Genomic DNA, 141,340 nt, shown 5'->3' with positions numbered 1-141,340 from the left:
TAACTCCTCTTTCGGTCAATTCATCGAAATTATCTAACTCATCAACAAAGCATATAAGAGTAGGAGAGCATCTACCATACAGGCAGATCTGATGATCCATGAGTATACCCTACTAAGAACTAAACGCACCCTTAAAAGCAAGGAATATACGGTCAATTCTGGTCTGCATCCGCACCACAGTTTTTTTTCCCCTCCAAGAACTGTACGAGTTGATCATGATTCATAATGCAATGAATGCAAATTTGTAGTCTTGGTAGATGATCGAGATTCTGTGCAGAAGATCAAGATAGGGTGATATATCATATACTGGTGGGACGAGACAGCATCCTCCAATTTTATGGTGATGATTGAGTGACTGAGGGGCGCTAGCTGATGATGCATTAATGTATTTGGATAAAGAGGCTACTGGAGCCTGTACAATTGGACAAGTGGACAATTGGAGTAGGTAGTATTAAATGTGTTTAGCCATGGTGGGGTGGAAGTAGAAGGGCCATAACACTTATTAATGACCTTTACCTAATCATCTATTCTTTCCAGTACTCCCAGCAGCCTGAATGTTTAAATGGCCCATACATATATAGTTAATGGTCGGTGGTCCTAACTCCTATTCGATCGGTATATAATACTTATGATTTACCCAGTTTCCAGTCACCACATGACTACATGCAAGTGGGCTGCGTTGTAAGTGCTTTAAATTTCTAGCTCATTGTCTTGGCAATTGCCATTAATACTCCATCTGCTCACAGATCCCACAAATATGAAATATGTGAATCGTTTTAAGCATATTGAACCGACAATTAAACACCGGAACTAATTATAAACCCCTGTAAGTTCTGAAATTGATCAACTTAATTACTACAATTAACTAGATTCAATATAATATATGGTACGTCCAGCTAAACTGATTGGATGATTACACAATCTAAAACTGAGCATTAATATTTCAAGGTATTCACCCTTTACATAAAACCAAGGGTGGACTTCCAAATCTTAATCTAAATGATGACGCTCAAAATATTTGGCCTCTTATATATAAGCAGTCAGCCACTTTATAAGTTTTTACCTAATAAATAATTAATATATTCTTAATTATCAATCAACATATGTGTCAAATTGTGATCGTATAGATATATTTTTATCTCTATTAAAAATATGGTATATATGTTGAGAGATTTGTAGGACTTAATTTTTTTGTAACCTACTACACTACATAATAATAATTAACTATCCCACAAGGATGAATATTGAATGCACAAACTTTATCTCATTCATTAATACATGTCACAGTCAAGTTGTTGAATTTATAAGTTCTTAATTCTTATGTTGCCTAAAGTGGTGGGAGAAGGTGAAGCAATGAATTACGAGTAACATAGATCAAAGATTCAATCCATTCGATCTAATTCAATAAAGAAAAAATTATTATGTTTATAATTTTTCTTTACAAATTTAATGGTGGAGATATATATAGCATATCATTTAGGTATTAAAAAAAATGATAGATACACAAAATGAGTGCAAATGTTGATTTTTTAGAGTGCAAATAACAGTTCCCAATAAATATTAATTGTAACTGCAAGAATTGTTATTATCAATTTATCATGGCCTCACCTCAACGTTTCCCCAAAAAGAAATGGAAAACATGTTTCTTTATGGCAGACGTTGACATTCAAAATGGGGTATTGAATAAAAAGGAAGTAATTACCATTTATGATCGTCGTTAAAAAAATGGAACTCCCACATCCTTCATGGACTGAAAACATACACGTTTTGTAGTACGGATACCAATATATAGCAACATGCAAGACCTAAATAAGTATTCTTTTTTACGATGCAGTTGCTTAATTATATATCTCGTTATGCGTATATCTACGTACTCAAACTCGATCATACTCATACATATATATTTACATTTCTCTTTTTTTCTTTGGGATATAAATTCTATTTAGATATGATAAGGTATAATTAACTTATGAAATTTATTGGTTCGGATATGTTTTTTTATTATTATTAAAAAGTATTGTTCATAAAACATGATTTCATGAATTTCTTTTACAAAAAATAAACTGAGTATCATCACTAGAACAAATGATCATTCGTGAATTATATATATACTCGGATATAATGAGAATTATATTATATAAAAGGACGGAAATCTAACTAGCTAGCTACCCCAATTGATTACTAGCTAGCTGTTGTGCGATCTGTTAAACCAGGGGTTTCTTCAGATAGTTGAGGAGCTCCTTTAGCTATAAGTAAGTCAGCAGATCAGCTGCTCATCCACGCAAGGAACCATCACGTACATAGACCAAAAAGAAAAGCTGCTAATGCTGCCTTAGCTGTCATCCATTAGTGGGTACTGTAATCAGTTTCTTATTTGTTATAAATTTATAATCGATCGGCTTAATAAAACATTAATTACGAGCTATTCAGTTAATAAAAATACCAGTCTTCAATCGATCAGATATTTTGTCTCTCTTTCTCTTCCTTTTCCATGCTTTCTCTGCACTCTCTCATTGGACTCGTCCCAAACTTCAATTCAATTCTGAATTCTACATGATCCCCTCCGTTAATTTGGGTTGAGGTTACTGGTTACGTACGTTATTTAATTTTCAGATCAAAGTGGGGGCAATTTGCTTCTGCCTCCTAATCTCTAATCTTGGTTGTTGGAGCCATTAAATATCTTTCAATTAATGTACGGAAAATAGAAAAACAAAAGAAAAATTACACAAATTGAGATTGAGCTTCTTTAATAAAATGAAGTTGAGCTGTTCTGACGAGACTCCATCACAATTGAGACTTAATTGCATGTTCTTGGGGAACTAATTAATAAGGATTAATTTTCACATACCTATCATTTTTCTTGCTTAGCACAAAGAAATGTGCTTGCTAGCTCTCAATGAATGACAACCGAGGCAGTGCCATCATTTCCAATTAGTCCATCCTCTGGTGAATACTAGCTCAGTTCTCGCTTCATGATCATGCAATTAATATTCATGCATGCCTACATAAACAAGAAATTTGATCATGCAATTAATATCAGTATACTGAGAAATAATACAAATTAAGCAAGAAATTTGATCGAAGAAATATTTCCTCATGTACTATCAATTAAGAAGCTAAACATGAGAATTGTCGACCGAAAAAAATAAACATGAGAATTAGTACCATGAAGGCAGGGCAGCAGACGAGGTCATGTAGGCAAAGGAACTCCTGGTCTTGGGTGATATTTTGTTAAGATCTAATACAAACATTTATACAGTGAGTACATGCATGCATGCACGCTGATTAGGGGCTGAAATACACGGACTTATTGAGTACAATGCCAATTTTAATATCCGTTGAAGTACAATAATTTAGTACAATTTTAAGAGATAGTACAGTGTGAATGTAGTACTCCTTCTTTTCCTTCTATTTTTAATAAATAAGAAATGAAAAATCGGTAAATAGTACGTATTAATTGCTTGCATATTTAACCAGCTATGCTACATGCCAACATCCAAACGCTTCGTCAAATGTCTACGATTAATTAAACCGTTTTGTGTTTAGTTAGTATCAAGGAATAAAATTTCGGGTTTCGAGGAAATTTCGATGGAAATTTCGATGGAAATTTCGACGGAAATTTCGAAGATTTTTAAATTTCGACAAAAATTCGACGGAAACGACGGAAATTACTATCAAAATACGGAAATTTTGAATGAAACTTTACCATATGTTTATTTAACATATTATCTACTACATTGATAAAAAACATTGAAAAAACCAAATTATATGGTAGGTTTCATGTGATATGTGATGAATATAATGTGCGCTGGAGGCAAATACTGTTAAAAAAATGCTTCACTAATTAATAATTACTTCAATAACACCTCAATTTTATTTTTACTACAATATTGCCACATGAATTACAAAAGTAATCAATACCACATAGAGTTTTTAGGAGGTTCAAAATTTTCGCTGTCTTCAATATCATCATATCAGTATATCACCAAGAAATTAATATCATATTAGTTATTACTAATTACTAATTTCATATCATATTGATATTACCAATTGACAATTCTATATTACTGCTTTAGGCTTATCAATTGTATAATTGTAAATTGTCTAATAGATTTAGAATTATTAGTAAATTGTAAATTGTAAATTTGGGACCCATTTAGGCTTTACTGCTTTAGCCGTGATAAATTGATAATATACAGTATACTTACAATTGTTAATAGTCTCATATAACTTTCTCATTTTTGCAGTCTTTATCCACCATTCATTTGTTTATGAAAACATCAATTTATTTACCGATTATATTGTGTGATATATTGACTTGGTGTTACATATTTACACATATTATAATTTAGTTTAGTCTATACACTATGCTAATAGTGTGTGTTAGTGTGACACATAAAAATTTGAGTGCTACTATTATGACCACTCCAAAATACTTTCTTGACCACCCTCCTCATTTAAGAAAGGCTGAAAGGGTATACCATAATTGCATTAAATATTTAAAAGAAAAAAATCTCAAATATTCTCGGTTTAAATCACATACTGTATTTAAGAAAAATTAGGAAACGAGACGGAATTGCCCTTGGCTCCAATCTCCTTATTTGTCTTGATGAGTTGATGCCTAGTCTGTTAAGGACCACTAATAATTTATATTAAAGTTAAATTGTAATATTAATTGAAATTCTTAAAATAATTAGTTATTTGTCACTAGATAATGATCACCAAATTTATCTAAACAAAACTAATCAATTTTGTTAAACTTTCTGATTGATCAAGTGGTACATGTGGTGTCAGGAAGGGCTTAGAGTCCAAATATTTCTTTCTAACAATTAATAGGATAACAGAGTTTGTGTGGTGAGGAAGTCTCTAAGTTGATTAATCATCATTTCTTTTGGGAATGCCCAAATTGAGAAGAAAAAGACTCAAATGCCCTTAAATCAAAAACTCTTCAAAAACCAATCCTTTTCAGATTCTCTCCTCCGGTCCTCCCTCAAATCAAAGTCTTCACTTCTCAGTTCTCACGTTCTCTCCCCCTTCCTCACTGCAGATCTCTTTCTCACCTACGGTATAAAGATTAACATTCTTCTGTAATTTGAAACCAAAGATTAATTTAGTAACTTAAGACTTAAGAGAGAGAGAGGCCGAAGGCTGAGAGGTGGCCGGAGTTGGTGAGAAGACAGAGAAGTTCGAGAAGCCGAGAAGCCGAGAACAGAACAGAATCAGTGAGAAGAGAGAGAGATGAGTCCAGTCCAGCAAGCCAAGGAGAAGACGGAGAAGACGGAGGAGAGAGGAGAGAGCGGCGCGCGCTGCAGATCGAGTGAGATCGAGAAGGCCGAAGGCGTCACTGCGTGAGGATTCGGCGATTCGCTGGGCTGGGTTGGGTAAGTGTCGAAATTTCGCTAAATTTCGACGAAATTTGAGCGAAATTTCGACGAAATTCAAAAAAATTTGGTTGTTAGGGTGTTCTAAATTTCGGCCGAAATTTCGGCGAAATTTCGAATATTTCGTCGAAATATTCCGAAATTTTTTTCGAATCAGTGTTAAAATTTCGGACCCCCTCAAAATCGAAATTTTCGGCGAAATTTCGCCGAAAATTTCGAAATTTAAACCCTTGGTTAGTAGTATACTTTGATCAGTTTAATTTAGAGCTTGAAGATTTTACTAATTATTAATATACTAGTTTGTATTCATCAAAAAATGATTAAATTTACTATGTGATGCACTATCTGTTACAGTTACATATAATTATTTTTTTATTTAAAAAGTATTTACGTACTTCCGACTCTTATCCAGAAACAGCCATACTAATTAGGTTAGATCAAGACGTATATCTAATCATCCGAGTTGTCCAACCTCCTTTTCAAACAAAAAGGCTTTTCGTTGTCTTTGGTTATTCAGACCATGGCTGAAGGACATGGCAGTTGCTATATATGGTTACGAGAAAAATGGAAAAAAATAATATATAAAGAATTAAAGACAAAGGCTAAAAAGGAAATCCCTCCTTAGACCTTTTTCTTTTTTTGACTGATCCTTAGTCCTTAATTTTGAATCCAATGTGGACATGAGGAGGAACATGTGGGGTTATTCCCACGTGGAGATAACGTGATCACATAATGATGAAGGCTCTGCTCTTTATTGTGTCTATGACTTCGCTATTGCATGAATAGAGACTACTGAGAAAAGCCTAATTATATTTCTTTTGAAGACGCACAGTTGAAACAACCCGTTCAATGGAAATCAATTAGAAATTTAATTTCAATTTATTGACAATTTGAAACAAAAATAATTTGTAATAGAATGCCAATTGATAATAAATTAATTTAAATGACAAATGAGGGATCAAAAATTTGACTTCACAATTGTCAATTGATTTAGAGTTGAATTAAAATAGTAGAGGAAACCACCATCGTATAAAAGTGAGCGGATCGAAGAGATAGAGTGTGCTGCGAGCTTCTGCACTACTGCAGCATATGTTGGGCTACTTTTTAGGGCAGCTCGCTGCATGTTTTTTTTATCCCATATGAATAAATTAAGGATTTGTTTGACAATGCTTTTTAGAAGGTTTAAAAGTGTTTTCGACTAGTTAAAAATGCTTTTGCATATATGATTGGCCAAAAAAATAAGAAGCATTTTTGAGTTATAAAAGCATTTGAAAGCGCTTCCGAGTGAAGCACTTACCATGTGTCAATTCCTTAGTAAGCGCTTCCAAATATATTAACAAGAAGCACTTGAATTTTTTTAAAAAAAAATTTATGAATTTCTAACCAAAGCGTTTCTAGTGAAAGCACTACTGAGCAAAAGCGCTTCCTACATAAACACTCACAAACAAGCCCTAATTGAGCCAATGTTTTTGAACGTAGGTGATGGTTTTTTATTAAGCCAATGTTTGAAGGACACGTGGCAACCAACGGTCAAAAATTAAAAATTTTCAACCATTGGTTGCTTCCGCCTTTTTTTTTTTCAATTGTTATTGTTTTTAACACTTTAACATTTGGTCCATTGATTTTAACTACTAAATTTCAATAACTTTTTAGTTTAGGTACCAAAATTAAATAGCACTTTAGATTAGGTACTAGTTGAAAAGTCAAATAAATTAATAAAGAAAAATGTATTAGAATTTACAAATATTACATCACAAGCCACTACAATAAAAAATAAAAATAATATTACATTACAAATATTACATTAATTTATACTATATTGTATTAAAAAAAAAATCAATCCAGTCACAACTTAATTATGACTGTCTTAGTAAATTGAAAGAGACAACTTACACCACTATACTATATATTATTTTGAGTAAAAGTATTGTTTTGACCTCTATTTATACTATATTTTAGTATAATTTATCTAAAAAAATTTAATCAAGTCACAACTTAACTGTGACTGTCGTTCAGTCATAATTAAATTTGAAGTTGTGAGTGTCGTACAATCACAACCAAATGTGAAGTTGAGACTACATTAGCAAATTTTCAAGATGATATAAAAGCCTCAAGGGCAATTTTGTCAAAACCTTATAAATTTTAACTAACACTCATTATATGTGGGCCAAAGGATAAAAATGTCAAATGGAAAAGGCTCAAATCAAAGAGGTTAACATATTTGTGACCTAATCTAAAAAACTACATTTAAATTTGATAGTTTAATTGAAATATTATATGATCTTCATGTTATACCAAAAAATTATTGAGATTTAGTATTTAATCATAATTTTCTATTATTATATTATATAGTGTTCTAGTCAAATATACTAATTTTCTTTTTATTATCTATTATTTTCATTTTTCGCTTTCAATACTGCTTTGAATTGTCTGGCAAAAAATAAATAAATAAATAAAACACTCAATTTTTGTGCGTTCATTATTAGAAAAGTACCTTAATTTTTCTTCCCATCAAATGGTTGAGAGGGTTAGGGTTCAGACAAAAAAACAAAAAAAAGGTTGAGGTACGCAGACCAAAGAAAGAAATAAAATATGCACCCAAGTCCTAACTCCCAACTGATATCCATTTTGCAATGGTCCGTATGAAGGCCGCGACACTTTGGTACGTTGGGTATGGGCCTCAATTTATAACCCATATGTGAAACCACTGGACCAGTTTTCTAGCCCAAATAACTATAGGTATTGGCGCATAACCCATGGTCCCAGGATTGTGGGCCATATATTTTATAAATTGTGAATGAACCACCTGAATCCGTTGATGACCATGATCATTTTTGTTGTTAACAACTAACTCCATTAGAAAAGAAAAAAAATAACCCCTACCGATTCCATTTACAGTATTTACTCCAATTATAGCTAATCAAATATGATTACTTACTTGAAATAAAAAAAAAACAATAGAAATATATATAACAGTAATGCTACACTTACCACATTTTTATACCACAATTTCATACCATCTTACATGGCATTCATACATTGGACACTACAAATTAAAAAATAAAACCTAAAAAAGAAAAAGGAAATACCCTTCCAATAAAGTAATGACACATCAGGTGGGATACAAATGTGGGAAAAAAAATGTGGGACAACTAGCATTATTGTATATATAAATATAAATGTTTTATGGTCAGCTTGTTTACTTAATACTTATTCATCTTTTTGGCAACATGTTTTGTGTCTCGATCTGTTTTCTTCTCCCTTTTTTTTACTCATTTGGTCATATACGAAGTTTATCAGCAGGACCTACACACTTTGCTTTGTCGTTTGTTTGTTTCCTCATAATAAAAAGATATTACACGAAAAACAATGCAAGCGATTCTAGACTAGAGTCCCAATGCATGGATTAGATACGTTTTTGTTGCAGATATTTCTTTCTTGATTTCATTTTTTTTAACTTACCTGTTTATGGTGCTAATGAATTTTCAAGCTTGTTTAATTTCCTTGTTGAGACTACATGCAGGTCCTCAAAGGAAGTACTTAAACACATATGGAAATTATTACATAGTTATTACTTGGCTTGCAAATTCTGGTGAATAGAAATGTACGTATATAAGAGCAATTTCTCAATATTAGTGGAACAATTTGTGCATGAGAATTAATGGTATAGATCGATCGATTAAGCAAGAAACTCAATTTTGATGGTACCAATCTTGAGAGAGCGAGTCCCATACCTCGGAACCAAAGTGACCACGACGCTCTCATCATCTTCCGCACCCAAATCCTCCAACAAGTCCGTCAACCCCAACCTCAAGCAACTCTTGGTGGTCTTCCTCTTCTCCTTGTGCTTATGTGGCACGCTCACAAAGCTCCCCGCAAACTCCGTCTTGTCGGGTCCACTTGGCAAGTCATCCACGTCATTCACGTACACATCAAACTTCACCGCCACGTCGTTCTCGAACTCAATCCCTCCCACCACCAACACCTCCTCCTCCTCCTCCTTCTCCTGCTTGCTCCTTTTCGACTTCCTCGGCCTCGTCACCACCGTACGAATCTTTGAATCCAGACTTATCGGAAACTCACCAACCCTCACCACCTTTGTTGACTTTGACTCGGCAGCGTTGGCCACACCCAACGCCATCGCTATTTTCGCCAGCTTCGGTCTACGCGGCGTTGGCCGGGACTTGAGCCACTGAATGTCCACGTCTTGGTATACGTACCCGAGCTTTTCCGTTTGGAGGACGTCGTGTACCTTCACGCGGACAAGGCGCGCGTTCTCGTCGTAAAATAGAAAGCCGGTGTCTAACCAATCCGGGTCGGTTATATCCTTATTTTTGGTTCCCAGGGTTTTCCATATACTCCACGTGCGATCCACATTAGAGTGGTGTGCGAAAAAGATGGGGTCTCTCGCAGCAGAGTAGAAGTTCCCCATGTCCTCGAAATTAGGCTGGGTGTTGTCACCGGTCCATAAATGGACCGGCCCATGTGGGGTCCCCTCGATGGACCCTGCACCGGGGTCCGGCTCCGTACCCGCTCTATAGGGCGAACCGAAGAAGAGCTGCTGCTTCTTTGCGTTGGACACCATTTGCCTGTACATAATTTTTAAATTGCTGTTGATTTGGTTTTCCACTGTGCTGGGTTCGTCGGTCCGGTTGTAGTCGAGGTCGACGAGCGTCGGCGGCTGGTGGCCGGAGTTCCGGAGCTCGTCGTAAAGCGGCGACTCCGGGTTGGCAAACAAGGCCGGCAATTTCATGCCGGGAGGGGAGTCCCAGTTCCAGAACGGCAAGGCGAAGGTTGGGTCGCCAATGAGGGAACCCAAGATCTTCTCGTAGAAGTACAAGTAGCATCGGTGGAAGGGGTAGAAAAACCAGGACTGGTGGATTTGGATCTCCAGGTCCGGAAACCCGACTTGGTCGTACGCCCCGTTGCAGTAAGCGCAGTGGACGTCGGCTTGTTGACTAAAGCTACGCGGGTCGTCATCGGGAAGGGCTTTCATGAGCTCAATGGCCTTGGAGTATTTGGCAATGTAGGCATCGTCGACCGTGTGAGCCGCCGGCCTAACGCGCAGTTGGGACGGCGGGGGAAGCACGAAGTCTGTGATCTTTGGGGAGGTTGGTGGGCAACAGTTTGTTGGTAGGGCACCGGTGGGTAAGTCCGCTGCTTCGCATTTGTTTAGGTCTGGGGGTGACACCGGCTTGGCATAGGTGAACGGGTCGGTGCCAAGTCCGGTGCCACCGCATAGGCCTCCTAGCCCAATAAGTAGGTTTCTCCTATCTAGGTTTCCTAGAGGAAGAGATTTTTTATCATTATTGGAACTTGTACTCGAAGGCTTTTGGTCACTATTGTTTTTGGCTTTGCATGAAACGACCCTACGTACGAAGGAATGCCTAGGGTTTCCAATGAAGGAAATTTGGGAATTGTTTTGAGAGAAGGGACAGAGAGCTGAAAGAGAAGCCATGGCTTCTGGTTTAATTGGGTACTGTTAAAAGCTTAAGGGGGCTTGGTTTTATAGTACTGAATTTGGGTTTTACTTTTCTTTCCTTATTTGATACTTACGTGCAGAGACCATATACATGTTGATAGCGCTATAGGGTTGACAGAGAATAATATATATCGTAAACGACAAACCATGCACCACGTACCACGTGTGAATATAGAGAGGGTTGAGTTCAATGGATTTGTAATTTAACAAGGTCAAGTGAGGCTTGGTTTGAAATTAAAGTTTTATTTGATAGGCGATTTAGATCGTGGAGGCCTTATATTTTTAGTGCATGCACTAGTTTCGGGGGAGTTTTATTTGGGTATGCATTTAAACTGACTACGCTTCTTGTTTTTGAAGCAACATGCAGTTTGTGCAGTTTGTGCTTAATTTTAGTAGAAAATTTTGAATTTTTTTCAGTTTTTTGTGAACTAGTACTGTTGGCTTTGTTTTGGGTGTGTGAGAAATGAGAATAAATATAAAAAATGGAGATTGAGTTGGTAGTTTGGTACTGGCTGTAAAGATTTTACTTTTCAATGAATTGATGATCAACACACATTAATTTTCTCCTTAGACGGGTGCAAGACACAAAAACAAACAATATATATATGATTAAAGCCTTAAAGGGGTAGAGGACAATATATATATGGAATGGTCCGACACGGCAAGGCAAGTGGGAGGCCAAATTAGACTCATCCATAGATATATATGATTCTCGATCGATGGAGATTGGAGAAAGGTTACATTAATTAGTGTAGTCACGAATGGTTGATTGATGTTCTGAGCTTCTCACGGATAATACAAGTCAATGACCAATGGATCAATGTGAAACTCATCAGTCCATATTAGCCTCCAGAGACCAGCGTGCAGAATATATGCAGATGATATGATGCACGTCTGTGTCTACAACTTGACTATAGCTAGCGATTGACTACTGCAATTTGCATGAATAGACTATTGTCACTAGTCTCACAATTGCACGAACAAAACAACACAAGCAAATTTCACTTTTGATGTGTATAGTTTGCTAGAAATTCTATTTTAGTACCTATAGTTTCAATTTTAATATTCTAATTTACAAAATATTAGGAATTTCAATACATGTTTGTAACTTCGTTAATTTCACCATTAAAATAGAACTTTGAGAAAACTATAAATATCAAAGTGAAATTTTGAACAAACTACAAATATCAAAAGTGAAATTTAACAACATCCAAAAAACCTAAATTGCCCTCACTTTAACAGTAAAATTGACGAAGTTGTAAATGTGTATTAGAATTGCATCTTGTTACAAACTACAAGATTAAAATTGACAAAATTAAAACTACAGGTACCAAAATACAACTTTCAGAAAACTACAAGTAACAAAACTGAAATTTCGCCAATATAAAACCTGGTACACATATGTAGTGTCATTGAACAAGTTTTCTTTTTTCCCCAATTTGTCGCTTGTTATTTATGATAAAGACGACAATAAGAAGATATTCTTTTATTGACTTGTAATTTTATGAGGCATATTCCCCTGTATGCAATTTTAAGGGATTGTTTAGGCCATGGCTTGACCTGTAACCTTCTTGAAACAACAAGTCTGTCTAAAAACACAATGCAGGGTAGCAGACCCTTTCCATTATACAAACGGGTCCATGTAATCCGTTCAAAATATTTTAGGCTGAATCCATCCAAGACCAAAGCCCAATCTGGCCCATCCCATTGCATTTTGGGCCATTATTTACATACTCACACCAATCAGATGCATTCGTGGATCCAATATCCCCGCCAGTCGCCAGAAATATCCTAGTGCGGTATCATTTCAGCATTTGAGCAATAGAACTCGCTTAAATAGATTCTACTTATATTCGAGAAATAATTAATTAAAAAGTCAATTGACAAATAATATTCAATGCAAAATGATTAATATACTTTAAGAAACCAAACAAATAATTTACGTAGTCATTAGTCAAGAAGCAGATAGTTAATATTAAATTAAGGTTTGCCGAGAATCATGGCCCAAGGATTTTTCAAACGATTAGTTATCTTCACATAATTGATGAGTAGTAGTTATTAGAATAATTAATTACTGTTAGTCCGTAATTAATGCAATTGCCTCATACTGAGGAGATGTCAAATTGTCAACTGATGAATGAGACTTAACCCGGATTTAAATGAGACTTATGCACCCCCAAGGCGCAAGGTAGGAGATTTTGCGTTAATTAATTGGCTAAATTCCCACGTGACTATTTTATAGTAGTTTAGTTCACCGAGGCATGGGTCATATTGCTTTCAAGTTACACAATAATTTAACTCTCTTTGGAGCAGTCACGCTCACCTGCGATACGTCACGCAGGACCTTTTAGCACGACAAATTGAATATCAACCATTCCTTTTTGATCGTGTGGCTGAGAGGAATGGGCACAAAAAGCAATCATAACATTCGACACGTGTCTATCTTTGGGAAAAAAAAAAAAATTTGTTTCTCAGTTCTCTTTCTTTCTTCTTCCCGAAAACCTTTCCTTCTCAATCTCTCTGTATCCAAAATTTCTGTCTCTCTCCCAAACAGTCATGCTCACCTACGAGACGTTGCGCATGACCTATTTGCACGACAAATTGAATCTCAACTATTCATTCTTGGCTGAGAGGAATGAGCACAAACTTGATTACTTTGACAATAAACTTGATTCGTGGGTTTTCTTCAATGGCTTTTATGGAGTTTGACAGCCATGGTTGTGAGGTGGTGAAGGTTTTGAGAGAGAGACAGAAATTTTGGATACAGAGAGATTGAGAAGGAAAGGTTTTCGGGAAGAATAAAGAAAGAGAACTGAGAAACAAATTTTTTTTTTTTCCCAAAGATGGACACGTGTTGAATGTTATGATTGTTTTTTGTGCCCATTCCTCTCAGCCACACGATCAAGAATGAATGGTTGATATTCAATTTGTCGTGCTAAAAGGTCCTGCGGGACGTCTCGTAGGTGAGCGTGACTGCTCTTTGGAGAACATGACTAACTTTCTCTTTTACTAATTTCATTTATTGTATCGTAATTGTGTTAGGCATGGCTCATATATTAGACTATACTGTCATTAGCCCGATTATTTTATGACTTTCTTAATATCAAATTATCAATTCATTAAAGTAATTAATTAGTAAATTAGTTATTATTGATTCATTTTATCTAATTAAAATTAAATTGTTACTTTTATGACATTAAACTCTGCATAACAAATAAATGGATCTAATTATTTACAAATTTTTACATATTTTGTACTATCAAATTTTCTTATTATCTCTACCATAATTGATGAGAAAGAGCTAACAATCCCATAAGCTCAGAAACATGGTAGGTTAGAGGCAACCGTCCAATTAATGATCTTGATGAACAATATTTTGTATGTATAGTGCTTGATTGCTGTCAAATTTTTTTTTTTTTTGACCCACTTTGAAATTTCATTAAAAACAAGAAATAGTACAAAGAGATAATAACAAAACAAAGGACAAAGTACCAGCACCAGACTACAGCTAGAGGACGTATACCAAACAAAAACAATACAACTAACCGATTATTAAAAGTTAGTGATGTTCGAAAATTATTGTATATGACCAATATTACATGGTATGATAACATATTATTATAAATTTATTTAAATTATAATATATATAATTTTAGAGAGGTGATTTTTGCATTTTATTTTTTTTATTTGCACTCTTTTTATTTTTTTAAAATATTTTATTTCTTATATTTTCAAATTTATCCTTATGGCCTTGACCAGTTCACATTAAATAAAAAACGTCTTTAATAAAATTTTTAAAAAATAATAAAAAATATTTTGCAAGTTAAAAACTATAAAGGTATATTTAGAAATATAAATAATAAAATATATCAAAAACATTATAAAAACTAGAAAGAGTACAAATGAAAAAATGTAAAGTGTTAAAATCGTCTTTTAAATTTTAAAAATTAAAAATTATACATGTACTATAAATTAAATAAATTAATAATACCACCTCATGTTATAATTATATATAATAATTTATGAATAAAGTGAATAGTTGGAGGTCTTAGAGCGGTGCTTTTGCACGCGTTCAAAAAGTGAAACGTGACTTTTTATTCTGTAAGTGTAAACAGTAAACCTCAGTCTTCCAAAAAGCTTTGCTTGAATGCCTCCTTTACAGGGTACACGTAGTTCTTTCTGTTCCCATGGACAATCCCATGTGTCCACCTGCATACCCCGCCATGTACACGCTTTATCATTCTTTAATTTCCGTATCACTCCCTTGGCAAGTTAAGCAGCAAATAAGCTCACTGATCGATTAAAAATTTTGAGTCAGTGTAAGTGGTAAAGGTTACTGAGATAATAAATTAAAATTAAAATATATTAAAGATTTGCTAGCTAAAACATGATCGACATTTAATTAGGCCAACATTTGCATTAAGAAACTCGTTACCATTCTGATGTTGCACTATTTTTCTTAAAATTATTTTTGTTTTACTAAAGTTATTCGAAGTTAAAAATTAAAAGGAAAATTTTAGCTAAACGATTTCAACTATAACTCATGTCTCTATTCAGGATATGAATTTTATTTTGTGTCAACTGAGGACTGAAATTTTTATTTTGTGTCAATTAAAAATTCTGTTTTTTTTTTCTTTCAACTTTGGATCGACGTTTGACCTACCAAATTTTCACTAAATTCAGCAAACTTATATTGGGTTTAAAGCTATGTATTTTCTCTTTACAACCATATAAAAATCACTCGTATCAGACATCTACAATTCCATATAATTTGCTCTAAAGTAGAGTATCTGAAACTGTTTAATCGGACCTCTAGAAAAATATCTAGAAAATTGGAGAGTTTCAGGTACCTTATTTTAGGGCCGATTATATAGAGTTGTAGAAATCCGATTTGGGTGATTTTTATATGGTTGTAAAGAGAAGATGCATATTTTTAAACCTAGTATAATTTTTCTGAATTTGTTGGAGTTTTAATGGGTCCAATGTCGGGTCAAAGTTGAAATAAAAAAAAATCTTTAATTGACACAAAATAAAAATTTTAAATTTCAATTGACATAAAATGTAATTCATGTTCTAAATAGAAATATGAAATATAGTTGAAGTCATTTAATTAAAATATTCTCAGAAATTAAGTTCGAAATCCTAAATAATTTTTAGATCTTAAAAGTTATGAAGTCTAAATTGATGGGTGTTTGAATAACAATTATCAACACATCCCCCCATCCGAACACATTGGTACAAAGAGATGGATAGAGCTAGTTGGTTGTAATCATGGCTAGGTAGACCTCACATCCTGACGCGGCCAGAGCATCTTATGAGTCTTATGACCAAGCAATAAGGATACCTCAGCTTCTTACCTAAAAAAAAATAAAAGGGTACCTCAGCTTATGAATCATCACAAACGACACTACGACAGGAAAGGTATGTCCTTTGTCTCTACTTTTTTATATATAATATAAGCATAAATTCAATTTAAATACATAATTATATAAGCTATTTTAACGGGGTATATAAATTTTAAAATATTTCAAATATTAATCCGATTTATTATCTAAATTGAAAAATGAATTTCTGTGCATTGATTCATTGAAAGATCAGTTAAATGGCAGCTTAGCTTTTGCTGATCGGGATTACTTGGCGACGTGGCGCTATCTCAGCAAACATTTTCCGTCAAATGAGCGACACAGGCCCACAATTTAATAATAATAGAGAGAGAGAGAGTTTGTGGGCCCGTGTCAAGGGTTAGGTGGACCCGTGTCGCTCATTTCCCGCCAAATGAGCGACACAGGTCCACCTAACCCCTGACACGGGTCCACAAATTCATCATCTCTTTCTCGCTCGTTGAACACAAGTGAGAGATTTATATTCGAAATTGAGGGAAAATGTAATGTTTTTGGGAGACTAAATGCTCAGAAGAGCGTTCGACGAGCGGGAAAGAGGTGATGGGTGTGTGGGCCCGTGTCAAGTGAACATGTGTTGCTCATTTGGCGGGAAATGTATGCTGAGTTGGTGTCACGTCGCCAATTAATCCCCGTTAGCAAAAGCCAAGCTGACATTTAACTGATCTCTCAATAAATTGAGGGACGAAATTTTATTATATTTTTCAATTTACATAATAAATCAGGTGTATATTTGAAATATTTGAAAGTTCGTGTATCCCGTTGAAATAGCATATATAGTTATGTGTCTAAATTGAATTTATGTCTATAATATATATATAGAGGTGACTCATGACTGATGGGTCCAACGTTCCAACATAGAGATCGATCGAGGTGGCCAGAATGGTAGATTTGGATTCGGAATTAGATTCGGGACGAGATATCTATTGCCATATAGTCCTTAATTGGGTAAACAATAAGATTAATCAGAATAATTAGTCACAATAATACAAAAAAAATGTTTGTGTGATATGAATTAAATAATATTCTAAAAGTTAAAAATTGTCGTTATTCATGTGTATTATAATATATATAGACGATAATTTTATATTTTTAGGATATTATTTTAATACATATACAAATATTATATTATAACATAAAATTAAATAAATTAGTAATACCATGTATTATTATCACACCAAAAATTTACTTTAGAAATACATGCATAATTGAATTGGTTGATTTAGCTGGAGAGTGGAGATCAATGGAGTTATTAATTAGTGAATTACTTAATCACATTAACATTTTCCTCCCATTGTCCCACTTCAATAGTTCAATCACTTGACCAGATTCCAATTTCTGGATTGTGGTCCTTCACGTGTTGCTACTGGCACCTACTACAGTCCTTGTGGCCATTATGACGACCAGCTGGTTCGCAGATGAGAGTGCTCCTTTAATTTCTGGCATGTTTAAAATTATCCTGTTATTTGGCTCTTTTCGATAGGTGGGCATATAAAATAATATAAAATTATGATTTAAAAATATGATAAATTAAGCATTATTATAAAAAAATGTCTCAAATCATCGTAGATCGTTGACTATAATAATCATACGAATAGATGTATAATATATCACAAAGAACACGCTTATTATTGGCATTGGGTAGCTGTCTGATATGCAATTAAAAAAATTCGCAAGTTAAGAAAACAGAAAATGACATGATGCATCATATGCTCGTATACAAATATGAGTGGGTCCATGACCGAAAAAAAGTTGAGTGGGTTTCGTACATTTATTTCTGTTGGGTGATAAAAATTAAAACAACAAATCCTTTTTTTTTTAACAAACTGGAATTTATTTTTCTTAAATTTTGATCTTCTTATTTTTGTCACAAATATTTATTTTAAGTGTATAATTTCTATTAGAGTTTAACTCTGTCCAAAATTTTAAGAATTAAAACTTAATTCTATGCATTTAATGGGTATTGATTTTTTTTTTCTTTTTTTAACTTTTAAAATGTGTTAGTGAAATTAGAATATGTCTTATTAAAGGAAATTAAAGCAATATTCAACTATTATGTAAAGTTATCTTTTCTCAATATGGAATATTTTTTTCAATACATCTTTGTATGTGTGGCATTCTCAAACATAAAATGTGAATAATTTATATTGAGTAATGTAGAAGCATATGTGACCTTTAAGTGGACACATATATAATATGCTCTATACCATTAAAAAAAATTGAAACATCAAATTTAAAACCAATTAAAATGAATTGAAGAGCCGAGCATCCGAAGTGAGATCTTTCCTCAAATATTTACGAGTTGTTTTTAAAATGTGTTAGCCTTCAAAAATTGGTAAAAATAACATTGTCCTTTACTTTTTCGGTTGTACAATTAATGTAAGGATTTACGTATCGGTCAAAATGTCATTTTCCAACAGTTACACGTACCACATACGGTGCTGCAACCTGTGCTTAATTACTTTAGTCTTTACCACGAGGGCTGCTAGCCTGCTAGATTTTTATGAATAGCGACAGCACAACATTTAATTACTTTATGACTTTATGAATCATGATAATGCTAGATTTTTCTGTTTTTTTTTTTTTTTTGTTCTTTTGAAAATGTAGAAACATGAGTGGTTGAGATTTCTAATAATTGTTTTTGTCAGTTAAATGATAATACTACTAAAAAAAAAAAAAAGGAACATCACCGAAAAATAATAAATCACACAGAACGAACTAAAATAGAAAACGTAGAACAAAGTTTTTTTTGTGAGAGAACAAATTAATTAGAAAACACCAAGTTGCTATCAAAGATAAAAAAAGTAAAACTAGAAAATTTGACAAACTAAATTCTTGAGGTTAGCACAAGTGGAGAGAGTGAGTGGGTAGAATAAAGTTTAAGATTAGGATTACCTCAAATGTAAATAAAAAAAAAATCTGGCAAACTAAATACATCAAAAACCAAATATGGCCAACCAATCAGAAAATCCAAAAGTAAAAAAAAAAAAAAAAAAACTTATCCAACTGCCCCAAATCCAACTCAAACCCCACACCAAACCTCACCGATCTTACACCCCACCAAACCACACACACCACTTGCATTAATTTTGTTTTGATTTGAGAAGCTCCCTTCCATTAATCAGAGATCGAATAAAGGATCACCATATTAATAAAGTCTTTAGGTTAATCCCAATTTTTTTTTCTTCTTTTGAAGTATTTAGCGGTCCCAATTATAGATATGGAGGGACCATCTCTCTCATGGACTCATGCATCTCTCTCAAAATTAAATAATCATACGCACTCTCTTAGATAACGGAGTAGGTGCTTACTGAATAATGTAAGACTCAAAGAAAGGAAAAATGAGAAACAGTTGCTATCAACAACAGCACGGACTACTAAAAAACAAGTCACAAAATCGACTGTGCAGACTCAGTTATATACCAGAAGTCTTGCAATTACTAAGAGACCAAAACTGTTCATGATTATATAATTAATAGAAACAAACCCACGATTACCCGTTATAAAAGAGCACACTAGCTAGATGTTTATTGCTATACAGCACTTTACCAAACCAAAGCGAGCAAGCCATGGTCTCTCCTCTGTTACCATCCACTGCTACCATCACTGCACCTTACTCCACCCTAACCTCCACCACCACTTGTTTCAGTCCCTTCTTCCCAAACAAGTCCCAAACAGCTTCATCATTCCTTGGAAAACCCAAGCATTGCTTTGTTGGTAGTACTAAAGTGGCATGTAAAGCAACAAATGGTCATGACCACAACACTAGCAGCACTAACAATGAGCACACAGAGCAGGGACTAGGAAAACTGGATAGACGTAACATGCTGATTGGCCTAGGAGGGCTGTATGGCGCCACCGGCGGGCTCGAAACCAACCCCTTCGCCTTCGCCGCTCCGGTATCAGCCCCGGACCTAACCACATGCGGCCCGGCAGACAAGCCCGACGGAACAACCATAGACTGTTGCCCACCCACAACCACAACCATCATAGATTTCAAGCTACCCGACCCGGGTCCATTGCGCACTAGACTTTCGGCACAGGCTGTTGCAAAGGACCCTGTGTATTTGGCAAAATACAAGAAGGCCATCGAGCTCATGCGGGCCCTACCCGACGACGACCCACGAAGCCTGGCCCAACAAGCTATGGTCCATTGTTCCTACTGTGACGGTGGGTACCCACAAGTCGGGTTCTCGGATCTCGAAATCCAAGTCCACTACTGCTGGCTCTTCTTCCCCTTCCACCGCTGGTACTTGTACTTCTACGAGAAGATCATGGGCAAGCTCATCGACGACCCGACATTCGCCTTGCCCTTCTGGAACTGGGACGCTCCGGCGGGGATGTACATTCCCGAAATCTTCACCGACACGACGTCGTCTCTCTACGACCAGTACCGAAACGCAGCGCACCAGCCGCCGAAGCTACTTGACCTCAATTACAGCGGCACCGACGACGACGTCACCGACGAGACGAGAATCCGGGAGAATCTCACGACCATGTACCAGCAGATGGTGTCGAAGGCCACCAGTCACCGCCTGTTCTACGGCGAGCCGTACAGCGCCGGCGACGATCCCAGCCCCGGCGCCGGCAACATCGAGAGTATTCCCCACAACAACATCCACTTCTGGACTGGGGACCCGACGCAGACCAACGGGGAGGACATGGGAGCGTTCTACTCGGCGGGGCGTGATCCTCTGTTTTACTCCCACCATTCCAACGTGGACCGCATGTGGTCGATCTACAAATCACTGGGTGGGACCGACATCGAAAAAACCGATTGGCTGGACACCGAGTTTTTGTTCTACGACGAGAACAAGAACCTCGTGCGCGTCAAGGTCCGGGACTCGCTCGACACCAAACAGCTCGGCTACGTTTACGATGACGTGGAGATTCCGTGGCTGACGTACAAGCCCACCGCTCGCAAATCCAAGAACAAGAGGAAGGCGGCGGTTTCGTCTGCCGACCTGACCACCAAGTTCCCGGCGACGCTGGACTCGACGATCAGCGTTGAGGTGACGAGGCCGTCGACGACGAAGCGGAGCACGGCGCAGAAGAAGGCGGAGGAGGAGGTGCTGGTGATTCAGGGGATCGAGTTCGCGGGGAACGAGACGGTGAAGTTCGACGTGTACGTGAACGACGACGCGGACTCGCTGGCGGCGAAGGACAAGTCGGAGTTCGCGGGGAGTTTTGTGCACGTGCCGCACAAGAACAAGAAGAATGTGAAGACGAACCTGAGGTTGGGGATAACCAATTTGTTGGACGAGTTGGGAGCCGAAGGGGACAGCACTTTGGTGGTGACTTTGGTGCCCAAGGCTGGGAAAGGGCCTATCACTATTGGTGGCTTCAAAATCGAGCTTATTTCCACCACCTGACCAACCACTCAACTTCTTCTCCTTCTTCTTCTTGCTCTGTTTCCTCTACAATAAAGTTCTGCTACCTTAACTCTCATTTTCGCGCGCGTTTCTGTGTTTCCGATTTGTACGTTTTAATTTTGCTGTACGTCGTTACTCATTAAAACTTATGATCATCATCACTGTGTTTAAATTATTTGTTGACTTTGTTAGTACAAAAAACACAACAAAACAGGGCTCTACATAAACTCCAGACTTTGCAAAAATGTGAGAGGAGTGTAAAATCCAGGAAAAATCTTTTATCAGAGCCAGGTTTCGATCTGGCACCACCACATACATAATTTCTTTCACTTTAGAGTTTAGATACACATATATGCTGCTTAATAGCACTAATATTGACAATTCCGCATGGTTAATGGATGAAATTTGTCTACTTTTCAAGTGTATACCTGAGCAGGATACTTAACAGATAAGTACGTGGGTATGCATGTATTGTAAAAATGAGAATTGGAAATCACATTATTCTATAAAAAATGGTCACCTACATAAAAAGTACTAAAACAAATGTGCTATGAGAGACAGCAGAGAGAGGCCATGGATCGACTGACAGAGGAAAAATATACTCAATATAAATTGTTTTCTGCGATGAGAACAGGTACGCAATTAATGGGTTATAGTAATATTGATAAATTGAGATAGCAGATAATGGGTTCGGTAGTTTCCAACTTTCGATTAAGAAATGAAAAAACAAAATTAAAGCTTTAAGGAGGAAAATTAAGGTAGCTCACATTAATTTTGACCATTCTTGGGGAGCTGAGCTGAGCAGGGTCTCATCATCGTTACAATTCACAATCAAGAAGGCCAAGGACGTAGTACCTAACCAACCAGGTTCTTGCAACAAAGAATGGAATTTGCTCTCATAGAATGCAATCGATCTGATCAAGCAGTGAGGCACAGTAACATGGCCAATCAGTACTAGGCGTTGCTACATTCAGGGATCAGTAGTCCTCCAACATGAACGAAGAAAACAGAGAATAAGAGCCCGGAGAGGTAGAAGAGGAGGCCATGAATGAAGAGATCAACGAAGTGGTGCCTGTTATTAATATATTTCACAAACTTGTTATAGAAATTTATTCAGTTATCAGTACGTACAATGATAATGTTGGAAGTACACTTTTAAGATATAGTACAGTGCAGTAGTACACTTACAAAGTCCATTTTTTTTTTAAGAAAATATATTTTTCAATAAAGAATTGGTGATGTTTTTGTAAATATATATCTTGTCATGACAACAATCGTAGAGAGTTTCATGATTGACCTATTAGGCTGGTTGGTTTGCTTTTACTCTTGACTTTGTGACAAAACAATTAATGATTTAAATTAGGGTATGACCCAAATAAACTTGAATATTGCAACAAATTCAATTTTGTAATTTAAGATCAACATATAATACAACCAATCAAGTTGGTACCAACTACCAGCAAAGACATGGGGGTTCCCAGCAGAGAAAAAAAAAAGGCAGAGACTACTCCAGACTATAGATTTGAGAGCCCATTTAACAAGATTATGATAAGTCCAATGGGCCAATCTGGTGTTTCTCTAAAGAGGCCTTTGAGCCACTCTTCAGCATTTCTTCAAAGTTACCTGTCCAAGCCCATGCTAGGCTTAAACCCCTTTTTTATCATATGAATTATGAAGTATGGACCTTGAACTCAATAGGAGACACATCATATGGCTTTAACAAGGGCAAATGCCATATATGGATTCAAATTCTAATGTTCTTCAACACAAGTTATTTTAATCAAACCTTATCAAGATCTTCCTTAATTTTTTTAATTTCAAGTGTTGCTTATCCTTTTCGGAATTCTGATTAAGACCATTAGATGAATTAAATGATTCAGATATTTCTAAGGCAGAGAACCGCACGGGTTCTAACTGCAGAGAATCAGGATCCTCATTTTCTAATATTGACTTGAATCTCTTTTCACAACCATGTAAAGTTGTAAGAAAGCTCACATCACCTTTGCTACGTCGGTTCCAGCACATCAACGAGGGGATATGAATATATAATGATCCCTCGTATGAACATGCGTTGTAACACAAGACTATATGTATTATGATCCTATTCTATCAATTCATACGAAGACTTCCCATTCATTCAATTGCTTTTAGGAGAAATGCCATATCTGATTTGGTCTTTCAGTACGGTACCTAACAATAAACAAGTAAAATTAATTACAATAAGTTATAAAATGAACAAGTATATTAATTTCCAACTAGAGCAGCCTAACTGTCTGACCACTTTCCTAATAAATTAGCTCATAAATATATTTGGACTACAACTAATTAATAAGCACGTTCAACTGTAGAAGTTTGAATGGGTAAAACAAATACGGTGATATGTAAGATAAGAATTTGAGACTTTATATGCATCAATGTATTGCTTGTCAACCTTTCCTAAGTGGCCAAAGTTATTATTGTCTTCGATTCCCAGTTGAATTTCTAAGACAATGATTGGCACAAAAGGTAAATCTAGCTAACTAGCTTGCGTACTTTGGTTGCCTTTTACTTCTTTGACCAAATCAAATTAGTTTGAATTTGCCAATAAACCTAATGGTTTTCTTCAACTTGTTGTATATAATTTATAAAAGAGATCGTGGGTACAGCATCAATGCCTGGTCTACGAAACTATATACAAATAAATCTTAATTTATTTGCAGATCTACAATTAATTAAATTCGATTTTTTTTTTTTGTTTTTTTTTTTTCTGGGAGGTACATGAATCATTCAATTAATAATTTGACTAAGAAATATTGTAAATTTTGGGGAATGAACAAGAGGAGAAGGTGGGGGAGAGAAGCAAAAGCATAAAGTCTTCAACAACGTACGAAAGCAGCATATGCCCCACATGCACGTGGTTTGATTTATATTTAATCATAATTATCCCCTTCTGGGTTCAGACTTCAGACCTCCTGTATCAATTGGGCTGCCAATTTTGTAAATTATTAATTATCAATTTGTAATTAAGTCTTACTTCATCGTCATCATCGATCATGATCGTCTCCTTTTCTCATTTTACCTCACTTCCCTTCAGCATCAAAACAGTTGCGAGAATGGGGTGGTGGGAAATCTTATTGAATTAGCAAGGATCTCATTAATTCAAATTAAATTACATTACATCTAATGATAATCAATTAAAATGAGTTGAACAAATTAATATGAGATTATGGCAATTAATTAACCATTGAATTTACGTGTCCATCGATGTTAATTGGTTTCAGAAGTGGCCATGTGCCCTACGAGTATTTTGATCAATAATGTACAAAATTACAAATACAATGTGGACGTATTATATATTTGTTAGTGATCAGTACTGTCAGTTTTCTACGTGTTGAAATTAAACAAACATTTTCCTTCTGTCTTGCATTAGTTTATTCAACCAATTGCCTAATGGATTTGGTACAACTTAACCTCTCCACTGACATAATTAAACAAAATTTTATAAATAATGCCATCACAGAATTATAAAATATTTTTTTAAGAAAACAATAGCAGGTTTCTTTCAAGTTTCAACCTGCCCTGCGTCACATTGCTAAATCTAACCTTTTTTTTTGGGTCAATGCTAAATCTCACCTACGTTCGACAAAACCACGTTTTGCTTTAGGAACATTACCCGTATATCCTGCATATTCATTTTCCTCTTCTGCTAGCAAAACAAAATCCAATATAAATAAATATATTCATTTCTAGATTGCATATCAATCACATTAATCCAAGGAACTTCGCGTCAAAAGACAATTTAAGTACCAAAACCAAGAACACCAAGGAGAAAAAGTTTTGCCGGAAATTAAGTTAACGTTTTTGTACGCTCCTCATGTATCATGAGGCAAATCCATCTTTCCATTTAGGTTTTTTATAAATTCCAACTGGACCATAAGGGGTGTGCTCCTGTATTACCTATAAAATTTTTTTTTACTATTTACCACTAAATTGTTTTAATGTGTGACAATGTGCCACATTCAGTTAATTTTTTTATTAAATCATCAACTTTTTTCTCAAACTTTTCATTTTGTCCTTAAGTCAAATTGAGAAAAACAAAATCTTTTTTAAAAAGTATTTCTAAATAGTCTACATGAGATGCTTATGTTGTTAGCAAAAATCTAGATTATACGTTTAATAAAAGAATCAACATAATTAATAATTACGATTTAGATATTATTAACATAAGTATATATAAAGTTTTTATTTCTTTAATTTATATGATTTCAATTGAGAACTTTGTAGGACAAACATGACAAATCGATCATAATAGGTTTTATTAAATCTTTATTTTTTATTTATTTATTCTTTATCACCGTTCACCATGAGGTAATACCTACGAGCATGTACATTGCTAAAGTCAAAAGACAAGGCTAAATGCAAGATTTAACTTTTGCTTTTAGCCAAATGTACAAAACTTGTACATTGCTAAAAGGCTAAAGGCTAAAACTCATATATTTAATTTATTAAATACTCTTATAAATAAAAATTTATAAACTAATATAATTTAATAATTATATTATTGTAAATATTTTAAGAAGATCTTTAATATGAGTATAATATTGAATATATTTAAATTGAAAAATAAATTGACAAAAATCGAATCAAACAAAAAACAAATAAGCAAAATTAACTCTTTAAGCCATTAGAGGGCCACATGGCGTGCAGCCATTGGCTGGTGAAATTTTTCCCCCTATTAATATTGCAACGGGAGAACGGAGAAGCAGTGGTCAAATTTGTGACCCATGCCGCCATGTGTTGGCAGCCCATAGGCTGGGGCTTTTATAAAAAAAGAAAAAGAAAAAAGGGATAGCAGTTAGCGCACATCAGGTGAAGGTCGGTCAGGAGCCGAGTTAATTATACTTACACCTTGTGCTTATCGTCTTTTTAAATATATTTCATGAGATTTTAATAATGTCACATATATTTTTTGAGGTTTTAAAACTGTTACATATAACCCTCTATAAAAAAGAAAATAAATAAAAAAAATATTTATATTCAGGTTAAACCTTATACCTTGAATAATCTTATTATGCTATTTAATCCCTTAACATACTTTTTTATATAATTTTTCATCATTTTTGTCTCACTATAGAGGGTTATATATAACAGTTTTAAAATCTAAGGGGGTATATGTATAATTATTAAAATTTTAAAGAATATATGTAAAAAAATAATAAATCTCAGGGGGTGTAAGTGTAATTAACTCGTCAGGAACTGAGCGAGAGTCCCGCCTTGTCCACTCAATTTTTGCCATGCGGGCTCTGCAATAGTTGTTTTTCTCAGCTGGGCTCCACCTTGTCTTGACTTTGCAAATGGTCAAGATTTTAGACTAAATTTTATCTAAAATTTTGCCATGGCAAAAATAGCATTGCATTTGGCTCAATTATGTAGAGATTTTTTTTAACTTTTGGGTAAATCTTGCCTTTAGACAAGCATTGAGCATGCACATGCTCTAATATATGTATTCGAAACCTTTTGGCATTTTAATGTATTGTTGTATTAAAAAAAGACTTGCTCCCATTTTATCTTTAAAAATAGCACCGGCCTAGCTCGATCGAATTAAGAAGATAAACATGGATTACTTACCTGAAAGAAGATTCTTTGTAACTTCGCTCTTTTAATACCCACGTGGTGTAAGAGTTTGCTTGTTCTATTTTATAATTGTTTGTCAACTTTGTTTTTTGGGCAAGTAATTGTTTGTCAACTAGATCCGGCTGCTGCTTATTGTGTGCATGGCTATTGGATAGAAAAGTAGAACTCAGTTTCATTATAAAAGCAAGCCTCCTTTGAGCTTTATCGTCCTACCCAACTCAGCCAGAGGCATGGCTTCTTTGTCACCTCCACTAATCACCACCCCAACCATTCCCACTACCTCCAAAACTTCTCTCTGTCCCTCCTCTCAGATTTCCTTAATCGGAAAGCCTAGGCGTTCCGTTGCACGTAGGGTTGTTTCATGCAAAGCCAGAAACAGCGACCAAAACCCTTCCAATGATGCAAAACTAGATAGGAGAAATGTGCTTCTTGGTCTCGGAGGGCTCTACGGCGTGGCGGGTCTAGGCACAGACCCGTTTGCCTTTGCCAAGCCCGTGGCGCCACCGGATGTATCCAAATGTGGCGCTGCGGACTTGCCTGCTGGTGCGCAACCCACCAACTGTTGCCCACCAGCCGCCTCAAAAATAATAGACTTCAAGCTGCCCTCCCCAACCCCATTGCGAGTGAGGCCGGCGGCTCACGCCGTGGACAAAGCCTACATTGAAAAATACTCGAAAGCCGTTGAGCTGATGAAAGCCCTCCCGGACGACGACCCGCGTAGCTTTAAGCAACAGGCCAACGTGCATTGCGCTTATTGCGACGGCGCGTACGACCAAGCCGGGTTTCCGGATCTGGAACTCCAAATCCACAACTCGTGGCTTTTCTTCCCCTTCCACCGCTACTACCTCTACTTCCACGAGAAGATCTTGGGCTCCCTCATCGGCGACCCCACATTCGCCTTGCCTTTCTGGAACTGGGATGCTCCCGCCGGCATGCCCTTGCCGGCCATCTACGCCAACCCCAAGTCGCCGCTCTACGACAAGTTCCGAGCCGCCAACCACCAGCCGCCGACTCTCGTCGACCTCGACTTCAACGGCACCGAAGATTCGGTCTCGAACGAGACCCAAATCAACGCGAACCTCAAAATCATGTACAGGCAAATGGTGTCCAACTCCAAGACCCCGCAGCTGTTCTTCGGGAACCCGTACCGGGCCGGAGACGAGCCAGACCCGGGCAGCGGGTCAATCGAAGGGACCCCACATGGGCCGGTTCACTTGTGGACCGGTGACAACACCCAGCCCAATTTGGAAGACATGGGAAACTTCTACTCTGCTGGTAGAGACCCCATCTTTTTCGGTCACCACTCGAATGTGGATCGACTGTGGAGCATATGGAAAACACTGGGAGGCAAAAGAACGGACATAACAGACACAGATTGGTTAGACTCCGGGTTTCTGTTCTACGACGAGAACGCGCAGATGGTGCGCGTGAAGGTACGCGACTGCCTCGAGTCTAAAAACCTCGGGTACGTATACCAAGACGTGAACATCCCGTGGCTGGAGTCGAAGCCCACGCCCCGCCGAGCGAAGGTGGCATTGGGCAAAATAGCGAAGAAGCTCCACATGGCGCACGCGGCGGACAATTCGAGTGCAAGCAAGGTGGTGGCTCGGGATGCGTTCCCGATAAACAAGCTGGACACGAAGATAAGCACGGTGGTGACGAGGCCGAAGCAGAAGAAGAGGAGCAAGAAGGAGAAGGAGCACGAGGAGGAGATACTGGTGATCGAGGGGATCGAGTTCGACCGTGACGTGGCGGTGAAGTTTGATGTGTATGTGAATGACGAGGATGACTTGCCCAGCGGGCCTGACAAGTCGGAGTTTGCCGGGAGCTTTGTGAGTGTGCCACATAGGCATAAGCATAAGAAGAAGATCAACACCATATTGAGGTTGGGGTTGACGGACTTGTTGGAGGATTTGGATGCTGAAGACGATGAAACCGTGGTCGTCACTTTGATTCCAAGGTATGGGGCTGGCAGCGTTAAGATTGGGGGTATCAAAATTGAGTTTGATTCTTAGATTAATTCGACACCCCAATATTCACGCACTATGGATCGATCTGCTGGGATTTTTTTTGTTTTTTTTGCTTTTAATTTCAAATAATGAACGATGAAATGTGCGCGTACAAATAAACATGAAGTGGCACAGTACACTTTGGTGCTAGCGCCACCACTTGGAAGATGACGTTGTTTCGTTTTTAATGACAGAAATCATTTTGTTCGTTAATTTTCATGTTCTTTGTTATGCATTCAATGTTGTTAATAATTAATGCGGGTATAGTACCAGGTCCTTAGGTGCATCGAGCTTCGTGAAGATGTTCACGCACGTAATTAATTAACTTAATGTCTATCTATGAATGCATGCTGCATGCTTGAGATCCAGAAAATTGAGATAATAATTAGCCTCGAATACTATTATATGAGCATCTATTATATAAATACCGAATTGACCATTGACCAGGATTGAGTGCTTCATACCATACCTAATAATGCGTTGAAAACTAGCTGTTTTTTTTTGATAAATTGAAAAGTAGCTGTTTGAGAAGTGAGAATCCAAAGTTCATATATAATTTAATATTCGTCCAAAACCTTAATATATGGTTTTGAGGTATTTTGAATTCTAGATTAATAAGGAAGCAAAGTGGATAGAAACTCAAGTGCCCTTCAAGTTCTATTACACTAATTTGTGACGATTAAATTTGTGGCCCCAAAATCCCACAGGTAATTGCGTAAATCATTTAGGCTAGCCACTAGCACTAGCTTAGACAAGCTGTATAAACAAAGTAGCTAGGCTGGCTACCTACTAGCAAGTCGATCGATCAATGTGGCCACATAAGAAATTGAATAACCAAATTACAAAGCTAGCATGTATAACTATTAACTAAGAGCTAGAAATAATTACTCTAACATGAATTTGCATATATGCATATGCAAATACCCTTTGTAATTTGTAATATATATATATATATATATATATATCTGTGTGTGTGTGTACATGCCTGGATATTAGGCGAGTGCTCGATCTCAATACTTCTAGGACAAGCCTCTAATTAATTAATCCCAGCTTTGCAAAATGGTGACCTGCGTACATATATATATATAGATAGATCGAGGTGTACAGTATAAAGTAGCTAGATCCATATAGATGGAGTGGAGTACTGCTTGCTGCATCCAGATTAGCTGATATTTATATACACAGATTTATTCTGCATAATCTCAATACTGCCCCTTTAAGTACAATTAGTACACTCTAAACAGTACAGTACAACTAACGCAGTACACTTTCATATATGTCCAAAATTCCAAATTAAGTATATGGGTTTACGGTTTACTTAATTGAGGTGGGTAATATGGAAGCCTACATACGGCTGACAACATTTTTTAGAATAGTTTCATTTTTTATCTTAAAAATATATATTAATTCTCTTTCAATGAGGATTTGATTTCATAATTAACTACAATGTCTGAAAACTCTTCCTGATCGATATGTTTTTTTTTTTGGTCTGTTCATGATTTTTTTCTTTCTAATCATATATTAGAGTTGATTTGTCAAGACTGCAAAGCTCAAATAGAGAAACAGAAATTAATATTAATTTTCCCAATGTAAATTAGTAACTAGCTAGGGCAACTTCACAGAAAATCCCAATCGTCTAAATTAAATAATAAAAAGCATCAAAATAAAATTTCAAATTTTTAAATATCAAATTATCTGACAGGGTTTTATTTCTTTATATTTATGCAAATTTTATATCTTTTACTTATTTTTAACAACCAAAATACATATCGCTGTCACATTCGTTGGTGAGCTAAAAATTTTGCTTGTAATTTAGGCATTTCATTGTTTTATTTTTTCCTTTTTAAATTTCTTTTACAGTGATAAAAAATATTGTGACGGAATGGGAAAAGATTACCATTTACAGTGCGTACGTAGTTTTCTATATATGAGAGATCTCTTATGTATATGTTGCTTAATCTTCTATATATGTCTACAAACCTTAGCTCGATCGGAAAATTATAAAACAAAATAATGCATGAATGAAATGAAATGTGAAATACAATATCTCCATCTCGCATGGAACTAACAACTAATTAAGACATATATAGATATATATAATGGTTCAACAAGGGAGAAGAGATATAAACTACAATTTACAAGGAAGAGGTATTATAATCCTAAATCAAAATCATAACTCATGCATACATGCAAACCAATAATTTACAAGGTTTTTTTTTTTGGTTTTTTAGCCGGATTACTTACAAGGGTCACAGCAAAAAGAAAAAGCTTTTTGTTTTTGTTTTTGGAAGAAAAAAAAAATGCTTTTATAACGAGTATATATAAGGTATACTAATTGTGTGGTTTATTGGTTTCAGAATCCTGGAAAATGGAATTAGGTTCACTGGTGGTGGGGATCAGCCTCAATTTCATGAGCCAGTTCTCTTGTCAGTATGTCTGCACGATCATCATGTCCACCAGCAAAGGTATAGACCTTGAAAGCGAACTGAAAAGCCCTCCATAGCATTTTAACTGATCCCTTTGATTGCTTTCCAGTACTTTTGGTTCCAGTTTCTCCATTCTCTGTGGCCTTGGCTTCTCTCCTTTCCTGCATGATCATCAAGATAAGGCCCATTTCAAAGTCAACCACTTTTCCAAAAGGTTCAAACCCAGTAGCTAATTTTGTGAAATTGTTTAATTAAATCAAGTACTACCTTTAGTGCCAACTCCATGCAGCTTGAGGAAACATCCACCATTGCTTCTTTGATCCGGATGAGGATATTGAAGTCAAAATAGATGTTGTGGCTCTGAAATTTCTTGGCTTCCTCATCTTTTGTTCGTTCCATTGCATCTATTTCTACTTTGATCTGTGTGTTAGTGTGTTACTCTTTTTGGTTAGTTATGGAAAATGCAGAGATAATTCATTAGATGGTATAAAATGAAACTTTATGTATGCGAGGCCAAAAATATGTACCTTATTGAAGTAACGTTCAGTCTTGTCAAGGAGCTGGCCCACGGGAGACACTATTTTCCAATTCTGTAGTTCAGTGATCATTCCATTTAACTTTGAGTGTAGTGCTGCTGCTGTCCTTATTGTTTCCAACTTCTTTGTAGGGAACCCTTCAAACCTTGATAACACCTGCACTTTGGAAAATGGCATGCATGTCACAATCATGAAGTGATCATAGAATACTGGACATGTACAAATGAAAACAATTATTGATCATATTGACCTGTGACTCATCAGTCAAGTGTTCAAGAACGGATTCCACTTTCTTGTGGAACGCTATCAACTCGTCCATGTCCTTTGTTTGGAATGAGCTAAGGGTGGATCTCATTTCCGTGATAGCCTTGGCATACCTCTGAACATCTGCTTCAATTTGTTGAAAGTATGCTGACCTGAGACACAACAAGAAGGGCAGGATTGTACATGTGGTTTGCCTTATTGTTTTTTATTACTTAGATTGTTAGAGTGTCTATGAAAAACATGCATATATACCTCTTTGTCATCTCTGCTAGAGCATCAGCCATTCCTTGTTTTCCACCAGCGCTGCTCCCAACTCCACCCTTTCTCCCATTGGATGATTTACCATCCAAGCTTGATCCTTCCACCTTCCCCTTGAGAAGCCGATACAGACTGCCCATTTGGGATGATCTCTTCAATTTAGTATTTTTCTTGGGGCGTAAAGATCTTGCTGCACCTCCACCAAGTGGAGGAGGAGGGGGCGGAGCAGCTCCATTTGCAAGCCCCATGGGGGAAGGTGGTGATGGGACTGATCCTCTCATCATAGGTGGTGGGGGTGGTGGAGCTACTGTTGTTGATCCTGGTGACATGGGTGCAGGTGGTGGGGGTGGTGGAGGTGCTTTTGTTTGTCCTGGTGCCTTGGGTGGAGGTGGTGGCAGCCCAGCTGCTGGTTCATTTGTTGGTGATAATGTTAGTGGCGGTGGTGGCGCAGGTGCTGCAAGATATGACTGCAGTGTGGATAGTGATGGTGGTGGAGTCGGTGGCAGCAACTTAGGTAGTGATGATGGTGGAGGAGGTGGTGGTGGTATTGGTATTGGTATTGGTATTGCTGTTGCTGCTACTGTATTTGGCAGTGAAAGTTGCTGTTGTGGTGGTGAAGGTGGAGGTGGAGGTGTTGATGCTGGGGGTGCTGGGATTGGTGACAGTGTGGGTGGTGAGGGTGGAGGTGGAGGTGTTGATGCTGGGGGTGCTGGGATTGGTGACAGTGTGGGTGGTAAGGGTGGAGGCAATAACACTTGTGTGGTGTCTGCTGCCAAAGATTCAGAGGCTGTGTTTGGAATGCCATCATCACCACTTGTGTTGTCTATTCCCTTTCTACTATCATTCTCTGGTGTGTCCTCTCTAGCGCTGCTATCTCTGGTTTCCTCATCTACTGCTGGAATTGTCTTCTCAGGCTTGCTCTTTACTTGTGTCCCTCTTGATGGTTCCTCAACCAATTTGTTACTTCCCGCATTTGGTAAACGAAGTGACAGGTTCTTAACATCAATTGGGTTCAGTTTCCCCACCGCTTGCACTCTCAGAGTCCAAAGAGGGGGTGATTTTGCAGTGTTTGCCTTCTTTCGAGCTTTGGGAGAAGTATCATTCAACTCCGGAAGGACAGAGGATGGAGTGATTGGAGAAGGGCAGCTGGAGGTGTAGCTCTCTGAATCAGTCTCGCTCAAGAATTTCCCAAATGAGTTATCTGGAGGGCTGTAGTCCCCTTTCTGCTCATCCTCATCCATCATCTCGAACTTTTCCCTGGCCATCTTGATCAAGCAATCGAGTATTGCCGACACAGTTTCAACTACAAAAGTATAGGGTTATCATCAAAATCAAGTTCCTTTCCTTTTTTTCTTTCCAATACCAAAAAGAGGCCTAAAGTGAATGAATTAGTAAAATACCAAGTTTTTCCCAATTGATGTTCTCCTTGTATGATGGTAAATCATATCTCTTTTTGTCCACCCTGTCATGATTTGTCATCCAAGAATCTCCAATAGATTTCAGTGCCTTGCAGAAGGAGGCCATGACCTGTATGGAGATGTTCTGTACATTATAGCCTAGCTTGTAATCTTTAAGTAATTAATTACAGTTGCATACATATTATCCAATACCTATTTGATTTAAGCTATTCTTGGTGTAGCCATGGAGTTTACCTTTTTTTCAGGCGCTCCCTTCAATTCTGATAATTGATTAGGAAGAACAATTTCAGGGTAAAGCTTACGGAGATCTGCCATCAACCCCATCACCAACTGCAACAGAAAATGGTAGGGAGACTCAATAAATAAACAAATTGTCTAATACGCAAAGAAAGAAGAGCAAAACAGAAATTAAAATCACAATAGAAAGGGAGTCATATATACCTGATTTATGGCAGCAGAAGCATCACAAGCTGGTAGGTCAATGAGGTCCCTGAAGATCATCATCTTCTTCCGGAGGTCCATCATCATAAAGGAGTCACTTGCAACTTCGAAAGAGCCATCTATTGGCATGGTTCTGGTACTCTTCTGTTTGGTGGGGATGGGGATAGGGAGACTCTTGGGACGGTTAGACCCTTTCATTGCCTGCAAAAGTAGCTCTTTTCATATTTAATAATTTGCTAGTCCAGACCTTATAATGTCTAATTTTAATTACCAACTTATTAACTATTAATTATCTGGTCTATTTAACACAGATTTCCCATGCAAAGTATGCATATCCCAGGCATTAATATTGTCTTCATGGCAATTCTGAATGGTTCCATGCATAACAAACTTGATCAACCTAGCTTGACCTTAATTAACAAGCTAGTTAACATGTTTGCCCTATTGCCTCATTGACAAACATGTCTATGTGGTCTAAGGGTACATGTATATATATATATATATATATATATATGTATGTATATTTTGAAGAAATTACAAAGAAACGAGAAAATGTTAAAGACAAAGGGTATTTATATGCAAGTTAAGGATGAATGAATAATGTACCTTGTTCCCAGATTTGTTGCGACGAAAGAATGGACCAAAGCAGCTTCCAATGGCCATGGTTTAAACTTTAAACCGACGCAAAGACTTATAAAGACTTGACCGGGACAAGGACAAGGACGAGGGTAAGGAGGTTGTTGAATGATCACAAAACTGGGTGTCCACCATAACTGGTGACCACCCTTTCACCCCTTTTGGGTTTGAAAAGGAACTCCAGAGATCAATTAATTAATTGCAGCAGCAGAAAATGATCAAGAGAATTGTTCAAATCCAAGTTAAATTAACAAGGAATAATAATATTCAAAGTTGAACAAAAAAGTTAAAAAAGAAAAAAGAAAAAGAACGTGTCAGGCACTTGGGGTTAGTGAATTGAGAAACTATTTACAAGTCCAAATGGACACCCATGTTTTCTTGCTTGGAACTTTCTCTGGGAAGAGAGAGCCAAGAAGAGGGTGAACGAGGAAGTGGGTTTATTAAGGAGGAGGCTTCATTCACATTCCGCGTTCAAAGTCGTTGTTTTTTTTGTCTTAGAGCTAGATAAGCTCGTCTGTTTGATTACGTCATTTCGTTTTTTTTTCTTTTTTCTTTTTCTGGTAAGCACTAATAAATACGCCATTTTCTTGATTAGCATTCCTTAATTGCAGGAAACCGATGCTTAATTGAGGTTTTGATGGCTGCCACCTATTATAACAGTTCTCTCTGTTGTAAAAGATAAAAGCTGGTTGTTATGCTTATACATGTAAACATTTTTTAATTTTCTAAGTTGTATCCATGTCTCTTAAATAAATATATGACAAAAGAATTTCATAACTCATGAAACTAAATTTGGCAACTTATACAATTTATTTATTTAAATCTTATGCCCTTCCTCTTGCCACCTCAATTATCAGAATCTAAATTATATTTTCTTAACATAAAACTTTAACAATCATCCCATATTCTTACAGGAAAGTCCAAGTCCGGCATCAGCAGAGATTACTTGCATTGAAGATTAGGGAGGTCACTACTGATACATGCATATTTGTATGTTTGCCACCTCCCAACAGCTAGTTAGTAATGTACTAAACAACTAGACAAGCTACAGTGCACCCAGTTATTAGAGATTTCAAATCCCAATCCCAAACTGAATTTGTACATGTTCAATTGGAAACCAAGGGGATCCATATTCCTTTTTCTTGCATATAAATTTAGAGTGGCAGCTTAAGTTTAGTAGATCAATGTAAATTTAATCTGAAAGAAACAGGATAAAAGAAACAACACACTGCTTGCAAGGATGTGTTAACTAATAATGATGGTTAGTGATGGAAGCAGATTGAGAAAATGGGAACAAATGTATATTGGGAGTTTCAAGATGAATTCATATGTATAGGTCGTACTTGTGGTTGTGGGTAAAGCATGACCAAAATATAATTGTTTTGGATCCACTTACAGAGGTAGAGAAGTTCTCTTGGTCCATTTCTTTATTGAAAAAGCTCCTTTTTTCACTCAAAATAGTAGGTTCGTCTGGGTGAACCTGTTACAAATAAACAAAAGCACCAGATACAGCTAAACCACAGTTCACAGAAAAAACTATGCATCCCATTCTGTCATTCAAATTCTATCTTGCTTTGTCAATGTGACCTGATGATATTGATGGAAAGTTTCCTATTTGTCTCTCAACCGGTGTGAATGTAGTTTACTCTTGTCACTGACACTCTTAATGGAGCCCTTTGCTGTTTTACTATCTAATGGAACTCTTTTGGGTGCTGCTGGAGCAAAGCCACCTGCTGCAGTTTTCTCAGCAATTCTCTTTTGGCGTTGTATCATCAGTTCCTCCATCTTTTTCCTAATTTCTTCTTCCTGTTTACAAGCATAGTTCATCAGATTAAAAACAAAAATAAAAAAAAGGTATGCTGCAGGTCATAATATGCAATTGCATACTCATTATTTACCTTCTCCAATTTGCTCTTTTGTATGATAGGCCTACTTGCAGGAGATGCTTTTTTGCTTTTGATATCAGATCTGTTGTTCCCAAGGGATTGCTGCAAAACATTTGACCTTGCTTCTTTACCTGGATATCTTGTTCCAGGAACTTTATTGCTCTTCACATTGGTGTTCATACAATTTGAAGCAGACTTCTTATCCACACCATCAGTTGTTTCAACACCAGAACATCTTTTATTGGCTTCTGAAAATGAGATCTCTACTCCATAGTCCATAGTCCAAGAGATTGCAGCAGACTCCAAGTTGGAATCCCTTTCAAGAACCATGAAAAGGTCATCTGGCTCAAAGGTATTAGACCCTCTATGGTTATCTTGTGGAATATCTACAATGCCATTTTCCTTATGGGCTGCTAAACTTAGATTGGTATCCATGCTTATGTCCGTTTTCCATGGAGATTCGTACGTATCATCAACTGATGATCGAGTTTGTATAAAGAAAGAATCATCTATGCACGTGCCTTTTCCCTCCGGCGAAAAGATGCAATCACCAGTAAAATCAGTTTGCTTGATTGGTACTTTCTGGTTTTCTGTATTTTCTGAGTGATTGACAATGAACCAATCTTCTCCCCTCGAACTCTTGGTTATAGTAGACTCAGCAGCACAAGTAGAAAATACACCCCCAATGTTAGTTCCTGATTCTCCTGATCTCTGCAAAAATAATATCTCCTCCTCTGCACATTCCTTTCTCTCCATAACTGAACTGAAATTTCTTTCATTTTGAAAATCTTCCAACTTGACTCTATCTTCATTTTTTCCATTCCTCTCTATCATGGCCAAAGGATCAGCCGCAGCTGCAGCTGTAGGCCTGGCTGCTAATGAGTTTCCACCTTCAGACCTCCTCATTATAAAATGTTCATCTTGAGCATCCACGGGGACCACAGCATTAACTGTCAAATGCTCATCTCTCATCAAGATGCTCTGGAAATCATTCCAGTTCTCATTCATTTTGCCTCTCTCAGATGCATCTGCAACCTGCTCACTATTAAGATGCCGCTCAGAACCACTACTTGATCCATTCAAAAGACACAGACTCTTCTCGACATCTCGTTCTTGTGAGTTTGACTCATGGAATGTCTCTGATAATTCTTCTGCTTTCTCAAACTTTTGTTTGAGGGAATCTCCATCATTAAACTCCTCATCCGAAAAAGATTCATCAGAAACTCCAGCTTTATTCCCATCTCTCCTCTTGGGAGTGATGTAGTTAATATTTTGAATGACCACTTTTCTGGAGGATTTCTTCCTAGGCTTCTTAGAAGAATGCTTTCTCTCTTGCTGTATATCTGAATCAGAGCCACTCCCATAAGTGGAGTCACTGGACTCAATTTGTTTGCCTTCCCCTGAATATCCAGGTCCTTTTCTATTTGGAAAGTTCTTCTTGCTTCTTGAAGATGACTTCTGAATCCTATGGTAAATGGGTTCCTTACCACAGCTTCCTTCATCCATGTAATTGGGAGGCCATTGCAGGTTACTTGGATAGTGAGGAGGAAAAGACTGCATAGTAGGGATAGGATATCCATGATATGGAGGCATTTGTTTAGTATGGCCTAGAAAATTGTAAAAGTATTGAGGACTCTGATTCGGCAATGGTAGTGGAACTTGAACTTTTTCAGTACTTGGAGTTGAGGCATTATTGGGAAGATTCAATAGGACATCTTCATTAGTAACACTTGTTTCATTTGCAAGTATAATTCCAGATGCTCCTGTGAACTGCAAATCTGATGGAGAGCTGGCCACCACTGCTGCTAGTTCCTCAATCCACAGACCATCTGTGTGCTTTTTCTTGTATAACTCCTTGTAATTAATGCATGCTTCCCTACATTATAACCAATACTCGATCTTAAGAGACTCCAGCAGGCTCAACATTAGGCAAAAATTAAATGAACAAAATCTAATTTCTGAACCAAAACATCTCACGTTTATGTGGAGGCATGCATAATGAACAGATCAATGAAACAAACCATAATGAAAAAAGAAAGAAAGAAAAAGTGATTAACATTACTCCTGTAGTATTATAGTTGGTACCAGTTCATACCTTAAACGTGAAGCTCCAAATGCATCTGCAAAAGAAATGAGGTCATCTATATTGTGGATTACAAATCCAGCAACAAGCCCACGAGCATAAGCCATCGCTTGCTCTTTCCGAAGCAAGGCTATCCGAGTTTCCAAAAGACGCTGAAGGCGAGCCCTTGACATTACAAAAAGTGAATGAATCAGCCAAAGATACTAGTGCAAGTGAGATTATGTAATCATAATTGTAAGTTTGTAACCATCCAAAAGCTATAATTACTTGGAGTTTTCGTTTTCTACAACATCCTGTGCTTCTTCAAGTTCACCTTTTTTCTGGAAAGAATCAGTTGATTTCCTTGTACTACTATTGGCAGAGACATTTCCTGATAAACCAAAGTTCAAAGGGGATCAAATTAGAAAATTCAAGTCCTCCAATTGATCTAAATTAATGAACATTTTCCCTTAACAGAAGAATTCAATCTGATAAATAAAACATTTCTTTAATTGTATGTGTATGTCATTCCCTATCAATTGACAGGTTACTGCATTTCCTATCAATCTATAGTTGTATTTTCCTCATATTTACCCACCATTAATGTCTCAGCAACTAAACAGACAGAGCAGACAACAACTAAACCAATACCTTCAACATATAGAACAAAACCCAATACACCACCAAAAAGATTGATCTTGTACGCAGAAACCCATAAAAAGAATTCAACATAGAATGAAATTTGTTAATATATTTTGAAGTGCTAATAACAGGGATACCTTCCTCCAGTTGAACTGAACTCTGAATCTGCAAAATATCCCTTTCAATATTAACAAACCTCTCCAGAACTGCTGGCGTGCTAACAAACCGCACAAATCTGCCACATAAAGTAATTCAAAACAAAAGAAAAATTGGTCAATCAAAATTTGATCAATTATGTTAAGCGGACCATCAAAATTAGTGGGTAATGCCACAAAGTAACAGTAGAATTATGGAAAGATCTAAAGAAGTATGAGAATTACCTTTGAAAAGTGAATTTGGTGAACCAGAGTGAACCTTTGGTGGGTGGGCGAAGAGTAATGGAATACCCACCTCTAGAAATCTCATCTTTTAGAGATTTGAGGTGAGAAACAAAGGGTTGGAAAAGCCCAGATGCTAGTTTCTCGGATTTGCCTCCACAGAAGATCACCAAGTCACATCTTCACACATTGATAACCCAAAAAACACAGATATGGAAGAAGAGTAAGCAGAGTGAAATAAATTATGCATAATGGGCAGAGAAAGAGACAGAAAAAGAGTGTCTGTGTTAGTACCTGGTTCGAGTTGGAGTGAGTTGAAAGGAAGCATAGTCGAGGCGAGCTGCAGAGTCCATGGACAGAGAGAGAGAGAGAGAGAGAGAGAGAGAGAGAGAGAGAGAGACTAGAAGTGTATAATGTGAGTATAACAAGTTGTGAAGATCATGTTGGTGATCTTGAACCATCCATAAGAATCTTCTTAGTATGCAAATTATCAATGATTCAGTACAATGTCATGTTCTTGAACGTGCATGTCACATTCCACATTTGTTCCAAGTTGAAGTGGAAGGAAGAGAGAGAGAGAGAGAGAGAGAGAGAGAGAGAGAGAGAGCAACTGTTTACAGACAGCGAGAAATGATGAAGCTTTGCACATGCGAATCTTCAAGGCGGGCGGGGATTATAGAATCATAAGTAGTTCATAAATCATAACTATAAAATTACCCCAAAAAAAAAAAAAGATATTTCGGGTTTTTATATAAAAGTTTTTTGAGGGGTTGATAATTGATTGATGTAATTAATTTGGTTTTAGGGTCTTAACTCTTAAGTAAGATTGTGGGCTTCCATGATTATTTGTTAGACTTTCATGTAAGAAATAAGAAATCATTAATCTGAGAAGTTTGCATTACAAGAAATCATTAATCTGAGATGTTTTCATTACAATCATTAATTCATTAAGGAGTTAGAAAAAATAGTGCCTAATTTTAAACACCCTACTCACCAAAAAAATTTGTCTAAACCCCCACCCATCTATAAACTCTTTCAAAACCCCCTAAAACTTATAATCCTAAATTACCCTTCTGACGCATGCTGACGCGCGCTGACGCATGCTGACGTCACTGTAACTGTATTTTGGTGAAACTGTTTTTTTTTTTTTTTTTGGAATTGAAGTTTTTGCTAAAACTCAATATTTCACTAAAACTAAAATCAAACACTGAAATTGAATTTCATTACACTAAAACTGAATTTCAAAAATTCAGTTACACTGAAACTGAATTTCAAGAATTCAATTACACTGAAACTGAATTTCAGAAATTCAGTTAAACTAAATTGAAGAATTCAGTTATGAATTCACTTACTGAAATTGAATTAAGTGATAAAACAATTACACCTCGAGTAAAATGCAATTACACCTTAATTAAAAAACAATTACACCTTTACTAAAACAATTACACTTCACTAAAACAGTTATACCTTTACTGAATTCCGTTTCACTAAAAAGAACACAACAACCTTATAAAAAAAAAACCAACAATACAACAAGTCATTGAGATGAGAGGAGTAGCCAACAATACAACGTCGTCCGATCACCTCACGCGCGACGAGTACACGACAGTCGCCACTGCCTCGATCTGTTTCTACCTGCAAATTTGATTCATCATATTTCAGAACCATAATTTCATTCAAAGTTCATTTAAAACTCATGTTTCACGAATTGAAACTGTTTCAAGAACTGAAACTGTTTCAAGAACTGAAACTGTTTCACGAACTGAAACTGTTTAATCAATAAATTAAGTAAATTTGTATATACTTATAAATCAATTAAAAAACCCACATTTCTATCCGATTAACATAATTAAGCTAGAACTGAATTTGGGGTGAAACTGAATTTTCAGAAAGTAAAACTAAATTTTCTAGAACTGAAACTGAATTTACACAGTTACACTAATTAAGCTAGAAACTGAAACTGAATTTGTTTAATTCAGTTACACTTTAAATCGCCGAGGTACCTGTTTAAGACCAGACAGTTCAACAAATCAAACAGGGTTCATAAAATTGATCGTTCAACGGCCGAGTCGGGCGGTGACCACCACACACGGTGGCTGCCCAGCCCCAATCAACACACAGAAAATTACAGAACTCACCCAAAAATATTCTCGGACCTCGAATTGAGCTTTTAGGATTCGGGGGAGGCTGAACAGCAAAAAAAAAACACCCAACCCGCCGCCACAAGTGGCGGATCTAGCGGTTGCAGCGGCAAACCAACCTGAAAACCAAGATTTGAGTTAAAACAACCCAACCAATAGCAAGAGCAGGTCGAGGGGACAAAGATTGATACTTGGATCGACAGAAAACACCACTGGAATCGGCCCAATAACCGTCGGAGAAGCCGCAGCTTTGTAGCTTCGCAAAAGCAGTGCCCAGTGGTGGTCGGAGTGAGGAAATGGCATGGAGAGACTGAAGAGGAAGAGGCGAGAAGAACCTAACCGGTCCGACACCTCGTCGCCGCCGGAATTGACGGATCGCCGGCGAGAGAGCTCAAATCTGCTTAGACCCGATCTGGCGTCGACGTTTAGTTTCACGGCACGTGGAGGGCATAGGGAGGAAGAGGAAGAAGAGGCGAGTGTGATGAGACCGGTCTCGCCGGCAACCGTCGCCAGACAGCGGCGCACGCGCCGGCGACAGCAGCGGGGAGAGAGAGAGACGCAGAGGGGAGAGAGGCAACAGATAGGAGAGACCGAGAGAGAGAGAGAGAGAGAGAGTATTAGTTGGCTGAAAATGAAAATAAAACAAAAGGGGTAAAACTGGAAAATTAAAATATGGGGAGTCAAAGTTGACTGGGTATTAGTTGACTAGAGGGTTTAGGAAAATATTAAGTGTAAGATTGGGGGTTATAAGAGAGTTAGATTTTGGGTGGAGGTTATGAGAGATTTATCTCTAACTAGGGGGTTTATAATTATTAACATTAGAAAAAAAACATATACGAATAAATATTATATGTGAAGAAAAGCATGAGACAGCCATATGTCGCAATCTTAGGCCTTAGCTGGAACCAGTGGCATTTTTAATTATATTAGGCTTATTTACACCATTGTCCCCTGTAAGATACACTTTTTTTCACTTTGCCCCCTGAAACTTAAATCCTCTCAGTTTACCACCTGAACTTCACAAAGTTATTGCAAAAGACCCTATGCCGTTAACTCTGTCAATTTTTCCGTTAAAATAGCTGACGTGACACCTATATGGCATGAGTGAGACCCTTTTTTAGTTATGTAAAATCCATGTAGACAAAAAAAATAATTTTTAAACTAAAAATAATAAGATCCATGTCAATTTTTTATAATTTTGCTTGTCTACATGGATCTTACATAACTAAAAAAAGGTCTCACTCATGCCATATAGGTGCCATGTCAGCTATTTTAACGGAAAAATTGACAGAGTTAACGGCATAGGGTCTTTTGCAACAAGTTTGTGAAGTTCAGGTGGCAAACTGAGAAGATTTAAGTTTCAGGGGGCAAAGTGAAAAAAAGTGTATCTTACAGGGGGCAATGGTGTGAATAAGCCATTATATTATGACCACTCACTCCACTTTCCCCTGCAGAGTGAGGCTTTTGAAGTTTTGATAGTTGAGCATCATCAGGCAAACCAATTAAGCAAGTAATTATGAGCTCACAGCCTCACATGCACACAAACAAGCCTTTTTTCCGGAGTAGCACCTACCTACTTAAATCATATATACATTGGCTGATCACAATATTATTTTTGTTGGTATAAGAGTTAAAGCCTCTAATTAGGAAAATCATTTGTATTCAATGCTAAATTTAGTTTAATCTCTGTTGGGTTCCAGGAATTCATCATTTTGTTGACAGTGGAAGAGAATTTATATATGCATGCTTTGAAATGTATATTATCTCTTTTCCTTTTTCTCACTCTTTTCTTCAAGAATTGAACAAGACTATTAGTTAGTATTAGAAGGAAAGTCATTGGCAATCAGCCACCCAATTACCGTATAATAGTTTTTAAGCACATGATGCAAGCAAAAGAATGTTAATTATTTAGTAATTACTTTGACCTAGCTACTAATAGAAAGCATAATTAATATACTTAATTTGTTACTTGCAAGTGTGAGGTTGACCCACCTGGGGGCATCACTGCATCAGAATTCATCATGCAATTTAGGTTTGATTCTCCTTAATATAGCTAAAAAAAAAAACAATAGAAAATTCACTTGATATGTGATTTATGAGTAATTATGCGTAACCAAATGATAGAGTAATTACACTTTCTACTGAATATCGGAGTGGTTGAGGGGGGTATTCAGTATTCTCAACATTGGCAAAAAAAAAAAAAAAAAAAGCTTGTTGGAAATTTTTTGGAAATCTTAATGATTTTTTGTTTTTGTTAATTCTTTTCTTAAAATGAAAAATTGACAAATAAATTTGAATTTGGGCCTGGATCAAGCACCTCTATTAGGATGTACGTTGGGCTTAGAATGGGGCACTATTCTGGGCTAATCGAAGTGTATTCAGACTGGCTGACTCCAAGAATTTGACTGGTAGGGAAAGTGGGTCTCACAGTTTGCAATAATCAGCTTAGCATTGGAGATCGAGGCCTAAATGGCTAAACCCAAATAAAAAGTAGTTGGAATAGCCACCCCAGGTCCCCAACGGTCAAAATGTATTTAAGTTTAGCAAAATAAATTAGGTTATGTTTTGTTTTTTATTTTTGTTAAATTATTAGGCAATGTTAATGTGGACTGTGGAGTAATAGCTTCAAATAATAACACAACCACACATATAATATACATATAATATTATATGTTTGTGGACCTTGTGGTTCTCATATCAAGAGCTAAAACAGTAGGAACTTATCTAGAAAAGTAATTATAACAACTAAATATAATTGATTAATAGCATGAGCACGTTGATTAATTACACACTGGCCGGCTATATCACTGATCATCAAATTTCGTTGCAATGAATTAAGGTGCAAGTTAGATTTTCACATTTCGTTAAGTACGTAGTGAATGACTCAATATTCAGCTTTAGAGGAAAGAAAAGTAATGCTCAAATGTCGTTCAAAAGTAGGACGACTGTGCATGAATTTTGAACCATTTCATGAGCAGTTTCCATAATGAGTAAAACAGACAGAGGAGGTCCCCGCTCTTTAAAATGTAACCAAGTCAAAGAGCACGTTTCCTTTTGAGTCCATATTCACACTATATTATTGGTAGATTACTAAAGACATTGATGGAACTAATTAAACTATATCTTCTATGTTAAACGTACACAATCCTTCGATCTCTAGCTGTAATGGAGACAGCTCTAATATTACATTGAATTTTAATTAATTTAAATCCATCCATAGTAAAGCCGTGGTTATTAGAAGTTATACTAGGAGGGAGAAAGTAAATGGGTTAAAAGTAGAGTAATAATATTGATTGTCATAACAATCCTAGTTTTAAAATTAATTGTTAAAATTGTTTCATGTAATAATTAGGATAAAATTTGATATTTTTCTTACTATGGTCGACAAAGAATCTTCTGTTAATAATAGTACAGATTTGCTTATGTGGTGTTCTACTAATCATGACAGTTACCTACAAAGTAAAGATCTAGTACTCTAATTCATCCCAATTCAAAAGGCTTAATGTTGATATTAATCGCTGCAATATACTTAATTATATGTTATATGTATGTGCATGTGGGTGTGGAATATAAAATTATGATTAAATACCAAATATCAATAGTTTTTCAGTAAAGCAGTAAAACACTATTTTTTTTTAGTTTAGGTACTAACCTAGAGCAAGACATTTTGGATTAGTTTACAAATCAGTTTGTTAAGTTGTGACTGTCGAATAGTAATAGTTGTGACTGTTTCAAATTTATAAAAATTCAAAATTTTTAAGGGTTTAATACTTTTGATTTAGGCTTGGAGGATGAAGTCCTATAACCCAAAGATTAAACATTAAAGTTTAAGCCTTGCAAATATTGAAAAAACAACAAATCAATAAAAAAGTTATGACTATTAGACAGTCACAGCTCGATATAACCATGTTTTTAAAGTTGGTACCTAAACTGAAATTTAATATCTAAAGTGAAATAACATAAATGTTTTGGTAATTAAAATGAAAAAATATTATAATTTGGTATTTAAAGTCAACAAACCTGGTGTGGAAGGGTAATACATATGACATGACAACGACTACGTTAATTACTTTTTTTTTTTCTTTTTTGAGAGGTAACGAGTCTAACGAGTAACGACTATGTTACTTTAGTTACTTATAGGTAGGAAAATGAACCAATTAAATAGTATAACTCAACAATATCGAAGACCAATTTTACCGTATTGGCTATTGATTGGATGCCCTATATTCGATATGTTAGAATTCATTTCAGAAGCTCCGAAGTTTTTTCCAATCTTGACCACCAATTTCTTTTCTACCTTTATTCATTCATTTTCATTACATATTTACATTATCATCATATTGTGATGTTTTTCTATAACGCTTTTGTTTTTTCTAATAATCTTTTTTCTTCTTCACTTCTTTAATCCCTGTCTATATATCTCCATGTGATCAATTCTTTTTACTTTAACATTAATTCCAAATTTGCATTAATTTTTCCACTTAATTTTTGCATATATATATATATATATATATGGTTTTATATTGTAAAAAATTTCAAACAACAAACCATGCAAAGATGGTCGAACAGTGACCATGTCAGCTTTTTGTACATATAAAAGTGGACAGACGTCTTTGAAGGTGCAAACTGTTCTAAAAGCCTAGAGAGTCAAAAAATTCAAGGTTCCCTACTCTTTATTTTCTGAGTGTTGTCAAAATAAATACCAGGCATTTTCTCAGGTCCAAATGTCCAATCCAAGTTAGAATTCTTCATTGAATATCGGACCCCCCAAATCTAGTCATCACCATCAATCAAACCCTCTCTAAACCTATATAAGCCATATATGTCGGTCTATATAACAACTACAACAAACAAACAAAAAAACAGAAAATTCTGTTTGAAGTCTTGAACCAAAAACCAAAAGAATTATTAATTACTCCATAAAACCATACATAGCTTGTTCAAGCAGCCATGCAGCGTTCACCAGCTTTGGCTCGTAAAATTCTTCGCTACCAGCACCGCCGCAGCAGCAACCAAATGGTCCAAACCACTTCGCCGCCAAGCTTAGTGGGCTCATCAGGCCCATCAGGCCCATGCGATGTGTTCATAAACCACCGTGGGATCGACACGAAGAGAACCGTTGCCGGGCTGCTGTACTACCATTTCCAACGGCTGAGTTTGCGGCCGTTTCTGGACAGCAAGAACATGAAGCCCGGGGACAAATTGTTTGACAAAATCGACACCGCCATTCACAAATGTAAAGTGGGGGTTGCCGTCTTTTCGCCGCAATACTGCGAGTCTTATTTCTGCCTCCATGAGCTGGCTCTTCTCATGGAGTCCAAGAAAAGGGTCATCCCGGTTTTCTGCAACGTAAAGCCGTCTCAGCTGAGGGTTAGGGACAATGGAACTTGCTCTCCATTTGAGCTCCAGAGATTCAGTTGGGCACTTGAAGAAGCCAAGTATACGGTTGGACTCACTTTCGACGACTCCAAGTACGTGTATATTTATATATCGATCCCTTGACCTTTAACACATTATCGCATCGCACTTTCTCTCACCCCTTGGACTAATCTAAACATGTACCTTGAAATGTGTTTTCTTGTGGGTCAAGTTTGATCAATCTCTAATATTCATTTTTGCTTTTGTATGTTTAGGGATTGGTCGGAGTTCTTAAGAGACGCGTCTGATGCGGTGATACAGAATTTGCTGGAGCTAGAAGGAGAAGTACAACCATACAAGATCGACCATATATAATTAACATGTGCTGGATCAATGATAATAGTGTTGATACACAGACAAACACACAATTAATTACTTCACAACTATAAAATACACACACAATTGTTTATTAATTAGTTTTAATTTGGTTTTACAAATTCATTAATTTTTTTGTATAGAAGAAAACGAAAGAATATCTTCTAACATATATGCACATGTTGATCTAAGTAATATTGCAATTGTAGATCTTCTAGTTCCCTTGGGATTCAATAAAATGTAGATTTTTTTTTTCCATCTTGTAATCAAAGATGTATTGTAATAAAAAGTGTTTTGATTCAGACATATGTTGTACCCAATAGTCACAATTACATTGTGTAATTTATTTTAGACACAAATTACCTAGCACAATTAAGGAATCGAGAATTGAGAATGGAGGATGAGGATGAGGATGAGCAAACAAGAAGTATTTCAGAATGATATTACTGAACTTGAAAATTGGTCTGTCCATACCGTGGCCTATGAAAAACTTAAATGGGAGTTTTGTAGACAATGTGTACGTACAGAGCAAATTGGTCTAAATCTATCCTAAAATTGATTAATTACGAGCTGCATAAAAATAGCCCCGTTCAAAAGAAATCTCAATCTCCATGGGGATCTCACATAAAATTAAGTTAACATTTGGACCAAACTAATTGACCAAGAGGACATTAATTTTAATCTACAATTTTAAAATTTCATCTGAGTATTAATGAGATGTATTGATTGCTCAGTCATTTTTCATTCTTTACAGAATATTGTGAATCTTTTTCCTCACTAGAGTTGTTTGGTTCTTGAAACAAGGTAAGACAATTGTTCCTAAATGACGTACTGTTTATAATATTTAAGTTCTTTTGTTTCACATGTACCCTATATATATATATTATTTTTTTTCATCAATACATGTACCCTGTTATTCCTCAAAACATGTGTTTTGTTTAAGAAATATGCTATATATTTTTGTGTGCGGCCGGCTACGCTTCAATATTTAATTGAAGAAACTAACTAGCTAATTTCCATGCAGAGAGTTTAGCATGCATATGAAAGTACGTGGGATGCTAGTTAATTATATATTTTGAATAACAAGTAGAACCCAACTAATAATTACGATGCAATTTCTATAATTAGTTTATTTCATTAATTAATGCCGATTAGGTTCCTTATATATATTGACTCTACCTTCATTGATCAATTTATTTCACTAGTATATATACTGATGACCAGTGGTGTGAAAATCCTGTGAAATCGGCAAGAAAACACTAAGAAAGCAAAACCTTAATTGTTTGGGTTGCTTTTATTTCCAAGACGAACTCAATATTTAAACAAGGAATATATTACTAGCTACTAGTATTGTAGCATTATCAGTGAATTTAAATTAAGAGCTAATTAAACTAAGATACGGAAACTGCATAGAATTTATATTGTGATTGCTAAGAAGCTAGCAGCTAGTTGCCGCCCAGCTAGTTGCCACCCAGCAGTGTATACCAACAAGCAAAAGAAAGAGGCACCGCCCACAGCTATATTTGCATGTTGCACACAAAGACATACGAATAAGAATAATAAAGATGGTGTGACATTGACCTAGTTTTGTTTTGCCTTTTTTTTTTTTTTTTTTGGACTGAGGAAATTGACCTTGTATTGACTGCATTGAAAACTTCAATATATCCTCTTCAACTGTCACCAGTCAGTCACCATCCAATTCCAACCAAAAGGAACGTACTTCTCAACAATTTACTGGTTCTAAGAGCACATGTAGCATATATGATTATATTTTATTCAATTAGCCCAAAAAGAAAAAAGAAAAAAAGTGTACCATGAGCCATGAATCACATCTTTTCCCACTTTTCACTTGCGGCGAGGTTGTTACAACGACTCATGGAGGCCATTACATTGCAGTTCATTTGTTGTCGAATTATATCGAAACGAATGAATAGTGTAATTAATTACACAAATTTAATAAATTCGCGATTCAATCTTTACTGCACAGAACGCATCCTCTTTTTCCTCATAAGAAGGCATCTCTTTTGGGCCGTTGTATTAATAGTTTAATTCAAGGCACTAGTTTCTTTATGCTTTCACTCGTTTCTTTTTTATTATAAAATTACAAATATATATGATCGATATTTAAATATTGTTAACATTCTGTGAGGGATATTTTAAGATTTTTATATTAGTAAGATATAGTGCTTTTTTCATTTATTGTTTTTGTGCATTTTATTTAATTTTTTTCATCTTTTAATTACAAGCTAATTTTTCCCCATACTTTTTGCAATTGTAAACTCTCATACTTCTGTGACTCTGTCAACATGAATATTTCTTCTTCAACATTTCAAGATGAATATTTAGAGGCTATAAGTTTCCGGCCCCATATTTTATTGGGCCATAGTTCCCGAACCCAGTGTTGCAAGTGTTGATAAGGTCTTGCAAGTTACAAGTGTTGGTAAGTGCATTCTCTAATTTCGTAAGGTCAATAAGTCCAAATCTCTTGTTCAAACGTAATACTTTATATAAGATGTATTGATGATGAGGATCTCTGTCATGCTTTGGTATTGATGACTTGTATGAATGGGTTTGCTTTGCATTTTGTAAGTAATGCTTAGGTTTGAGAGTACCATCTATTATTTAAATTGATCATATCTCAACGAATGTGACATGATTTTATTTATTAATTGGGACTATTTTGAAGTTTATATATTTTTTAATTAATTAATTAATTAATATTCATAAGATTTGAACTCATAATTTATTCTAATAAATAAAGATTGTGAGCTATTCATTAAATCAAATAATTATTAGCAAACAAGTAAGAAACTCTCATGCTATATCTAAGTGAACAAAAATTAAGAATATAGTTTGTCTCTAATATTATTTTACATCGTTTTCTCTGTACGAGCATTAATATCTTTTTTTTTTTTTTTTATAAAAGAAATGAAGGATTAATTTGTGCCGTACATTTAAAGCAAAATCGATCATATCCGAAATAAGAAGCTTGCCTCTGTCTCCCCACCTACTACGTACCACCCCCATATACTTGTATTAATCATGTACATACATGGAAATTAATTGAGGTTGTTATCCAATCCAATCCGTCGGTGGGTCGGTGCCCATTTGCATTTGCCCATTTTCACATCAAAAGAACGACCTGCCACACCCACACCCTCCCTCCTCAGTACCCTTTGAGTTTGATCACAGTACTCTTGGACCACAATGGACTGGAGAGGCAGGAGCAGGAGCTCTCTCTTTCTTCATCTCTTTGTTGTTTTATGCAATATTGTCAATGTGATTGATGCCATGAACTTCAACAGCAGCAGCAATGCCCATCATCAGGAGTACACTCAGTTCCTTGTTGCCAATGGGGTTGCTCGAACACCCCCAATGGGGTAAGTGGGTGACATCAAAGAATACCCTTTAATTGTTTCAAGATTATATGACTCTGGTTTTGAATTATGATGCAGTTGGAACAGTTGGAATCATTTCCAATGCAATATGGACGAGCGGATTGTGAAGACCATTGGTAACTACGTACAGAATTCTGTTTCAATTCTTAATTAGTGTCTTCCTATCTAATCATTTTAATTTTGTTTCAATTTTGAGATCAGTGGATGCTCTTGTTTCAACTGGCTTGGCAGCACTTGGATACAAATATGTAAATATAGGTCCACATTCTTACATTCTTTAATTTCCCTAATTTGGTTCTAGTGAATGCTCCTTGTGATTGTTTTGTGGTATAATCCATATATGATTTTTCTGACTCATTCTTGATGTGGACTAAAAAGCAGATGATTGTTGGGCTGAAGGAAACAGAGACCGGAGGGGTAATCTAAGAGCAAAATCTTCCACCTTTCCTTCTGGAATCAAGTCCCTTGCAGATTATGTTCATGCAAGAGGCTTAAAACTCGGCATATATTCTGATGCTGGGTAATTCTTTTATCTTTTACTTTAACAGAAGGTTTGCATACATTTGTAACGCCTATATGAATGCATGCAGCAAGAATGGTATCATTCATTTTTTTCATCTCTGTGTTTTCAGTTATATGACTTGCAGCAAGAAAATGCCGGGTTCACTTGGGCATGAAGAGCAAGATGCAAGAACCTTTGCTGAGTGGGTTTGTGCCTGATATTCTTCAACCTATATAGTTTGCAAGGATGATTAATTGGTTTTCTAGTTTAGATGAAAAATCAACACAACTATACTTAATTAAGAAGATGAACTTTAAGCTGATAGTGGCATTTGGCTGTAGGGGGTTGACTACTTGAAGTATGATAACTGCTACAATGATGGTTCTAAGCCTCAAAACAGGTACTACTATTCATTTATTTTCATTAGCTCTGGACATCGTGTAGTTCCTGAAACTACACAAAAGGCATTGACAAACTCTAGTCCCCTTTAATGAAATCTCTTCCTTATGTTGCAGATATGCTAGAATGAGTTATGCATTGCAAAAAGCTGGCCGGCCAATTCTATACTCCATATGTGAATGGCAAGTCACTTGTACACTTAATAACATTGTTTTAGTACTGTCTTAAATTTATTCCAAGGTTTGTAGTGGTGTGTTTGCACCACTAGAATCTGCTTGATATAGTGTAACAAGTTTTAATAGAGAAATGTTTTTAAAGGGGACAAGAGAATCCTGCCAAATGGGCTGGTCGGTATGGTAATGCTTGGAGAACTACAGGAGACATTAAGGACATCTGGGAAAGGTCACTCTCCATCAGTTCCTTTTTTTCAAGATCTATCTCAAGCTAGCTAAATCCTGATTTGACATAGAATTCTAACCTTGAAACATTGAGTCTGTTGCTTCAATTAATCTGTGTATATTACGATTTTCAGTATCACTTCGATTGCAGATGAAAACAACATTTGGGGAAGATATGCAGGGCCTGGGAGGTGGAATGGTAATTTTCTAATATATGTTGTGATACCCTGTATGTGGTTCTGTTATGTTTCCAAATTTCTGCATACTTATTTGAATTTGATGAATTGTAATAGATCCTGACATGTTGGAAGTGGGCAACGGAGGGATGAGTGTAGAGGAGTATCGATCTCATTTTAGCATTTGGGCTGTTATGAAAGTCTGTCGTTCTGCACTCTCTTCAAATTTTCTAATTACTTCCAGTCATCTCTGACTTAACTACATGCATTGATATTGATCCCAGAAATAATAATGTGAGTTGTGACTGCAGGCTCCTCTACTTATTGGATGTGATATCCGAACTGCAGGCAGAGAAACTCTTGAGATCCTTGGCAACAAGGAGGTCATTGATGTAAATCAGGATCCGCTGGGAGTTCAAGCAAGGAAACTACAATCAAAAGATGGCCTACAAGTACTTATATGTTGCAATTGCTGTCCCTTTTCCTTCAGTTCTACAATTTTAGTTTTACACTATTGATTAAAACATAATCATATATATTCTCTACATCATTTAGAGTCAATTTGATGCAGGTTTGGGCAGGACCATTATCAAGGAAAAGAGTGGTGGTAGTGTTGTGGAATAGAGGCCAGTCATGGGCTCCAATATCTGTGACATGGAGGGAACTTGGGCTCTCTCCCCATAACCCTGTTGTTGTCAGAGATCTGTGGGCGGTATGTATATATGTGTATATATGTATATATATATATATATCATGTGTTTTTGTCTGTACTTAAATTGAAATATACAGATTGACTACTGCAAATGAATATATAGGCATAGAATGTTGAAATTTGTTAATTGTACTACTAGTTCTATCTGTCGTAAAAGATGAATGAATTCCTAACCAACCTCAATGTCATTTGATTTTGCAGCACTCATTTGTTTCAAAGAACATGCATTCTGGATTGACTGTAAATGTTGCTCCTCATGGTTGCAAGATGTATGTCCTCAGTTCACACTAGAAGATACAGATGGCCCTTTTAGCCCAACATAGGGCCCAAGATTAGTTCTTGCTGTGTTAGTTGGCTCCTTGTGGGCTAGTTCTCCTTTGTTCCAAGCCCAATCATCAAAATTTGCCTCATATAAAGTTCATCCCATGTTAATTTTGTTTGTACTTGAAGCCCTAATTTTAGATATTTATCTATAAATGGAGTATGATCATGTGCATGTGTTACACAATTTTGTATCAAATCAAGTGTGATAGATAGATGGCAGATTCTAAGCTACAAAAGCTATTTCGTAACCCAAATGAAGATAACGATCAAATGGCAGCTGTCATATGACCATGATTTAAAAAGAAAAAAGAAAATTTTGATGTTCACGAGCATCCCAACCCATTTGTTCTTACCTAATCAACAAGTTAGGCAAACTCATATAGGCTATTGTTCTTCTTCTTGATTTTTGTATTTATTTGTTTGTTTATGTTGCCTACAATTCTACAAATCATTCAAGCAGGACACAAAATACAAGCAGTCCAGCACGTAGCATACATGCCACAGCCTGGACATGTCTAAAATATCATAGATTTCCACGTGGACAGCCTAAGTCCAATCTGTTTTTAATTTTTGATACTCTGATTTTATATGAACCTAACTCTAATATGATAACGAAGTGGCTAAGATAACATAGCACAACATTAATATAAAGCTAATTGTGCCTTCTTAATTTCTAATTAATTACAACCTAAGTCAGGGTCGATATATTGACAGAGAATACATATTCATAATAGGAAAGCAAATTTGCTCACCACCTTATAAAGTGGTAAGCATCACCACTTTCTTCTAAGCATGCCACGTGTCTTGTCACTTCACCATAGTTAAATTTTTAATATTTCAATAATGCTAGTTGTCCCACATTTTTTTTCTCACATTTGTATCATACCTGATGTGTCATTATTTTACTAGAAGGGTATTTCTTTTTTCTTTTTTAGGTTTTATTTTTTAATTTTTAGTGTCCAATGTATGAATGTCATGTAAGATGGTATGAAATTGTGGTTGTTGATGCTCAAAAATGGTAGAGCAGTCAACGTCGAGTCGAACCACGTAGGCCCGTTGACCCACCACTGAGCGGATGACACGTCGAAGTAGGGCAGGAACGGGTAGCTGGGTCCGACTGGTGAGGAATGAGAGAGAATGATATCCAAAGCACCCTGCACAGGTACACAAAAGTGAACGGGAAGGGCACCGGTGTGGTGCCGGCCAAAGCTCCTCCGACGCTCAAGTCAGTGTTCAGAGAGATCTGAGAGCAGAGTGAGTGAATAGTATAATAATGATTTCAGTTGTCCTTTTGTGACAAGAAGGTACCTCTTTTATAGTATCTTTGGAAGAGTGTCAACCAATCCGGTGACGACACGTGTCATTTGTGGTGACTTGCACTGTACGAGCGCCACGTGTCACCGGTCTCGAGGATCCGAGTGAGTTGACACGGGTCGGGGGCCCGGGAGGCTTGAGCTTGAGAGGCCGGAGCCTAAGAGGCCGGGGCCCAGGGGGCCGGAGCCTATGAGGCCGGAGCCTAGAAGGTCGTGGCCTAGGAGGCCGGAGCCTAGTAGATCATGGGCTAGGAGCCCAGGAAGGGCTTAGTCTTTTGGGTCTAGGCCCAAACCGCATGGTGTTAGGCCTTGTGTGACTTGTCGTTATGCCCAGACGATTAATCATACGAACAAACATAGAAAATGAACGGGTCAGATTGTTGAAATCACGTTGTGGTCTTCATAATTATGAAAACAACAAGGTTTCAACGGGAAAGTTATTAGAATTATACTCTTCAAGTGTATTTATATGTAAAAGCTCACATATCGATCATGTTTTCAACGATCCGAACCATTCAAGTTTTAGTTCCTCACTCAAAGAGAATTCTTGTAAAAAATTAGCTTAATCAGAGATGTAAAAGTGACGTAATGGTGGTCGAATTAATGAATCATCATGGTTTTTCTAATGATAATCGAATGGGTAGATGAATTCCGATTTAGCCGATTTTTTGTAAGTATGATATTTGACTATGAAAATATAAAATGAATGGTACAGATCGTTGAATTAATGAATTGACGATCGTGGTTCAATAACTTTAATTATAGTTGTATTATAAAAGTTGTATATACACATATACATTTATACAGGCTCCTTCTGTTGAGGTATACCTCAACTTATTTATGTTGAGGTATGAACTTGTTGGGGTCCACACGAGTCGTTTTGTGTCGATCCGAACCGTTCGCAAGGATCATCTTCATTGATAGATCATCCTTGCAAAAAATTAGCCAAATCGGAAACCATTTGCTTATCTAACTTTGATAAAACAAATGGACGGTTTCATCGAAAATACTTGGTTCGTCCATTTATTTGATCAAAGTTAGATAGGCAAATGATTTCCGATTTGGCTAATTTTTTGCAAGGATAATCTATCTATGGAGATGTAAAAATTGAACGGTTCGGATCGACACAAAACGACTCGTGTGGGCCCTAACAGGGTATACCTCAACATAAATAAGTTGAGGTATACCTCAACAGAATGAGCCTGTACATTTATATTCTATTATAGTTGTAATGTTGTATATAATTTTAAAAGTTAAGTACTTTATTATTTATGGTATTACATAGTTTACACTATTACTATTTACTAACATTATAGTATTATATAATAATTTAATAAGCATATTAATAATTTATTAGAGTAAACAAACGAAAAACCTATTTAATATGTTATGATTCCCAAATTGGACTTTGGGTCGGGCTTTAGGCGGGCATAAACGGGCTGGACTTCGGGCGGCCCATGGGTTTCAAGGGAATGGCCCAAGCCCACCCCAAGAGACTTTCGGACGGGCCGGGTGGGCTTCAAGCCTTGGGCTTTTTGGTGAGGCCTACCCAGTTCCCACCCCATTCCTTCCTTTCCGGCTGGATTTGTCATCGGTGGCAACCCAACAAACCACCATCTAGCTCCTCCATGTAAATAATTGTTACTTTCTTTTTCTGGGTCCTAATTTTTGTAAATTAACTTGCTAAGAACTTGGGTTTAGTTTTGTTATCCCTTTTAATTTGAATATCCTCACTCTTCTGTTCTGTGTCTTGTTATGTGTCTATGCATATATACATCTTTGTTCTAATGATTAAAAAGTCTTGACATTTGTTTTTCTCTCAATAAGCGGGTTTGATTTATTAGATTATTACTCCGACTAAAATCCAAAGAGGAGCAATTTCATGGACTACGTGTTGTTTAACTTTTGATTACTTGCCTATTCAAAAATGGATTTGGTCAGCATTTAGGTTTATGGATCCACTATCTTGCTGCTATTGCCCTAATGAAAAGGTCCGATTTGAGTGTTTCACCCTCCAAACCAACAAATCTGCAAATACATCAACCAAACCTAAACCCTTAATTGTTGTTTGGCTGCACACAGAACTAAAAAACACGGGGTGGAGTCGTTGGACTCTCACACTCGCTCGTTCATGGAGCGCACAAATCCATCTGCCGCCGATGAGAATTCCTGCCAATGGAGATGGGGACGGAGGTGGGACCGTGGAGGGAGGAAGAGGTGGGAAAGGGAAGGTGAAATAACTTTTGAATTTTTTTTAGGTAAATGTAATTTTAATTAAAAAATCAATTAAAACTTTACTAAATAATTTAAATATAAAAAAATTAACTATGGTTAAGTAATAAAACACGTGGCATGCTTAGAAGAAAGTGGTGATGGTCATCTCTTTAACAGGGTGGTGAGCAAATTTGCTCTTTTCATAATAGAGCTAATGGCACATTTGTAATGATAAATATATAAATAGAACATGAATTTTCTGATACGCAAACATCCCAATTAGTCATAGCTGGATGTGATGTACAGAAGCAAAAGTGTATATAAAGCTATAGAATCAACATAATTATCAAAAGGTAGTTTTCATTTCTCTTTAATTATGTGAATCTTGAATAGTGAAAAGGTACATAATGACCTCATTTTGTTATTAATTTGTGGATACTGGATAGTGATGGTTACTAAAAGCGAAATATTGCAGTAAAGAAAGAAAAAAGAGTAACATGGACCGTTGATGTAATAGTCAAAGTCCATCCATCAGTAGGCCTTTGACGCATGGAGTACTCGACCCCATGTGCCCATTTCCTATAGAAAGTTATAAAGCATATGCCAAAGGGCCAATTAATGGACGATTGAGTACTAATTAGCTTATATATAGAGAACGACATTCAACTGCAACAGCTAGACCACCTCAAACGATTGAAGGCCTCAAAGTCTCACTATAATTTTTGAAATCTCACTAAAATAAACTTTAGGAAATGTCTATATAATTAATCATTTTTCATGTTTAATTAAAAGAATTTGATCACTCCTTAATTAATGAGGGATATGAGATTAAGAACCACATATATGAAAGTCAAAAGCCAATGGAAATTGGCCAAACCAAAGTATGGAGCATAGACTATTGACTCATCCAACTATTCAATTTATATCCCACATAAAGAATAATGCATGAGAGTTTGGTATTTTACATATAGTAACCTCATTGCCATGGTAGGCATTATGTACGTGGTGGTGGAAGTAATTTTTTTTTCAGTTCATGCTTTGACTAATGCAGATTTGAAGGTGTAGAGTAGTTTAATTAATAGAGACACTGCATGCGAATTGTTGCAGGGTTTGAAGCAAACTCACAAGCTAGTACTTGATCAGCAGAAACGATCTATGAATTAATGTGAATGTCTGACTTGGGTATATATATATATATAGATTAGGTTGGACTCCTAAAACGTGCTCGGACATATGAGAGACCGCCCTCTAACTTCAATTATCAGGAGTAAAATAAGAGTCAAATTTCTTAGATTTAGACTAAGAATATTAATCCTCACCAATAATGATTCAATCCAATCTTGCACACCAAAGGAAACCTAGCTAGGATACTAATCAAATCTTTCATGACCCTATCTAAGGGATGTGGATTAGCTAGCTAGAAAACATATGTATACCTAGTAGTGACTAGTGGTGGGTGAGTGATTGAAGTTTTTATGGGTTATTACAGAGCAAAACTCACTCCACAAATAAATATGGATGACGACCATAACTCATATGAAAAGTCCACAAAAGTGTACATATTTAACTCATATGAAAACATTTTTAATAAACGGACATAATAATGATTAAAAAAAACATAAAATGATTTTAGGAAAAGAAAAGAAATAATGGCACATTGACACACGTGCAAACTCTGTTTCTCTCTAAGAAAATCTGTTATTTGGAGGGAGGTGGCTTGTTTGGCGTTCAATAAGAAAAGCATGACATGAAAAGCGTACAGGCAGTTCCAAACCCCCGACCCACAAAACCTGCCCCGTTCCCATTTCGTGTATGGTCCCCACACCCCCTCTCCTCCCACGTGTCGGCCAGCCATTGCATCACCAATCCACGTGTCGCCCGATTGGCCGTGCCGCTTGTGTCCTTTTATTAGTACCTAACCGCCACTCTCTGCCTCACCGCCCTCAGTAGTCCCCTCCTCACCTCCCCAAACTCTTCATCAATCAATTCCTAAATTTCATACCCACTCACTAAACAAAAAATATAAATTATATTTTGTGTTTACAGAATTGATTAAGAGGGGAATTAATTGAATTAGGAATAGGGCGAGGGAGGAGGGTTTAGGGATGATGGAGAGCACGGAGTCGTCGTCGGCCGGTTCACAGCAGCCGCAACTCCCACCCGGGTTCCGGTTCCACCCGACCGACGAAGAGCTGGTTGTCCATTACCTCAAAAAGAAGGCCGCCTCTGCTCCGCTTCCCGTCACCATCATCGCCGAGGTCGACTTGTACAAGTTTGATCCATGGGAGCTACCAAGTAACGAATGAATGAACTAAATTTCATTTTAATTAATTGAGTGATTGTGATTTGATTGAATTTGAATTGGGGTTTTTTTGTTACAGGCAAGGCGACGTTTGGCGAGCAGGAGTGGTACTTTTTCAGTCCTAGAGACCGGAAGTACCCGAACGGAGCGAGGCCCAATAGAGCAGCGACATCTGGATATTGGAAAGCCACCGGAACCGATAAGCCTATTCTAAGTTCGAATGGAAACCACAAGGTTGGTGTCAAGAAAGCTCTGGTTTTCTATGGTGGGAAGCCCCCAAAAGGGATTAAAACCAATTGGATTATGCATGAGTATCGCATAGTCAACGACGACAACAACAACAACACCAATTCTAGTAGGAGTCTCAAGCCTCCTGATAAGAAAGCCTCTCTAAGGGTATGTATATTGTAAATTAATAAGTTTATGGGTATATATTGATTCAATTAAAATCTCATTGTTGTTGTTGTCTTGTAGCTTGATGATTGGGTTTTGTGTCGGATTTATAAGAAGAACAATGCACAGAGGCCTATGATGGAGGGTGGTCATGATTACAGGGACGATTGTATGGAGGGTATGATGTTTGTCCCATCATCACTGGGTGCCCAGCAAAACCCAAAACCACCACCACCCTCGTCGTTGTTGTCAAAGCCAACCAATTACACTGCCTTGCTCGAAAACGACGACAATTTTTTCGAGGGTATATTATCGAGTGATCATCAAGGCATGCAAAACAGTACTACTGCTTCCATTAATTCTCACCATCATCATCATCAGTTTGCTACTTCAAGCTCGAATGTGAAACGTCCACTTCCATCGCAGTTTTGGAACGAAGTGGGTTCGATAGGGACTAATTCGTCGAGCAAGAGGTTTCATGGTGATCTGAATAATAGTGGTAGCAGTGGAGGTGGGGTTGATGCAAACAACAACTCCTTTGTTTCTATGCTGAACCAGCTTCCTCAGAGTACTAGTACTACGAATGCACCATTTCACCCTAATTCACTTCTTGGGTCGCTAGAAGATGGGGTTTTGCGCTCACAGTTTCAGCTCCCCACCATGAATTGGAACTCATAATTTGGTTTTCGATTTCGATGGTCAATGATATTCAATTATTCATCATCATCCACCACTCACAAATAGATAGAATATTATCTCTAGCAAGCTAGTTAGCTAATCTCTTTCGAGTGTATCTGTAGCTGCAAAATATACGGGTGAGGTTTCATATATTTTAATCTTTTTGATAAACATAAATATATTTTAAGGTTTGCTTTAGTTTCAGTTCCAAATCAAATTATACACTCTTCATTAATTATATAGTCTTGACTCACAACATGTTAATTATATATTTATATGTAAGTATTGAGACAACTAAAATATATTCGATCATTTGTTTATGCTTTTACCCAAAAAACATACACTTAATTGTAACTCTGATCAATATTATTTGGAAACCTGGCTAGCTTAATGTGGAATATATCTGAATAAATTATTTTAATAATTTGGATTAAGAAATTATTATATATGGTGATGGCTAACTTGTCCATTTGTCATTTTAGTCTTAATATGTAACAAACTTCTAGCCATCCCCATTACTTAAGCCACATGAGATGTTTCTCAATAATGATAAAACCCATATGAGATGATCATATATTAAGTATGTATAAATATATATATATATATTTCAGTTTCTGTTTTTTTTTTTTTCCAAATTTATATAGACTAAACCGACCAACCTTATATATATATGACCTAGCTCATAGTCACCTTAATTTGGTTGTTTGCATCCTAGCTCGCTCATGGAAAAAATTTGATCCACCGGCCTTTGGTTTTCTTTCTTCTACTCTTTATCTATTTTTGCCTACCAGGGCTTCTTTGATTTATTCAATTTCTTTTTTCAACATGATGAAAGGATAATTAGTTTTGAACAGAAAAATTTGAGTACAAGAGACTTACAATTGTACACAAAACATTTTTTTAATTGCAATCAAAGCTTGTCTAGAAAGTATATAGATGGAATTCATATTATATATACTTCATCAATTTGTTTCTGTAGACTTTTTAAGTCATGTAATCTCCAATTTTATTTTTGCTTTTTTAAATTTCACGCGTTAAATATAAATATAAATACTATTGATATAAATATAAATACCCAATATAAATTAAATATAAATTACTATTTATATATGATCTTTTCAAAATACTATTGATATATGATCAATAAATAAAAAATAATTCTATATTTTTATGGACTGCCAATATAAATTTACATTTTATATTATGTTATATTATGTTTTAACTTATAAATTTAGAATGTTGATAGTATAAAAAGACTGTTAATATTGATTACTAGCTTTTCTACACTCTCTCCCGTGAATGCGAAATGGTCCTTTCTATTACGAAAATATTGGTATCTTAACAAGCGTAATTAATTTGATAGATAAGGAAAGAAAATTTGAAAAATTAATTAAAGAAAGATGTGACAATTAATTTTAAAAAATTAATTAAGGAGAAAAACGACAAATTAATTCTCATAAATAGAAAAATAAATTTAAAAATATATAACCGACTATTAAATTTAAGCCGAAACAATATTAGCTATTTAGACTACAAAATAATTCAAAAAAAAAATATTTTTTATTATATAAATTGAGAGACAATACATTATAACTTGTAATGAAAGTACGTTATGAAGCGAATTAAACATAAAATAATAATTATAATAATTATAATGTAGGATGGAAATGGGGGAGAGAATCAGTACTCGAGGACAATATTTTCCACAAATGACGTAGGATTATTCGATGTCACTATCAGGTGTTGATTACAAGATGAGATTTGGGGTTTGAAATGTCAACATGGCAAACAGCCAAACATGGGCATTTAAGTTCACGATGGAATGTTTCCTCCATTTCTAATTAATTTGAATAATTTCTAACTTGTAATGCGTATCATATCATCGTATGTATGTATGTATATATGTATGTATGTACGTATCGCCCTCGCATTGGTTCCTCACACCACCACTTCATCTAATTGTCGCGTTTTCTTCATCGGCTAGCTACCTGCATTTTAACCCTCACATTCCTTCCCTTATTCACCTTAATTAATTGCTAATTCAACAATAAATATCACTATATATTAATATAAGTGATAATTAAGTTTATGTTCTTTAGAAAAATAATTTTTAGATGGAGACCAGAGATATTTTAAAATTTATAAGAAAATCCTTTTAATTCATAATAATTTATAAAAAAAAATTATTTTAATTTATAATAAAGTCTTTTTAATTTATAAAAAAATTATTTTAATTCATAATAAATTTAAAGGGTATTTCCCCGATTTGAAGGGTATTTCCCCTCCTAAAGTGTAGAGTGGGCTTTGTAGAGGCTACACGTTAGATTTTAATCATGAGATTTTGGGTGGAGCCCAAAATCTTGGAGTTAAAACCTAACATAAAGCCGTAAAAAAAAAAAAAAAAAAAGGACTTAATTAAAAACTCTAAATCACTATCGATCGACTGAACTCTAAATCTCCCTTAATATAATATAAGGGTGTGCCTTCTTCAGGATAAAAACTTTAGCATATTGGTACATAAAATATGTGTCATCACTACATCAACATAATAATGTGGTGTGGTGTGACCGTACGTACTACATAAGTTTTTAATTTTTTTGTTAACTTACGAAATCCAAAATCATTTCATTCGATAGAAAAGAAAATTTTTCTTAACGTGCATATAGTATTAAGTACACACTAATACAGAGATGTGGAGTTTACAATACAAAAGTAAAATATTTCACATATATTTTTGTGTGGATGTCAAAATTAATTAAGAATGCGTGTATTGGATGATTTTTGCTATAACAAGACGTACACCATATACCTAATTAATCAAGCCCTGTAATTAATCAACTTCCTTATTGAGAAAGATAACAAAATAGCTTTCTGAAAACGCACCTAATTAGTGCTTGATTTTGGAATAAGACATCAACAGCATGATGACGTCATCTTTTGAATGAGCAATATCATATGTCAAGGCGATGCTTCTAGAGTCTAGACTACTTCATTCGCTTAATCATATTTAAAAGATCTCTTTTTCCTGAATTTCATCCATTGATGTTATACATGAACACGAAAAGCTTATTAATTCGACTTGCATATATACCAATGCATATAATATTGAGGCCTAGGTGACAAATATTATTTCATTATTTCATGACTCTAAGAATTAGTTTGATTTTGGCGACAATAATAGCATTAATTTTTAGATTCGTTGACTTTAGGTACCAAATTGTAATATTTTATCATTTTAACTACTAAAACATTTATATCATTTCACTTTAGGTACTAAATTTCAGTTTAGGTACCAACTTTAAAACATATGATTATATTAAGCTGTGACTTTTTAACAATCATAACTTTTTTATTGATTTGTTATTTTTTCAATATTTACAAGGCCTTAAACTTTAATGTTTAGTTTTTGGTTTATATGATTTCATCCTCCAAACTTAAATCAAAAGTATTGAACCCTTAAAAATTTTGAATTTTTATAAATTTGAAATAGTCACAACTGTGACTGTTCGACAATCACAAGTGTATAATAAACTGATTTGTGACCTAATCCAAAATGTCTTGCTCTAGGTTAGTACCTAAACTAAAAAAAATTAGTGTCTTCCTGCTTTACTGAAAAACTATTGATATTTGATATTTAATCCTAATTTTTTTTTAATTTTTTGACAGAAAAAATAAACATTAATTTAACAGAAGAACATTTAATTTTTTGCGTAGCGTTTGACAGCAAGGTTTGTTTGTCTCCTTAACTCTCCTTTGTGCATGGACACTAACTAACAAGCATTTTAACGAAGAAGCACTCGTCAGAAACTCACAATCATAATTCACAAACCACCCTTCCTTTCCTGACAAAAAAAAAAAACTACCCTTCCTTTTCTTTTTGGGCTGCGGCGAAACTTGTAAAGCTGCAGGTTGGGCCTGGTCCAAAATAGCAATTAACCCATTACGGATATAGATGGATCAGTTTGCAATTACTTCTTAGAAGCGCTTATAATCAGTAGCGTTTTTGTTGGAAGCACTTCTGCTCATAAACACATATAAATTTTTATAAAAAATTCAAGTGTCAGGTATTTTTTAAAAAACCACTTAAAAACGTTTTTATAATACATAAACACTTTTATTTATTTCTGCCAAACACAACAAAAAACGTTTTTACTAATCTGAAAGCACTTTTGCTAATTCTAAAAGTAGTGCCAAGCATGCCCTTAGTTTAATTGAAGAGTGAGGCTATGCAGACCACCCTCAGCTGCTGAGTTAATCACCCTAATATATTTTATCCAATTTTTTTTTTTCTATTTTACCCTTTATTGCAAAAACATGATGAAATCACCTAGATTCATTTGAAAGTTATCTACAGAAACATCCACCATTATTCGACAGATAAGTGTCGAATAAGCACAAACATTTCAGCAGATAACTATCGAATGCCTTTTTCATTTCCATTTGATGGTTATCTATCGAATAATCCACCAATATTCAACAGATAACTATCGAATAATCATAAATATTTCGGTAGATAACTGTCAAATGACTCGACGAACAAAATTGAAATTTTTTGTTTTAAGGGTAAAATTAGAATTTTGAAATAGGATAGTCAACTCAGTAGTTTAGGGTGATCGGAATAGCACCACTCTTTAGTTGAAATGCGAATATAATTTAAAAGTAAAAAAAAAAAAAAAAAGTCAATGACCATTTGGTGTGATAAAATTGTGGTTGTATGGTTTAGAGGAACACCACGCTATCAATTGTGCACCGACTTGATCAAATTGGTTAATTACGAGTTGGTTTCCATTATAAGAAAGACACCAAGGCATTGCCAATCAGACAGAATTGGTTAATCACGAGTGCAGTCCTTTCAAAATGAAAAACAATAGTAGAGAAAATTAGGTGGCCATTCATTTTCTTGGCAACTAATAAGACCTTATTTTACACAGAAATTGAAGGGTTTTACTCTTATGTAAACTAGCATGTTTTCTTATTCTCTATTTTGGCTAATACTCTTGTACATGTAGCCTAGCAAGTTGGTATATAGTAATAGTCCGTAAGAGTAAAATCTTTTTGAGCCCCACGTAAATAGGATCTGGCGCCTTAATCCTTGATTATCAGCTAGCTAGTGCGGACTTAGTTAATTGTTGATCGAGCCGAAGGCAGAGATTCCCCAAGCAGAAAAGATGTGAATAAAGCCAGTGAGTTGCTTGGTTTGAAGCAGGGAACTGCATGCCCAGCTCCTCTAAATGTTGCAAATGTAAGCCCTTCATATTCTTGAAACCAACCACTCACCTGCAATATGCCCATATCACATCATAATCCACTTAATTTGGTAAATAAACAATAAAAGAGATTTACATAAGAGAGAATTAATGGAACTGGTAAAGTTTCATCATAGCTAGTTTGGTTATTAATTTATGTCCCCACTTCAATTTTGAAGGCTAGCTATATAGCTAATTACCTGCTTCTGGTGGAACCAAGGCCTCCATGTCTTAGTAATAGGCTGCCCCAGAGCACTTAAGCTGTATCTTGTGGACAGCACAGGAACTCTTCCATCTGTGTCTCCACTGAGCATCCACAAATGAAAACCATAAAAGGTGGTTTAATATATATTTCATTGTATCATACATATCCCTAGGAACTGATGTTAATATTTCACTGTATTATATCTACCTGTATACCCATATTCTAAGTCCTGCTGCAATGAGTTTCTTGTATATAGGAAGAACAGATGGCTTTGAATCTGCCCACTCAGTGAAGATTTTGGTACTGCAACCAAATTAGGTGAACAAAATTTTCTTAGCAATTGTTGGAATTTCTTCAACAGTACTCTAGATAAATCATCTTGGGAAACATGGTCAAATGAACTATCACTGCTTTGATTACCTGCAGATGCTCCAGTTCTTGAGCTGCAGACCATCACTAACATGGAGGGCCTTTTGCACATCTGGCCTGTTATAGAAGGTTTTTGTATAGTCATCCAGACATGGATCATATCCACCCATAATCCTTGGCATCTGATAATTAAGCAAAACCATAGAACTACACATTAAATTAAATACAAAGGGTACATCAGGGAATAGAATATGATGAGGACCAATTATATATATCTGGATATCACTGTCTCAGTTAATATATTAATTTTTATATCTTCATTCTTCACTCACCATTGTAGATGTGCGCTTCATCATGACTTGCATTGAACCATCATCTGAACTTGCTGTATCACCAATGCAGACTGAGGTGTAAAGGCTGTAAATATCTATCTCTTTGTACTGTTTTAGTACTTCATCCACAGCTAGAGTACAGTCATTATTACTCCAAGTATCATTTCTGTCAAAATCACAGCTTTTTCTTATTATTTTGTGAGTTTCATCTGATATTACAGCATGGCTCCAAGCATAATCCACCAGACCTCTCCAGTCCTCAGCATCGGATGTTTCAGGATTACCCAACTGTGCATAAAATAGAAGAAAATAATTAAATAAATGATCGAGATATAGACAGAGCTACAGATCCTTTTAATTGCTTCCCATCAAAGGATCATACCAGGATACCCTTGAGATCAATATGGAGGGAAGGATCTGTGTTCTTGTCATAGATGAGCTCAGCTAGCTCTGGAACATATTTTCCTGTTAACAAAGAAAGATATATAAGAATTTTGGGTTTACAAAAAAAAATTGATCAATTGCAGCACATGGTTAAAAGGGTGTGAGGGACTGAGGGTGACTTGCCTGCATAACTCTCCCCTGAAATGTAAAAGGTCCGGGTTCTGTATGATGGGAACTTGAGATACCACTTATGCAGGAAAGTATATGCATCATTTGCTGAATTAAGTAGAGTCCAAGGAACAGAATGGAAATCAAATTAATTTCAAAATCAGATTAAAATCTTCAATGTTCATTAACCCTCACTATTAGATCATTAAAATATATTAACCATATGTGTGAAAATAAAATAGAGCAGTAATACTTGTTTAATTAGCAATCAGCTTTGAGCAACTGACCTGTAAATTCATCTCCGAGATTATCATAATCAGTAGTTGTATTGGAGTATGAAAAGCCAACCCCAACTGGAGATTCCAAGAATAGCATGTTGGCCTCTGCGTCATCATAGATAAATCCAAATATATTAATTACTACAAATTTGTGATGATAAATGGAGCACCATACAGATGTATATCAGGGGGTGCAATTATAGAAGCAAATGAAATGTTTGAGTATAAAGCAAAGCATTTCTGCATATAAGTTATAACTGATTTGATTGTGAACCCCATACCTTTATTCCATGAGTAGTTATTAAATTTAAGTCCATGACCATCAGTGTCCACTATGAATGGACCAATCTCTTGGGTTGCTCCATATCCCACAGAAGAGCACCCGGGACCTGAAACATAAAGCATCTTGTCACCTCAGCACATAACATGAAGGAAAAGTACCATATGGGATACTTTCTATATTGTTGAAAATTCATCGGGTGAGTTGGAAAGGACAAAAAGATGACCTCCACTAAAAGAAGTACAATAGGATAACAACAATGTAGTGTAATAGAACTTTATGTAATTGTTTATTTACAGTAATTATAATGTTTAGTATGGGGTCACGAGTCACGACTGTCTAAAGATAAGGCAACATGAAGATATCAAGGAACCTGTGCTTGCTTCCTCTTCCCCACATATATGATTATGTATTGGTATATAGTAGATATAGATATAGATATATAGGCTTACAGATATGGTCAAAAGATGGATATTAGCATGTTGAATATTGACCATATGACCAACCTCCCACTGAGGCCGGTCTAGAAACAACCATGATTGAGGCATTAGAAGAGGGAAGGTGGAAGTCTTGGCTTGCAATGCTTATGGACAAATATGAAGTATGTGTTTACATACATGTATGACTATATGTATAATATATATTTATATTGCTGATCAGTGCTCACCTCCATTAAGCCACAAGACCAGAGGTTTTTGATCTGGGTTAGTAGCAGCCTCATAGAACCAGTAAAAAAGAGCCCTTCCATTTGTTTCGCTGACAGTCACATAGCCAGCATAGTGCTTGAAGTCTACAGCAGGCTGGCCAGGCAAGTTGGTCACAAGATCTTGACTCCCCACAGATGATGAGTTGATCAACCGTTTCTTCTTAAGAGTCAAAACAGGGTCTGGCTCAACAAAGAGCACAACAGCAAGAGCCAAAATGAAGAAAGCTGACGCTTTTGATACAAAATTCATATTGAATAGAAGTACAATGAAAACACCAAACCACAAAGTAGCTAGCTAGAGACAGACAGCTACCACAACATGCAAGACAGGATGCATGAAACATGAGCAAATCCACATGTCTATTTATACTCATTGGGGACTACAACCGCATCTACTAAACCATACGAGGAAGGGAAGATGTGAAATGAATAAAATGTAGATATACAAAAGTGTCCTACGTGGCAATGTAATTTTTTATGGGGTTGACAATCATGTGACGTTGGCATCTGACGTGGATTTAGGCAGCTCAGCTCAGCTAGCTTCTAGGCTATTCATGCATGAGCAAGGGTGTGAGTGACTGAGTGGTACCTCCATTTTTTTAGAGTGGGTTGGTGATGCATGCAGATCAGCAGATGAACAAAGTGAATGACTATTTAGCTTCAGTACAATTTTTTCTTCTTGCCTAGATTTAGTTTTAACAGAAGTTATATAAATAACATCCTGAATGAGATATATCTATGATTTAGAAACTTGTTGTCTACTTCTGTCTCATCCCACATTAGAAAACAATTGACAACAACTAGAGAAACCTAAATTTTAGATATCGTAATGCATACCGAACTGGTATTGATACCGGGTTTTTAACCCAGTCACATTTTTGTTGCACAGAAAAACGTTAGGAATCGACCACTTTTTTGCCCATACATATGTTCTGGTACAAAAAAATTACCGGTACGCTAGGACAATCCTATAATGTTAGGTTTAAATGCCTGATGTGGACTTTAATATTCTCAAATAATAACATTTTCTTTATCAGTATGCATCAATGGCTTGATACTTGATATGACTATGAGTTCGGTAAAGTACAATTGACTGATTCCTTTTAAACTTAAATTAATCATGTCATTATGAAAAATCAGGTGTGATAGTTCAGGCTTTACGTTGTGGAAGTAGTCAGCTTTTCCACACCAACCAGCATAACACATCCAAGAGCAAAAAGTTAAAAACGACCTAGTCAAGTCAACATATAAAACATTTGTTTTTTCCCCTAATAGCATCATTTTTACTGCAGTTAATGGTAAACGTTGGAACAGTTGGACACAATTGCATATTTCTGAAATATTACCAATAGGAGTAGACCATATATAGGAGTTACTTAGTTTCTGCAGTATACTGAAAAATCGACTAATGGGGGACATTATTTTGGTGTCAAAGCTACTGTTGCAGAGTCTAAAAACTACTGTTGGGTACATGATCATCTTCATGATTGAAAGGGATAAACCAGAACAGAGCTCGTGGAAATCTCTTGGTGCATATCAGATAGACCATGTTCTTTGTTCTTGCTAGTCAATGATTATATCACAAAGTGGAAAAGACAAGGTGGTATATATTCCAAATTGGTGGTGTTCTCTAAAATAAACAGAAAAAGTTCAGTACTGCTATCTCTCAAGAATCTCATCATCACAAAGTAGAAAGATGGGAGTTTTGTGGCGAACCTTGTGCGTAATGACTCTTGAATCTGATATTGAAGCCAAAGTGGTCATGAAAGGAATGAAACAAACAACCAATTTAGTTAGTGGTTGAACAATGACTTGGATTCCAACTTTATTAATTAGTTGAAAAATGAGATGGAAATCATCTCTTAATTATTCTTTATTGCAATCTAATTAGGCCAACCATAGTTACAAACTTCTTCATCATCTGCTTGATTAGACATAACAATTTCATATCTCAAATTGCTAATTTGCAAGGTTCATTCACAGTAAGATTCGAGACGGTTAAGGCAATTTTTTTTTGCTATACATGTAACATGACAGAAGATAAGTACTGTAACACAATTTTATCTAAAAGCAATATTCCCAGTTCCCAGTCCCACCTATGCGTCATCTTTTTGGCACCAGAAAATATATATAACCCCAAAAAAGGATTTGCCTCATGCATCTACCTCAACTTATATAATTTGTATTGGCCAATAGATGTCCACCTAGTTGTTTAGGAAATGATTTTCTTCATCCCTTTCTTTGTGTTTCATTGCCATTAAGCGGGAGTTTAGTCAATGCAGAGAAAGATAAGTGCAAATCAGTGTTATATAGTATTATACATATATATATATATGCTCATCAATTACGATTTAACTCATCACCATTCAACTACAGTAAATTTCAAGTAGCATGCATTCAGTGTATATAATATGTATCAGGTATGCATTCAGTGCTCGTAATCAAATCTGCAACCAATATGCACAACAATGAAGATCAGACACGTTTACATAAATGATATCAAGTTCCTCATACTTTACGTGTAGCTCTTTTTCACCAAGTGATCAGAAAATTCTGAAAGGCTCGAGCTTCCCATGTCTTTTCCTGTCCTTCTAACCCTGTTAGGTAACAAGTGATAAACATCAGCAACCTGATCAAAGTTGAGATAAAGCGCACTAATTACAGATAATAAGCTACAGAGTTTGACATCAACTTTACAAATTATGAAAGTTGGAATCAAATTTAACCCACTACAATCCACAAGTTAGAAGACAACACAATTCCCATTACACATTAAAAGTGATATATATGCCATTCAAACATTATGCTTCTAATACTATTTGTTGTCAGCATGCAATAAATATATATTCAGTTAGTATTAAGTCATGTCTAGTTTCCTCAATGGTAAACCAGCAACTCATTTATGATAAACTAGCAGGTAGATACTGCAAACAGGATGACTAGGATTTCTTTCCACCTCCAATGACTAGGATAATGCAAACCTGTGTAGGCTATTAGAACTTTAGAATTCAATTATCATACTGCCTTTACGCTCTAGAGAGGCCGGCTATTGGTTTTGAGAGCCAAATATTCTTGCTTATTTCACCCCTTCTCTTTACTACTTTAGTTCCAGTCAACAGTACAAGAACTAATAGCTCACTCTTTTTTTAGGTAAAATTCATGACAATTAAACGAGACTTTTATATATAAGCACATAGGCCTGATGCATAAAGTACATTACATGATTCAAAAGAAAAAAACAAAATAAGTGCTTAGGCCACTCATATGCTAGCAACATGGAAACCAATATAATCTTGGTCTATTGCCTTGGTAGAGAAGGAACTATCTAGCCTCATGGGTTGGAGGGAGAAAAGAAAATGCCACGTTGCTTAGATTTTAAAATATTTAGAATCTTTCTTACCCATAAAAAATTATGTCACCAAGCACCATGGACAATTAATTCTCTATTTAGAGGGCTGAGTGGTTGACTGTCCATATCATTGTTTATCCAGAAGCTAGTTTAGCTAACTACATTTTAGAAGGGATGAAGGGGTGTATTGCTTTTCCCACATGATACATCGAGTAAACAAAAAAACTTATATCTTAAACATAAAGTAAACATATGGTTGAACCTGAAAAAATAAACCGTGTTCAAGCCATTCATCTAAACTAGTGTGCGTTGCCCCCATATTTTGGGTCACGCTACAAAAGCCTAATATTAATGGGAGGCTTTAGTGTTCTATTTCTTTTGTTCTTTTTTTTTTTTTTTTCTTTTTTTTTTTTGGGGGGGGGGGTGATAGTGTTTTGGAGCACCAAGGAGGACAGCATTATATGGGTTATACTGTGCATAAAGTTCTTCATTGACCAGAGTTTGGATTCTGATAAGCCTCCCCTCCCAGCGCATGTCATGCTTGCTGACATTTTTTATTTTTTTTTTCTAGAACATGTGAATGGACCTATTAACTTTACATAAAAAGAAGGTCTTCCATTACCTTCCTTTTGGTTGGTATGAGAGTTATCCACTGCATGATGATCCAGGGATTTTATAAGAGATGGTTCTGAGTTATCCACTGTCATGATTATCTTGGTGCCTGCAATCAAGTGACATCCAATTCACTGAAACATTAATTGTTATTAGATGAACCTAATAAGCAGCTATTCTATACATTTGGATTGCATGGACCCTAACTACTTTTCTCCTATCTCATCTAGTATGTTCATTTTAGGTTTACTCTATTTCCACAGTGATTAGGAAGAAAATCTTCAGCAGATAGTAAAGGCAATACCAGTCTTACTTTTTGGCATTTAGTCAAGCATGCTAAAAGTATTCTCATGTTCTTAGTGCAGCAAGTAATTTTTTTTTTATCTCATTGTTTCCTTTATTTCCCTTTTTAATACCACTATTATTGCCTTAGTGGAACCACTATCAGACTTCCTCCAATAAGACTGTTGGTTCTGTAAGGTACTCCTTTGAACTGTGCGCTTTTTCTTTGCCTACCTTTATCTTTCTTCCTCCCTTTTCCCAGTTCCAAATTAACTCCAATAATTCTCTTTTCTTATTCTAGGTAAGAAGTTTTCACATGCTCATATCCTTAGAAGTGATGGTAATTATTACTACAGTAACCCTGAGGGGTGTTCTCTTTTTTTCTTTATTTGTTCAAGAATTTGTCATATTGACGTTGCGGCGAGGGAGAGAATGGTAAGAGAACTTGTACTAAATTTGACCAACCAAATCTTCTTGATAATATAGTTCAGAAACTACCATTGTTCACATTGACCAAACTAAGCACATTAATTAATGAAGCTGCATGCATGTGTTCACAAGCACAGTGCAATCTGAACTACTCCATATTATTGGTCATAATCTTTCTACCTCCCTAGTCCTACCCTCTTACATGAATTTCAACCTAACAGAATAAATATATAGAAAAGCACCATTCGGTTACAAGATCACTTGCAAGAAAAGCCAATTATGTCTGGTGATGACTGGTGAGAGGTTCTTCCTACAGTCTACAGTCTACAGTCCACATCATGTTGGTGCTTAATACTTAAATAGGGCAGAGATCTTCCATTGGGGAACTATACCAAACTTATGTTTTATAGAATTATAGGGATGCGGCGGTCCGGCGGCCAAGAGGCCAACCTACAAAAAACGTACCAACATGCTCCAACCACTAAGATTGTTAAGCTTATTTCCTTTAGATCCTTTTTGTAAAGAGCATGGCATGTGGTTCTCTATTCACTATTCGTATTCTATTTAAATTTTTTAAATTAGCATGTGCTTCTATCACTTCTATGTGCATTATTATTATACTTAAGATTACTTTCTAGTTAGTGGCCAAAAAAAAAAAAAAAGATTAGTTTCTAGTTAAAGTGTTTTTTTTGTCAGAGACTCAGAGTTCAATTTTTTATTCTAAAAAAATAAAATTTGTTATTAAATAAAAAAATAAAAAAAGCATCCGAGTCACAAACCTGTTGAACCGAGTCAAACACACCTCGAATAAAGCAGTGCACAAACGTCTTCCTTCATCGGTCATGAGATTCTTCCAACAAGAAACAAAGCAGAGGAAAAGCACCCAATAGTCATCATTCATCAAAATATCCAAGAATGAAGGAACAAGAAAACCTCAACATCCAAACCCAAACTTGGCTTCACTATTGGGGCAACACCCCAGAGGAAGACTACTACAATCTCCAAGGCATCAAAGCCTCCAAATCCTTCTACACCTCACCCAGAGGCCTCAAGCTCTTCACCAGGCAATGGCTTCCCCTCTGCCCTCCACGTGGCCTCATCTTCATGGTCCACGGCTACGGCAACGACATCAGCTGGACCTTCCAAGCCACCCCCATCTTCCTTGCTCAAAAGGGTTTCGCGTGCTTCGCTCTTGACCTCGAAGGCCATGGCCAATCCCACGGCCTCAGGGCCTTTGTTCCCGATGTCAGTCTCGTGGTCCAAGATTGCCTCTCATTCTTCAACGTCATCAAACAAAAACCCCAATTTCAAAGCCAGCCCTCTTTTCTCTTCGGCGAGTCGATGGGCGGCGCCATCTGCCTTCTGATCCACTTCGCCGAGCCGGAAGCGTTTCAGGGAGCGATTCTAGTCGCACCCATGTGTAAAATCTCTGATAATGTAAAACCCAAGTGGCCAATTCCGCAAATTCTCACATTCGTGGCCAAATTCTTCCCCAGCTTGGCGATTGTGCCAACCGCCGACCTTATGTACAAGTCGGTGAAGGTGGAGGAGAAGAAGATGATAGGGAATATGAATCCAACGAGGTACAGAGGGAAGCCAAGGTTGGGTACGGTCCTGGAGTTGCTGAAAGTCACTGAGTATGTGAGTCAAAGACTGTGCGATGTGGGTCTTCCGTTTATCGTTTTGCATGGGAGTGCTGATGTTGTGACGGATCCGAATGTGAGCAGAGCTTTGTATGAAGAGGCCAAGAGTGAGGATAAGACGATCAAGATTTATGAGGGGATGATGCATTCCTTGCTTTTTGGAGAGACTGATGAAAATGTGGAAGTTGTTCGTAACGATATTCTTTCTTGGTTGAATCATAGGTGCAAAGGAAGAGCTCAATGATATTTACACTTGGATAGATGATCATATATTTATCATTGTAATGTGAAATTCATCAAATGTTGATGTCTATTTGCTTCTCTCTCATCCAAATTGGTGTTATATGTATCAATGTGTTTAATTCAAATACTGAATGAAATGAAAGCTTTCTCATTTCCAGGGCTGAATGCTAAGTGAACTTGTCGACTAAGATTGTTATACTCAGTCTCACATCCCTTCTTTACTACCTATAACATATGCATGTATCGCACCAAACTCTCGTCATTAAAGACAATTATGCCAAGAAAACAAACGAGTGTGAAGAAAGGGTTTTGCAGTTTACGTATCATACACAGGTCGTTCACAAATTAAAAAACCGACACTTACGCTTGAAAACCTTCAACCACTTGCTTTGTCACCTGAATTTGATTCCAAATCTGACCTCATTCATCTTTATTTTACATTGTCACGGACCAATGTCCCCCTACCAGATCTTTTATAAACAGAAAATAATAATAACGCAGTTACAAATTTCCGGTTTCACCACCAGGAGAGACGCGCACACAGCCTGATAAACATTGCATTAATGATTAATCATCAATCATCAAAATGATCTCACCAGGAGAACATGACAAGCAAATTTACAACCAAACATGTGATCTCTATTTCATAACAGAAACAAACTACTAGAAAAAAGAGCAAGGGAAATACCCTCTATCATTTACAATTAGAAAGAAAAACACGAATCTTCACTGAACATCATATCTTTAATTGCTTTAGACTACCTACTCCACATCCTATACAATATGATGGAGAGAGATGAGAGTACAGCGAAAGAATAGAAATTGCTGGTGAAAAAAAAAATTTGGGAAGAAAAAATTGATCATGTGATTCTCTATACAGACTATTAACATAATCTTCCAGTTGATAGAGCACCATGCTACTCCTTTTTTTTTATCTATTGTCAGATAATCTTCAAGTATCATTCCTGCTGTGCTGCCAAATTCCAAAAACAAACCTATTGACAATACCTATGTGTTAGCAAAACAAATCTGCTCAACCTATTAAAACTCTCTAGTCACATCATAAACAGGTACTTCAGATCCTCTACGGTAAGGCGAGTCTGACGACCACCAGTTTCATCCTCTCCAAACGCAGATGCAACCATCTCTCTCTTCTTTTGCTGCCCAAAACACCATATAAATTATCAGAATTGCAGGACGGGATTATGCACAATGAATTTATCAGCCTAGTAAACATAGGCTAATGCAAAGCATTCATCTCTTCTCCTACGGCAGTCTTAACATATCAACAACAATGGAAGGAACACTTATGTAAACTGCTCTACAGTATACCAGGTGGGGACTAGTGAAGAACTAGGTTCAAATATATTATGATCCAAAAAGATTATGTCAAATATATTTTTCTTTGTCCACCCAGTTTTCCTGACACAAGCCAATTTGTCAATATGCCATGATGTACCCACCAACAGAAGGCTTCAGTCCATGTAAACATCACATATAGGCAGAAAAACATACTAACTACAGGTCTTCACAACAAAAGGTAAACCAACTAGCCCAAGTTATTTTACCCACTGTGGCAGTCACTAACTCCAAGAAGCTTCAGTTAAATTAAAAGCAAGTGTTAGCTAGTTCCTCAGTCCATGACTCCGTACGAAAGTGTACAACTTGCACCTAAAGTCATCGTTGGTCTAACAAACTCATGCATGACTATATTACGCATGTAAAATTGTAAATGCTCCAGTTTATATTTCTCACTTGTCATAAATTTGAACAAGATTGCATTTAACCAACAACTCTAGCAAGAAAACCAAATTTCTCCAGACAACCACCAAGTGTAACTTTGTAATATTAAATCTTGGACTGTAGTGATTAAAAAATAAACTATAAACAAGAGAGAAAAATCACAAAAGAATGCAAGCACAATACCTGAAGGGCTAAAATACGATCTTCAACAGTATCTCTCACAGTCAACCGTAAAACTGTAACAGGACGAGTCTGTCCAATACGATGTGCTCTATCAATTGCTTGATCTTCAGTGGTAGGATTCCACCACAGGTCCAAAAGAAGAACATGGCAAGCTGCAACCATGTTGAGACCAAGACTAGCTGCCTTCAAAGACATAATCATAACCGACACCTACAAAAAACAGGGTCAAACTTCACAAATATACCCGCTAAACAAAAGACCAACTATAAAATTTAATTTGAAATAGAATAGTTCCCCAATATAGAATTTGACAAATGATATCAAGATATCATGATTTCCACAAACCTCTGGAAGGGTGTTAAAATCCTTCACAGCTTTATCTCTGGCAACAACCGACATTGTTCCATCAAGTCTTCTGTACTCAATGGAAGAAGTTTTAAGACATGCTTCAAGCAAGTCCAGCATCCTTGTCCACTGTGAAAAGACTATTGCTTTTTCTCTAACTACCTTATTTGAATTCTTAGAACTTCTCTCCACATCCAAGTTCTGTTTATCAGGAACACCCTCAAGTGATTCAACTGCACCAATATCAGAAGAGTTTTCAGAACAGCTGGCATTTTCATCAACTCTATCCTTTAAGCAACTATTCCCCGAAGTATAATCCCGCGGTTTACACATTGAGCACAGAACCTCAAGAGCAGCCTTAATCTTCGAAGAATTATACATGTGATCCTCATAGAAAGACTCTACAGCATCAAAAACTTCAGAACCAATGCTATCTGGATTAGGCTGGTCAGAAAGAGAACTGGTTAAAGTGGCTTTTGAAAACACTGAAGAAGCGTTGAGTCGAACTTTGCAATTTGTGTTGGGGCATTGGTTGTCATCACTGGTTAGGTGTTCACAAATGCATTGGCTACAGAAGACATGACCACATTCGGAAACAACAGCATCTTCAGGCGGATCCTAAGAAAAAATAAATAGGGGTGTCAAACAATAAAAAGAGCCAAATCAATTTCTCAACCTCGCATAAGTCTAACTTGACAGTCAATTCATGAAGACGACTTCAAAGAGGATAAAATAAAAGGGAAAAATCTAAAGCATATCAAGTGATAAAGGGCAATACAAATGCTCCATAATTTGTACAGTTTGCAATATATACGTCATATGTGTATTCCAACATCATATGGAAGTGCTTATAGCATCCAAATTTTCAAAAGCATTCCATGCTTGTGAGGATTGCATTAAAACACACATAGGTACCCATAAGTAAGTCCCTTTATTGGACGGTACCCATAAGTAAGTCCCATGCATGTTTATTTATATTTGCACTTCATTATAAATTAGAATAGCAACCAAGTCATCAATAGAGAAAGCCCTTATACGTTACACAGGCAGCATACCCTTGGAAGATACAGAAGGCGCAACATATCTTCATCTCAGCAAGGTAAATTTTCTGCATCTAAGCTGTAGCATCATGCTCAAACAGGGCATAATAACTTCAACTCTATACTTTCAACTCCTTATATATCTACAATAAAATGTCTCAACTTCTATATACTTCATCACACAAACATGGGAATGATAACAAAGAAGAAAAAGGCTAATAAGCCCTATCCTCTTTATTGTCTTTCGGAACAATGCGCCTATATAATTTATTTGTATCTTTACATTTAGACTGCTCCTAACTATAATCAACAAATAAAATTGAAAAACAAGATTTAGAAAGGAAAACAAAAACTATAACATATCAAAAATTATACAAATTTCATCTCAATAAGAAGCACCAAGATAAGAAAACACTACCAGATTTAATATGCAAACAAGTGGAAGAACATCTACAGAGGCTATACCAACTATGCATATTAACAGTTGTGAAACCAAATGTCATGCACACATTTCAGCAGTGGGAATGCACCCATTTTGGTGCACCTAAAACCATTAGGTATACAACTTATAAATGAAATTTATGAAAAATAAAAATAAAAATGCAAAAGTAAGTACTTACATTGCAGATGCCACATATTGCCAAAGAAGCTTCTAAACAGTTCTGAAGGTATAACTGTTTATCACGAGGAAGTTTCTTAGCCTTCTCGACCGAAGATCTCCATAAAGAATGTGAATTATAACGTCTAACAAGAAGAGGGTGATCACAAGCTTGTCGAAGACGCAAAAGCATCAACAAAATGTTAACATAATTTTGTTTGACGGTTCCAGCAGCTGCATATTCCTGACATGTCAACCATACACAATTGAGATAATAACCAAAGGCAATTAAACAAGGATTCCCCATATAAAATCATAGAAACATACTAAGATACAAAAACTAAAACCTCCCTTTCAAAAGAGAAGAGGGTACAATCACAAAAAATAAGAAAGCAAATCCAATATCTAACTCCAAACTAACTTCGCCAGTAAAAAACATACTTCAAACTGAGCACGTGAATCAGCTTCTAGCCTGGAGTAGAAATCCCGTTCTTCCTTTGAAAATTCCACCCTTTTCAACTCTATAGATTTGGGAGGTAAAGTAATAATAGGTTCACCATCAAGAAGTGTGCCTACAGCAAATAATTACCATTAGATGGACATAAACCAATGCTGATCAAATAGATGTTTACAATAAGAATGACGGTAAAAAGAAAATTACAGTCAAGAGCTCAGGAATATTATAGAATGCGTAGAGTCATAACCAGTTCCTTTTAAATTTAAAGCAAGTTCTGAAAGAAAACGTTGCATGCACTTCAAATTCACATTAGTAACAGAAACTAAGCTTTTTTTTTTTTTTTCTGAGAAGACAAAAACTAAGCTTATTAAATAATGATATATCCCTACAAGTAGTTTTCCAAAGGCACCAACAAAACTAATAGAGTAAAATTATCTAAATAAGTACTAATTTTTTTTTTTTAATTCAAGGAGAAATACACAACCAAGGAGCAGAAACCTTCAATTTGGTCCCACCTTTTGTACGGCGTAACATAATTGTCTTCAGAACAGCTTGTAGTTTTCTGTACCCTTTCGCTGGATTCTTATTAATTGGGACCTTAATTGTAGAACAAAATGACTTGTATACAGCATAAGGGTCATACTTGAGAAATCTGAAGTAGCTATAAAGATCATCAATCGCATTTTGGATAGGAGTCCCTGATAAGCACCACCTACGTTTCGCACGAAGACCCCAACAGGCCCTAGCTACTTGAGTTCTGTGATTCTTAATACTCTGGGCCTCATCCAGGACAACCCTAAACCATCCAACCTTAGCAAGAGGGCGAGCAACAGACTCGAGCACTGCACTGTCCAATCCCTTTTTACCCTTTGAACTCTTGTTATCAGAACTTTGAGGATATTTCCTTTTCTTACTGGACAAGAACCCCATATCGTACTCTTCTGACTTTCCTTTCTCTTCATCATCTTCATCAATGAGAGGCTGCTTTGGGACCTCCATGCTGACAATTGAATATGTCGTGAGGACAACATCATACTTAGCCAACTCAGAAGGATCCCTCGTTCGGTTGCTTCCATGGTAAACTAGCACCGAGAGATTGGCTTTTCCAGATACCTTATTATGCAACTCCTCAGCCCATTGCCGTAGGACACTTGTGGGACAAACAACAAGTGTTCCAGCAGCAGGCCTACCCTTTGCTTGTATCAAAGGTTTTATGCTATTCTTTGGAGTTGCATTTGAGATAACTTCATAGGCATCAGCATCTTGCTTCCTTTCACCAAACTCGGAAAGCATATCATCATCCTTGTCCAAATCAAGAGTTTCCAGCTCACACTTTATTCCATCTTGACAGGCTCCAAGAGATGGAGACCTTTCCTTGAGTATAAGTGCAATTGTTGATATTGTTTTTCCCAATCCCTACAAAATGAAGATATATAAACCCAGAAGAATATTAGGCACAAGTCCTTGACAGATAAAATAGTTTTAGCAAATTAAGACTGAATGACATAGACCTGATCATCTGCAAGAATTCCTCCTGAACAATGCAAACTAGCTGTCTCCTTTTGAACCATCCATGCCAACGCAATTCTCTGTCCAGAACATGAGTTAAACTTGAAAGGACCCAATTCACAGACAGGCATAAATGCACACAAAGCAGGGTATCCAAAACAGAAAGGAACTTTCCAATTTCGAAAGCCAAAGTTAAAGATCATAGCATATCAAGAACACAGCCATACACATAAAGTAGGCATGAACATGTAGACTCCTTTAAAGAGGAAAAAAATTAAATCACATCCACTTAATCTGCCAGTTAAAACTTCTAGAAAATTATAAACATCAAACTGCTAGAAAATTATAAACATCAAACTGCTTATAAAACTATTCTCCACAGGCATGCCAAAATGCTAAAGTGACAGCTGATAAGATCTAACATCTAATTTAGGGTAGAAAATTTTCATTCCACTAACACAAACCATTTAGTAAACCCAGCCACCATTTGAGAGAACATGTGCAAATGGGAGTGCATTTACAAGCGTTCTGCATGTCTGTTGGAATACAATATTAATTTTCTTTACCTTGAAACATAGCAAATCACCATTACAAGCACAAACCTGTATCCAAGTTTATTTTAGGGGATTGTCACAGTACCAGATCATAGATACCTATCACACAAGATCCCCAATGGGGCCATCCTATTGCCTTTTTGTAGGTGTTGCAAAGTATATCAATGTCGCTTTCATCGATTCCCAACCACTAAGCCCATAAACTAATATCTTCAATTAAAGTTTAAGGGAAAAAAGGGTAAAATTCAAAACCTGATGTCGCAAAAGAGGTACTGCTAAAAGTCCATCTGGTGGAATAGCTTCTGACTTGGGCTGTGCAAGATCCTGCAATGCATCACAAAGTTTGTCTCACCAAGGTTTCAGATCTCAAGTTTAAGTGAGGCATATACACTATTCTTTTTCACCAAGCATCCAATATGATACCACCAAAAATATGTTTAGCATATAAGAAAAAAAGTAAATGAATAATAATAATAAGAGCTTTTGAGCATTCCATAAAGACAGCATTTCTCCAGAACTACTGAGGCAAGAAAATTCCAAACCAAAAGAGCTAACCTGCAATGCTACTCTCAAAATCAATTGCTCATCTCTTGCCTTGAATCTCATGCCTCCCACTCCTGTGTAATGATCACTATGCGTCAATTGCTGTGACTTAACAAGGGTATTTCCAGGCGCTGGAGAGCGATTCAAGGGCACGGTATAACTAGTATTGCTAACCCCTGGTGAGCGGTTTGAGGGTGCCGGATGACTGAAATCTTCAATAATGCATACATCAAAGTCATCTTCTGCAGGGGATTTGTCAGAGAAGTTGCTATGAATTGATTCGGGGCTGACTTTCGAAAGATGAAAACCCACGCTCTTAGGTTGAGTGAGTTTAGCCTCACATTTGTCCTTAACATAACCCTGATTCTTAATTGAAGTGAATGGCTGAGCACCTGGAAAATAATGTTCTGAAGCATTTAAATTCACAGATCCACCATCAATGAGGGAGGTAGAACTTCCACTTATATTATCTCGAGAATAGCAAGCCCTCTTAGATGCAAAAATCATGTCTTCTTTGTCATGCATTGAGTTACCAAGATTCTGAGTTGATAGACCAAAACCTGAAAGTTTCGAATTTTTGTCAAAAAAGTTATCCTCATCACTGTAACAAGGCTTTCTACTGACAGCTTCATCCATGACTCGAAAAGAATGGCCCATAACACTACTAGGTGCAGCCAACTCATCAATATTTTCATCCTTCACACTAATGGCTTCTTTCTTGTTTGACATGTATGTCTGAGAAGAGCTCAAAGGCTCGATTGATGCCTTGTTGTCAACAGGACTAGAGTCAGCATCAAATGAAGAATTTCCACTGATTCCCGATATACAATTATTACTTTCATATCTAAAATCCCAATCCTTTACATCTAAAGCATCAATCATCGACGGCTCAAAACCAGAATTACCAGTTATTACATCCTGACCATTTAAATTCAACTTACTACTTGAGCTTGAACTATCAGTTTGAAACTCCCCTGATTCATCCTTCACGTTAGTCATCATTTCTTCATTACTCGGAAAAAAGTGACAATAATAACCACTAGGACTATGATGCATTGAGGCATCAGCCAAATATTGATCATCTAAGCTCATGCCATAGATACCTGTATAGTCACTGTAAATATCAGAATTTTGACAGAGGGTAGACTCAGTAGAAGTAACGTTTTGAGAACACATATCTACATCTCTTAAGTATATTTCCATAGATGTACAAGAATTATTTTCTGATGGTCCCAAGGTTTCCGTGGTATTTTCCCCCAAAGCACCATAGGTTCTGGAATTTAAATCCAAGTTCTCGATACCAAGGCATTGTGGAGCATCTGCAATTATCAGAAGACATATATTAGTGCTTCCTTTCAACCTCAAATTTCAAAAGCAATATAAAGCGCACATGCAATGATTTAGAGGAAAACTTCAAACACGTGGCAAAAATGTCAATTCCTTAGTCCAGTTTATATCTTAGAAGAAGTATTAACATACGTTCAGAATCAACTTTTGCCGCCACATCAGCTTTCCCCAGCAAGACATTGACATCTCTGTGGTCCAAAACATGATTAGCATGTCCTCCAGCAAAACTAGATGCCGTACTACAAGTGGGCTGTGAAACTCCAACCCTCTCTGTGAAGCAAGCCCCCTTGCCTGGAACCAACGAAATCCAGTCTTTAAGACTAGTAGAGCACGCATGCCCAGGAGAGCCAGTGTGTGCTGACAGTTCCTTCTCTTTGTAGTCAACAATCATTGCAGGGTTCCCTGCAGAATCAAAAGAACCACCTTGACCCCCTGCCCCAGAATCTGAAGCTTCTGAGCTGTATGGAGGATGCCATGAGTCAGGACCCATTAAATGATTCTCCATTGGCGGTGCTTCATTTAACACGTGAGATCCTAAACAACAATCAAAGAAACAAATAACCAAATCTATCAAATGTAAATATTTGTAATATACGCTCCAGAATCCTGCAGCATTAGAGAAGACAGCAATATACAGCCTAGAAAAGTATGCCATAGATCGAGGAAACAAATAATGAGTTTAAAAAGCCAAAGTAAAAAATAAAAAAGAAATCAGCACAAAATAGTTTACCACTATCGAGCTGGGCACTCTCATGGTAACCATCATAAGGAACTGCTTCAGCTTGCAATGCATTTTCCACTAACAAATCCTCTCGACAACTCTGCATTAAAAAATAATAATTTGACTAGATCGCTGGATCGAAACATGAAAATAAAAATAAATAAATACATAAAACAGGAAGACATGGTGCTAACATGAACAAAGTGCTAACAAGTGCTAGAGGGTAAAGTTAACTGAATGTACCAATAAATAAAAGCAAGAAAGGCATGTCAGTATAATCATAAACCCCTTTGGTGTTTCCTGTTAGTATCATGTACAACATTCCTAAACCCCTTTTGGCTATTAATTAAAAAGATGAAATTCGCAAAATTGGATCTTTCTCATCAACGGCGCCATCATTCTCCACGAATAACAAGCTGAAATTGAAGTGTTGTCACTAGAATTGCATATAAAGCTTTCCATATGCAGACGCGTACAGGAACGAACTACAAGTTCTAACTTTAAGTTTCACCATACGCAGCCGAATGTCCACAAGAAATTCCGCACATGCAAAATTTGCATATTTTACAGTAACCCAAGTATCAAAAAAACCAAAATTTCCCAAATATGCAAAGAAAGTTCAATCATTTTGCAAGAAAGTTGTACGGAAATTACCGGGGGTTCTTCCTCAAGAAGGCGATAGAACGTGTCAAGATCTATCGACAAACCCTCGCTGTCAAAATCCTCTCCGGCAAATGCATCAGCTGCCGGTAACTCGTCCCAGCAAATCGAGCTGTCGTCCGCCTTCAACATACTGAAACCCTAACCCTAGCTTCTTCACTCAGCCTTATGAAAACCCCGACCAGAAGCAGTCCGATAATACTTCGAATTCAGAAACAAAAACCTGGATCCGAGCAATTGCAATCGCATTCTCAACGAAACCACCCGAGAAATTCTAGCGAAAGAGAAAAGGAGAGAGAGCGTTTGGATCGTTGTCGATTTGGGAGGGTTTCTGCGAAAGTTCTCGACGCGACTCTTCTTTTATAACTTTTTTTCTTTTTCTTTTTTGTCCTCAAAGTCGCGCGGGTCGTGAAGAATGCGGTGGCGCAGGTTAAGAATTGGGTTTGGGTTTTGGGGGTGCGTAGGTTAAGGACTCGTTCTATTTTGTGGTTGGTCGGTGGTTTTGAGGGGTTTTTGTTTTTGGGGGTCGTAGTAGACTTGGTTCATTCATTATATACGCCATGCTTTCCTTTTCCCACTAGAACTAGGATTTGGATGATACCATCGCAGACGACGATTTTGATTTTTCATTCGGCCACGTCACTAGTCACGGGCACCGAGCCACCGGTTGCTTAATTAATGCATGGATCATTCCTTGCGAAAAATTGTAATTAAACAGGCAATGTAATTAAAATGAGATTACTTAACTTAAATTATGCACCCAACTTTCTCTTTCAGTTAATTGACTTAATTCACAGCAAGATATATATAATCAGATTGCTCTTTCATTTTTATTTTTATCAAATCACCTTGGTCATTAAGAAAATCATTATTCATTATTGTATTCATCTTAAAAATACTTTATTTAAATAAGTTTTTGTGTGTCACAGTAAATTATTGTTACTTGAGTTAAAACTGATGCACATTATTAAAAGTTTATTTTTTAATACAAAACAATTTTTTATAGATTTCTCAAAAATTTTGATTGAATACTAGTAAATTTTTATAAATTTTTAAAAAGTCTTTATTGAATACTATCAAATTTTAATAAACTCGTAAAAAGTATTGATTGAATAGTAGTAGACTTTTTAATTTCACTAAAATCATTTAAAATTATAATTAAATACACCCCCTTAGACTCTAGACTCCATACTCCAACTTAGTGTCATTGTTACAAATTTACAATAATTAGATATATTGAGGTCAAATTTTGCTCGCTTTATTTTTTTTGTATGAATTGCTTGGATTATTTTTATCTTTTTGTTACATTGAAATTTTAAACTTAGTCTAATTCTAACCCTTCTTGAACTCATCCTCACTATTTGGACTAACTCTAAAAACACTTAGATTAACTTATTATCATGAATAGAAAAATACACTATACAAGTTGAAACTATATATTAGATTTGTGAAGTATGAAGTCTAACCTTTTTTTGTTGGAATTGTAAAGTTTTATGATCGGTGGATGACAAAAGAAAAATGTTATTTTTATAGCTTAAAATAGTGTTGCCATAGTCATGTAGATTATACCCATGCATGCAAAGTTGTCCATTCTTATGAAAATAATATTATCCTAAGAAAATGGAAAATTGTGCTTTGGTACTAGGAAACTTGTTCTGTAAGATTTATATGAAACATGTTTGTACCTGCACATTATTATTTTACTATTAATTATTAATATATTAATTAATATTGAAAATTCTGACAAGTATACATTGGCCGCTTGCCAAAATCTGCAACGCCTCTTTGTTGGCAAGTTGGAAATTTTTTGGAACACTGATATAAATTAATTATTTCGATCACGAAATAAAAAATATATTTATGATCCCGGGCCGGGTTCGAGGATCAGAATCAGGCCCAAAATTAAGCGCGTTATGGCCCAGTAGTTCCGTGAGCCGGAGTTAAATGCAAGGTTGACTGCATATTCCTTCTTTTTTAGTTAAAAAGGTCGAGTGCATAACTGCACGTCTGCACATTCACATAAAACGTCACACTCCAGGTTAAAAAAAAATATCACATTTTTATATCACATGTATATCATTTCAGGTGCTATTATTTTATTGAACATAATTTTTTATTTTTTTGTGTTTTTATTTTTATTTTTTAGTATTCAATTTATAAATATATAAATTGTTCTATAAGATAGTATGAAAGTATAGTATAAAAATGTGAGATATCTAGCGTAAAAAAATATACAATAAAAAACCAGGATCCGACCCGATTTGATAAGGACCCAAATTAAAGGGTAACCCGAAAACACAAACCAAACCCAGAGGATCTGAGCTGCGAGAACTGAGAAGAAAGGGATCGCCGGAATTCCAATCAGTCACACACAAAAAAGCATTATAGGTATAGTTTGCAATCATAGCAAACTCAGCACTTCTTCAAGGTACCTTTTACTTCACTATTTTCTCAGCAAACACTTGTGTTGGAAACAGTTTTCTCGGGAAATTTGCCACTTAGCTACAGTAATATTGATATTTCCATCGCGGTTTTGCAGAACTAGGGTTTGGATTTCAGGTCCTCAGTCTTCGGTCACTGTTCGGTGCGTCTAGGGTTTCTGTCGCAATTTCAGTCGGCGCGTAAAATTTAGAGGGCGATTTGAAGGAAGTAGTTTTGGGAATTGAATAATGGGCTTCAAGGCGGTGCACTGATGTCACTGTTCTGGATTGTGATTCATCAGCTTGCAGAGATCGAAGCAATGGTAAACTGACCTCACTGTTTATCAATTCTAATTACGTGGTTTGAATAGCTCAATTTTGAGTTCTTAAAATGTGTTCGTGTTGATTTGTGGTTGAAGAGTGGAGCATATTACAATTTCAATTGGGCATAAAAAATTGTGGTTGAAGAAGAGGGTATGTTCTATGGCAATGCAATTGGTCTAACATTTCTATTTTGATGTGCACAGGCTACGTCCAAGAAAGTAATAACGAGGAAAGATTGGGAGAAGAAGCTTAATGATGTAAAAATTAGGAAAGAAGACATGAATAAATTGGTCATGAATTTTCTTGTCACTGAGGGTTATGTGGATGCTGCTGAGAAATTCCGGAAGGAATCTGGAACCGAGCGTATCCTTCTTTCGTTTAAAATTCATGGCCTGTTTTTATTGTTGGTGCCTTGGTGGTGTAGTTCATTTTGTACTTTATGTTATTGTGTCTCCTTATGGTTAGATAGCAGATATTGATCTTGCAACAATCACAGACCGCATGGCTGTCAAGAAGGCAGTACAATGTGGTAATGTGGAGGACGCAATTGACAAAGTGAACGACTTAAATCCCGAGGTAGGATGCCATTTTTGTAACTTTGTAATTAAGTTTGTGGGTAGTCTAGTTATGACGCAATTGATGCAATTATGTCCTATATAGGACTTCATCTATTCTTTGATGAAATCCTATATTATTTATATTTTCTGTTTCATTTTGCTAGTCTCTAAGTCTTGGGTTACGTATTAAGTGTGGCAGTGCGATGTGAATTATCATTAATCATGGATGTTGTCCAAACTTCATATGAAGTTCCTTTGGAATTGAGGTTGAAACAATATATCAAATAGTCACCTACTCACCTATATGATGATGATCATGAGATTCATTATGTGGTGATCGTAAACCACTTTACCAGCCTTCTGTTTACCTTGAATATATGAAGTTGAACTTGGTCTTTATCAGGTTATTCTGTTAGTCCATATGTTTTAATGACATTATAGATTATTACAAAGTTTAATTAAAAATTGGGAAGTAATCAACCTGTAACCAGGGATTAGTTTGTCAAGCAGAGTATATTATTCATTACCTTATTGAGCACTGGAGAAGTTTACTATTAAATGAATAATGTTTCTTGATTTATCTGTAATAGAATTCTTTCCTTCAACCTATTAGTTTATCCTGTAATTTTCCAGGAAAAGAAAAACATTGATTGGGATTTGAAAGTTGCTTGCTTGACTTTTTATCTAGTAATACTTCTGGGTAAGAGAATATTGAGCTATTCAAATCTTAGTAGAGAAAAGGAAAAAACTCAAAAGATCCGGACTCTATCAAAATCATGGGAGAAAGAATCCATTAATTCCTAGTCCTAAATTTAAGCTAGTAGATAAGTATGTTGTGTCATTTTAGAAATGGTATTCATAGAATCTTTTGGACTACTACTTTAACATTGTAATTGAGTGACCAAAATACCCATTGCTAGGGCATTTGTTGGCTAATTTTGCTTGTTGGGTGTGCCTCATAGAACCTCAACCAGTTAATACCAACTTTTAAAATCCAAAGAGCAGCATGTAAGCAAACTATAAGTAGGGTGACTCGCTTGCAGTGTGGTCATTCCGCCTCTGATGTCAGATACATCAAGGTCTCAAGGTTCTCTGGAGTACTTTAAAGAACACAGGTCCAAAATGGTTCCTCTGTATGAGTCTTGGTGCAAATTTTCATAGATTTGTGAGTCAGGACACAAGGGTGAATGTAGCATCATTGGGAATTTGAAAGGCTATACACAAAGTTGCCTTTCAATGCTGTTTTATTTTCTTACCTCATTGATTATGATAATCAAAAGTGTTTATAATAGAGATCATTCACAAGTAATTTTTTGCCTTTTGATGTTATTGATTCAGTCTATTCCTTTAGAGAATATTACTTGAAATTTGTAACGAGTAGCCTGTTATTTTTTTATTTTAAAACCAATTATTTCAATTAATTTCAAGATCTGTGAAAACTCTGTTTGCAGATTCTGGATACAAATCCCCAATTATTTTTCCACCTCCAACAGCAAAGGTTGATAGAACTAATTCGGAATGGAAAAGTAGAGGAGGCTCTTGAGTTTGCTCAGGAAGAGCTAGCACCAAGGGGAGAAGAAAATGTAAGATTCTCCTTGTATCTTTGCTTTGATTGACTATGATGCATATGAATGATGCTCCTTGTAACTTTGCTTTGATGGACTACAATTTAAGTTTCTTCTGGCTTCCTACCTAACTCCATTCAATGAATTGCATTGACTTTTTTGATTTATTAGCGAAGTTGCATTATTGAAATTGTTACCAAGGTCAAAGATAGTTTCTCATTTATTGAATGCTTCATTTGACCATATTCCAGTGTCAAACTTTGTATCAATGTATATATTGATTCTCATACCTGGTCCTAAGAAATTCAAAAGAATTATTAGTTACTATTACCATTATGTGCAGCAAAGCTTTTTAGAAGAGTTGGAGAGGACTGTTGCACTGCTAGCTTTTGAAGATGTGTCCAACTGTCCTGTTGGAGAGCTTCTGGACATTTCACAGCGCCTAAAGACAGCAAGTGAGGTGAATGCAGCCATCCTTACCAGCCAGAGTCATGAAAAAGGTTAGTATAGGTCTACCGTTGCTTGCATTATCAACTGCATTAGACAACATAACTGGAAGTGGGATGGGTGGTGCCCAGACTTGACACCTCCTTGTTATTTTGTATTATGTTCATTATTCATCTTAAAAAGAATCTTTGAGAGGAGATTTCTAAACACATCTAATCTAGTCAATGTTTATCCAATGCAAGTCTCCAAAGAGGTTGATAAGTTTTGTATGTTTTGTTGTCCTACTACAGACCCGAAACTTCCAAGCTTGTTGAAGATGCTAGTATGGGCCCAGAACCAGCTTGATGAGAAAGCTGCTTATCCTCGGATAAATGATCTATCCACTGCCATGCTAGAAGACCCCGCTGTCTAAAGTATGCCTTATCTCCTCGTGTGCGGATTTAGGTTCCGTCTAGGCTTTCATGGAATGATAAATGATGTATGTACCTTTATTGTGAAATGACTATCTCTATTCCTCTTGGATGCTGTTTCATTGTGATGATCCGATCCTTGTTAATTTCTTCCCAATTGCGTTTACAAGCATTCTCAACCTTTGTACAAATGATTGTCAATAACATCTCTTTATTTATAATGTTGACATTTGTGGAGTAAATATTTTGATACTTGTCGGTATAGCAAGACAGGATTTAGCTAAAATCTACGCCATGGTTACTACAACCCTAGTGAACTGTAATAATGTATAAAAATTGGTGTAGGTGTGGTCCTGTCTAAATTTGAGAAGCTAGAATATACATTAAGTCCTCGTTGACGCGCAAGTTGGGCTCCTCTTTACTTGAATGCGCTCACATTCCGCATACAACACTCCCCAACAGAGAATTTTTTGTATCATATATACCTTCTTTTTTTTTAGGCCAGGTATCATATATACCTTTTAATTAAACTTGAATAGGACAATTTAGCATGTAATATCTCTAAGCACTCTAGTGATTAGTGAATAAATATTAGAGCATTTTAGACGAGAAATTTGAAAAATTAACCTATTTTGATTGCCATTAAGACTTTTAACCTTTTTTTTTTTTTATAGATATTTGACCCTCGAGTAGTGCTCAAGCTCTTCTCGAATAGTACTCGAACCTTATAAAGTAATGCTCGAGAGGTGTTCGAGCACTTTTCGAAGAAGGTTCGAGCACTATTCAATGGTTAAATTTCTAAAAATTAAAAAAAAAAGTTAAAAGTTAGAAGTCTTTATTTGGCTTCAATTTAGGTTAGTTTTCCAAATTTCTTTGAACAAGAAAGTTAACATGCAGGAAGAAGTGAAAGAAGAATCAGTGGTTTAAAACTTGGAAAGGAGCCGAGTAAAATCAAAAGCCACACTTTTTGAACAATTAATTCTTCATGGTTTGGAGTATGGACAATAACTCTCTACAATCAAGGCACTTAGCTACCCAACTTTCGGACACTACACAAACACAAACACATACAAAATGAAAGAAAGAGCAATTTATCTTCCTCTTTCTTTAAACATCACTCAGAAGTCACCCAAAGAACATAAACCCAGATACTATTGTTGATATCTGAATGATACTGAGGTTTTGCTTTTGCATGCCTAAAAGCATTTACTCCCTCGCCTAATTTCCAACCGCCATCATCAAAATTGAGAGCATAGCTCGAAGGATCATACTGGAACCTGAACCGCTGTTTGCCAGAGTTCTTGACAGCCTTCTTCAATGCAGCTCTCATTCTCCAGAATAGGCTCCTACAGTGCTTCCTACCATATGCATTAACCCAGACCAAGCTTCCTACTAAACCCATATTCATAGGCTTACAGTACTCTTTGGACCAACAAAAAAGGCTTACAGTAGTCTCAGACCAAAACCCAAAAAAACCCAATTGGCTTTTCCCCTGATTTCTTCACCTTATTAAAGCAGGTCCCAAAAGAAGTTGAGAGGAAGTTCTGGGTTTGTGAGGCAGAGAGGGAAAGAGAGGTAGCTTGAGAGAGTGGGAAGAGAGAAGGTGGAAACACTTGAAAATCTGTTATGGTGTAGAAGTTGGAGTGGAAAGACATTAAAACAACGAAATAACCTTTTCGAGGAAGGGGTGAAGGGGAAGGACTGACGGTGAAGGCAATGCAAACGCAAAACGCAATCTTTTTGGTCTTTAAAAGAAGCTCCGCAGCTTCAGCTGCAGCCCTACGACTATACATATACTTTTTTTCTTGAAATCACATTGGGATACTAAAATTCCATCATCCAGAGAGAGAGAGAGAGAGAGAGAGAGAGAGAGAGAGAGAGAGAGAGAGAGGGTACAGTGGGCAGTGGGCAGTGGGCAGTGAGCCTAAGGTCGTATCACTATCAGAAATCAGAATATGGTTGCAGCATAACGAATCATTATTTCACGGCATTTCCTCGGCCTTGAGTCCTTGACTCTTGCCTATTGAAGCCATAAAGAATCCGAGAATAACTATCTCCTTAACTTAACCCTCTAGGCTCTACCAACTAGACTATTAGAGGAGGCTTCAAACCTCACTGTAAACTGCACTCTGTTTTTAGGTTTTTTAGTGTCTGTTTTAGTTTAGTTGTAGAGATCTTTTATTCTATAGAAAAATAAAAATAATGTAGGGGGACTTGGAGTACGAGTTTCTAAAAACTCAGTTTTCAAATTCTTTTGATAACAAAGGGTTTAAAATTCTAATCTTGCTTATTCAAAAAGGAAAGGAAACCTGATAATTCAAATCACATCTAAGGCACATGTCCACTAAAAAAAATTTGATTTATTAAGTTTATGGGGTTAATGTATGGTAATGTTGGATGAGATAATGTATTAGAATTAGAATAGGTTTAATTATCTCCAATGCAACAAAGAAAAAAGTTGATTTTATTATTATCATTAATGTGGTTTCTATTTTGATTATATTAGAAGAAATCGAATATAAGTCTAACTTACTATTCTATATACTCTCATATCTCATCATTTGAACTAACCAATTAATAATATTGTTAAACATTTAATGTATATATTTTTTATTCTAGAGAGCGGAAAGACAGCTTTGTTGTAATTGTGAAGGTAAAGTACAATGTCACAAAGTTACAAGCTTCCACATAATTTGATAATTATGTTTATGGAAGAACTATTATTGTTGAATATGTGGGTCACAAATACTGCCCTGCAGGTTCAATAATGTACAAGAACAACCGTGGTCTACAGATCAATCCGAAATGAAAAATGGCCAATGAGGCTCCACATTGATCAGTCAAATCAGAGTTTCCTTTTTGCTCAAAACTGGTTTGTCTCCAGTAGAAGGCAATGTGGGAAGTGCTCTACTTCTCTTACTTTTTTGTCTTCATCTTCAAAGCCATTTTGCTTTTACATATGCTCATTAAATTCCATCTTGTCTCTCTCCACAGTTGCATGTGGCCGTTTCCTCAGTCTGTGCCTGTGCCTATTATCTCACTCACTGTGCAGCACCACCACTAGGTCCCCATTTCAGATGACCTGTCATTCTAGCCAACACAGCAACCTTGTCTTAGGCCTTGGCAGTTGGCATCTCTCTGTGGTAGTGCTACTTCTTCTATGTAGCTTTGTTTGAATTGGTTTTGGCTTTCTAGTTCTGATTATTGGAGTATCTTGGGTTGGGTTTTGCCACCTGGCATTTTCTTCAAGTGGGTCTCCTTGCCTCTTTTGATGCATTGATCCAAAGCCTCCAATGGTCCTGGTAAGGCTAGCTAGGGATAAGTTAATGGTGGTCCTCAAGAAAATGGAGATTTGTCTTGATCAAAGGTTGCATCTTGCAACTTAGGCTTAAAATATATGGGGGTTGAAAAGAATGTACCATCCCAAAATTCATCCATACTAGAGCAAACAGTCACTTCATGTACTTGTTTCTCATGTGATTTTGCTTTCTACATTTCTTGATGGTGCTTGATCGTGTGTGCTTTTACTTTTTTCCTCAGCAATTCTTGCCTTGTATTTTTTCTGTTCATAAATACAATTGAAAAGTTGAAACAAAGTTTCATGTAAAATAATATGCATTTGTTAGCATATGGAAGTGTATACTTGTATCTGAATAATTAAATTCAAGACTAGCTAATGGGCTCTAGGCCTATGGTATCATCAAAGCCCAAACACCATTATCACCCTCAACTAAAGAATTTGGAGAAGACTGACATTATGTGTTTTTTAATCCAACAATGGTATCAGCCTCTCAGGTCAAAACACATGTTACATTTGTAGTGGGCAGTCCAATTCCCTTTGACAAATTTGCACCCTCAGTATGGTTGGTTTAGTTTATAGTTCTCACATGCCATGGTTGCTGTTTGTTTCCTCATATGTTAATATTACTTTTTACTTTCTCAAATCTGCATGATCAAAAGCAGATAAAGATATGAGATCCCAGGAACACAAAAAATTTATAGTATTATAAACTCTACATATAAAATTGGGACATTTCTTGATAAGCAAACCCATATCTAGGAGTTGATTCTGTGTTTGCTTAGTGAGAGAAAAAGGGGTGAGATTCCAGATGTTCATGTATCATATAGTAGTATCTCATGTGGATTTGCCCTCCTGAGGGCTTTTGAAGTGCTTTTTCAGAGTGCTGTTCCATGCATGTTTGCCTAGCTCTCCTCCCAATCTTCCTGTTTCACACTGTTTGTTTTCCTTTTTTAGCTTGATTTCTTATGCATGCTTGCCTAGCACTGTGCATAACAGTTTAGCATAGCAGAACTTTTTTTTTTTTTTGTCCTGGTTATAATCAAGACTTTGTGAATGGTTACTCTGAATTACAGTCATCTATCTTGGCCAACAATCCTCTTATAATCAAGACTTTTTCTCTTCCAAGAATTTCAGTTCCCCCATGATCTTCTCCATGGTAGTCAAACATCTCTAAAAACCACAACTTTCTACAAGTTCATATTTTTAGTTTTAATTTGTTGTTTTGCAAGAGCTAAATTGTCATCTTTGTCTGTGGAGATTTTGAGCTCCCACAGTGATTATAAAGCCAAAACCTAAGTGCATCCTAAAAATTCGAAAGCTTTAGCCTCTAGAAACTGTAAAAAACACAACTTTACGTGGTCAAAAAATACTCAATCACCATTACCTCTCTCCTGAAATTTTGCAAGCATATATATATATGTGTGTGTGTGAGTTTATACCTCATAAATACATATATGCAGCCACTGAACCGAAGAATTAAAGCATAATTAATGCTTAATTAGATATGCTAAATGTCCCTCTCATCACTCAATTAAAACTGGGCCATAAGCAATACTACCCAATAGAGAAGGAGGAACTCAAACACTATAATTTTCTTTAATCTTTCCAAACCGATTCCTTCTTATTTTCCCCTCGATTTTCCCGGAAAATCTTCATTAGTTTTCAAAATGGACAAGGCAAGAGACAATAACCCGCCAAAACATTAATCACAAGAAATCCTAGAAATTCACACCATGCCTTAATTCTAGTCGATGTCCTCATGCCACCCATTTGTTGTACACTCCGCTAGGCCTCCCTATATCTTCCACTTCTCTTTATATTACAGTTCCCATTTGACAAATTTAGTACAAAGCAAAGTCACCAGCACCACAATCTCAGCTCCCCAAGCCACTCCAATGGGTTCTCTCCCATCCCCACCAAGACCCTCTACTCCACCACCACAGCCTAACATGTCTCTCTCAAATTACAGGGTCTGTGCCACATTTTGCATCAGAGAACCAGCACCCAATTTGCACAATTCTAATTGGATAGAGTGCTATGACCCATCTACCAACACATGGAGCTATGCCAGCTCAATCCCAGGACTCATTCAGAACCAAATCTTGAAGGGTTTTGCCATGGTCTCACTAGGTGACTCAGTTTACATAATTGGTGGGCGTGTGTGTCACAAAGAGAGAGCTCACACCTCAGACGAGTGCAGTGAGCTTGTTGACGTGGATGTTGAGGTCTCCTCCTCTGTGTTGCGCTACAACGTTGGGTCGGACCAATGGTCCACATGTGCACCACTAGGCATCCCCAGGTGTGATTTTGCATGCACGGTTTGCGAAAACAAAATCTACGTGGCAGGGGGTAAGTGCGACCTGGCTTGTGCAAGAGGGATTCCATTTGCTGAGGTGTACGATCCGGACGTCAACGAGTGGACCCACTTGCCCAACATGAGCACATTGAGGTACAAATGTGTTGGGGTGACATGGCAGGGCAAAATCTATGTGGTGGGAGGGTTTGCAGAGAGAGAAGACTCTGATGTGCCACCTATATTGGTGCGCAGCTCTGCTGAGGTGTATGACACACAAACAAGGAAATGGGACCTCATTGTGGGGATGTGGCAATTAGATGTACCACCTAATCAAATTGTGGCTGTGGATGGGAGGCTTTTTAGTTCTGGGGATTGCTACAAGAAATGGAAGGGTCACATTGAGTCCTATGATGGAGAGCTCAACATATGGAATGAGGTTGATGGGTCACACTTGGAGAGTTTTAGTGCACTGATCTCTGCCTCAGGTGGCAATTACACTGAGAATTGGGCACTAAGCCAAAGGCGTTACCTCACTATGGCACCCATTGGGGTTCATTTGTATTTCTTAGCAGGGTATGGAGTGGACAGAGAATTGTCAAGAACAATGTCAATTGTGCATAAATTTGACACATCTGCAACAGGTGGTGTGTGGTCATCTGCATGGACAAGCATGGAGCCAATGGAAGAGGAAGGAGAGAAAGAGCTCTGTGGGCAGTGCTGTGTTGTTCAGCTCTCCTGATTAAAATGCTTTCTAGCAACAAAAAAAAAAAAAACATTTTCTGTACTGCTGCTTAATTAGTAATTTAGTATTATTATTATGCTATGAATTGTATTGTATGAGGTTTTGCTGACTGGTTTATAAGTTTACTGGGTAGCTAGCTATCTTAGTTGGATGCTGATCAATTTGTGAACATTATGGATTGGTCCAGAAGATTTTGCATACCTTGTGACAAAAAATAAGAAAAAATCTTGTAAACTCTGTTGCCTTTATTTACTTACTGCTTTCTGAAATATATAGATTATGTTAATTTCTTGAATTGGGACAATTGCATGCTGCCAATCAGAGAGTATGCTAAACCAGAAAATGCATGGGATTTACAGTCGGCCAAGACTTTGATATGAACTCTCTGTGTGTCTAGGAAGCTTTGCTCTCATAAAAGAAAATAAATGTTATAGTGTGGGACAAATGAATAAACCAACAAGGCAACAACCTATATAGCTAATTAGCTATATAGCCTATATAGGCTATAGGGTATTCTTCTTTTTCATCAGAGGCATTGATTCCATGTTGCTTGGCCAAAGTTAGAAAGAAATTACTGAACCCGATCAATCATTATTATATTGTTTGATCACTTTCAAAGTTTCAAGTAAATCATTAAAGCTTGTTTGTTTCACTTTCAAATAAAATAAGGACTTCAATACGTGATCTCGACTTCTCGAGCAACACATTAATCCTGTAATCTTTTTATTTTAATGAATTCATCAAAAAATCATGTTGCTCCCTAATTGGGCCCTATGGAATGTCCCACATGCCCCATGACAAGCCCATATGGGGAGGGCATAGCCAATTCAAATGGGGCCCACCTACCCCAACATTGGGTTGGGTCACTAGGGATGCATACCTATTGCCTCCTGCTCATGGTCAGCCCAATTTTAAAAGCTTTGGTTTCAACTTTCAATTGGTCAAGGGGGTGTCTGAGCTTTTGGCACCCTCAAAAGAAGAGAAAGTGAACCAAAGCAAAAGATTCATCATTCACGTGAGCCATGGACTCAACCTTGCACGAGCCACCCACACACACCTTGGTCCCAACCCTGACCGCCTGATGAGTCCCTGACCACCTGACCCCACCCTCTCTGACACTCTCGTGCACTCCGAATCTCTTTCCTAGTCCCCGTCAAGCTTGCAATTTCTACACTTGGACACGCAATCGCACGTTCGTCATAGTACCCCTGCACGCGTGAGAAAATCAAATTCTCTCACTTTTTTGTCTTGACCGCTCGATGGTTTACTTTTTTACCCGCTGGAATGATGTTTGACCCGTGGTATTAGGGGTGGGAATAGGTTTAGGGTCGGTTGCATACGGTCAAACAACCGACCCGATCCAACAAGACTGATAATGTAATTTTGATAATCAACAACTGCCCTATCGATTATAGGTCGGTTGTCAATAAGACTAATATAGGTGGGTTAGTTGAAATTATTAGACCAATATTTGATTAATTTCAAAACTAACATCCGAATCAATTTTGATGAGTCAGTTGGTGTTATCAACCCGACTTGGTGGGTCGGTTGTTGATAGAATTATCGGCTAACCGATAATAGGTCGGTTGGCCGATAATGACCGGTAAAATTGACCCATTCCCACCCCTATGTGGTATAGACTAAAACTATCAACACCACAAATTAGTAAATTACCAAGAAGTTTTTAAATTAATCATAATGCAACCTAACATATTGATTTGAAATTAGTAATTAATTTAGATTATAAAATGCGTACAATGATTAGTATGTAAATATTAAACTCTAAACAGTATTTTGAAAATCGATCCATCAAAAGAATGGTGCACGTATATCCCGCAGTTAAGGTAGTGGATAGAAGGGATGCGTGAAAAAGTTCCTGAAACAGAGTTCAACCAAACCGCTTAAATGGCAATGGCCAGAGCTCCTCCAGGGTTATAAGCTTCAAGCCCACCGGCTTATTATATTTTATGTGAATAGTAATATAACATTAGAATGTCACATAATATATTACGGTAACAATCAAACCATTTATAAATGAACGGCTAGAATTTGGTATCTTTGAGAATGAATCCGAGTCGTTGACATGGGGGACAATCTCGAGAATCAGATGTTCCACATGTTGGTTAGGACCTAAAAACCCCGACATTGGAAGCTGATATGTCGGTCTTGTGACTCTTGTCATGGGGAAGCGAGAGAGAAAGAGACTAAAGAGAGGGAGATAGAGTATTCGACTTTGCCCTTCAATGGTTTTATTTTTCACTAATTCCGGACCAGTCCAGCTCATGCCACGTGGCGTGGGATAAGGATGGCTACTTCATATGCCAGGTGGCGAATGGGTACGGGCGGGGACCATGGGTTGGAGGATTTTGGGGGGAACTTGGACACACAACCCGACATTGTGCATGTGAAAGGGGTTAATGAAGGTTTAAGATGGGCGTTTAGGCTTTCAGCTTGGGATCTGCCTCGCTGTTTAGGGGAGCCCTCCCTCCACAGTCTGCTGTCAAGTAGCACTCCGTTTGCCTCAAAGTCTTAAAAAGAAACCAATTGACTAAATGATTTTGTATGCCGACGTTGGTATGGTGTGAATGCGTTTTTACCGTAGTTTGACGAGTTCACTATTTTTTTTTTATCGTAGATAATTTTGTAAATTTCGTTGAATCTGTTTCAATATTATGTATAAATTTATATCATGATTAATCTTCATAAGAATAATACTTATAATAACACGACACGTTCCTTTATATTTGACATGACTTATAGATAAATGATAGTATGCTATGAACTAAATAATTTTTTTAGAGTATTTAAATTAGAATGAATTGACAATGTATATACTTCTAAGCTCTCATTTCTGAAAAACAAATGTTACCCCAAGTGGAATTTTAAACTAGAAGGATTGAGGGTGAAGCAGCTATTACCTAATGATGCGTGAGCCACGAGGGAATACAAACGACACGTAATCATCGGAATTGTAGGGACCACAGCCTCCCTGTTGCCCTTGTCGAGATAAGAAGGAGAGCAAATAGATGGTACTACTTTGTTTTACACTTCCTAAATCCCATGGAATCTGTTATCTGTATCCCTCTCTCTGTTCCTTGTAACTGCAACGAGCACTTTGGACTATGCCACATACCCATAAGCCATAAACCCTTTTCGGAGCCCCTAATTTCACCCACTGCCCCTCTTAAGTTTCACACAAACTGTCCCTTTCAAAATGAGGAGTGTCATTTTTGCTGAGTTTCCCAAAAAAAAAGCTGTGGTATTTACAGAGAGCAAGTCAGTCCAAGGACAACAACTAACAAAGTGAGTTATTGGGCTAGGGCTACCCAGGTCCCCCCCTGCTGTGGAACAACAAAACAAAAGAGAAAATATTTGGAGCTGGCATGGCCCAGATCATTGATCAGTGTTTTTCTTGATTGTAATTATTTAATGGTTTTGTCTTTAAAAAAAGAAAAGGAAAGAAGGAAAATGTAAAGATATTCCTTGGGCCTAAACTGTCCTCCAATCCTGTGGCTAGGAGCTCAGATTTGTCCATTGCATCATGTTGTATATATATCTAATGTCCTCAATCTTTCCAAACAAGGAGGTCTATAAATGTAACAAAAGGTGATAAAATTGTGGTCATGATTGTGAAATTGGACCTATAAAGTTGGTTTGAGTGCACCCTATGAATAATTGAGGGAAAAATAACATCAGGCAGCATTTTGGCAAAGCCATGAATGATCTTATGCAAAATGCATCCCCAAAATTAATATTCAAAAAGGTTGTGCAGTAAAACCATCTCAAACTTTTTGGTAAAACAGCAAATTGTGAAGCTGCTGAAGCTGATATCTACAACAACACTTTTAATCACTTTTAAACTTTGGCACACAAAGCTAATATAAAACTTGTGGAACCTCCATAATAAGGCAGAGTAAAAAGGCCTACAAATTTATCCCATTCTTGGATAGAGAAACTGATTAGTCATATTCAAAGGAAAGGACAAGACTATTTGCCTCTTTGTCCTTTATATATATATATATATATATTTTTTGCTCAGTCAATTTAATTATTATTTTTAATTAAAAATAAAGGCATATATTATTGCGTTTCTATGTGACATGGTGTCCAAATTCCTAGCTTTCTATTTTTCACCTTGCAGTAGTTACCTTTCTGTAAAGATAACCCACATGCCCCTCTCTCTCTGTCGCCAGTTTAAGTACCCCCAACAAGCTTTGATAATGGTGTAAAAGCCTTGACTACTGCCACAAGCTCTCTATCTCTCTCTTTCCTTTCTCACACACACGCTAAGAAAAGTAACGTCGAAATGGTGTGAATCTGAGCCAAATATAGAGAGAGAGGTGAAAAATATGGTTGTGGAAGAACATAGCTTTGAATGGCCGCCAATAGGAGCTCCACTAAACATGCTTAGAGAGGAGCATCCCAGTCCTGCGTTTAACAGTTCTGTCAATGCGGTGTCGTTTGGGTTCGTAGCCACTGCCATTCTCATCTCCATGTTCTTAGTCATGGCCATCTTTGAAAGATTCCTCAGACCCGCCTCGCCGGATTTGTCACCCTCCGGTCGCCGGAGAAACGGAGATCTTGAGGCCCAGTTGGGATATAATAGTAAACTGGGCCACCCATCACCCAAAGTAAGCATTTTTTTTTTGGCCAAGACCCATTTTCTATATTTCTTTCCATTCCAAAAAGATTTCTCATTTCTGGGTCTTGTTTTGAATTGCATGCTAAGTGTGCCTTTCTTGGGCCCAAGGCCTTAACTTGGAAATGGTGGGTTTGAGGAAAGTGTGTTTAATTTCCTTGGTCTAATTGTTTTTGACAGTTTAGGTGGTTATTTGGGCTGTTGGTTATGATTATCTCTCTGTCTCTGACATAAAGCTTTTGTGTGTTATTTTTGTTTTTAATGAAGGTATTTTTTTTTGGGGGTTAATTTACAATTCTGCACTGTCAGTGATGAACTTACAAGCTTGAGGGGTTTTAGCTCATCATTTTTCGTTTTAAAATGGTGACATTAGATCTTGCACACTCAAGCATCTATGATATGTCCTTAATTTCTTTCTCCCCCCTCATTTCTGTTTTCCTGTGAACTTTTCTTGAACTTCTCAAATCTAGTTTTTCTTTTTCCCTGTTTTATTAATTTAATGTTCCTCTTAGAATTAACTGTGACTAAATTAAAGATTTCTCACACCAATTGGTGTTTCCTAGTTTACTGTTATGGTGATCATGATCAAAATCTGGGTGCATACAAATTCCCATAGATCTTATCATAATACTGTTTGTTTGATTTAATTTTCCCATCAGGGTTATTGTTTTTTTAGATACTTTTAAAATTTTTCAAGAAGTATGCTTTCTTGTGATTGAGAATTTGAGACTGTGGTCTGTGGGCAAGGGCCCAACCAAGTAGTTGTCTGTTGAGTGGTTAATTGGTACTTGGTCCCAAGCAAAGAGACTTGGGGACTTTACGTACTAGGTGTTTAGACCCACCACAGTGTTTGGTGGTCATGAGGTCCATCACTGCCAATCTTTTATGATGGCATGGCTTGAGCCCTGGGTCGGAGACAGGTGGTCAACCTTTCTTTCTGAGCAAGTCTTAGTTTATTGTCTTGTTATATATGTATAGCTTTAATCGTGCACACCCAACTAGTATCACTAAACAAAGAAACCACTGGAATAAAGATGTTTATGCGCTGTAGTTTGTATGTTCATGTAAGGTATTATTATAATCGAAAACCTTCCATGTGAATCTGATTAACTTGTTTCAAAGTAGCATACAAGGCACACTCGCTGATCCACTTTAAATGTTCGGTTACATTGGGCATGGCATAAAATGGGGTTCTCCTAACTTTGTCAGTTGAATTGCAAGTATAATATAGATATCAGTGAAATAGAAATCTATATGATTTTGGGAGCACCAAGGCCAATTGTATTATTGACATGTCTTTAATTTGTTGGGCACAAGTGTGATAAGCTCTTGTGACTGACAGGGCAAAGTTAATTTGCAGTTAGAAAGGCCACATTAAGTTGGTATCATTAGCACAAACTTATAAGCCCTGAGTAATGTAGAAATGAAACAGGCACTAAGTATAGTAGACTAGTTGTTATATTGTTTTCTCTCAGTATCCACTATATAGCCTAATAATATTATTGTTGAAAGCAAAAGGTCAACTGCATATGCTAGTTGTTAGGATAATGTTGCAACATTATCTAGTTAGTTGGAAACAATAATAGAATAGGAAATACATCATCAAACACTGTCATGTGATTAAGTTTTAAAAATGTGTTCTTTTGTTTTCTTTATTTGTTCTTGGTATTTTCTGTTTATTTGTTTATATATTTCATTTGTTGCCAGAGTAATATGCACTATCCAGGTTATCCGTATCATTCGGGGCTTCAGGCATCTTGTTCCACAGTATTTCCATGATGTGATTTTGAATTAATTTAAATAATTGGATTGGCCAGGTTATCATGTGCAAAAAGTTATGACTCAATAGAAGGAAACATAACAGCATTAGCAATTTAGCAGTGGAAAACTAACCCTGATGTTGTTCTATCTTTCGTATAATGTTTGCATGAGGCTCATTGGTGCTTTTATAATCTTATTTATTTATTTATTTACTGATGGATCACTTGTTGGTCATTTCGAAGTGTCTATCTTGGATTGAACCTACATGCATAATACTCTGTTGATTTTTTATGGCAAATTTTCCCTAACTGGACAGAGCAAGGAGCTTTAGCTTTTCCTCTTGTTCATATTGTGTCTTGTCCTTGACCAGTATATTATTATCGTTGGCATAGAACCAGTGATGGGAAGTTTTCATACTCTTCATCACTTGTTTCCTCTGACTCCTCATCATATTATGAGGTTCTCATAGCAGCAATGCAATAGATATTATGAGTAGCTGTAATTATAACTTGCATAAGTTTCCATGGGACTATTTATAACAAGTTTTGCTCTATCAAGTATTTGTATTCATGTTTTCTTCAAAAAATATTGACTGTGTTGGTGTTGGATCTATCTTTTCTTTGCATTTAACTCTTGTTCACTGTCACTAAAGATTATCTTTGCAAGCCAACTTCAAATTACTATACTTCAGAAGTTTGAGCTCATCAGTTTTGCCATATTGTAAATTTATGCAGATGACTGTGTATGCCAGTGGAGTTTCAGTGTTGATGCCTGGAGATGATATTCCCACCTTCATTGCACACCCAGCCCCTGTGCCCTGCCCCCCTGAACCCATGTTCTGGCCTCAACATCAACACATTCCATTGCCCAATCCCACCACCTCAAACTCCAACTCCAACTCCAACATAAGCTCAAACTCAACTTGACAAGTACATAACCCAAAGAGTAATGCCTACTTTTTCATATCAAATCCTATTCATGATCAAGAGATGAAGCAGAAGTTAGGATGATGCAAGCAAGCACTTCTGGACCACACTAGCATTGCCCAATTTTTCTTGAGGCAAAAGAGTTCTTGATTCTGTATATGTGTATGTCATTTAAGTGGGACAGGAGGGATTGGCTTTTGCTCATCTAATTCATCTATGAAGTGGCAGACCTGGAAGTGAATGCAGCTTGCTTCACAGCCCTTTGCTTTCCATGATGATCAGATTTTCCAAATATGACTTGTATCCCTGGAGATGGGTTATACAATGCCCCATCAAATGGATCAGTCCCTGTAAACAGTTTATGATTGGTATTGACTATTGAGTAATAGGAGACTATTGAGCCAGTTGTCACATATTTATAGCAAATGAGAAAGTAATTTTATATATATGTGCAAGCCTTATACTTCGCTTTTTAAAACATTATTAATTTCAATAATAAGATCAAAAGTAAATCTTGTATGATACATCATATTTAAACATTTCTATAAAGAACAGTCATTATTATGTGTGATTCAATCCAAAATTCATAAGGGATTTGAAACTTGATTAAATTGTTGTTAGTTTAGATTATGGGGAATTTTCGTCTCTCAGGTCGATTTCCTTGAGGACATTGAATTAGCCGCATGTTCAATGAGATCAACAAGTATATTCAACGAGATCCAGAATTTTGGTATTAGATTATATGTTATAATTGAACAAATTAAATTTTATAAATTCAAATTCTAACATATGTAAGGTGATAGGTCATGATTATATCATTGATGTTGAAGAAAAATAATAACTCGTAAAGAAACTTTATCACATGAAAAAAAAAAAAAAAAAAAGAATGGTTGGGCTCGGAAGAACAATGCTGCATTTTAGCAAAAATGCAAGTTGGGCCAAAGGTGGGCTGAATACTATGTTAAGTTCGTTAACCTTTGAACGCATTATCTTAGTCCAAACCCAATTTTCACCTCAAATTTTAAAACTCAGAGCTTTCTTGCCCTTTTCTACATACCCATTACCTACATGAGGCCCCATCCAGTATTTTAAATCAAAGATTAATTCTGTGACTATTTTTATTGCTACATTCAAATGCTAGTTCTAAACCACCTGTTGAACTGTTGCTCAAAAATTCAAAATTGCTCTTTTGGCTGTAGTAGGTACCAGCTTGTATAACCCGGAAGAAGCTCACCAAACCTTTATCCCAAGGCCAAGGCAAAGGTTGAGCTGTTGAGGCAGAAATCTAGCCTGCATTGTCTGAGAAGCCTAAAATGCCAAAATTTCAGTCTTCCTTCCACAACAAAGCACAGATTGGTACTTACTTACGGTTCAAATTTTGAAAATGAAACTTTGAGAACATTCTTCTTTGATTATTTAATTTCTCACATATATGAATATGATTGGATTGAAGTGTGTTGTTTGACACTGCATGAAAAGGATGGCAAAGAAACAGTCCAAAATAGTTGACATAAGTTGATCGTTTAAATTTATAAAGAAAAAGGCCACCATGCCAAAACCAGCAACGGCATAATGTATGAAAAGATAAAATTAAATTAGGACCACTATCAATTATCAAATTGTCTTTTACTTCAACGGCTGCAAAAGTGAGTTTCCCTCCGCCGTACTCCAACTTTCAACTTCCAATTCCTCATTTTTTATAAAATTTCTCTAATATTCTTCATATTATATTTTTATGGAATGCAAATAAAATATGCACTTTCCATTTGATTCTGTACATAAAGGAAATTACCCAGAAACAAATTTGTTCAATCCAGATGAATGGAGACTTGTATACTAATGAAACCGAGATTTGGAATCCTTTCCTTTTTGTCCCAAAATGACCATAAGATCCAATCCCTTTATTCTTTATTATCATTGAGTTTGCTGCCAAAAGATGTATCCTAAAGAGATGCAAATTTTCATGCATTGTCTGGTTTGTCGTTTACAGGACCTACAAGCTCATAGCCTCAAAGGAGCAAATAAACGTTAAAAGTAGAAACTGCTAATTACGATGCCCATCGATATGATCGAAACCACTTTACTTAAGTTAGCATTTCTTTTCATTATTCTATTTTGTCCACCTAATTCACAGATTCACAGTTTGTAAAATTGCAAATGGCAATTGTAATATCAACGTAGGAAAATTCTAAAACCCCAATTTGAATGATATACTAACACATTTTTAACCCGCGATCGATTTTACATTTTCAGTACTAGAATACAGATATTGACAATCATATACAATGCACCAGTAGAGTACGGATTCAAGATTGAATAAATAACTACTGCAGAGGTGTGATCTTTACACAACTAGTACAAGAAAAGTAATAGTAAACAGACCCACCACCAACTTGCACTTGCAGTGGCAGCAGAAAATATCAGAACTAAACAGAGGTCAATTAATGGCATTACGTATCCAAGTATCCAAACAAACTGTAACACCAGTGTTCTGTAACTCTGTTGGTGCATAATCACATCTCTCCAGTCAGGCCCTAGCTTCTTCACATTCACAAAATCGTCCCTCAAATTCCCATTTTGACCTTTGTCCTTACAATTATTTACATAAACGAACACCCCCAGAGAAAATACCAAAACAATTACCAAAGTTGAGCTGCAGCTTCTAAGTTCTAAACCCAAAAAACAAAGCTTCAGATTCGGTAGTTCCGGTACAGAAGCCGACGCCCATTCCCCAATTCATAGAAAAATAAAGCATTCCAAAGACACGAGTGGGTTGTCAATGGACTCATTAGTAGGCCACTTACCCTCCTTATTGGGCTCCTCAGCTACTCTCCGGGTGGAGCTCGAACTCGAACTCTCAACTGGGCCCACCGCAGTCCGACCCGGATACCTTCTTGCAGACGGGCTCCGACCCACATTAGATCTATGAACCCCCCCATTATCCGTAATCCTTGTAGCAGGTGACCTGGACCTCCGGCCCGAACTCTCACCCGGGTCACGCCGGTTCGACTCGGCCCTCGACCCACGCCTACCCATCGGCTGTTGTTGGCCCGGTTCTCTGCTCTGAACCGACCTCACTGACCCAACACCATTATTACCATTCGGCCCAAGTCTCCGAGTCGGACTCTTACCCACGACCCGCTCTCTCCTTGGAACCAATGGGTCCCGGTTTCTGGGTAATTTCATTGGGGACCGGTTCACCCTCTGCTGGACCTCTTCATCTTCGTCCCTGGTAATGGTGGTTGTGGACACACTCTCGCTCAAGCTGCAAATCTCTGATACCTCTGAGATCTCTCCACCATTGTTGCAGTAAATGGGTATTTTCTTCTCGGTCTTTTCTGGGTCTTCTTGCTCGATTTTCTTCTCAAAGACTGGTTCTTGGGCTCTCTTCTTTTCTTGATCTTGATCTACTAATACAGGGTCTTCTTGCTCTTGGGGCTTTGTGAAGGGTGGTGGTGATGGTGGAGCTTTGGGCCTTGGAGTCTCCGAGAGCACTTCTTTCACCGTCTCTTCGTCTACTGGAGGTGGTGCTCTGCTTTCTTGGACACCAGATCTTGGTCCTTGAGTACCCACCAAAAAATGCTGGTGCTTCTCATGAGGACCCGAAGCTAAGGACTTGTCGGTGGTGGTGCTTAAACAGCAACCCATTTGATGGTTTCAAAATCAAACTTGGAATCAAGATTGTATTCAGAAACTAGCTAAGCTACTAGTTCACCGACTGAGTGTTGCTGCTCTGAGAGCTTTTCAACCAGAAATTGGAGAAGGCATTGAGGGGTTTGAGCTCAAAGATTGAGCTACACTGGTGGGTATATGAAGCAGCAGAGTGAGGAGAGGGTCAGGGGTTGTTGACGAAATACTGAAGGTTGGGAACTTTGGGGGGTCAATGAAATGTATTTATTGCATTGCAGGAATGCAGGATAGTGTACTGTAGGGTCTGCAACAGTTGCACATATACTGCTATACACACATGAGGTTGGACCAAAAATAAAACTAAAACAAAAAACAGTTAAAAGGAAATCTAATTTAATTATTATAATATTCTTTATTGTATATTAATTTTTGGACCTTGTGATCATTGTCTCGTGATCTGTGCTTCATCATTTTTCTGTGGAGATCTTAATAGCGCCGCATGTTATGATAATATGATTCATTGACTTCATTTGATGGCAATTGTTTTAATTTTCACAACCGTCCAGATGGCCAGTACATGTGAAAGACAAATGTGATGTCCAATCACAGTATGGGACTGTACACCACCAGGGCCACACCTCAGGCAATTGAAGATTCAAATGGGACCCACATGAACCCAGTGAAGAACATGGCTCTGTGATCACGGATTCACGGGTATGAAAGAACACAACCACTTCCTAGTAGTTATTCACTTATTTGAGCCAACATGCTTGGGCCATGGCATTATTTACTCAATAATCAATATTAATTAAGAAGATGAGTAACTACTAACTTAAGTGACCCCAAAATAGAAGGATTAAATACGAACCTGGTCCACAGTGTCATATATGCATGCATGCTAGCTTATGAATTAAATTTGCTCTAACCCTTTTAAGGCTTCAACTACTTGGATTAAACGGAAACCAGTTCTATATTTCAACAGTTAAACAACGTGGAAATATATGATGAAGAGAACCATATATATGACATGGGACATACTAATTTATGGACACTGCAATTAATAGCCATGAAATTGGACTATTAAGGAAGAGAGAGAGAGAGAGACTTGCGTGACATCTCTGTAAACAGTGAATTCATAACATAAAATTGGCATATTGATCGAAAGAGAGTAAAAACAAAAGTCAAGATCATCTCTTTACTACTCCATATAGTACGTACGGAAGCATGTGAAAAACGAGAAGCAAAGGGATTGAGGAAACGTGGCTTGATGTGCATCAATTATACATACTGCAGTCTGCAGAATATATTAATTCATACACCTGCCTGAAATGAAGGCCAAAACATATCAAAAAGCCCGGGCCTTCCCAAGCTAAAAAGTAGAAGCAAACAAAGCTATAGGCTATAACAAAGAAGTGCGCCAAGTTTTGTACATGTGCTTATTTTGCCAGGTAGCCAATTGGGCATAGCAGACAAGTGCACCAAAGCCTTGTCTGCTTTATTTTTGGTATACTTGGGCCTGTACTGTCAATACTATTGTTGGTCATTCTAATGGGCTGGTTTTGGCCTTTGGGTTGAGTACTTTGGATCAACAAGAAAAAAGAACATAGGCCACTTGGTCATCCAACCATTTGTATATAAATCTTATTTCAAAATTAATTAAAAATAATATTGATACTTAATTAGGCTTAACACTTATCTTCTTTGTTTAGTTATCTACTTAATTAGCATAATCAAATACTAGCTGCTTTAAGACAAATGCGTCTGTGAAATGTCTATTTATGTGTCTCTTGAGGAGAATGAAAACTGATGATAGCTTAGAAGCAACCACGGCTCCACGAGGCATATAAGCGCTAGCTAATTAAGCTGTTTTGCTCAAGTGCTTTACAGGCTTTTGCTAAGTTTGGTGATATAATCACATTTCATGATGTGGAACAACTCTATTGGCTGGTGCAAAACGTGATATTTACGCATGAATATGCATGAATGGAGTCACTAAATATGTAGTACAAAGTTGCTAGGTAACAATCAGTGGTACCTTATTAGATAAAGCCATGCACCAACTACTAAAACAATACAATATATAATGTTATAATGCTGATTGTTGCGTGCTCTTAGTTGAATTAAATCATTCATTGAAATTGAAATAGACAAATTAAGGCACTGCTAGTCAAAGAGAGGAGCATAAAGGGGTTTCCGTGATCTCACAAATTAAGCCGCTCATCATGCATTGGTGTGTGAAAAGAAAAGTGTGGTTCTCATCATGAGTGGCAAATTGAGCTATATACTGCCTTCATTTGTACAGCTAATATTTCTCATGTGGGAGTTGACGTGAGTATCACATGAGTCCTACATGAATTTTATATAAATAGTTGAGATTGATTGGTACAATCTTTACAATCAATTTTAAAACAATACGTGTTCTCCCAACATGCATGTAATATAGTGTGTTAGATCAATTTTATAGTTAACAATCAATCTTTCACACTTCACATTATTATACTCACTGTCTCATACGACGATTAACTTTAATTGTATTATTTTAATTATCTTATACTAAAAAATATTAGTTTCAGAAAATAGAATGTCTAATGTTTTTTTCACCTTGAGAACTAATTAGATTGTTGTGAGCTAAACGAGTGAGGCATGCTTTCGAAGAAGCAATTTGTTACCGAGTCATATTATTAGGAATACCAAAAGCATCTCTAAATACTCAAAGTTTCATATCAGAAAAATGAATTTTCAAGAAATTGCTCAAGTTTTAGCAAAAACCACTTTCTGGGTACTGGTTGAAAGGTCTGAAAGAAAACATTGTTGTAGGAGGATGACACCCCCATTTGTACTGGATCCAAAAGATTAGTATTAATAACCCCAATTGATATGTTATTTTGGTCTAGCTATGTTAGCATGTTGTTTTAATTGTGTTGGTCTCAAGTATGTTTTAACTCCCTCGTGTAGTGTTTTAATCACCTCCAAACAATAATTGGCAAAGTTGAAACACTACTTGTCCTTTGGGTTAATTTCTGATACTATGAAGAAATTTAGGCATTCATTTCAAAATCAATTGGCAATGAAAGGAGTAGCCCAAATCCTTATAAGCCCTTAGTAAAGCTCTCACATCCTTAATGTGGAATTTCTTTCAACAACAATGAGGGTAAGTGAGGTAAAAATTAAGATGAGACTAACTTCAAAGTTCGATTCCTAATGTAACAACAAAAAAAAAATTGAAACACTACTTAAGAAAAACTAGAGTAGCCTACAAATTCTCAGCACGGATAAAAAAGGGCTTACTTTCAAAATATTGAGAAAATAATGTTATCCTATATAATATTTGTCTACATTAAATTACGTATGAAAGCATATTTGTTCAAGAAGAAGAGACGCAGAGTCTCCGGCTTTTTAAAGCATACTAATAAGAATATGACTAGAGAGAGAGAGAGAGAGAGAGAGAGAGAGAGAGAGAATGGCGAAGAAACAAAAACAAAGAAGACCAAAAATAAACGGTTCAATTGCATTTTGAAACTTTCGAAACGCATCTCTTTCAAAAAGACACATGTAATAGACGAGCAGGTCCACCACCTGCACTCCCCAGCTTTTCTCGAAAAAAGACACTCCAACTGTTCAAGTCTAACTCTTTTCTTCAGCTGCTATTTTGTCTTTCCATCAAACCCCATCAAAGACTTGATTTTTATTTTTTGTTTTTCGTTTCAGTCTCAGAAATCTCAGACACATTTTCTATCACTCTTATTTTCCCATGTTGTTTTTGCTAACCTCCGTTTTTTAGCAGTCTTTGCCAACTTTTGCTAAACCCAGCAATTCTCTGGCGGGTTTATTTTGTTTATACTGAGTTTTCGAAGCTTAGAACTTTTTAGCTGGGTTTAGAAATTTGTATGCTTTTTTATTGAGGTTTCATATTCAAGGCTTTTGCTGCTTGTTTCGTGGGAAAATAAAAGAAAATAAAAACCAAAAAGTTGGGTTTTGGAAGCAGCCTAAGATGGGTTATGTGAGGTGGGAGATACACATGCAGGTCTTCATTGGGTTGGTGATGGTTCTCACTGCGCCATCTTCTGTTGCATTGACTGACTCACAAGATGGTAAATACAGTATTTCCCATTTTCTAAGTTATTTATATTGCTTTGATAGTCCTCTGTTTGGTTCTTGGGAAAATTTGGAGTTCGTTAGAAGCAAAATGCTTGAAAGTGACTACTTTCTCTTATTTGCTTGATTCCTTCCTACAACACACTAGTCAACAAAGAGTTACTGATAGTAGATTCTGTTAAAATACTTTTCAATTTTTAAAATTTTTCTAGCCATTTTTCTAATAATTTGCTGTTTCACTGTTTTTTATTCCTGAAGTCTTAGGCTTTTTCTTCTTATTCAAATTTTTTAGAATATATGGTGATTTCGTACATGTTTAATGTTCTTATTTTATCTGTTTGTTTGTCTACCAGTTATTGCAATCAATAGCTTATTCGTTGCTCTAGGCTACCCACCTCTTCAAGGGTGGCTTCTTGTTGGAGGAGACCCATGTGGGGATGATTGGCAAGGCGTTGAATGCGTCTTCTCAAACATAACAGCGCTGTAGGTTGATTTCCTCTTTCGTAAATAGCATCAACTAATCTTTCAATCAATATTTTCTGAGCTATTTGGATTAACAGAAAGCTTAGCGGTGTCAACTTGGGAGGACAGCTGGCCGATACCTTAGAATTCTTCGGGTCAATCATAGAAATGTGAGTCTCATTTTCTATCAAATTGTTGGTCCTGTGCTTGCAGTTATCATATAGCTAAGGTTCACTTAATTTAGAATAACTTTTTCCACTGTTTTCTGAATCTGCCCTATCATAATGTTTTGAAGCCTGACTTTCATTTATCTGGTAAAGTACTATGACACATGTAACTCACCTGACACTATCCTAACCCGATATATTTGGTGCAGCACGTCGACGCATCAATTTATAAACTAAAATAAAGTAAAACTTGAAATACAAATGGTGTTATTCTAAGAAAAAAAGTGTACCTTTTAGAACTTCTTACTGGAAGTGAGCTCTGGTGATAATTCAAGCTGATTCTGGATTTAGTGATTTTCAGCATCTGAAGAGTCGACCAACTGACTGGAATTGCCTGCTTGCATTCATTGATTTACTTGTATGTACATCTCTATGTGGAATCTTATAAAGCTTTGTTCTATTTTATGGATCAGAGATTTGAGCAACAATCATATTGGAGGGAGTATTCCAACATCTTTGCCCCTGACTGTTAGGAATGTGTATGTCTGGACCCCAATCATTTTTGCATCTATGGTTTGGCTGTTAGCGTATCCTGTTGTGCACATTTCCTTAACAGATTTCTATGTTTAACTTTCCCTGCTTTAGTTCTCTATCAAATAATCAGTTCACTGGAAGCATCCCAAGTGGTTTGTCATCTTTATCTCAGTTGTTGGAATTGTAAGTTTCATACAAACAGTGTTTGTCTTGGTGTGGAATTGATGATTGTTTGTTTTTATTACATTGCAATATGATTCTGATTCTGCATATAAAACTGGCTTCTGTTCCCCTCAGGTCATTAGACAATAACCATCTTAGTGGAGAAATACCAGATGCCTTTCCACTGCTTACTGGTTTGATGAGATTGTATGGATTTTCATTGATTTAGTTAGCTTCCCTTATGTTTTACAATTCTTGGTTTCGGTCATGATGATAAATCATGGTGCAGGGATCTGTCTGGTAATAATTTAAGTGGTCAGCTGTGTCCCTCATTGGGGAATTTGTCATCTCTTTCCACATTGTGAGTTTTGTTAGCTTGATATACACTATTGGTCCATTCCCTAACAATTTAAGTTTTTGGGTCTAGTGGTTGCCTAACAAGTTTCTGCATAAGATTTCTTGTTACCTATTTATTTTTCATGCTTAATTTATGTTAACTGTACATATTTCTTGAATGCAGGCACTTGCAGAATAATAGCCTTGTTGGGACCCTTAATGTGTTACAGGATCTTCCCCTACAGGATTTGTACGTTCTTACATCCTTATAACTTAAATTACTTTGTCTGGTGGACCTTTTCTTTGCATTTTTAGCTTCAGAGGATTCCCTTTTGTTTCAGAAGTTGGCAGCCCTATTCAGAAACTCACAATTGTTATTTTCTTATGTAGGAACGTTGAAAACAATTTTTTCTCTGGACCAATACCTGCAAAGTTGCTGAGTATTCCAAATTTCAGGTTAACCCAAGAAATCTATTCTTCTTGCTACATTCATGTTAGACTTATTATAAGGCGTAAACCTTTTTGTAACATGAATTATGCTAAAATTGAAACTTGTAACACTAATATGCTTCCTTAGCTTCTCCTAGTTAACAATTTTTTGAGATTATTTCATTAATCATTATATGTTGTTGACAAACCTATGAGATTCCTTTACATAATTCTTGAGAAAATAAAATGAAAATTGCGTAAAGCCATAAACAAAATGACTATTTTTATGTACTGAACTACATAGTGCCGTGTAAATGTTACAATAGTAGAAAAAATAATAAGGTTCTTCTATTCATGTATTGAACTACATAGTGCCATTTAATGCTACAACAGTAAAAAGCCGACGACACAATAATTAAGGTAGTAGAAATTGGACACGACTAACTCCATTTTCAGTTCAAGAAAAAAAAATCCTCAGAAAGTAAGTTGTCTTGACCTCTATAATACAATTACTCTGGAAATGGTTTTTTTTATCACAGTAGACTAGTATTAATGTAATATTTTGGCATGATTATATCAGTAACTCTTTCTATCATAGTATATTCATATTGCTTGGATTGTTCTTCAATCCTACTGTGAATTTTCCCAGCAATTTTACTGTATGTAGTCTTGTTTAAACCTCTTTCTACTTTTAGTAATGGTGACATGTGCTGTGCAGAAAAGATGGAAATCCTTTCAATACTACTATTATTCCATCGCCTCAGGCAGCAGCACCTTCGTTTTTAGCCAGGGCACCTACTTCTCCTGAACTACCTTGGAAACAGGCTAATGGACCTTCTTCGCCAGCAATGCTAAATCCTTCTAGAGCTAGGAAATTTTTGACAGCTAAAACGGTCACTTGGATTGCTGTTGTAGGGATTTTAATACTTACTGCATTAATATTGTGTCTTCTAGTGAGATGTTTCAAAGGATGGAGAAAGAACAAGAAGGCAAAGAGGCATGACATTAGTGCATATAAGGTCCCTAGAGATAATACCAACTACACTCAATCTTCACTTGAGGGAGGTGTCCAAATGGAGAAAGGTAACCTTATTTCTATCCACTTTACTCAAACATCATAAATTCCCATTTTTACACTATATAATTGAAAGGTAACTTTCTGAACTTCTTTAACAGTCCCAAAAGAACCAGTTATGAAACCACTGGATGGATATGGAGTGGAAAGCACCAGAATGGGTGTAATTCCGAAGCTACAAAAAGAAAATAAGATAGATGTGAAAAGTATTGCTGAAAGTTCAATGCCTAAGAAGGATAGTGCAATTGACATAACAAGCATGGACTCAGAATTTTTGCCGCCACCACCCCCTCCCCCATTTTTCCTTGTCAACAAAGATACTGTAAATCCTGTTGGTTCTGCTAGAGTAACTACAAGCAGGCATCCTATGAAGAGTCCAAACCCAAGCTCTGTAAAAGTTTTTACTGTTGCATCACTTCAGCAGTATACCAATAGCTTCTTTGAAGACAACTTTGTTGGAGCAGGCATGCTTGGTAGTGTTTATAGGGCTAAGCTTCCTGATCAAAAGGTATGACTCCTTTTACTTTTTGTTAACTTATCTGCTAGGACTGCCATCTGGCCATTTGATTGTGTCTTGTTTTGCCTTCTACCTTAGACCTAGTTTGTTGTGTTTAGTCGTAGTGTTGTTTCTTAATTCCATAGATAATTAATTATTTAGGGGTTGGGGTGATGCTGCTGGTTTCATGCAAGCTTTGGTTGGCTTCCTCGTTTCTTATGTTTATGCCCTGACATGTAATCTTCCACTTTTTTGATTCCTTCTTAGGTTCTGGCAGTCAAGAAACTGGACAGTACAGCTTGCAGGCAACAGAGTGATGAGGAATTTCTTGAACTGGTGTCTAATATCTCTAATGCTAGACATGCTAATATTGTGGAACTAGTGGGTTACTGTGCTGAGCATGGCCAACGCCTACTTGTGTATGAGTACTGCAGAAATGGGACTCTCCATGATGCACTGCATACTGATGATGAAATCCATCAGAAACTTTCATGGAGTGTGCGCATCCGCGTGGCACTTGGAGCTGCAAGAGCTCTTGAGTAAGTAAAGCAATGACTCAAAATCAAGAACCTCCTTGATGGAAATCATTAATTGGTTATATAGGAATTTGTAATGGTTTAACTAGATTGTCTCTGTTGTATCTCCTTTATTGGTGGCCCAGGACATACCCTAGAAGGGCCTGTAACTTTAATTAGTTTGACATGTGCACTTGTGCAAAGAGGTGGCCTTCCACCCAAGTCATTAATCATTTAGTGCCTGAGTTTTCTTCTTTTCAATTGTGTTAAAGGTATTTGCATGAGGTCTGCCAGCCGCCTGTTGTGCACCACAATTTCAAGTCTGCCAACCTTCTCCTTGATGAAAAGCTTGTAGTACATGTCTCAGACTGTGGTTTGGCTCCTCTGATAATATCTCCCTCTGTAAGTTACCTAACTTTTAGGTTTGAAACACTGAAACTATATTTGTAAAGTGACTTGTTAGGTCGAGCCAACTCACTGATAGAGATTTGAAAGAGAGTTAGTGCAATTTAATCTATAGACTTGGTTTAAGCTCTGCTTTCATATAATTTGTAGCTGATATTTGTTCGTTGACTCTCAGTTGTCTGGTCATCTCCTCACTGCTTATGGCTCTGCTGCCCCAGAATTCGACTCCGGAAATTATACTCACCAAAGTGATGTCTACAGCTTTGGAGTTGTAATGTTGGAGCTCCTTACAGGGCGGAAGTCCTATGACAGGTTGGCAAACATTAAGAATAATATGCTCCAGTGTTTCTTGCATCTTTTCCTGTTAAATCTTATCAACTCAAATGAACTTACCTATGGATTTTTTTGAACTTCTTTGGCTTAATGTAAGATTATGTCTTCTCGTTATAAAATGCCTAGATCACGGCCTCGTGGGGAGCAATATTTGGTTAGATGGGCAGTACCTAAGCTTCATGACATTGATGCACTATCAAGGATGGTTGATCCCTCCCTAAATGGAGCATATGCTATGAAGTCTTTATCACGTTTTGCTGATATTATTTCTTCTTGCATACAAGTGAGTTTCTGCATTCCTTTACCTCCCACCCCCTCTCTTCTGCCACAAACTATTTGTTCAAGTTCTTGATAGACAATGATGCTTCAGGAATATAAAATTTAGAAAATTGTACCACTGAAATCTAGCTATGGAGAAGTTGTCTATGCTAAATTTATTGTTACATATACAGTTGAATCAGACCAAAAAAAAAAACATTTCAATGATTTTCAAGGACTGTTTAGTGTTTAGCTAGAACAAGAAGTCACCTTATATCCAATCTTTTTGCAGAGGGAGCCAGAATTCCGACCACCAATATCTGAAATTGTCCAGGAACTCTTACAAATGGTTTAATCAGAGCCTTCACTTGGGTGGTGAGTTTGGAAGTTGCAAACTGGGTCTGACAGGGACTTCCCAGAGAAGAGTATTTAATATACTCAAATCATTTTTTTTTTCTTTTTGGTTTGAGACTCGATCATTTCTTTTATTACTAGGAGATGTTAATGCAATTTTTGGGTGAAAATTGTTTCCAAATGTAATTTACTTGTATAGTGGAAATGAGACGCTTTGTTTTGTGTTTAATTTTACTGACTGGGAGGTGCTTGTGGATGTGTGGTCTTTATCCTCAGTTATACATATGCGTGGCCATTAGTGGTCTGTTCCTTTTGGCTGATGTTGTGGCTATTTGTGGTCAATATGTTATATAGGTTTCATTCCATTTATTCGGAATATACAAATGGATAACTGAAAAAAAAGATCAAAGTGAGGCAGAAAGTCAGATATTCTCTGAGATTTATGGCAAAGATGGGTGGCATGCATGATGCTTGTATGGGATGTCGGATGACTCACTGGCCCACTCCACTGCCAGTCAAATATTTCTTTTTTCCTTTTTTCTACCAAAAATTATACAGACAGCAGTCTGTGCTTCACACGTTGAAGCACTAGTTGAATGCAGCATCATACATTTAGGTTGAGAGGATATTTCAAAAAACAAATAATTACATCAAAAAAGCATATTTACATAAAAGGAAAGAATATTTTGATTATGTTGAGAGTGTATTGCACGCTGAGGTGAAAAATCGTTCTACAATTGATAATATTTTGGACTTTTAATTTCTTGATTTATTGACAATTGATCTTAGACGTATTTTCAATATAAATTGTTCACATGTTTAATTCAAATATGTAATTGAGAGTATACATCTAGCATATATCTCACATCAAAAATTATAAATATAAAGTTTTGAACTACAATATATAACGTCACAATCCCTTTTACTCACTATCAATTAATTGTGAGCTTACACTTATTATGAAATATTGTTAGAGAACTAATACATTATAAGGACATTATTTATGGGAATTTTGCAGAAAAAAAAAAAAAGAGAAAGAGAAAGAAACTGAGCTTTCACTATTTAAACCACCAATAACTGTTGTAGCAAGTGTGCCTTGCAGGCTTGCAGCCGAGGCAACACAATCAAGTTGTAGCAACTAGCAACTGTGCCTTTGTCTCATAGACTTTGAGTGCAGTTGTGGTTTAATTCTTTGGTAACCCACATTCTTTTTCATCTTCTCTCTGTTTTCTGAGGCTTATTACCCAATAGCTAATCTTAGAAGTTAATGACCATCCCAATCAAAGGCTTCCAAAACTTTAATTAATTAGGTACATGCAATATTAAATAATATGCCCTTTGCAACAAAGCTGGACAATGACGGTTCATATTTTGTTGGCCATTGGATTAATGGTGATCACTGATTAATTAGTGTGTGCTCGGTCATTCCAACTACAAAAGTGAATCAAGGCCTAAGCTACATGGGGTCCAATCCAAGGTAGTTGAAACTTAGAATGATGTTAAAAGGAAAGCATTCATATCGTCAAAGCAAGATTTTGATGATCACATGCTCTGTTTTAATGAAAGTGGCTTGAAATGTCATGCCAAACTTGTCAATAATATGTTTGGTTGTAATTATATATGTGAAATTTACCATAAACTATATATTCTGGCTTAACAAATGACTTGTTATTTGCAAGTAACATGTCTTTATCGAATCATTTCCACTCCTCAATACAATAACCAAGGAAGAAACTGGTTTTGAAGGAATCTATCAAGTTGTCAATTAGGAAACCTTCCCGTCCTAATGTTTGTACAAAAGTCATTTTCCCACCCCCAAACATAAAAGTTGACCAAATTAGTATTTTAATTATCATACATACCAAGTCTTAGGGGCGGAGGTTTATACTAGCATATGGTATCTATGTCGTGTTACTATTGAAGAGGAGTCAATCATAGCCGAATATAGTTGATTAATCATGTTGAATGAAGCTTAATCAACTTGCTTATTAATTTCCTCATGCATTCAAAGGACTTATTTATAAGAATTTTTCTTTATACATTTTCTCTTCTTTTCTTTTTTGGACCAACCTATGACCGAAAAAAATGGCTCGTCACTCTTTTTTACATATACCGAGAAAATCCAGGATCCTCAAAATTTGCATGCAATATAAGCCTACAGGAGTGCCAGAAGAATGTCTATACATCTTCTAGTATCACATGACTTATCATGTGATGAGAGATAAACACATAGAATGTATATCATAAATAACCTATAACCTATGCATTTCTTATATAAAAATATACTTACAATAAAAATCATAAAAATAATAGGGAAAATTATAATTTAGTACCTCAACTTTACATGTTATTTCAATTTAGTACCTCAACTTTGAAAACTTGCAAAAAAATACCTCAACTTTCATTTTGTGTCAAAATAGTACCTCCGTTAGTTATCTGTCAAATAAACCGTTATCTGCTGACGTGGCAAAGGTATTTTCGTCATTTTCTCTAAATTTTAAAAATAATAATATTTTTAAAAATTTTTGAATACAAATTTTTTTTTTTTAATAATTAAAATAAAAAAAAAACATTTCCCTCCTTCCCTACCCAACCCCACGCAGAACCACCTTCTCCGCCCCTACCCAGCCCCTCCCTTCCCCTCCCCTCCTCTTCCCAGCCAGCCCCCATCCAGCCCCTCCCCAGCCCGCCCCCTGCCCTCCCCCTCTGCCCGACCCACCCCAGTCCCGTCGCACCCCCTCCCTCCAGCCCTAGCGCCGTCGCACCCCCTCCCCCCATCCTCAGTGCTGTTGCACCCCCTCCCCCCACCCCCAGCCTCAACCCCTCCCCTCCCCGCCCGGCCCCCACCCAGCCCCATCCTCATCCCCATCCCCTACCCTTCCCGCCCCCACCCAGCCCTCCCCCAGCCATCCAAGCCCGCCCCCAACCATCCTCACCCCCTTACCCAACCCCAACCCAACCCAACCCAACCCAACCCCCTCACCCCTTACCCAAACCCCCCGACCATCCCCCTACCCATTTCCCCCAAAAAAAAATTTAAAAAAATTTGTAAAAGTTTTAATTACTTTAAGAAAATTTTTTATTCAAAAATTTAAAAAATATTATTATTTTTTAAATTTAGAGAAAATGATAAAAATATCTCTGCCACGTCAGCAAATAACGGTTTATTTAACAGAAAAATTAACGGAGATACTATTTTGACACAAAATAAAAATTGAAATACTTTTTTGTAAGTTTTCAAAATTAAAGTACCAAATTAAAATAATATATAAAATTAAGATACTAAATTATAATTTGCTCAAAATAATAATAACCTAAATCTCCAGACATCAAAAGGAATAAACTATTAAATATGTATTTTCTACGCCACCATTCCGACGTGGTAGTGGTGCACAGAATAAAACAATTATTGAAAGCCAACAAAAATTTAGAAAATCCAAACCACTAAAATTGAACACGTATCTAACCCAACACCGATTTGGGGACCAGCACGTCACAAAATAACCCGACCAGGGGGTTTCCACGTAATTTCGGTGCTCACACGGTTAAAAACGGAGGGCATTTTGGTCAACACAAAAGAAGCAGCGAGCGGAGAAATGTATAGAAGTAGGCTCTCTGACAGTCACGGTCCTCAGATTCTCAAAAAAGCAAGGAGTTCCTGTTTTTTTTTTTCACTGTTTGACTCTGAATTCAATCTTTAGTCTACTAAATTTTCAATCCGAATCCAATTCCTATCTTTCTCTGTGGATTTTCATTCCAACGGGAAAATTTAAGTGGAAAAAAAAGGAAAAGCTGCTTCAGCTGAAAGCACTTGTTCTCTTCTGGTCAAGCTGAAGTTTCCGATACCGAGTTCGAATTTTGGCTTCCGCTTCCGACGTCGTCGTTTTGGCTCCGGATTCAACTTCTCCGACTAGTGCAAAATGGCCAAGCGTGCATATAAGCTGCGTATCCTTTTTTACAATTTTGATTTTCTTGCGATGCTTAGCTGGCATTGAGCTCTGTTTTTTCTCACAATCTTGATCTATTTCTTGGGTTCAAACTTGGTAACTTGCAGTGGTTAAGCTCATCTTGAAATTTTTAGTGCTTAGTGTGGTTTTTTGGTTTTTATTTTTGAAAGTTGAGGAATTTTATGCCCTGTTTGTTTGCTCAGAAAATGTAGGAATGGAGAAGGAAAATAAAATATTCTAATTTTACTCCAATGGGGCTGTCACTCTGTTAGTTCAATTATGGTTTTCCATTAAATATAATAGTAAGGTAAGATTTAAAATAAAATTCAATTTGGGTCATAATTTTTCATTTTTGGATTTAAGTTTAATTTCGCCCAGTTGTTTAATTTTAGATTTCTTTTAATGGAAAGAGGAGCATAAGAACAGATTTATCTGGTAATTGGTTGTGCATTGTGTTCTGCATTTGTGTGATTATGGTTTTTTTCTCGAAGGAAATGTTTACTTGACTTGATGAAATATAGAGGAATTTGTGGCTCATTCAGACAGTGTTAATTGTCTAAGTATTGGGAAAAAGGCGTGCCGACTATTTGTCACCGGCGGTGATGATCACATAGTCAATCTTTGGACAATTGGCAAACCCACTTCTTTAATGGTATTTATCTTTATTTTTTGATATTCAACGTTTCACTTTCAATCATGATATGGATAGTTTTTAATTGATTTCTACAGTCTACTTATAGGAGTTTGTCGTTGATGTGCATTGTGCTGTAGGGTGTTCTCTCATTTTGGAAATCAAGTACATTACATGTTATTAATACAATAATTCCACAGATGGTTATTTTTTATACTGATATCTAGAATTAGCTTGTAGGCACATTATGTTGATAAAGTTTTTCCTTGTTGAAGTAGCAAATAATGCAATTAGCATAAACTGGAATTGAGGCCGGCCTCTTATTTGGTTATTTATTTAATTCAAATTTCAACAAAATGTCTTTTTTTCTTTTCATACCATAAGTGAAGATTATAAAATTGAAATTTCTCACTTTGATTCACTATATTGTTAAACCATTTTTTAATGAAAAAAATCCTCTTCATGTATTTTTTTGGTCATTGCCTCGTTGGAGACCATGGCTTAGGCTCCTACTGATGAGCAATACTGTAACATGACTGCATGAGTTTTTCTTTTTGGGGTAAATATGCAGAGTCTTGCTGGTCATACAAGTCCAGTTGAATCCGTAGCTTTTAATTCGGCAGAAGTTTTGGTGCTTGCTGGAGCTTCTACTGGTGCGACAAAAATATGGGATCTGGAGGAAACAAAGAGTAAGTTGGCTGCTTAATTTATGCTATGATTCTGTGAGGCAACAGAATGATGCTTGGCAGAAGTGATAACTTGTTAGACATGAACATGAGATAATGCGATGTAATCTAAAGTATCATGTCACCTAGACTTAGCCTGATATGAGGACCTACGGGTACATTTTTTGGGTCCAAGTCTTTACCTTTAATGGGTTGGTGCCTTCAGACTAGTAGGCTTGCTTCATGTCACAGATGTAAGACAGTAAGAGTGATTTTTCAGTGAACTTCTAATGTCTTTGTTATTGTTATTGAAGTGTAGTGGTTCGCACACTTACCGGACACAGATCCAGCTGTACTGCTGTTGAATTTCATCCATTTGGCGAGTTCTTTGCTTCTGGTTCCATGGACACTAATCTAAAGATCTGGGATATTAGAAAGAAGGGATGCATCCACACATATAAGGGTCATACTCAAGGCATTAGTACTATTAAATTCACTCCCGATGGCCGCTGGGTAGTTTCTGGTGGGTTTGACAATGTTGTAAAGGTAAATTAATAAATGATCACACTATCAGTGGGCGGTTTTCAGTAAGCTATCCTTTCCATGACCATAATGGGTGCATCCTGTCATTGTTATGTAGGTGTGGGATCTAACTGCTGGGAAGCTCTTGCATGATTTTAAATTCCATGAAGGACATATTCGATCCTTAGATTTTCATCCCCTTGAGTTTCTCTTGGCCACAGGTGAGTGACTCTAATATCAGTATGTCAAACTTAAATTGACCATGTCTTGGATACAAGTTGGCTCCGCCCTTGATTGAGGAATTTCCAGAGATGTAAATTCGGTAGCATTTCAGGCAACTGATACTAGCCTTTCATGCATCTCTCTAAGAAATTTATTGAGTTTACCCTAGGATATGGAAATTTAATTCTTCCCCTTAACTTTTTTTTAGTTGGGGGGAAGGGTCTGAGGTTGCAATATTATGGTAATATGACCTGTTTAATATCACAAACAGAAAGGAAAGAGATTTGACAATAAAACAAAAAGAAACCATTGATTGTTATTTTCTTAAATTAAGGTAAGTTGAACCTTGCTGTAGCCATGCTTAACACAACTATTTTATAACCTATGCAAGCTTTCTAAGTATTGAGTTTGTTAATTTCCTTAATATTTTCTCCTCCGCCTCTTAAATTCATCATTCTCGTCATAATGTTTATGTAGTAACTAGTAAATTGTCTTAATATAGAAAATATATTCCAGGTTCAGCAGACAGAACTGTGAAATTCTGGGATTTGGAAACTTTTGAACTGATTGGATCTGCCAGACCTGAGGTATTATTGGATGTTTTTACTTCTTTTTTTTTTTTTTTTTTTTTTTTTTTTTCTGTTTTGTTTTGTTTTCATTTTAGGTAAGGGTTCTTAGAAAGGTATGCAATTCTAAGTAAAAATGAGATATTGTTGCCAGAATTGCAGAATATCTAATCAGAAATAAATCTGTTGAAGCAATATATTCCTTTCTCTTGCAGGTTGCCCTTTCTTCTTTGCTAACTTTTCTCATATATATATATATATATATATATACAAGAATGCTCTAAAACTAACTGGTTAGTAAGTTAATACAAAACTAACTACCATGTTGGGTCTACCGCATAATGTAATTTCAAAATCCGAACCGTCTATTTTTTAGGTCATACGTCAAAGATCATCCTTGTAAAAAATCTTCAAATTCGGAAGTCATTTAGTCATTTGATTATAACAACAACTATTTATATGTTTTTATCGAAAACACTGATCGTCTATTTATTTGATCTCAATTACATGACTAAATGATTTTCGATTTAGTTGATTTTTTGTAATGATGATCTTTGAAGTATGACCTAAATAATTGATGGTTCGGATTATGAGATTAGTTATGTGGTTGTCCCAAAAGTATGGTTACTTTCGTATTAATTTACTAACCAATTAGTTTTAGAGCAGTCCTCTATATATATATATATATATATATCTTTCTCTCTCCCTCTCCCTCTCCCTCTCCCTCTCCCTCTCATATGGATAGAGAACCCATTGTATGCTCCTTTAGTCTTTTTTGTAATGCAATTTTCATCCCACTCCTCTGACAGAATATGTTCCTTGTTTGCAGCCTACAGGAGTACGTGCAATTACTTTTCATCCTGATGGGAGGACCCTATTTTCCGGATTGGATGACAGTTTGAAGGTTTTGATTTTTTTTTTTTCCGTCTCAGTACTCTATGGGATTGTATTTGAAACAGATCATAAACTTAATATCTCTATTTGTAGGTTTATTCATGGGAGCCTGTAATATGTCATGATTCTGTTGATATGGGATGGTCAAGACTTGGTGACTTATGCATTCATGATGGGAAACTATTGGGCTGCTCATACTATCGAAATTCTGTTGGAGTTTGGGTTGCGGATATATCGGTATTCACCTTACCCTAACTTTTTTCTTGTTACTTCTTTTACGTTCTTTTCCAACTTCAGATGTTGTTAATTATGCCTGAAACCTGTGAGGTGTGCACTTTCTTTGTCAGCTTATTAAGCCATATGCAGCTGGTTCAACACCTGGGCAAAATGACTGTATGGATCAGAAATCTCATGTTAAATTCCAGGGAATCACAGAGAAGGTAGAGAGTGGTATAAGGAGTCCCGGTTTCCGGTGTATGTCTCCTGATTATGACACAAAGGAAATAAAGAACATATATGTGGATTGTAAGCTTTTTTCTTTTTCTGTTAATTTGTTTTTATTGTTTTATTTGAATTTGGTGCTTTGCTTCCATCCTTATAAAATTGAAGAGAAATGAGGAACAGATAAAGAAATTGTTGACCATTGAGAATTATTACATGGCTTGGACCTTACATTGGCAATTAGTGATTCTTCTTGACCTCCATATCAGATTTATTCCTATTGTGTTACCTTTATATAATGGAATTGGCCTTTACTAATATACATTAAGGATTGGCCTGGTTTAGCTAAACCACATTGAGTTGGAGATGAGCTGTTTGTGATCCTCAACTGAGCATAAGCTTGCCAAAATCATTTTGGTTTCTGACCTTTGTAGATAGAGATAAAGATGGTCCACTCATGATATTCCAATGTGGAGTTCATGGGCAGGAACTAATCAGGGAGTCTAGGTTTTAAACTACCAGACTCTAGAAACAAAGACATGTTCTAGATTTGTAACTTTTTGTGTGCATTTATATTCCTTCTGACATCCATTTTTCCTTTTTTTTTTTAATGTTCTTTATAAAGCTACTGGTGGAAAGCCAGTTTCCTCACAGAGAATGGATTCTTCAAAAGTTGCACCCCCGTTGGATTCAAAAGAAACCACTGCTGAGAAGCAGAGTCCTGCAGTAGGGTTGCATCCAAAATCTAATGAACAAGCAGTCAATAAATCCCTGGTTGTGCCTAGCATTGTACCTCGGAGCAGTCCTGATGGAAAAAACTCGGCTAACCCTGGAAGAGAATCTGTTGCATTTTCGAGGACCAGACGTGGTATGTTGCTCAAACCAGCTCATGTACGAAAACCATCAAATAGCACAATTGACATTGAGAAGCTGCCATTGGATGTTGAATCTGGAAATTTTAGCACTAGGATGAGTAAATTGGATAGTGAAATGGATCTGAACTCTCAAACGAAAACTGTATCAGAAGATAGAGCTAGAGAGTCCTGTAAGGAACAGAATTCTGAAATCAAGAGTGTAGAAGAGAAGTTTGATAAAGTTCTATCACTGAAGAGGCCCTCAAGTCAAGAAACCAGTAAGTTTTAATTCTTATATAGCCATCTGTTTAGAATTCACTTTTAATTGGTTCTTGTTTCTTATTCCTAATTTTTTTATTTTTATGTCCTGTAGCTAGTATTATGTATTATTGATTTCTTTAATGTTTCAGGACATGGATCCCTCAACAGCAGCAAGGAGATAAACTCTGTTAAATTTGTCAATGGAGGTTTGCCATTGCTTACCTTCTTTGTGGTTCTATATAACATAGTAGTGGATGGAACTTGATATCTTAAGATTCTGCTTTTGGCAGTTGCGGTTGTACCAGGAAGGACTCGCACCCTGGTTGAAAGGTTTGAAAAAAGAGAGAGATTTAATAGCAATGAAGATCAAGCAACAGTAGCAACTAGCATATCTAGTCCTGTGATACCTGAAGATCAAGCAACTGGCATATCTAGTCCTGTGATACCTGAAGACCAAGCAACTAGCATATCTAGGCCTGTGATACCTGAAGACCAAGCAACCAGCATATCTAGGCCTGTGATACCTGAAGATCAAGCAACTAGCATCTCTAGTCGTGTGATACCTGAAATGAACAAAACATCCACCATGCTGGTAAATCTTCTATACCTCAAAAAGGATGTTTTTCTAGACTTCAGACATCCATGGTAGTGGCATCTAGAACTTTTGAAGTTTCAGTTCCCAGTTAATATAGAAAAAGCTATGCAATTCAAGCTCCAGGCTGAAAACCAAAAATCTTTCAGAACATGAATTGATGAATTTAGTATATTAAGTACTACTGGGTATTGTATTGGAATATATATTACTGAGAAAGTGATTTCTCTATTAGCTTAGGCCTTTAGAGTAAGGGTTTATTTGAAACGTGGAAAAAGTGGAACCTTGACAACTTGTCCACAGCTAAGACTTTGCTGATGTACTTATTGCTTTCAACTTGGAACATAATCTTTATTTGTTGTTTGGTAACTAGCAGAAAGAAAAACCTCAAATTTATGGGAGGCACATGGCCCCTACAAACAACAAGGATCCTCCTGAAGATTTGATGCAAACTCATGATGTATTCCTTAGTACCCTTCGATCCCGCCTGACAAAATTACAAGTAAGTTTATCTTGTTGTGCATGTATATGCCCTGAAGTGATGGCACGCAATCTTTTAATTCATTTTTCTGAAACTTAGTTTTTGTAGTGACTGTGCAACCTAATAGGTAACTCTGTCACATAACCAACCATGTACACTGTTTGAAGCCTGATATTTTGCTCTCAGATTCGTTCCGATCTAGGGTGTATAATATACACCATTAATAACATGTAAATTGCTTCACTCATTGTTTTGATTGAAATTTTTTTTCTACTGGTAATAGCTTGAAAAGGAAATTATAGCTGCCGCCACATTACAAAATTTTATTTCTTCCTTTTCTGTGATGAGTCATATCTGAATTACCTCTTATGTGAATATTTAGCACTGCTCCCTTGCTGGAAGTCATGACATACACTTCTGTGCAACTGCAGGTGGTGCGGCATTTTTGGGAACGGAATGATATTAAAGGTGCTATCAATGCCATCAGGAAGCTGCCAGATCATGCTGTGGGTATTTATTGGATGATTTCATGTGTGTTGCGTATACTGTATCCAGTGGTTCTAACAAGTAACCAGTGTTGTTCTCTGTGTATATTTGGTTTTTCTAAGAATGATCTGATCATGGTGCAGGTACAAGCGGATGTGATTAGTGTTCTCCTGGAGAGAATGGATATTCTCACATTAGATCTGTTTTCTGGTTTGCTTCCTGTGCTTCTGGGCTTACTTGATAGCAAGATTGAAAGGTAATTGTTTCATTAACAAGTTTGTAAACAAACTCATGATCTTAGCAATTGGATGCTTCTCATGCAACAGCTTAATTTAGGTCATGTGCTATTTTCAGGGGCTAAGGGTCTTTATCCCAAATCCCCATCATATTATTTGATGGAGTTGATTACGTTTGTACAGAAAATTTACTATGCTGCAATTGTACAGGCATGCAAATGTGTCGTTGGAGATGTTATTGAAGCTAGTGGCAGTCTTTGGCCCAGTGATACGCTCAACCATTTCAGCACCTCGAGCTGTTGGTGTCAACCTTCAGGCAGAGCAAAGGTATTGTCTATTAAGAAATTTGCCTCACTCTCTTCTTGTAAGTTGTGTATGAAATTTAATTTGAAAATTGAATACAGACTGGAATGCTGCAACCGATGCTTTATCCAGCTGCAAAAGATCCAGAAAATTCTTCCAGTCTTTGTAAGGTTAGATGCGGACTCCAATGATCTAATCTGTGAATGTAAATTTAAAAAAAATTTGTATATTATGTTTTCCTTTAAAGATGTCCTTTCTAACGCAATAAGGATTAGAGGAGATTTCTTATCTAGTTAAAAATATAGCAATTAACACAGAAAGTTTTGTCGCCTTATGTTGTTTGTAGGAAGGGTGGTGTGCTGGCAAGATGTGCTCAAGAATTGAATCTAGTTCTTCAAGAGTCATAACCGATACTTGGCTGACATCCTGTAACACGACTGCATATACAATACTACTACACACTGACATTCCTGCCAAGTTATAGTTTCTCCTGTCACAATTTTGTTTGAGGAGTCCTCTTGGGATTTGGTCAATATCAGAATACTAAAGCTCAAGAATTTTGTGAGGCAAAGCTTAAAGCAAAATAGCTACCTTGCCCCTAAGAGCTTGAAGACAGAAGTAGTCATCTCTGCTGTGTTCGAGGCATTGCGTGTAAGTTTCCTGATTTTGATGCTCTGATATGTAATGGGAGGGTTGCTGTTTGTAACTTGGATTCTTTTGTCCTTGATGATATATGTACGCTGCAAAACCAATCATTCAATGATATAAATATAATTTGTTTCTTCAAACTTGAGCAGTTCTTTTCTTGTACCTAGTACTAGTAGCTTATATCTTACTTTGAAGGTAAAGGGTGGGGTCTTAAAGGGTGCATCGAGAACCTTCTTTTTATATAAATGTTAATGGTATGTATTGCAGTCAAGTGAAACGTGCATAATTCCTCTGGGGGAAAAACTAAACTATTAAAGCCTTGTGCTATTTATGTTCTCACGCACTCGTCACACACTCTCTCTCCCGCGCTCTCTCTCTCTCTTTCTCTCTCTGTGATGAATATGAATATCATTTTTTTAAAAAAAATTTCCTGTGATTTTCTGCAAATTTGAAGAAATATTTTGATTCATAATTTTCAAGCTATCAGTTTCGTATTCAACATGTATTTTGACTCCCCCACTTTTTTTTGACAGGTGGATTGACTCTGAGATTAATAATATTTCAAGTGACTCCCTACTTGAAATATTATTTATCTCACACGTTAAGCCACATGCTAGTAAGGTAGAGCCACACACGTGTCAACCAACTAATGACTAATGAGGCTAATCCAATCATATGGTTTTGGAACGAAATATGTTTTTGCCATGTTTATGGGATAAGGACAACCAATTGGCCAAATTACAAAGCTAAACAATCCTGTGGTTCCCTATATTTTTTTAGACACGAGGTCCTATAATTCTATACATTGGTCACGTAATTCCCAAACAAGAAGACTTTAGAGAAATCCAAACAGGAATTGGGGCAAGAGTAGAGACTGTATAGTAGTAATTTTATACAAACTAAAATTATGCCAATACTTACAGACCCCTCCCTTCTCCTTTCTCCACTTCCACTATACAGTGACAATGATACCTGCAAGTCTTCTAAGCACCACACCCATCCCATCTCAAAATTCACACTCAGACGTCACCGCCAAGTCTGCCGGCACGAAAGAAGCTCATCTATTATTTTGGGTTCCATTAACTTGTCAATGTCTATTATGTTATGCCTCCACTTGTTTAATCACTCAACATCTTCCTCGAAATTATCCTAAATATCTAAAATAGTAAAATGACAAAGTGTTGTTGACTTGACTTTCCAAGATTGTAGAATTTAAGTAAAAAATCATCATCTGACTTGTGACTTGTGAGTACAAATTGAATCAAAAGATGAAGTGTTGGTCAATAGACAATAACTATACTAGTTTTCGAAGGTATAGTTGTAAGCTCAGACACTCGAGTTTCAGTTTTCAATTCGATCCTTGGAATTAGACAGCAAGAGAAATAAAAATTTTTATGAATTCCCTAGGTCCGGTGTAGATTGTTTATCTTTAACCAGTCTAAGAGACTAGTTTGGTGCGCGAAAACTGGTTAAGAACACCTTCAGTTATTAAAAAAAAAAAAAAAAAAAGACATGCATGTCTTTTTAAGAGAGAATATGGGCATATATATAATATTACGATACTAAAGGCAATCCAGTATGGTGGACTAGAGAGAGAACCCCCTCTCTATATATGTTTTATTAAACCTCTCTAATATATTTAGGATTCGGAAGATTAAACCACATGTCACATGTTTATATAATAAGCTTTCATTTATTTCATTGTTGATGTTTTTCCAATTTTCATAACCCCCACTTGTGATCCTTGTTTTTAGTTTGTTAAGGTTTCTCCTTGTCAACCTCAATAGAAAACAGAATCCGTCAACACCTTGTCTCACGCATACTATAAATTAAAATACCAAAATTTAAAAAAACAAAAAAACCATCTTCATTACCACCTAAACCATCCAAAACCACCCTTCTGTCTCATCCATAACCGCTTTTCCGTCCGCAAAAACTACCTTTCAAGCCCACCCCACGTCTCCAATAACCCGTTTTCCCAATACCCAAAAAGGTTGTCTTTTTCATTCCTGTACGGACCATTCAATTGGGTTTCTTTCATGCACGAAAGCGGTGGAGGCTAACGTGAGCCGGGTGCCTAGGATAAGAAAAGGGAAGGTGGTGGTGGTGGTGATGGTGGAGGTGGAGGTGGTGATGGGTGATCAATCAGGGCCGTACGCGTGGATGGTGAAGATGGGGACAGAGGTGGTAGGAGGTGACAGGTGGGGGACATGGGTTGAGCTCCTCTTGGCTGGAGCCATACTCAGATTCGGGACCCGAAACTGGAACCAGGTGGCCGCGGAGCTCCGAGCCAGAACCGTTTGTCCGTACACTTTCACGCCCGAGGTGTTTGCTTTTGTTTTTTTTTTTAATTATATTGTCTGACTGTCTCCGTAACCTTTTGTTTTGGGTTAAATATAAAAATGGTTCTTACAAATTTTATAGTGAATTTTAATTTGATCTATTAATTATAAAAAGTGTCAATTTAGTTCACGAACTTTTCCAGTTGTACCAAAACAGTACAAACGTTAACTTTTATCGAAAAATTTAACGAAAACTGGTCATATGCACAGCAAATGACCACATTTTCAGAGACATTTTAGTTTGTTCATCATATTTTCATGTGATCAATTTCGTTAATTTTCGGATGGAAGTTAACGTTTGTATTGCTTTGATACAACTTGAAAAGTTCGTGAACCAAATTGATACTTTTTATAGTTAGTGGACCAAATTGAGATTCACTGTAAAGTTTATGGACCATTTTTATATTTAACCCGTTTTTGTGTATGTTACTAACAAAAAAAACATTTTGTTTATGTTTTGGTGTAAATTTTGAATTTTTTTTTTTGGGAGTGTTTTACTTTTACCCTTGGTTTTTACTTTTTAGGATAATTTTACCATTGATCGTATGGGTCCTGGGTAAATAAGTAATGATAAGAATAAAAATTTAAAATAAAAGTTGGTGAGTTTTTTCCTTTTCTTTTTTCCTGGGTCAGTCCATGAGTAAGTAGGCCAAAGAATATATGCTGTATGCATGACTTGGTAGTAGCATACTAGCATCTAGCTACTAGTTACTTAAGTGTAGCATAAAACTAAACTTGGCATGATAGAAGTAGGGGTCAAATAAAAAAAAAAAACTTGGCATATAGAAGTAGTACTCCTTCCATCCTTTTATTTAACTGTCTTTGAATTTAGATGTGTTCAATAAAATGCTGCCTTTAATTTGTACTTCCAAGTTCTAAACATTATAACTAATGCTAAACAAGTAAACTTGTCAACTTGTACTTATTTCTGCTGAGCTAGACTTTCCCTGTATAAGGCTTTGGATTTAATTGTTTTCATTAGTGTACAAAATGTGCAGATTAGCAGATATCTGTCTGATATATTGTTTTCAACAAAGATATTCTTTGTTTATCCAATTTAATACCATTTATATTTTGTATCCAGGTATGTAAAGCCAAATATGAGGACTTACTAAAAAGATACTCTGGATGCAAGTAAGTTGATTTTTATTGTTCTGAAGTGCACAGCATTTGGCTTTGCATAAATCTCTTATGATTTTAGCACATGGTTTTCTATTTTATTTGTCATTTTCTAGGACAAATTTTAATCAACTTGGATCTTTCATCCCCTTGGACTTTTTTACTTTCTTAATTAAGTGTTAATATATGGTGTGTGTGATCATGCACACATGAAAGTTGTTTTATAATTTATATATTCACCTTAATTTCTTATGATGTTATCCTTAGGGCTTGGTTTGAAGAGCTACGAAAGAAACGAATGGAGGAGTTGAGACAAGCTTTAAAACAATCAGAAGACTCAATAGGGTTAGTCATTTCCTTTTCCTTTCAAGATGTTTATGTTTAGAAAATGATCAGAAAATGCAGTGCATCTTCTCAATTTGTATTTAGACCAAACCGGTCCCAGCTATCCTAGAGACATGACATGACACAGTGCCCTTTAAGCACTTGGGTCATTTGTCCTTGCACTTATTCTTTCATACTCTGCTTAAAGGATTAGGCATTGCAGTTCAGGATTATTCTTATATCAACCAAAGAACAGATAATTGGAGATGGAATTCCAGTTAGCTTGAACATGTGAATGGTTTGAATTAGAAAAGAACTTGACAGGTTGAATATGATCAAATTTTGTTCTAAAATACATGTCATCAAGACCTTGAGTGGAAAATGTGCTCTACATTTCTCTGCGATTGTTGTAGACTTGCAGCGCTTCGGTTTCTTATATCTTGTCTCTTTGCATTTGTGTTAAGGTTTACTCAATGTGGCTGTTACAGGTCTCTGGAATCAAAACTTGAATCTCTCAAGGCTGAGAAAGGAGAAGATGGTTGCAACAATTATGGCTCAAGCCAGACAGAATCACCAGTTCCTTATCAAAAATCAGAGGGACCTTACCCTTCTGGTAAAGATACATTTAAGGGTGAGCCATCTGCTGGCAGTTTCACATGTGAAGCCGTGACAAGCTGCTCACCTGAATGCCAGATACCAGGTACAGGTTCAGCTGAAGAAACAGAGACTAAAAGAGAAACTTCACACCCTTGTGTGCAGGAGAAGGTTTCAAGCATTGAGAAATTGGTAGAGACTTTCTATGGAGGACTAGGAAGGACTCTAAAAAAGAGAAGGGGCAAGAGGAAGAGGAAGGATTGTAGTAGGGATGTAAAGGAAGTGAGCATTGGAGAAAGTGGCTTTTTGGATTCAGCTGATGCTATAACTGCCTTGCGGTGTACAGAAAATTCAACCAGCGAGTGTCGTGAGGATTTTGTATCTTCTGGTGCAGGTGATTGTCATAGAGGTTTGACCAAGGATGGACCTGACGATTTGTTGAATGTTTTCAATTCAATTTTGGAGCATAAAAGTGCCTCTGTCTTTCGTCATCGACTTGATAGCCAGGTATGGATGGCATTTGATGCTTTACAACTATATCAATTGTTAAGTTGTCTACTGAGCTTATTCCCTTTTTTGATTTAATGATGGTTGCTATATTGACATTATTACTTGTTCCATCAGATAATGGAATTTGTCACATAATGTATGAAACGAGCCTTAGGCATAATGTATGAAATAAACTTGCTAAACGTTGTCCTACCATATTCATAACAGAAGAGACAAAGATATAAGAAAATGATCCATAGGCATGTGGATTTTGACACAATAAGATCAAGAATTGCCAGCCACTCTGTCATGTCAGTTAAGGAACTCTATAGAGATCTGTTGCTGCTCGCCAACAATGCCTTGGTGTTTTACTCCAAGAACACACGTGAATACAAATCTGCTTTGCTTCTCAGAGACCTCACCACCAAAACATTGCGGCAGCATTTTAAGGATTCTAGCAGCAAGGCTACCTCTGCCAACCTCTCCTCAAATACTCTAGTGTGTAAACAAAACTTGTCAGGAAAGGCTACCAATGCCGGTAATGTGGCTACTAAGACTTCAAACAGAAGTAAGAAACCCAGCAATGCTAATGCGGATTCCTCTCCTTCAGTTGAATCTTTTGCTGTGACAAAGAAAGCCTCCACTCACCCGAGAAAACTTGGACGTACAACTGTTAGTCAACAAAATGTAACTCCCATAAAGGGAAGGAAAAGAGTTCGTACAAAGTAGATGTAGCTGTAAATTCATTCCCACCCTTTTCCTTTTAAAAACCCAGATATATTAGCTTCAGAAGATTGGGTGTATAGAGTCTTGTGTACAAAATTTTCCAGTTTTTGTTTCTTGTCCCATTTCAAACATTAGTAGAATTACACTGTAATATGCACAATAAGTAAAGCAAAACAAATTTTTTTTTTCATCATTTGTTTTCCTATTTCTTTCAGATCCTCTTCTGAGAAAATGTTATATGTAGAGTGATTAAGTCATGATCATTGATAAATAGCAGCCCCAAGCATTTAAGATTTATCTTAGAAATGGAACAAGACCTTGATGTTTCATCAAATTTTGATATTATATATTTTGCGATGCTTATAACTTGACGAAAAATTAAATAATTTGTGATTCAAAGTTTGTTATTTATATATGTCCCAAAGAATGTTCGGAATACTGATGTCAACTAGGGCTGGGTAAAAATACCGAAATACCGAAAAATACCGATACCGTACCAATTTTATACCGAAAAATATCGATACCGAAAATACTGATGACTTCGGTAACGGTATTGGTTTACAAAATCCGGTACCGATGGTATACCGATACCGACCGCATATTGAAAAAATATAATTAAAATAATTCATTTTTATACATTTCTATACTATACTGGTATACCCTAAATATAAAATACTTAGTATTACCTTTCTATATAATTTATAATTTTATATAATACATTTCTAATTTTCTATAATTTATATCAAACATATATAAATTTATAAACCCTAAACCTATAACTTATTAACTTATATGTTTTTTAATTTATATAATACATTTTTATATAAAACTAATTAAAAATACCCTAAACCCTAATATTATACTAAATTATAAACCCTATATAGTATACAGTATATGTATATGGTATCTCATACTAAATTACTAATTTCTATACCCTAATAGTCTAATACTATAAATTTATAATTCATAGATTCATAGTTGGTAACTTAGAGTTTGGTATATAGTATATAATATAATACTATAATATGATATAATATGGTATAGTATAATATAATATGATAATATTAGTAATTTAGTATATTAATATAATATGATAACACTAGAAATTTAAATTTTTATTCAACTATGATTTTAAGAGGTTTTTAAAGGATGTTGAATTGTGAAGCCCCGTATTTTTTTTCTAAGGTTTATTTTGAAAAGTATTTTGAAGATTTGGAATTTATTTGGAAAATAAGAAGGGTTTTGATTTAATTTGGGCTTGACTCAAAGTTGATTTTTAAAACTAGTAGACTTTTGATTTTGACTTTTGGCCCATTAGAAAGGTCTCGAGCTTACGATTTCATAGACATGTAGCACACGTTGATCCGAATTACGGTTTAAAAGTTACAGATCATACAAGTGTGGGACAATTGTGTAAAATTTGCACTTAAGATTTTAAAAACCCATTTTAATTTTTGAAATCCCTCATTCTCTCTCCTCTCTCCAGAAATTTCAACAAGTTTTTTTTTTTTTTTTTTCTCTCTCTCTCTCTCTCTCTCTCGGGCAACACTCCCCTACGCACACCCAGCTCCACCCAAGTCCAGCCCCTCCGGCCACTTTCCCCGACAACCCAAGATCATCGGCGAGCTGTTCTCGCCGGCGCCAACCCCCCCAGACTAGTCCCTTTTTTTGCCAGCCTGCCGCTCTCTTTCTCCTCTATTCTCTCTTTCCTTCGCGCCCCCTGCAAGCGCACATGGCCCAGTCACCATAGCCACCTGACGCCGACCACCTTCCCCGGCCTCTCCTCCAGCCAGCCCAACTCTCCTGCGCGACCCCTGCTCGGGAAACCTCCAACAAGACCGCTGGCTCCTCCTCCAATTTTCCGATCGATCTCCTTCTCTGTCGCACCCCCCTCCCTCTCTCCCTCTCTCCCTCTCTCTGTCTTATCTCACCTGTAGTCGGCACCGCCACTCTCCGACCGATACCGAAGTGATCGGTTACCGACCCATATCGGTCGAAATTCGATATGGGCGTTTCGGTACGGTAACCGTACCGAACCCACCCCTAATGTCAACCCATGATTTTTTTATAATTAATAACAACTATTATCTATAAGATTTGAACTCATGACATTCTCCCATATATGTGTTATTACTAGACCAAATGGTCATTGTCATCAGCTCATGAACAAAAAAATTATCATTTGATTAATTTAACACCTTTGTAACACATCTTGTTTTTTTTTTTTGGTCGAACACCTTTGTAACACATCTTAATTGGCAGTTATGTATCATCATCAATCTTTTTCTTTTTTTCTAGTGGTCTGTCATGAAAGTTAAATTAAGATATTTTCAAGCAAAAATGAATTTTTATTCATACGAAATATCTTTTCGTAATGTAGCAGTCACATTTATACGTGAATTATATATAGGTAAGAATGGTATGACTATTATCACTATTTAATTAGAATGAAAAATAAGAGTAAAGTAATTAACTAGTTATTAGTCTAATGGTATTTATGTTCTCAACGTAAGGAGAGGTCCCAAATTTGAATTACTCCTCCCTTATATATTGAGCACTCATAATTAGAATTAAAATATTGGGTGAAAATGGCATATATATATATATGGGGTGACAGGTTTATTAATTTGTTTGAAAATAACATACATATATGAGATGATGCGAGGCAGTTCTACTGACAATTTGTTGGATGTAAATAGAGTGTGCAAAATTTTATTTTATTTTTCCTTGTGTTTTTAAAGAAAATTTATAAAGAAGTTGCGTTGAGAATTTGTTGGATGAGTGGATGATTAAATAAAAAAAAATAAAAATTAAAGGAGTTGTGCTGAGAATTTGTAGGATGTAAATTTTAATAACATACATATATAGGGTGGCAAGTTCATTTGTTTGAGCAGGATTGATTATTAAATGAATGTTAACCAATACAACGTTGGTCAATTTGTATTTAAATTTTTTTCTTATGAATATTGACCAAGTTTGGTTATGAGACCCCTGTACGTGCAGCCAATGGTTGATGTTCTCGTTGTTGATTTTTCTAACAAACCCATGATCCTGCATCTGCAGATAGAGGCTCTTAATTAAGGCAATTAATTGGTGTTAGCTAGCCAAGTGTTAATTAGCCATAACATATTTTTATGTCATGTAGCATTTGCAGGCTTGCAGCAAACATATATGATCTATGGGATTTCTTTTAACGAGTCATGACAAAATTCCTGACTTAATTAAGCACTTCAAATATGTATATGTATTCAGTTTTTTTCTCCTGAAAATATATTCGGCTTTATATGCAGTAAGTCAGTAACTATTATCTTAATTTTTTTAAATTTAATTAATTTGATAGAATGACAAAATTTTATTAGTTTTTTTCAAGCCAAGCTCCCTTTAAATTAAATTTAATTGATATATAATCAATAAACAATTGTGATATTATATATGGTATCAGTTAGTTCATGATAAAAAAACTGAAAAAATAATCCAGACGTTATCTACCTTATGGGCCACCCGAACGCCACCTATAAGCACTGGTTTTTCTCTTAATTTACGATGATTTGGTCCACACCTATAATATCTTCTTTAATATATGATTTTGGGCATAGTCATAGTTTATAGTAATTAAGTACATCATGTTTTCAATTTTCAATACGCAAATGCGAGGTTGGTTGCTGAGCGGAGGTTTCTGGTGCATCGGCTGCTTTCCTACGTGTCACTGTCTCTAGCTCCAACCGTTCATCTTCATTTTTCCAGTCTTCGCTTTATTTATTTATTTATTTATTTTTATTCAGAAAGTCTTCGCCTAATTAATTAGTCGATAAGTACTCCCCTCCAATATTCATTTTTATTTTTTATATTTAAATCCAATATATGATGATTCCCGCACTCCACTAACAAAATATTTTGCTAAGTAAAGTAACCTCAACTTGCACACCTTCATCAATTAATCAGTCTCACCAGTCACCACTCTTATAGTCTTATATATGCTAATCAACTTCCATATGGTATACCTATCAATATTGCAATTTTCCTAATTTCAATATTCCATACTATATTAGCTTCTAACTTATTCAATACAAAGTGGCCAAAAAAAAAAAAACTTATTCAATACAGTACACCACAGTTTAGTTCTACTATTACCACAATAATATAACACCAATGCCATTTTCTTCTATATATGCACCAGCATTATCATTATTATCGACCAAGAAAATATCATTTAATTAAGTAAAAGTACTTTCGAAAACGATGGTTGATAACCCATTCACATCATCACATGATAGAGGTGATGACGATCATAAATACAAAAATTGCAGTATGTATATGCTAGACTTGGCAAATGGCAAACTATAAGCCTATAAACCAGGTGAGATTCGAGTTTTTTTTTTTTGGGTTAGAGATATATTATGATTTCTAGAAATGATAAGGGAATATATATAAAAATCTATCTTTGCATATAAGTTCTATTTAAAAAGTGCGTGGCTTGCAAGTCGGTTGGAGAAGAGTGGACATTAATTAGTTTGGAAGGGTTGAAAATGTGGTTAATCCATCTCACTCATGGTACTCAAGTCTCTTTATCTATCTACCAAAAGTTTTCCCAAATTTTCTTAACCAAAACAAAATTCCAAATTTTAATTGTCTTTCTTCCTGTAACCCTTTTTCCAAAATAAACAAGTTTGAAAATTTTGATATTTGATCACTAAAATTTTGATTTTATAATTAAATTTATCTTAATCAAATGTATATCTCTCCGTTTTACTAAACTATAATAATAAAGAGTGACCAAAATAAAAAATGGTAAATACATTATATTATCCTTTAAGATGTATTCCGCAATGTGAAATTTAATGACCCTAGCAATACTCTTGATATTTGAATTCAACAACCTAAAATTACACACAATTTGAGTTCAAAAAATCTAACTCAAACAAACTCATTTTCAATGAGATATTATGGTATTACTTAGGGTATAATTTTGAAGTCTTTTATTTAATAAAAAACAAAATCTAAGTATTAATGCTTTGCGTCCAAATGACATCTTCTCAGGATCTAACTCGCAATATAAAATAAAAATAAATTCAGTCCATTATGTAGTTTTCCGTCGGTTTCTGACAGAAAATTTAAAGAAAAAAGGTCAACAATCTAAAAGAATAAGGATTCAAAGACAAAACAGTCATATTTTAGTAGTTGATACTCTTCTCATCATTTTGATAAGCCAAAATCTAATATTTAATAACCGTTATTACAATACCATATCCTTGTCCCTATACTCTAATAATATTGCAAAATAACTAAAAAAAGTAATAATCATCATCGATGCCATGGTAATTGACTAATTGCTAACCATGGGGTTAGAATCCACAAATTTGGATAATGCTCTTTCTCCAATTAATTTTTTGGTGTGACCATTATATTATTATACAGTGTTATCAATTTATTTATATTATAATACGTGTATATTTATTAATATTATATTATAAAAATATAAATTCATCGCTTATTAATATTATAACACTGATGGGTCGAATTAATATCATCAAGTGGTGGTGTGAGGGTGTCACATAAAATTTTTTCTTTTGTCTCAACACTTTTTTTTTTTTTTTTTTATATCGTCCTGACATAATTGCTTATTTTAAAATGTAAAATTATCATTGTTCAAAATACAATTAGTGAGTCTCAATATCGTAAATTGTTCAAAGTATATTAGCAAAATCAAAACATGCGATAACTTAATAAAAAAAGGTTAATAAAAGAGTGGGTTTAAATCGTATTACCATTATGGCATTATCCAACAAGTATGTTTTTTATCCAACAGGTTTATAGCCATCGATAAATTATTGGCTGAAAAGGTTGGTGCAATAAGCTGATTGGGTTGGGGCTGTTTCGATGCTTGTTAGGACTTAGCACACCTCAGTTTTGTCGTGTTTTATATATTGTCCAAGATTAGTTGGAAGTCCGACTTTTCGGAGAGTAGCTGTAATAACCTGATTGGCTATTTGGCTGAAGGCTTATAGCTTTTACCAAAAATCAACAAACTCAACAACTGAGTCAAACCATACCATGCGGTGGATAATGTTTTTTTGTTTGTTAGCTTTTTTTCTCACATTTCTTACATTGTTAGGTTCTGTTTGTTTTATTACAATCTTACATGTTTTATCATGGTTTCCATATGAATTGTGTTATTGTGGTGTGTATATATAAATTAAAAAGATATCGAGAGTCATTTCTTGTGTGCTGTGTGTGAGAGTAAAAGAGT

General features: G+C 36.3%; 15 protein-coding genes, 1 long non-coding RNA gene and 2 pseudogenes across 26 annotated transcripts in view; 12 read left to right on the top strand and 6 right to left on the bottom strand.

Annotated features, from left to right (window-relative positions):
• LOC147296772 (uncharacterized) overlaps positions 1-3,285 on the bottom strand; it is a 3,515-nt gene extending 230 nt beyond the window's left edge. Inside the window, exons 1-3 of the long non-coding RNA XR_015121013.1 lie at positions 3,166-3,285; positions 2,444-3,001; positions 1-2,336 (exon numbers count right to left, since the gene is read on the bottom strand). The exon at positions 1-2,336 is cut by the window's left edge and continues 230 nt beyond it. This is a non-coding gene — a long non-coding RNA (uncharacterized LOC147296772). The remainder of the gene's footprint in view (positions 2,337-2,443; positions 3,002-3,165) is intronic.
• A 5,683-nt stretch (positions 3,286-8,968) lies between these two features.
• Positions 8,969-11,267, bottom strand: LOC147296771 (polyphenol oxidase, chloroplastic-like). Its single transcript, XM_086242794.1, has one exon. It carries the CDS (start codon positions 10,837-10,839, stop codon positions 9,061-9,063), a length of 1,779 nt encoding a protein of 592 aa, XP_086098920.1. The 5' UTR covers positions 10,840-11,267; the 3' UTR covers positions 8,969-9,060.
• An 8,480-nt stretch (positions 11,268-19,747) lies between these two features.
• LOC147296770 (polyphenol oxidase latent form, chloroplastic pseudogene) lies at positions 19,748-21,809 on the top strand (annotated as a pseudogene).
• A 5,663-nt stretch (positions 21,810-27,472) lies between these two features.
• Positions 27,473-29,469, top strand: LOC147296769 (polyphenol oxidase, chloroplastic-like). Its single transcript, XM_086233961.1, has one exon. The coding sequence runs from the start codon at positions 27,478-27,480 to the stop codon at positions 29,260-29,262; it is 1,785 nt and encodes a 594-aa protein (XP_086090087.1). The 5' UTR covers positions 27,473-27,477; the 3' UTR covers positions 29,263-29,469.
• A 1,847-nt stretch (positions 29,470-31,316) lies between these two features.
• On the bottom strand, positions 31,317-40,785 carry LOC147296768 (uncharacterized). Its single transcript, XM_086229664.1, has 17 exons — positions 40,497-40,785; positions 40,206-40,382; positions 39,963-40,060; positions 39,472-39,574; positions 39,217-39,369; positions 37,134-38,997; positions 36,850-37,041; positions 36,632-36,715; positions 35,206-35,265; positions 34,600-34,800; positions 34,393-34,488; positions 34,141-34,267; positions 32,735-34,043; positions 32,469-32,634; positions 32,210-32,374; positions 31,950-32,102; positions 31,317-31,843 (listed from the first exon to the last, which is right to left on the bottom strand). The coding sequence occupies exons 1-17, from the start codon at positions 40,661-40,663 to the stop codon at positions 31,637-31,639; spliced, it is 5,322 nt and encodes a 1,773-aa protein (XP_086085790.1). The 5' UTR covers positions 40,664-40,785; the 3' UTR covers positions 31,317-31,636.
• A 6,508-nt stretch (positions 40,786-47,293) lies between these two features.
• LOC147296767 (putative 2' cyclic ADP-D-ribose synthase BdTIR pseudogene) lies at positions 47,294-48,517 on the top strand (annotated as a pseudogene).
• A 2,599-nt stretch (positions 48,518-51,116) lies between these two features.
• LOC147296766 (alpha-galactosidase-like) lies at positions 51,117-54,151 on the top strand. 2 transcript variants are annotated; one of them, XR_015121097.1, is made up of 13 exons: positions 51,117-51,456; positions 51,532-51,590; positions 51,676-51,732; positions 51,856-51,994; positions 52,107-52,182; positions 52,318-52,376; positions 52,492-52,557; positions 52,694-52,777; positions 52,908-52,972; positions 53,067-53,149; positions 53,261-53,411; positions 53,521-53,661; positions 53,863-54,151. XR_015121097.1 is itself a non-coding variant. In XM_086235906.1 (13 exons), the coding sequence occupies exons 1-13, from the start codon at positions 51,284-51,286 to the stop codon at positions 53,950-53,952; spliced, it is 1,233 nt and encodes a 410-aa protein (XP_086092032.1). In that variant the 5' UTR covers positions 51,120-51,283; the 3' UTR covers positions 53,953-54,151. The 2 variants fall into 2 exon arrangements, 1 of the variants encoding a protein (XP_086092032.1); XM_086235906.1 differs by having other exon boundaries at positions 51,120-51,456; positions 53,261-53,401.
• A 5,323-nt stretch (positions 54,152-59,474) lies between these two features.
• LOC147296765 (NAC transcription factor 25-like) lies at positions 59,475-61,076 on the top strand. The gene is made up of 3 exons (XM_086230111.1): positions 59,475-59,807; positions 59,894-60,210; positions 60,289-61,076. Exons 1-3 carry the CDS (start codon positions 59,618-59,620, stop codon positions 60,883-60,885), a joined length of 1,104 nt encoding a protein of 367 aa, XP_086086237.1. The 5' UTR covers positions 59,475-59,617; the 3' UTR covers positions 60,886-61,076.
• Positions 61,077-65,751: 4,675 nt separating this feature from the next.
• On the bottom strand, positions 65,752-74,440 carry SCPL31 (serine carboxypeptidase-like 31). Of its 5 annotated transcripts, none has more exons than XM_086228355.1 (13): positions 74,305-74,440; positions 72,825-72,923; positions 71,368-71,450; positions 68,815-70,592; positions 68,149-68,256; positions 67,877-67,972; positions 67,605-67,697; positions 67,420-67,502; positions 67,038-67,325; positions 66,757-66,887; positions 66,544-66,639; positions 66,332-66,437; positions 65,752-66,162 (listed from the first exon to the last, which is right to left on the bottom strand). In XM_086228355.1, exons 4-13 carry the CDS (start codon positions 69,101-69,103, stop codon positions 66,004-66,006), a joined length of 1,449 nt encoding a protein of 482 aa, XP_086084481.1. In that variant the 5' UTR covers positions 69,104-70,592; positions 71,368-71,450; positions 72,825-72,923; positions 74,305-74,440; the 3' UTR covers positions 65,752-66,003. The 5 variants fall into 5 exon arrangements, with proteins under 5 accessions (XP_086084481.1, XP_086084484.1, XP_086084468.1 ...); XM_086228358.1 differs by having other exon boundaries at positions 68,815-69,013; positions 70,570-71,450; positions 74,305-74,439; XM_086228342.1 differs by having other exon boundaries at positions 68,815-71,450.
• Positions 74,441-75,587, top strand: LOC147296763 (alpha/beta-Hydrolases superfamily protein). The gene has a single exon (XM_086228365.1). The coding sequence runs from the start codon at positions 74,441-74,443 to the stop codon at positions 75,410-75,412; it is 972 nt and encodes a 323-aa protein (XP_086084491.1). The 3' UTR covers positions 75,413-75,587.
• A 488-nt stretch (positions 75,588-76,075) lies between these two features.
• On the bottom strand, positions 76,076-85,599 carry EDA16 (SNF2 domain-containing protein / helicase domain-containing protein / zinc finger protein-like protein). Of its 2 annotated transcripts, XM_086228335.1 has the most exons (13): positions 85,106-85,597; positions 84,461-84,551; positions 83,863-84,264; positions 83,487-83,702; positions 82,396-82,943; positions 82,093-82,164; positions 81,289-81,366; positions 80,293-81,193; positions 79,762-79,892; positions 79,343-79,564; positions 77,683-78,300; positions 77,338-77,547; positions 76,076-76,571 (listed from the first exon to the last, which is right to left on the bottom strand). In XM_086228335.1, exons 1-13 carry the CDS (start codon positions 85,241-85,243, stop codon positions 76,467-76,469), a joined length of 3,732 nt encoding a protein of 1,243 aa, XP_086084461.1. In that variant the 5' UTR covers positions 85,244-85,597; the 3' UTR covers positions 76,076-76,466. The 2 variants fall into 2 exon arrangements, with proteins under 2 accessions (XP_086084461.1, XP_086084456.1); XM_086228330.1 differs by having other exon boundaries at positions 82,396-83,702; positions 85,106-85,599.
• A 1,802-nt stretch (positions 85,600-87,401) lies between these two features.
• On the top strand, positions 87,402-90,954 carry LOC147296761 (protein GID8 homolog). 2 transcript variants are annotated; one of them, XM_086245052.1, is made up of 7 exons: positions 87,402-87,539; positions 87,651-87,854; positions 88,059-88,218; positions 88,328-88,431; positions 89,864-89,995; positions 90,321-90,477; positions 90,715-90,954. In XM_086245052.1, exons 2-7 carry the CDS (start codon positions 87,804-87,806, stop codon positions 90,834-90,836), a joined length of 726 nt encoding a protein of 241 aa, XP_086101178.1. In that variant the 5' UTR covers positions 87,402-87,539; positions 87,651-87,803; the 3' UTR covers positions 90,837-90,954. The 2 variants fall into 2 exon arrangements, with proteins under 2 accessions (XP_086101178.1, XP_086101173.1); XM_086245047.1 differs by having other exon boundaries at positions 88,325-88,431.
• Positions 90,955-96,012: 5,058 nt separating this feature from the next.
• Positions 96,013-97,170, top strand: LOC147296760 (F-box/kelch-repeat protein At1g26930-like). The gene has a single exon (XM_086230015.1). The coding sequence runs from the start codon at positions 96,031-96,033 to the stop codon at positions 97,168-97,170; it is 1,140 nt and encodes a 379-aa protein (XP_086086141.1). The 5' UTR covers positions 96,013-96,030.
• A 4,142-nt stretch (positions 97,171-101,312) lies between these two features.
• LOC147296759 (CTTNBP 2 amino-terminal-like protein) lies at positions 101,313-104,920 on the top strand. Its single transcript, XM_086228746.1, has 2 exons — positions 101,313-101,804; positions 104,308-104,920. Exons 1-2 carry the CDS (start codon positions 101,523-101,525, stop codon positions 104,497-104,499), a joined length of 474 nt encoding a protein of 157 aa, XP_086084872.1. The 5' UTR covers positions 101,313-101,522; the 3' UTR covers positions 104,500-104,920.
• Positions 104,921-106,733: 1,813 nt separating this feature from the next.
• On the bottom strand, positions 106,734-117,776 carry LOC147296758 (uncharacterized). Of its 2 annotated transcripts, XM_086235974.1 has the most exons (3): positions 117,667-117,776; positions 113,144-113,247; positions 106,734-108,298 (listed from the first exon to the last, which is right to left on the bottom strand). In XM_086235974.1, the coding sequence occupies exon 3, from the start codon at positions 108,145-108,147 to the stop codon at positions 107,236-107,238; it is 912 nt and encodes a 303-aa protein (XP_086092100.1). In that variant the 5' UTR covers positions 108,148-108,298; positions 113,144-113,247; positions 117,667-117,776; the 3' UTR covers positions 106,734-107,235. The 2 variants fall into 2 exon arrangements, with proteins under 2 accessions (XP_086092100.1, XP_086092094.1); XM_086235968.1 differs by lacking the exon at positions 117,667-117,776 and having other exon boundaries at positions 113,144-113,469.
• SUB (Leucine-rich repeat protein kinase family protein) lies at positions 110,804-117,828 on the top strand. Its single transcript, XM_086235962.1, has 16 exons — positions 110,804-112,220; positions 112,578-112,707; positions 112,785-112,856; positions 113,327-113,392; positions 113,499-113,570; positions 113,685-113,756; positions 113,839-113,910; positions 114,070-114,135; positions 114,276-114,341; positions 115,033-115,397; positions 115,491-115,897; positions 116,153-116,424; positions 116,673-116,802; positions 116,981-117,117; positions 117,265-117,421; positions 117,689-117,828. The coding sequence occupies exons 1-16, from the start codon at positions 112,121-112,123 to the stop codon at positions 117,749-117,751; spliced, it is 2,247 nt and encodes a 748-aa protein (XP_086092088.1). The 5' UTR covers positions 110,804-112,120; the 3' UTR covers positions 117,752-117,828.
• A 3,566-nt stretch (positions 117,829-121,394) lies between these two features.
• Positions 121,395-129,639, top strand: LOC147296756 (katanin p80 WD40 repeat-containing subunit B1 homolog KTN80.1-like). Of its 3 annotated transcripts, none has more exons than XM_086246172.1 (18): positions 121,395-121,695; positions 122,219-122,349; positions 122,900-123,017; positions 123,313-123,539; positions 123,634-123,736; positions 124,254-124,324; positions 125,133-125,207; positions 125,291-125,434; positions 125,545-125,722; positions 126,264-126,770; positions 126,903-126,959; positions 127,044-127,345; positions 127,719-127,847; positions 128,258-128,332; positions 128,456-128,568; positions 128,759-128,875; positions 128,953-129,021; positions 129,198-129,639. In XM_086246172.1, the coding sequence occupies exons 1-18, from the start codon at positions 121,671-121,673 to the stop codon at positions 129,256-129,258; spliced, it is 2,502 nt and encodes an 833-aa protein (XP_086102298.1). In that variant the 5' UTR covers positions 121,395-121,670; the 3' UTR covers positions 129,259-129,639. The 3 variants fall into 3 exon arrangements, with proteins under 3 accessions (XP_086102298.1, XP_086102314.1, XP_086102306.1); XM_086246180.1 differs by having other exon boundaries at positions 121,396-121,695; positions 127,722-127,847; XM_086246188.1 differs by lacking the exon at positions 127,719-127,847.
• A 1,735-nt stretch (positions 129,640-131,374) lies between these two features.
• Positions 131,375-135,261, top strand: BRD4 (bromodomain 4). Its single transcript, XM_086229144.1, has 5 exons — positions 131,375-131,824; positions 132,926-132,975; positions 133,228-133,305; positions 133,773-134,385; positions 134,596-135,261. Exons 1-5 carry the CDS (start codon positions 131,612-131,614, stop codon positions 135,094-135,096), a joined length of 1,455 nt encoding a protein of 484 aa, XP_086085270.1. The 5' UTR covers positions 131,375-131,611; the 3' UTR covers positions 135,097-135,261.
• The last annotated feature ends 6,079 nt before the right edge of the window (positions 135,262-141,340 follow it).

This window comes from Dryas octopetala, chromosome 1, assembly GCF_963921425.1.
Source record: "Dryas octopetala chromosome 1, drDryOcto1.1, whole genome shotgun sequence".
Taxonomy (NCBI): Eukaryota; Viridiplantae; Streptophyta; class Magnoliopsida; order Rosales; family Rosaceae; genus Dryas; species Dryas octopetala.
The sequence above is the reverse complement of the archived record's forward strand: the minus strand, read 5'-3'. Positions and strand labels throughout refer to the sequence as shown.

Coding starts and splice junctions, on each gene's coding strand:
- LOC147296771 (XM_086242794.1), bottom strand. CDS start 10,839: ATGGCTTCTCTTTCAGCTCTCTGTCCCTTCTCTCAAAACAATTCCCAA.
- LOC147296769 (XM_086233961.1), top strand. CDS start 27,478: ATGGCTTCTTTGTCACCTCCACTAATCACCACCCCAACCATTCCCACT.
- LOC147296768 (XM_086229664.1), bottom strand. CDS start 40,663: ATGGTTCAAGATCACCAACATGATCTTCACAACTTGTTATACTCACAT. Junction 39,575..39,962: donor TTCAGTTCAACTGGAGGAAG/GTATCCCTGTTA, acceptor TTGGTTTATCAG/GAAATGTCTCTGCCAATAGT. Junction 34,489..34,599: donor CTTCTGCTGCCATAAATCAG/GTATATATGACT, acceptor TTTCTGTTGCAG/TTGGTGATGGGGTTGATGGC.
- LOC147296766 (XM_086235906.1), top strand. CDS start 51,284: ATGGACTGGAGAGGCAGGAGCAGGAGCTCTCTCTTTCTTCATCTCTTT. Junction 51,457..51,531: donor GCTCGAACACCCCCAATGGG/GTAAGTGGGTGA, acceptor ATTATGATGCAG/TTGGAACAGTTGGAATCATT. Junction 53,402..53,520: donor AATCAAAAGATGGCCTACAA/GTACTTATATGT, acceptor AATTTGATGCAG/GTTTGGGCAGGACCATTATC.
- LOC147296765 (XM_086230111.1), top strand. CDS start 59,618: ATGATGGAGAGCACGGAGTCGTCGTCGGCCGGTTCACAGCAGCCGCAA. Junction 59,808..59,893: donor TGATCCATGGGAGCTACCAA/GTAACGAATGAA, acceptor TTTTTGTTACAG/GCAAGGCGACGTTTGGCGAG. Junction 60,211..60,288: donor ATAAGAAAGCCTCTCTAAGG/GTATGTATATTG, acceptor GTTGTCTTGTAG/CTTGATGATTGGGTTTTGTG.
- SCPL31 (XM_086228342.1), bottom strand. CDS start 69,103: ATGAATTTTGTATCAAAAGCGTCAGCTTTCTTCATTTTGGCTCTTGCT. Junction 67,973..68,148: donor TAACTACTCATGGAATAAAG/GTATGGGGTTCA, acceptor ATGATGACGCAG/AGGCCAACATGCTATTCTTG. Junction 67,503..67,604: donor TTCAGGGGAGAGTTATGCAG/GCAAGTCACCCT, acceptor CTTTGTTAACAG/GAAAATATGTTCCAGAGCTA.
- LOC147296763 (XM_086228365.1), top strand. CDS start 74,441: ATGAAGGAACAAGAAAACCTCAACATCCAAACCCAAACTTGGCTTCAC.
- EDA16 (XM_086228330.1), bottom strand. CDS start 85,243: ATGTTGAAGGCGGACGACAGCTCGATTTGCTGGGACGAGTTACCGGCA. Junction 81,367..82,092: donor TACCTCTTTTGCGACATCAG/GTTTTGAATTTT, acceptor TGTTCTGGACAG/AGAATTGCGTTGGCATGGAT. Junction 78,301..79,342: donor CAATATGTGGCATCTGCAAT/GTAAGTACTTAC, acceptor ATTTTTTCTTAG/GATCCGCCTGAAGATGCTGT.
- LOC147296761 (XM_086245047.1), top strand. CDS start 87,804: ATGTCACTGTTCTGGATTGTGATTCATCAGCTTGCAGAGATCGAAGCA. Junction 88,219..88,324: donor GAAGGAATCTGGAACCGAGC/GTATCCTTCTTT, acceptor ATGGTTAGATAG/CAGATATTGATCTTGCAACA. Junction 88,432..89,863: donor TGAACGACTTAAATCCCGAG/GTAGGATGCCAT, acceptor CTCTGTTTGCAG/ATTCTGGATACAAATCCCCA.
- LOC147296760 (XM_086230015.1), top strand. CDS start 96,031: ATGGGTTCTCTCCCATCCCCACCAAGACCCTCTACTCCACCACCACAG.
- LOC147296759 (XM_086228746.1), top strand. CDS start 101,523: ATGGTTGTGGAAGAACATAGCTTTGAATGGCCGCCAATAGGAGCTCCA. Junction 101,805..104,307: donor TGGGCCACCCATCACCCAAA/GTAAGCATTTTT, acceptor AAATTTATGCAG/ATGACTGTGTATGCCAGTGG.
- LOC147296758 (XM_086235974.1), bottom strand. CDS start 108,147: ATGGGTTGCTGTTTAAGCACCACCACCGACAAGTCCTTAGCTTCGGGT.
- SUB (XM_086235962.1), top strand. CDS start 112,121: ATGGGTTATGTGAGGTGGGAGATACACATGCAGGTCTTCATTGGGTTG. Junction 113,571..113,684: donor TTATCTCAGTTGTTGGAATT/GTAAGTTTCATA, acceptor TGTTCCCCTCAG/GTCATTAGACAATAACCATC. Junction 113,757..113,838: donor CTTACTGGTTTGATGAGATT/GTATGGATTTTC, acceptor ATCATGGTGCAG/GGATCTGTCTGGTAATAATT.
- LOC147296756 (XM_086246172.1), top strand. CDS start 121,671: ATGGCCAAGCGTGCATATAAGCTGC. Junction 125,208..125,290: donor GATTGGATGACAGTTTGAAG/GTTTTGATTTTT, acceptor CTCTATTTGTAG/GTTTATTCATGGGAGCCTGT. Junction 128,333..128,455: donor GGAAGCTGCCAGATCATGCT/GTGGGTATTTAT, acceptor ATCATGGTGCAG/GTACAAGCGGATGTGATTAG.
- BRD4 (XM_086229144.1), top strand. CDS start 131,612: ATGGTGGAGGTGGAGGTGGTGATGGGTGATCAATCAGGGCCGTACGCG. Junction 131,825..132,925: donor CGTACACTTTCACGCCCGAG/GTGTTTGCTTTT, acceptor TTTTGTATCCAG/GTATGTAAAGCCAAATATGA. Junction 133,306..133,772: donor CAATCAGAAGACTCAATAGG/GTTAGTCATTTC, acceptor TGGCTGTTACAG/GTCTCTGGAATCAAAACTTG.